The 144,179-nt window shown below is 42.0% G+C and overlaps 1 long non-coding RNA gene across 3 annotated transcripts; it reads left to right on the forward strand.

Annotated features, from left to right (window-relative positions):
• The first annotated feature begins 19,871 nt into the window (after positions 1–19,871).
• On the forward strand, positions 19,872–95,086 carry LOC120402350. Of its 3 annotated transcripts, none has more exons than XR_005597157.1 (6): positions 19,872–19,965; positions 28,852–28,925; positions 41,777–41,925; positions 71,836–71,968; positions 92,892–92,972; positions 94,959–95,086. It is a non-coding gene; the product is annotated as an uncharacterized LOC120402350 (long non-coding RNA). The 3 variants fall into 3 exon arrangements; XR_005597156.1 differs by having other exon boundaries at positions 92,892–93,001; positions 94,959–94,996; XR_005597158.1 differs by lacking the exon at positions 71,836–71,968 and having other exon boundaries at positions 92,892–93,001; positions 94,959–94,996.
• Positions 95,087–144,179: the final 49,093 nt, after the last annotated feature.

A 144,179-nucleotide genomic window follows, 5' to 3' on the forward strand; every position in this document is an offset into this window, starting at 1 on the left:
GAAAACAAGTTACATTTAGGAAGAATTCTGCTATCAAAGCAAATATTGTCCTTATTTTTTACTAAGAATCTTTGTTTCCTGTGAGTTCCCCTAATGTATATGGATTTTTCCACCCCTAAAGTTCTAATCCTCTGCACTTCTGATATTGCAATAGGTTGTGATGTAGAAATGTCTCTAAGGGCTCAGTGCTCTACTCATTGAAATCAATGGCAATGCCTGGGCTCTAAAAGACAATTATGAATTCAGGGAGAGAGAATATTCAACAAAAGCAAGTGGATAAAATTTAAAAGACAAATATCCAGGCTTCCTGCACAGCTTAATAATTTTTAAAAAGTCAGAAAGTGAATGATAGATAGCATGAGTTGTTTATTCCTTATCTTAGCATAATATTTTGAAATAATTCTGCACAGAACCTGATGGGGTATCACATCTTCTTTATTGCTATTCTCTGTGTTAGACAAAGAGAAAAATCCTAGCTGTTATTTCAAAAAGAGATAGCACAGATAAATAATGCCATTCTGATTTATAAAGAAAAAATGGGTATTTAAAAGTTGGGAATATATACAGTATGGGTCTGATAACTTTGCCACTGCTTTATTAAGGAGGTGCTGGTCATGATTCCATAAGATTAGTTTCATGTTTTACTTAAAGTAGGAGATGCAGAGACTGTAACTGCCAGTGGAAATATGATGGGTGGATGCTAATGAAGGGTACGTTAAGAGATAGGGTATGTTAAATGGTGCCCCATAACTTGGAATTGGCATTGCTGGCTCGTTCACCTGCATATCTACCAATGTGATATATGCCATCATGTGCCAGCAATGCCCTTCTGCCGTGTACATTGACCAAACCAGACAGTCTCTACGCAAAAGAATAAATGGACACAGATCTGACATCAGGAATCATAACATTCAAAAACCAGTAGGAGAACACTTCAGTCTCCCTGGTCACTCAATAACAGACCTAAATGTGGAAATTCTTCAACAAAAAAACCCTTCAAAAACAGACTCCAACATGAAACTGCAGAACTGGAATTAATTTGCAAACTGGACATCAGCAAATTAGGCCTGAATAAACTCTGGGAGTGGTTGGGACATTACAAAACCTAAACCTAACTTCCCCCATACTAATTTCCCTCTACTGTTACTCACACCTTCTTGTCAACTGTTTGAAATGGGCCACTCTCATTACCACTACAAAAGTTATTTTTCCTCCCTTGGTATCTTACTATTAATTGAACTGCCTTGTTAGACTGACCTCACACTTGGTAAGGCAACTACCATCTTTTCATGTATTTATACCCGCTCCTGTATTTTCCACTCTTTGCATCTGATGAAGTGGATTCTATTCCACAAAAGTTAAATGTGTTTGTCCTCGTTGTTTTTGTTGGGATACATGACCGCCCCCAATACAGCTGAAGGCTGGCCGTGTCCTTCCCTGCTTGGGGTCTATACATATGTTAATTACTGGTAAGTGGTATTAGGTTGTAGGAAAGTGTGAGAGAGAATCAATTCAGTGGGCAGATAGGTAATACTCAGGGCCGGCTCCAGGCACCAGCTTATCAAGCAGGTTCTTGGGGTGGCCACTCCGGAGAGGGGCGGCAGATCCAGGTATTCGGCGGCAATTCGGCGGAGGGTCCCTCTCTCCCAGTCGCAGCGAAGGACCTCCCGCTGAATTGCTGCAGATTGCGATTGTGGCTTTTTTTTTTTTGCGCGCGCGTGCGCACGCTGCTAGAGGCAGCAAAACCCCTGGAGCCAACCCTAGTAATACTGTTGTGTGTGGGACAGTGGAACTACATAAAACAGCTGTTCCTACTTTCAGAGGCCTGCTTGAGTTTAATATAATGAGGACAAGTGGATATGAAATCATCATTAAGGAGCCAAATTAATAAATAAAGAGAATGATAGCATAACATAAAACTAAGTCCAGTGGTTATTAATCCAATCCATGATTATGGATTACTTATAAGAATGTGTATGTTTTTTGCATATGGGGTGAGGGACTACACAGCAGCTGAAGATCATTAAGTGAGACAAGGATTTGGCCACAACAGACAAAAATGGGAAAGCCCACATACTCAGTTACTTGGTGTCAGCGTGACAGATAAATGAAAGGTTTGATTTTGTATTCAAGACCAAGGAGAAGAAAAACATGATGTTGTGCAGTGGTGAAAAGAACTTACTAGACTATGTACTACCCACTAGTGATGCAACCAAATGTGAGTCATGAAGGACATGCTAATGAGTGCTGGTTACAATTTTATATTTCATCTTCATGCCTTTTGTATATAAAATAAATGTTGTTTAAAAGCCATTTAACCAATGTTTCCAAGTTTTCAAAACCTGCATATTCTCAAATATGTTCATTAATATCATCAGCCAAACAATTATGAATAGGAAACAAATTTTGGGGAAAATATTGGTTTAGGAATATTATTTGAACAGAAGTGAGGCCAGAATCTGACAAGTAAATTGTTTATAACAAATAGCTCAGCAGATCTATTGTCTCTGTAAATATAATGTCATTTTCATCCCTTTTCTCCTATGGAGAAAGTGTTTATTGGATTATATTCCAGTTGTTTAGGGTATTTGCAATCCCTTCCAGCTTCATACCAACCCACAGAAGTTATCTAAGTCATTGGTGGAAAATGGGAATATAAAATCCAGAACAAATCCTTGAAGAATTACACTTGCCATCAGCTGCCATGTTAACACTGAACTGTTAATTTCTATTAACACTAAGGAATTTGATCTAATTTTCCATGTGTCTCATCCAAATTTCATTAGTTTCCATGAGTATGTCATGTGGGAACAAATCAAATGCTTTTATAAATCTCAGGATATACCCTTATTCATTTCATGTATTTTTTTCACAGAGGGGTGAGTCCTATATGCCTTGTTCACTTAAATTCCCATTGCCTTGAGTGGGAATTTTAGTGCACAAGGCAGGTAAGACTGGGCCCCAGAGCATGCTATTCATTAAAGCTCAGTTGGTTTGGTCTAGGTCATATTAGTTTCAAATCTATATTGTATATTACTGTCTGTTACAGCTCCATTTTGTTCTTACAGCTGTCCCCTTACTCCATTTTGTTCTTGTTTTCCTCCTGTGGCCGCCCCTCCCTGGCTGTTAAGTTGTTTACCAGGGCCTCTGCCCTTCTCAAAGGGAGGGCCCCTTAAGTTGTTTAACAAGAGCCATTGCCCTTCTCAAAGGGATGGCCACTTGTGCTAAGTGGGACCACTGCCCTGTTCAAAGGGTTAGTCCTGTTATCACCTTGTTAAAACCTGGGCTTGGTGTAGGGTGGGCACTGTCCAGAGCTGCAAGACCTATTGTGTTTTTAAGATCCTGGGCATGAGTCATACCTCTGGGCTCAGGGCTAGTCCAAACATGCCTCTGTGGCTGCCTGCAGTTTTTTCTCTGCCTTCTCTCCTCCCTGTGAGAGGGGGAGCCAATCAGAGTTACTGGCGGGAAGCTGCCAGGGTTTGCCTTTATAAACAGACATTTTTTGAACAGACTTCAGAAAGGTTCTTGCATTGCTGCCTGGTCTGATCAACCAGGGGTTCTGGGGGTCCTTTCTCTGCTCTCGTTTTATTTTTGAGCGTACCCCCGTTTTGAAACCCCGCCCCCACGAAGAACGAATTGCTGCCTGAGAGATCTCCTGATTATCAAGACTGTACCGAGCCTTCTGATGTTCTTGCTGCTTCTGCCTCTGCTGCTGCTTTGGGGGATGGTAAGAATCCCTCTGTGAAACTTTCTATACTTTTATTTTATTATTTTAGCTGCTGGCTCTGTCTCCCCAGCACACAGACTCAAGCTAAGCCTTGGTCTGTGTCTTAAAAACCTCCCTTACACCCCCACCCCTGTCCTGGCTGCTGGTTTGGTTTCCCCAACAGACAGACCCAAGCTATCTCCTTGGTCTGTATCTGTAATCTGTTTCTAGTTCTGCAGTGCCTTTGCTGCTAGAAATAAGCCTGCTTGCAGCCACCCTACTGCTGCAGTCACCCCCCATCTTTGGAGCTGTGTCCTGGACACACACCACTCAGCCCTCTGAAACTATCCTTAGCATAAGGTGCACCCATTAAGTTAGGTTTAGCATTATACTTTGTAAGTTAGGCTTAGAGAATTGTTGCATTGTGTTTTAATTTGTGTAGTCTTGGTTAAGTTAGATCATAGATAAGATTTTGCTGTGTTCTGTATAATTGTAATTGTCTGTCTTCCCACTGCACCCCCCCCCAGCTTCTCTGTGTCTTTCTACCATGTTACACTCTCTCTGCTGCTTAAGCTTGCAGCCTGTTTATTCTGTCTCACTAACTTTAAGTCTCTAGCATAAAACCCCATTGGTTACTTTCTTCTTCTCTGATACCCCTCACATTCTACATTTACACCACTGTGACACATTTTTACCTAAAATTGTTTGTTATTTAACACATTTTATCCATAACTGTTAGTTGGTGATATGCTGCTGTGACACACCTTTTTATATAGAAATCGCTAGCTACCTGTTACATTTATACCTCAGTGTTAACTGATTATCCACTGTATTGTATCCTACTGTGTTGTACCCCACTATTGAAACCCCCTTACTGTTCACCAAAAAGAAACCCCTCCCCAATTGTCTACCTTAACAACCCCCATACCCCTCACTATTGAATTTTCCCTGTTTTTGCATTTGCTTAATAAAGTTTATTTTGCACCCCACCCGTGTGGTAATTGCTCCCCAAGATCCCATATACCTGCTGGCAGGGACAATTACCAGCTTCTGTACCTCATTTTACTCAATATGCTAAAATGTGTCGGCTCTGTGAACAGGTATTGAAATTAAATTTATTGGTACATAATTTCTTTGGGCCTAATTAAACAGACTGCCTATCTGTAATTCCTACTGAAGCCAGTGGGACTAATGGAGCCCCTGTGTTTCTCTATTTCCCTTTCTTAAAGATAGGTACTCTGTTGGCCTCTTATTAATACTCTGGCTCTATCCATGAGTTTTCCACAATATTTAACTATCCCTAAACTACTTCACTCCCTACCTTAATCAATTTAAGGTGAATTTTCATAGATTTTTAGGACCAGAAAACACCATTCTCTGTAACTGCATAATGAATTTCATTTCACACTGTTAATCTGAATACATTTAAATGTGTTCTTTAGCCAATACATTCACATTCTCTCCATTTTCTTTGTTAACTATTATTGCACTAAGTATTCTTTCACTATTATATGTTTTTTATTGCAATCTGTAGAAAAATATCTTAAACATTCTTCTTGTAATCTGTTATTCACAATCCTATCTTGGAAGGATAATATCTTCATGTAGCAGAATGTGATTATCTGAGTACAAGGGATGTTTTGTGTGTGTTGGTGCTTGGAAATGCCATGGGTTGCATCTATTCTCCTGCCAACTTCTTCACTCATACAGCTTAATACAAAATGCCAATTTTTATGGGGTCATGCCATTTATTCAGCAATTTTACTACCATTAGCCTGGGAAATTATTTTTATTTCATGCAAATAAGAATAACCCCATAAACCTTAAGAATGTGTGTCTGTATTTTCTGGGTGTGTATGAATAGCCTATACAACTATTAATGAGGGTTTTAAAAATATATTCTTATGAATTGAATGTTCATAAAAGATATGAGACTGAGAATAAGTTCTTTTCTTTGTCACCAAAATCAATATAGCACAGAAGGGAGCAGCAAAACCTTCCCAACACTGCCCTGGAAATGTGTCTCAGCCGTTGCTTGAAGAAACTACCTCTAAGGCTGGTTTGAGATTGTTTCAGTCTCTGTACACATTCAGTCTTTGTTTGCTGTGATAAGATGCCTATCAAGGGTATGAGTAATATTGCTCTTCTGTACCTTCTCATCAGTGGCTCTCAAAACACTTTACAACTATTTATGAATTAAGAATGTATTACTATCCGCATAAAAACTCACCATTCACCCTATTTAGTTCTAGCTCCCATCATCCTTTCATTTCTAAATAATTGAGTGCACCATCTACAAATGCTTCCTTGAATTTCCCTTCTCCAATTCAGAGATTTCAAAGCCAGAAGAGACCATTGTGAGTGTTTACTCTGACCTCCTCTATAGCACAGGCCACAGAACTTTCCCCAAAATAATTTCTAGAACATGTATTTTAGAAATACACCCAATCTTGATTTAAAAATTGTCAGTGGTGGAGAATTCACCGTGACTAAATTAAGACTAAACCCTCTCTGTTAAAAATGTGAAATAAGTGAAATAACGCTATACAGACGTGCATTCAAGCGAGAGTCCGCTGTACTTGTAATTTTATGTATAATAAAACTTGTAAATGTTCAATTATTTTCAATTATTTTAATGATATTTAGATTCATTTTAGTTCAAACGAATCTGTAAAAAAAACTAAAACAAGTTCATATGGGTCGGGGTGGCAATTATTTCAGGGCCTATGGGTGGCAAAATCATTAATCTGCCACTGTGAGCAGGCCAGAAGGGGAGAGAGGGTGACCATGAGAATTGAACATGATCTTATGCCATCCTGTCTTGCTTTTTTCAAACTGCTGAAGTATGCAGCTTTGAAAGATGGGAAGTCTATCTACATCTGATTTCTGGTGTTTATTTGTCTGCATCTACAACATTGAAAACTTTCCAAAAACATATTTGTACAATTAATGGCTTGGAAACTTCTTGCTTAACCTTTAAAATTGCTTGCTTAGCAGGTTTTATTTTTTTGATTGACATGTTATTGTTATACTAACAAAGGTAAAAGTGGTGGTGGGGACATTGAGCTAGTTGGATGCTTCATGGACACATCTTAGCATCCCCAACAGCAGACGGAAGGCTGGCCATCGGAAGGCCGTCATTGTAGCTCTTGAAGACCACTCCATACTTTGGTAATTATTGATTTTTGAGGTGTTATACTAACCTGTTGCAGACGTGTGTAAGTACTTGAGACTATATAAAGTAAAGTAAAAGCACTCTTTTGGGGGTGCTAAAGACTTATAAACTAAAGGCTTAAAATAAAAACATTTGTTTGTGTTATTTAGACCAACCACATATTAGACCGGCATTGATTCATTTCCTGACACCACCTCGCAAAGAGTAAAGTTACCAAGAGCTATGGGTTCAGAAAACCTAGGTAACACCTTAACCTTCTCTTTGTTAAGCTAAATAGCTTGAGCAACTTCAATCTATCACTATAAGACACATATTCCAATCCTTTAATAATTCCATGGCTCTTCTCTGAACCCTCTCCAATTTATCAATGTCCTTCTTGAAATATGGACACCAGAACTGGACACAGTATTCCTGCAGTAGTTGAACCAGTGTCAAATACTGAACTAAAACAACTTTTCCCTCTCCTACTCAAGATCCCACTGTCCATATATCCAAGAATCACATTAGCCCTTTTGGCCACAGAGTTACACTGGGAGCTCAAGTTTAGAAAATTAACCACCAGGACCCCCAAGTCTTTTTCAGAGTCACTGCTTCCCAGGATAGAGTTGCCCATCCTGTAAACACGGGCTGCATTCTTTGTTCTTAGATATACACATTTACATTTAGCTGTATTAAAATGCATATTGTTTGTTTGTGCCCAATTTATCAAATGATCCAGACTGCTCTATCAGTAGTCTGTCCTCTTCCTTATTTACCACTCCCCGAATCTTTGTGTCATCTGCAAACTTTCAGTGATTATTTTGTTTTCTTCCAGGTCATGGATTAGAAAAAATTAACACAGCATGTGGCCAAGAACTGATCCCTGCTGAACTCTGCTAGAAACACACCCAGGCTCTGACGAGTTTCCTTTAGCAATTACATTTTGAGACCTAACAATTACCCAGTTTTTAATCCATTTAATGTGTGCCATGTTAATTTTATGTCATTCTAGTTTTATAATCCAAATGTGTGTGGTATTAAGTCAAATGTCTTACAGAAGTCTAGGTCTATTATTTCAACACTATTACCTTTATCAATCAAACTTGTAATGTCACCCAAAAAAGATATCAGGTTAGAGAGGATCTATTTTCCGTAAACCCATATGGATTGATATTACCCTCCTTTAATCCTTTTTTAAATTGAGTCCTGTGCTTCTCCTTTATTTTAATGGGGATCAATGTCAAACTGACAGGCCCAGAATTAGTCAACTTATCCAGTATATGGCACAAAATTAGTGATCTTTGAACTCTATCCTAGACTATTTATTATTTTTAATACAGTATTGCCTAGGAACCCCAATCAAGGATCAGTATCCGATTGTACAAATAATTAACACAGGTGCCAGTCATTGCCCCAGAGAGCATATCCCAGCAGATCATCTAAGTGTCCCTCACTTTATATTCACTAAACCCAATTTAAAAGCTCTTTTGATTGGCAGAGTGGTGCAAAGAGGCATTAGTGTAATGTAAATAAATATCAGGCCTACCTTTCTTAGTGATATTTGTGATTATATGTTTTAGGATGTGCACACACAAATGCATGGGGAAATGAACAAAATAGCATTTTACTTTACTTAGCATAGGCCAGCAAATATATAGGATGATAAACATTTGTCTGTTGCATTTATGACAATAGTACTTCAGCAGTGTTTATGATAACAATACAGAATAGATTTATTTTCAACTCCACTTGGTTAAACTCAGTTTTCACAGTCAAGTTCAAAGCACAGTTCTCCAACTGGTCCAAAAGTTTGTCTGTCAAGCTGTCTGAAAGCCAACTGTACTAATATGCACTCCCATTTATACCATGAAACCTTGACCCTTTTATCCCTTTATGTATTCTTATAAGTTTTTACACAAATGTCCCACTGAAGTTTTCAATGCATCAAAAATAGGTCAGGGTGAAAACTGCAAATAAATAAATATAATATTAAATTTGTTTGAATTTAGTAAAGATTTGGCTTCAGCTCTTCCCATGTTTGTGTTCCTATGCTACCAGCATTTAAGTAATCAAGTTTTCCACATCCAAATACTCACAGAAAGCAAATGTTATGCTCTTACATAAGCGTTCACAACACAAATGGTGTATTTTAGAGAGGATTGGAGGCAGTTTATCAGCAAACAGTAATGAGACAGTGTTCCCAAAAAGCCATCAATGGAGAGCTGAATGATGCAAACAAACATCCTTCACATTTAGGACCACAAATGCAATTATTGTGTGTCAATGCAAGAAGAGAAAATTAAATACTATGTACATTTTTTCTCCCAGGCAAAACAATTTTAAAATTGCCTAAATATTACCAGGCTTAGAAAGGAAAAGAAGAAAGTTTTCAAAAGCTCCCTAATCCTGCCTATCTGCTATTTCTCCTGGACAGACCCAAATCCTCCCTGCCTCCCTTAAACTTCATTCATCATGATAAGATGGATCCAACTCCTTCTGAAGTCAAAGGCAGTCTTTTAATTAATTCCATTGGAGCTGGAATAGGATATTCTGAGTTTACACTTATCCAATCAAGGAGTAGAAACTATACAATATGACCAATTGTAACCAAGCAACAGATCAGATTTCTACTGCCACATACTTGTACTGGATGGTTTGTTATCGAACCATAAAGAAAAATCTCACTGAACATTTGGCAAGTAATTCCAAAGAGATCATTTCAATATCCAATAAGTAGTAAGAAAATTACAAGCTATTCATGGATATTTCATGGACAAAAAAAGGAAGCTCAATTAGTGAGGTAAATTATTCACTGCAAATTGCTCACTGAACACTGATGAGGATTACAGGACTAAGACCTCAGGAGACAAATTTCAAACCTTTAGAAACTTAAAAATTGATCTTGTCTGACAAGGGAGTACAAAGACTGAGCCACTTCTTACAGAATCATAATCCACAAATGAAAGAGTGCAGAAATACACCCTCCATTTTTCAGTCTGTCTCTTATGAGACAGTCTTGCAGGCAGCATGCACAGAGAGAGAGACACAGCTGCTGCAGTCAGACATTTTATTGTAATTAATTCAAAAATCCCTCCAGTGTAAACAATTTATGTAATATTGCAAAACAGTGTTGCCTAGTGTTCAAAGCAAATGGCATCTGTGTTTTGTTCCCAGTTCTGCTGCTGACTTGCTATACGCAAAAATGTCTGTATCTCAGTTCCTCACATACATGCAGAGACAGAATAAAAGGCACTTGGCTACCCAGATTATTACAGCTTTATTACCCTTTATTATTTCTTTTATGGTAGCACATACAAGCTTTGATAATAGTGCAGGTTCCCATAGTGCTAGACATTGTATAAACACAAAATCAGTGCTTGCCCTGAAGGATTTACATCTTAGTATAATAGATGACAGGTGGATACAACAAACAGGAGAAACAAAAGGAAACAATGAGATAATTAATAACAAATCTGGTTGATAAAGGTAATAGTGTTGATGTAATATACTTAGATTTCTGTCATTTGGTACTACCCAAATTCTGATTGAAAAACTGGAATGATACAAAATCAATATGGCACCCATTAAATGGCTTAAAAGCTGGCTAACTGGCAGGTGTCAAATGTAATTACCAACAGGGAATCATCAACTGGGAGTGTTTCTAGTTGAGTCCTAGAGGGATCCATTCTTGCCCCTACTCTGTTTAACATTCTAATAAATGACCTGAAAGAAAACATAAAATTATCACTGTTAAAGTTTGTAAGTGACATAAAGACATAGGGAGTGGTAAATAATGAAGACAAAGGGTCACTGATAGAGCGGTCAGGATTGCTTGTAAACTAGGCAGAAGCAAACAGTATGTAAGGTCATACATCTGGGAACAAAGAATGAAGTCCATACTTAACAGGATGGTGTACTCTAGCCTTCAAAGAAGCGACCCTGAAAAACACATGGGTGTCATCATCGATAGTCAGCTGAATATGATCTCTAGGTGCAACTGTATTTATAGAGTCATATAGTTTAAGGCCAGAAGGGACAGCCAGATGATCTAGTTGGATCTCCTGAATATCACAGGCCACCAACACCAGTCACTACCTGAACACTAAACTCAACTACCAAAATTGGACCAAAGTTTTACAGCCCACAGGGGACTACACTATTATACAGAAGAGTTACATTTTCTGTCCAAGCTACTTCCAACAGTTTATATACTAGATCTGGTTGAAAAGTTACAATTGTTTTTCTTAGAAATTGTCAAAATATTTTTCTAAATTCTCCATGAATTCAGATTTTGGTTTCCAGTTTTTCAACTGAAAACAAAAAAATCAACCAAAATGAAAATTTTCTGTGAAAATATTTGCCTTTTTTTTTTGTCAAAAATGCTTTGATGAAACAATTTTGACCAGTGCTTTTATATACGTACTTTCCCTCCCTCTTACCAACCACCTGCACACTGGGTTATATCCTGCACTGATCATATCATGCTGTTCCTGGAGCTCCAGTGTTTCTGCGCTGGTGTGGATTGCTGATTCAGCAGACTTCAGTGTTAATCATAAAGAAAGACCACAGGCTTGGCTCAGTGGCATTGGCTCAGCCAGGTTTATTGTTACCGGAAGGGCCTCGTATAGTGGTTTACAAGTACACTAACAGATGTATGCCAAGACAAGTGACAAGATATCAAGTCCATCAACAGAGAGTTGTTCCCTAGGCTAATACAATTCTGTCACTTCTATTACTTTTTATACACTGATACAAACAAGTTACATACAACATTCCAGATATTATTATGTACCATCCTTGTACCTGATAGTTCAAACAAAACCTCTTCATCCATTATCCTGTCATTCCATCCTTATCTTACAAGGGGTCTGTGTGTTCCTGTACCATTCTCTTAAGAATGTATTTACATGGTTAGCTGGTACCCAGCGCTACAATTCTAACAAGCCCTACTTTTGTTCATAGCCTACTTTGGTTGACATTTTTAGTCATGGCTTGGGCTCCAGCAAGGCCTACAGCCTCTTTGCGGTCCCATTGTAAACGTGATTGCAAGTAGTGTAAGAAAACACAGACTTTGACCCATTGTTTTCAGTGACTACCGCCTTCCTTTGTAACTAGTTTTGAAGATCCCTATGGTTTTCCTTCTGATCCCAAAGTCAGAGGAACTGCCTCACAATTAGTCATTTGAGTTTACCAATAGAACAGGCAACTTATTGAGTGTGACACCTGGGAACACAGATTCTAGCAGGCTTAAGCATGGTAATGCCTTTTGAGGAAATAGTATTGAAAAATGTCACAAATCAACTGCACAACATTCAGTCTCCAAACATGGCAGGGTTTCAGACAAACCCTTGAGCCTGACAAACACAGACAGTGATGAAGAGATCTTTGTCTCTGGACAACTGAAAATGACTGATAACAAGGATGGCAATGTTGATGAATAACAATGTTTTGAAGTACTGAAAAAAAAATGGAATCTGCTGCATCTTTATGTTTTCTTCTGCTTTTTGCAATCTGGATCTTTATTGCTTAGGCAGGAATTGCTGTAGGATGGAACTTGACTGAATGTTCTGTAGTCACATTCCTTGTCAGGATTGTTGGTATGGATGCACTGGCATAAAGTGAGCCATGTTATTTTGGTGAGAATTCATGGTCTTTTCTTCAAAAGGAAAAATGTGCCATTGCCATTGTTTCCATTACAATTTCTAGCACAATTTCCACAGGTGAAGTAGAGCTATTTTGATCATGTCCTAGACAAAAAAAGGCCAAGTCATAATAGGCATTTGGATGTGAAAACACTAGATTAACATCTCTGAAGACCCTGAGTAGGAAGATGAGTCCTTGTGTGACTCCTCCAGGTCTCACCTGGTCCCTTCAGAATTCCTTTCAAACTTTCATTTTCAAGAGTAATGGCAGTGCAGGAAGTAATCTTATAGATTATTAGGGTTGGAAGGGACCTCAGGAGATCATCTAGTCCAACCCCCTGCTCAAAGCAGGACCAATCCCCAAATGCCCCCCTCAAGGATTGAACTCTCAACCCTGGGTTTAGCAGGCCAATACTCAAACCACTGAGCGATCCCTCTTTGGCGATACTTACCATTGTGTGGCTCTAATTGTATATTTTACTTCTCATTGATTAAAACTGTATTTAATCAAATCTGAAAGGCTGAAAAAACTAATAAAGGAAATACTTTTTTATTGAATAGAAAATTAGTCTGTGGAACTCACTGTCACAAGATAACATTGAAGACAGAAGCTTCTAAAAAGAACTGACAATGAAAACTCTTAAAGCTATAGTACTAAGGATTAAAAAATAAAATTGCAAACATTGGTAACTGCCATGATTTTGGAAGGACTATAAACAATCAGGCTTTGGGCCACAAGCCAACCCCTAATTAATGGGGTTTTAAAAGATTATTCCATAACTGCATGCTTCAGGGCTCTTGCACTTTATTTTGAAATTCCTGGTACATGCCAGTATCTAAGACCAGGACATTGGACTAGATGGACCACTGGTCTCATCCACAATACAATGCTTATTTTCTTAACTGGAAACAGAAAATGTTTACACTTGTGCATGTTGTATTTTGGTATATGTGGAATGCTCTAGCTTTTCTGTGAACTTTTTCCATTCTAGCAGGTAACATGTTCTTTCACTCTTTTTAGATGTGATGGCCTTTAGCACTCAATAGTTCTACAAAGAACAGGCAGATATATGGTTTTTCTGGACATGTAGCACTGAGAATTAACTATATTTGTTGAAAATGAATTTAAGAAGCAAAAGGATCTCATTGCAATGGACCATATAATCAGCATGCTGGTGTTCAACTGTAATGTTTTGGGTACATCACCTTCCTGCATCCTGCAGACCTCACTCCCTTTAGACTTCCTGCTTCCCTCTTCCCCAAATGGTGCCAGACAGCATATGGTTCTCCTTCCTTTTGTCTTTCTTAAACTGACTTCTGACACAGAGTAGCCTATCTTCCAGGCATCCATGGTCCTTCCTTAATCCCTATAAATTTCCTGACTTGTTCCTTATAATGCCCCAGGAAATTCTAGATTCCTGGTTAATACCAGCTGGCTCCTTGCTCTCTGTCACCTTTGACTGATCACATTCCATAGGAGAAGGGGGGCCTTGGGGAAGGAACTTCAATGCAGAACTAGGGGCCAGCAAATGAATTCAATAAACAGTAGGTTTAAAACAAACAAAAGGAAGTATTTCTTCACACAATGCACAGTCAATCTGTGGAACTCCTTGCCATAGGATGTTGTGAAGGTCAAAACTATAAAGGGTTAAAAAAACTATATAAATTCATGGAGGATAGGTCCATCAATGGCTATTGGCCAGGATGGGCAGGGATGGTGTCCCTAGCCTCTGTTTGCCAGAACCTGGGAATGGGGTGACTGGGGATGGATCACTTGATGATTACCTGTTCTGTTCATTCCCTTTGGGGCACCTGGCATTGGCCACTGTCTGAAGACAGGATACTAGGCTAGAAGGACTTTTGGTCTGACCCAGTATGGCCGTTCTTATGTTCAGAGTCAGGTTAAGCATAGGACTGGGTTAAGCATGGGACCCAGAGCCCAGAGGGGGAGATACAAGAAAACCCTAAATGAAAAACAGTAAGCCGCGAAAGTGGGGCCCAAGTAGGAAAGGCCAGGCCAAAGAAGAAGCTGTAAAGCAAACTCTGTAGACAAATACCAACAATCCAAGAAAGTGAGGCCCAGGTGGAGAATACCAGGGCAGAAGCAAAGCAGGAAAAGGGGATGTAGGAGTAGGGGTCACCCACACAAGAACAACCTGAAGAAAGGGTGGAAGGTGAACCCACCATACCCCAGTTAGGGGGTCCAGAGGTGGGAGCAACCCACAAAGGCCTCACTTCAAAGCACCATGGAGAATAAGGGGTAAGTTGGGGAACAAACCCAAGTGTTGTCTGCAAAGATTGGGGTAGACTACAGAGACTGCAGGTTGTAAAGGGTCTGGTCCTTGGTTAACAAGGTCTCCTTCTCAAGAAAACAAAACCATTCAACTTAAGTATAAAAACTTCACAAGATGGTGACCCACTACGATGAGCAAAGCTGACCTGGAGTTAACTCCGTGTTCACTGATTACCAGTTAATGTCCCTGAATAACATCACGCTGAAGTAATCCAAATCTGGAGAATAAAGGTTCATTTTGGCTGAAGGATTGAGCCAAAATCAGGATGAAACCTTGTTTAGGCTGAAGCAATTTTACCCAGTCTTCATAAGTAATACATCTCTTCCTTTACAAAGATAAAGATATCAGAATACTGCCCGTGTTTTGCTGACAGAAAACAATATCATAAGATAAGTAGGTAGTGAAAATCATGGAGGCTGGAATAGAACCTTGGAGGAGACTCATTGACCATAATTAACCAGAATAGATTCAGGGAGAAAGAATAAACTGGCCCTTTAAAATCACACAGAATGATAATAGCATTAACATAGTGCCAGAGAGGCCCATCAGATGCTCAAGTCAATTATATCATGGCCCCGTGATCGTCACAAGCCACCAGCAGCCCTAATAAAACTAAAAAGTGAACTCATGCCAGGATCAACCTGACAAAAAAGGTTGTTAAAGTCCCTCCCAATTACAGTCTCATTAATATGCCTGGGCCTGAAGCCAGAGAAAAAACATTTCACAGATGATTTTTGCAGAGATAAAATTGCAGCTGTTCTCACACAGAACTTTTGAGTTTCTCAAACAAATAGGGTAGAACATATATAAAGTAATGACATCCTTGATTGATTGTAGACTTTTGTTTCACCAAGTAATATTTTTTCATGAGTGGGCAGGGAGCTTTTTTCCAACATCACAATGGACAAGTATTCAAATGCACTAATATAAAGTACAGTAAGTTTGCTGAAGATAAATGCAAAAAGGGAATGAAAGGCAGGGCTCAGGGCAATACAGACAATGTATATGGTACATAGGGCAAAACTACTAACTTAAATCATCTTCTGTACCAGTATCAGAGGGGTAGTCTGGATCTGTAAAAAGCAACAAAGAGTCCTGTGGCACCTTATAGACTAATAGATGTATTGGAGCATAAGCTTTTGTTTCACATGCGTCTGATGAAGTGGGTATTCACCCACCAAAGCTTATGCTACAATACTTCTGTTAGTCTATAAGGTGCCACAGGACTCTTTGTCGCTTCTGTACCAGCTGACTGGAGGATAGCTAACATGATGCCAATTTTTTTAAAAAGGATCCAGAAGCGATCCTAGCAATTACAGGCAGCTCAATCTACCTTCAGTACCAGCCAAATTTGTTGAAACTACAGTGAAGAACAGAATTATCAGACACGTAGATCAACAAAATTTGTTGGGGAAGAGTCAACACGGCTTTTATAAAGGGAAATCATGCCTAAGGCTGAGATTTAGTCACGGGTATTTTTAGTAAAATAGTGGTCAGGTCACGGGCAGTAAACAAAAATTCATGGCCTATGACCTGTCTATGACTTGTAGTATAGACCCCTAACTAAATCTTGGGTGCTGTGGAGGGGGCTTCGAGGGCAGCACGGGTGCTTTGGGGCTGATGGCAGCCTGGGACAGCTGCTGCTGCTTGAGGGGTGGGGGACAGTGAGCAGCCCGGGACCACCATTGGGCTCGGGGAGGCGAGTGCTGGGACTGCCCAAGAGTGCTACTGCTGGGGTGGGGGTGGAGGTTGGGGGCAGTGGCCTGAGACTGCCCCAGCAGTGGCAGGTGCAGCTGGCCTAGAGGCTGCCCAAACTGCTCAGGTGGCCTTCGGGTCAGTCACACCAGCCACTGCAGAAGTCACAGAGGTCCCAGAAAGTCATGGAATCCGTGATTTCCATGACCTCCATGAGAAACTCGCAGCCTTAATCGTACCCCACCATTCTATTACAATTCTTTGAGGGGGTTAACAAACATGTAGACAAGGATGATGTGGAACTCATTGCCAGGGGATATTGTTAAGACCAAAAGTATAACTGAGTTCACAAAGAATCAGAGAAGTTCATGGAGGATAGATTCATCAATGGCTATTAGCCAGGATAGGCAGGGATGCAAACTCATGCTCTGGGTGTCTCTAAACCTCTGACAACAAAATGGTGGGACTGGACAACAGGGAATCAGTTACTCAATAATTGCTCTGTTCTGCATTCCCTCTAAAGAATCTGGCATTGGCCACCGTTGGAAGACAGGATACTGGGCTAGATGGGCCATTGGTTCTTCTACCCAATATGGCCATTCTTATATTCACATGTAAACTTGCTGCTAAATCAGGATGGAGAGTTGTCTAAAGGCTAGAACAGAAAACTGGTAGTCAGGAGCACTGCGGTCTACTTCTATCTGTCTCATGACTGACTGTATGAGGTTGGGCAAGTCATTTTGGGGGAGATTTTTCAAAAGAACCTAAGGGAGATAGGTGCACAATTATGATTCATTGGAAATCAATGGGCATATGCCTCTAATTACCTTGGACTCATGAGAATATCCCCATTAACATATCTCCTGGACAGATTTAAAAGTATTTAGGCTACTAAATGGTGCCCAGTGGGATTTTCAAAAGTGGGTGCCTAATTCCCTTTTAAGTCAATGGGAGTTACACACCTGAGCACTTTTGAAAATTCCACTCTGAGCCTAACAATATCGTAAGGCCTCTACATACCCTTTGAAATTGGCTGTTTTATGCCTCAGTTGCCTATGTCTAAAGTGAACATAAACTGGGAAAGAATTTGGCCCATTAACTCCACTGAGTTTAACAGAGAGTTCAACAAGCGATGAATTTGATGCATTATGCTTACCTAACTCACAAAGTGTATTGAGAGTTAGGTAACAGTTGTATATGAAGGGTGCTCTATATTCTATATTGCCATTTAGGTGCAGACCAGGGAGATCACTAGGTGTGCTCCCCAAGTGAGGAGAATGCCTCCGATGCCACCCCACAGAGGGAACACGCCTACTACTAAACCCCCTGGAAGGGTGAAACCTGTTCCCTTTCTGTATTGGTTCTGCTCCACAGACCAGCAAAAGAAGAGGAAGGAGAAATAGGAAGGGACACTACCCCGGTACAAATAATTAGTAATAATCTACAGTGACTTAATCTGTCTGCCTCAGAGATTCCTTTCGCAAATAAGGATAATACTCTTAATTAAGGGTAAATGAGGGTGATAGCTATGTTCTCCATGTAAATATTAATTCCTTTAAAATCATTATCTATATTGTGTTAATTCCCAAAAGGACTCAATTGAGATCAGGGCCTCCCAGTGCTATGTCCTGGGCAAACACTCTGGGAAAAAACATACTATCGATAAGCTGGGTCAGAGGTTTACAGCAGATGAGTGGGCTATGACAGGCACTGTTTTATCCCCCCCCCCCGAGACAATTAATTAATAATTAATTTATTAATTCATTTTTATTTTGTTCATTAGGAGGTGGAGTGAGGGGGAACCGCAACAGAAGAGAAGCTAAAGGCACCAAGGAAAAGGGGAATGTTGAAGGGAAAGGAGAGACAAGACAGGGGATGAAGGGAAGGATAGAGGAGCATGGCAGGCAGTGAGAGTGAGGCCACCAGCTGAAGGACTGTGAAGGATGAGGGTGGCACACTCAGATCCAGAGACTATGAAAGGATAGAGCAGGGGTTCTCAAACCGCGGGTCAGGACCCCTCAGGGGGTTATGAGGTTATTACATGGGGGATTGTGAGCTGTCAGCCTCCACCCCCAAACCCCATTTTACCTCCAGCATTTATAATCATGTTAAATATATAAAAAAGTAACCCCTGGGCTAGGGGGCTGTGTTGGAGTAGGTAGACAGTGCTATGGCTAGACCTCTCACTTCTCTCGCTACTGGCTGTCAGTGGGAACGTCTCTACAGCTTTTTGGAGCTGTCTCTACCCCCAGGCTGGGAGGATTTCCTCTGTTTTCCCAATCTAGGACATTTCTGCTGCTGCTTCCAAGTCCTGCTAAGTTCCTTGTCTTAATTGCAATGGTCTGGTTGCAATGAGTTCCATAGGTTAATTAATGGTAAAAGTAATATTTCCTTTTCAATGTTTATCCCTTTATTTTCATGGAGTGCATTTGCACATTATTCCTCACATTTGTAGGTTTTTGATGACTTTACACCCATAATACAATCTGTACTGGAATTTCAGAGCTTGTGTAACGCTGAGACCCCCCCATTGTTGGCAGACAGGATAGAACCAGGGACCTCTGGAGCTTAGTGTATGAGCCTTTACAGTATTAAGCTAAAAGCCAGGTGGTGTTTAGCCTAAGGCGGTAGAGCAGATTCATTTTATCTTCATCTCTCTCTCTTTCTCCCTCTCCCCCTCCAAGATGGGGCAGAACACCACACCCAGGAGGTGTGTGGGTAACACTTGCAGACGTGTGGTTTTTTTGTTTGCTTGTTTTTCCTCACTAAGGACAAAGGGCCAGAGCGTGACACCCTTTTTTACACTGACTACTACCTTACTCCAGGAGCAGAGTAAAGCAATGGGAATATCTGCCGAGTGATGAACTACCCAATGTGAGTAATGATCTCAAAGTTTGGCCCTAAACAATCCATCAGTTTTAAGAAGATGTACTTTTTCCCTTGGGTATTAGAAAATGAAGGACATTTTGCAAGTTGTGCTGCATCAGAGATTAAAGGATCACTCCACTTCATCTTCTACTGTTTTGATATCACAATCAAGTTCACCCTTCTATTGAACATGCTGTTTGTTCATAAAAAAAACCAAATCTGTAAACAAAAGTATCCCTCCCCCAGTAAAAAAACAAAATAGTCAAAGTTATGTGCCATCCACAATCTTGGCCAATACCACTGAGGAATGACCTGAGGACTTTGAGAGCTAAAAGCATGTGCTGCTGTAGCTCCAGCTAAAAGTTCTTAAGTGGAGCTGTAACAGACTCACAAATTTTCTACAGATCAGGCACAGAGGGGGAACCTGTTAGTAACACATATTCACCAGTGTGTTACCTCAACAAAATACAGATTGTTTTACATCACAGAATTCCAAAGCTTTCAGTGAGTTTGTCTTTCAGGTATTCATACAGTTCTTTGCTCTCCCTGGGCTTAGTACACTGCAGAGAGACAAGAACTTGGGTAACAAACCTGTCACCATTAGAGGTAATCTGAAATGAAACACATTGTAGTGTGTAGCGTTAAGGCTTACTCTGTCATAGCCTATGTTTCACCGCTTCTGTCAATAATTGATGTCTATCTCCAGTGCTGTCAATCTGGCTTATTTAAAAGAACAACATTTGTTTTAGGGGGGAGAAAAGGTATAAAATGACTGCAAAGACAAGGACAGCTCATATCCCCTCCAGCTGATCTTTGGGGGTGTTTGTTTTGTTTGTATTTTTCTGAAAAACACACCTATAATACAGTATTTCCTTTGACCTTTAAGAAATTAAATCAAAATGATGGTTTCCTTCCTTCCAACTTTTGGGATGTCAGAAATGAGCCTCTAATGATATCTAAGAAGTAAAATTAAAAGAACGACCAGTTAAAGAAGTTATTAAAGTCTCCCAAATACCATTTATCTCTCCTGACAACCTTTATGTAACCAAGGGACCTGTGAAATTAATTAATATTTTACAAATGTAAACTCCATTATGTAGCTGGTGGAGTAAAAAAGCTTGTTCACAACAAATACAAGCAACATCTCTGAATATCAGTGATTGCTGAAATAATTTCACACACTTGAGTCTTTTGAATTAGTACAAAGCAGAAATTTCAGATATATGTTTTTAAAATACCTGTACCTAGATTCTTTTGAGCTGTGCTCTGTTAGAGCCATGGAGTATCTAGTAGCATACAGGCTTCCCCCACACTCTATACCAGGGGTAGGCAACCTATGGCATGGGTGCCAAAGGTGGCACACAAGCTGATTTTCAGTGGCACTCACATTGCCCGGGTCCTGGCCAACGGTCCAGGGGGCTCTGCATTTTAATTTAATTTTAAATGAAGCTTTTTAAACATTTTAAAAACCTTATTTACTTTACATACAACAATAGTTTAGATATATATTATAGACTTATAGAAAGAGACCTTCTAAAACATTAAAATGTATTACTGACACGTGAAACCTTAAATTAGAATGAATAAATGAAGACTTGGCACACCACTTCTGAAAGGTTGCCAACCCCTGCTCTATACAATGTGCTTCTTCTAGCATTGAGAGTGTAGTTCACGCTCCATGTCTTGAATTGCTTGCTAAGTTTGCCAGACAAGGTCCTCAGTAGTGTCATCTGCAGGAATGATTCTTATATGGATGCTTGTTAACTAGGAACTGCATTGCATCCAGACATTTTGCATAAGACCTCAAAGCAGCCTTCAGATTATAATGGCTTCTGGCCAACATGACGCAAGCTGGTCACATATGTGAAATGCTACGTCCCATTCACAAAGTGGGACTTATTTTCCTATTGGGAGCAATATTACTGGTCTCGTGGAAGCAGCTAAGGTCATGTTCCCCCATGCTGGTGATATCCTCAAGCTCCACTATGAAATCAAGGGCCATCCCCATGGAGAATCAACCCTTCGTGTATGCTGCTCTGCGGGCTCCCTTTCTCTCTGTCACTGAATGCCCGCTCTTTTTCACCCTAGTGAATGCATTATAAAAGCCACAGCAGGGACATATATCAGCATTAAACATGTAGAGTTACACTTGAAAATCCATGAGATCTGGGGGCAGCACATGTCATGCTCCTTCTCCTTGGCTTTACACCCTCTTGTTGCCGCATCCAGGGAGGATCTAGACATTTAGCCGCCCCAAGCACAGGGGGCGCTCTGCCGGTTGCCGGGACGGCGGCAGGCGGATCTGGTGAACCTGCCACGGAGGTCCACTGGAGCCGCGGGACCAGCGGACCCTCCGCAGGCACACCTGTGGGAGGTCCACCGGAGCTGCCTGCCGCCCTCCTGGCGACTGGCAGAGCGCCCCCCGCGGCATGCCGCCCCAAGCATATGCTTGGCGTGCTGGGGCCTGGAGCCGCCCCGGTCGCATAGCCAGTGTAGGCAGAGAGAGGGTCACCTAGAAATGAGGATATTCGCCAGTATTGCTGAATCCAGCTTGAGGTTTTCCTAAAAGGATCAACAGAAAAATATACTTTTGCCTAGCAATTAACTACAGTGTTCTTGGAGTTGAAATGCCTCTCCTCAAATAGTTACACAGAAAAAATTGCAGGAAGCAGTGAGAGCACAGACTACAGTAACAACATTTCCATAATAAAACATATTAGCCCAGGAGCATGCTGCTATTCACAGGGGGGTGGATACAATTCATTCAAACCCTTGCTAAAAATACCCCTGCAGTATATTGCTGGGGAGGTGGGGGCAGAGGAGCAAATGGCACCAGCAGCCACACTGCTTTAAAGAAGTGCTTTGTTATGAGGCTAGCGATTTGAAGAGTGGTGATGACAGTGGCATTGTTTGTCCCCTTTCTGCTCTTGAGCGGATAGGCCTGCTGGCAGATCACTGGCCTTTACACTGCCACCTTCACCTCATACCATGATAACAATTATTAAGTGAGACATTTGAGCTCTTGTATGAAACCCCACAGGACAGTGCTTTAGGATCCTACTGGTGATTTCTGGTGTGTGTATGTGTGTGTTCAGAAAAAGGAACCATGCTAACCGTAGCCTGATCTTACAGGTATTCCACATGCACCTCTAGTGAGGTTCTGCACACTAGATTGTAGAGTCAGCCCTTAATACAATAATCCCAGGAGAGAAGTATTACTGCGAAATGGCGCTAGTTGTGTTTTCTGTGTACATTTCACATTCAGCAAAGGACATACTCAAGGAAAGGAAGTTTAGAGGATTTTGTTCTTTTTTTCCAGAACCAAGGATATCATACACTTACGCATGTGTGTACGTACATGTATCCGCCCACCTTCCCACCCTAGGGCTCTGATGGATAACTGCCTGTGCTACACAACAGCCCTCAAATGGAGGGTCCATCACATTCAGTGTATATGTGAAGACACTCCGGGAAATGGTGGGATATTTTGGACTGTGCCATACATATGCTCCCAAGTATTACTTCTAAATCTCCTTGTCATCAAGCCCAGATTCCACAGTGTGAATACTTTCCCCAAGGTCTGACAAAGATGGGAATCTAGATAAAAACAATCTGTTTGAAACTCTCCCCACATCAGATGGAACTGATGGAAAGCCCTGGCACATGAGCTGATCAGAACAACTGATGAAAATTCATTTAATCAAAGCTGAAGAAGACAGACAGACACTCAGGCCGTGTCCATGCAAGGAGTGTTTTATGGATATAGATATGCCAGTATACTAAGCACTCCTACTGTGGACTTAGCTTATGCCGGCAAATCTGCATTTTACTGGTATAGCCTATTTTAGCCCTCTTCACCCGAAACACTCTATGCTGCTAAAAGCACAACTTTGCCAGTGTAACAGCATCTACAATAGGGACGTTTGCTGATGCAGTTACATCAGTCAGACATCACACCTCCTGACACCGCTGACAGACAGACCTGCCAGTAAAAGTCTGGGCACTAGACTGGGATGTGGGAGAACCACATTCATGTCTCTGTTCTGCCTCAGAATTATCTGGGATGAAAAAAAACTTTGCTCTGAATCAGGCAGCAATTTGAACCTAAGTCTTCCACATCCCAGGTCAGTGCCCTAACCACACACCCTTCCTCTTCCTGCTAGAAAAAAAAGCTCAGATTTAGATTGGAAAACAGACATTTTGATACAATTCTTGAAACTGTTCCAAAGATTCCGGTTTCACTCCAGTGAAGAACAAAACCAAATATTAAAACCTTTAAAGTTGCTGCAAAATGGAACTGATGTCCTTTGGCCAGCTCCAGTCAGTGCCCACTGACTACACTTAACACATTATATAATGCACTATGTAGAGCTACACCTGAGACCACCCAAAAGCTCCAACTGGAGAACAATATCATAGAATCATAGAAGATTAGGTTTGGAAGAGACCTCAGAGCCCAATGTAGTCCAACCTCCTGCTCAAAGCAGGACCAATCCCCAAATAAATCATCCCAGCCAGGGCTTTGTCAAGCCAGGCCTTAAAAACCACTATGGATGGAGATTCCACCACCTCCCTAGGTAACCCATTCCAGTGCTTCATCACCCTCCCAGTGAAATAGTTTTTCCAAATATCCGACCTAGACCTCCCCCACTGCAACTTGAGACCATTGCATCTTGTTCTGTCATCTGCCACCACTGAAAACAGCCGAGCTCCATCCTCTTTGGAATCCCCCTTCAGCTTGTTGAAGGCTCCTATCAAATCTCCCCTCACTCTTCTCTTCTGCAGACTAAATAAGCCCAGTTCCTGCAGCCTCTCCTCATAAGACATGTATCCTAATCATTTTTGTTGCCCTCCACTGGACTCTCTCCAATTTGTCCACATCCTTTCTGTAGTAGGGGGCCCAAAACTGGACACAATATTCCAGGTGTGGCTTCACCAGTGCCAAATAGAGGGGAATAATCACTTCCCTTGATCTCCTGGCAATGCTCCTACTAATGCAGCCCAATATGCTGTTAGCCTTCTTGGCAACAAGGGCATACTGCTGACTCATATCCAGCTTCTTGTCCACTGTAATCCCCAGGTCCTTTTCTACAGAACTGCCACTTAGCTAGTCGGTCCCCGGCCAGTAGCAATGCATGGGATTCTTCCATCTTAAGTGCATTTGTCCTTGTTGAACTTCATTAGATTTCTTTTGGCCCAATCCTCCAATTTGTCTAGGTCACTCTGGACCTTATCCCTACTCTCCAGTGTATCTACCTCTCCTCCCACCTTAGTGTCAACCACAAACCTGCTGAGGGTGCTATCCATCCTATTATCCAGATGATTAATGAAGAAGTTGAACAAAACCAGCTCCAGGAACGACCCCGGGGGCAATTCCCTTGATACTGGCAGCCAACTAGACATGGAGCCCTTGATCACTACCCATTGAGCCCGATGATCTAGTCAGCTTTCTATCCACCTTATAGTCCATTCATCCAATCCATACTTCTTTAACTTGCTGGCAAGCATACTGTGGGAGATGGTAACAAAAGCTTTGCTAAAGTCAAGGTATATCTTGTCCACCACTTTCCCCATATCCACAGAGCCAGTTATCTCATCACAGAAGGCAATCAGGTTGGTCAGGCATGACTTGCCCTTGGTGAATCCATGTTGACTGTTCCTGATCACCTTCCTCTCCTCCAAGTGCTTCAAAATGGATTCCTTGAGAACCTGCTCCATGATTTTTCACTGGACTGAGGTGAGGCTGACCAGTCTGTAGTTCCCCAAATTCTCCTTCCCTTTTTTATTTACTTTTATAGTTACCTTCCCACTGAGTGAGCAGCTGTGAACAAGCAACACCTGTGCTTTCCTTTTGCAGTGGCTTCTGGCACAGTTTTGGGGTAACTGCATCTTTGAGCCATTCTGCGGTCTACCCAAGGGATGCCCCCTTAGGTCACATGCCTCTAGCTGCCACCTCCCTATAGGCAGAGTCCCACAACTCTCTCCCTCCAGACTGGGATTTTAGGCTTGCAACATTCCTGCAAGTCATTGATTAGCCCAGCAGGTCTGACCTACCTCAGCACCTGCAGTTATGCTCTCTCTATCTAAAGGGTTACATTAGTGGCTTATTAGAAATCAGCCAGCCTTACACAAAGCACAGTTCTTTTCTTTTGGGACAAAACACCATAAAACATTGAAAGATCTAAATGCTTATTAAGCTTACCAGGGATTGCCCATCTTCTGCAGGAGGTCTGGTAGTTCAGTCTCCAGAGCTTTCAGGTAGCGTTTGTCCCCTTGGTTATAGGTTCATGTCAGCTTGTTAAATCAAAATGAGGGCTTCTTGGTTAGTTCAGGCTGACATTTTACACAGTGTGGAGACCTTTGTCTCCCAATCTACCTGCAACAGCTAAAACTAGTCAATGCCCTTTTCCCCAGGGGGATGAAGCTTCAAAGGCTGTGTACCTGCATAACTTACATTGGGGGTTTGCATTAGTCACCCCCCTCATGATTCCGGAGTTCACAGTAAATCCATTCAGTGAGCCGGGAACACACACATCCACATAACACTTATCGATACAAATGTCTATGATTATTCTACAGGACCTTATCATCTGGTACATCTCAATATAATAGTCTGTGAACTCTTCATGCTTCCAAGGTCTGGCTTACAAAAAGGCAGATAACATTTGTAAAGTTGATACAATAGTCTCAAAGATATGGCAGCGTTCACCATATCTGTCACAGCTTCCTCTTTTCTTATGGTGAAATTCAAGGTGTCAGGAGAATCTTTAAAGTCTTGAATAGTCTGGGATAACAATTATCCCAAGAGCTCAAGCTCTAATCACATAGGCCATCTCCACAGAGAGTCTCTTTGTATTAAACATGCCATGACTGACAGCGGAGCTTTCTCAGTAGAACATCTTCCTCCTGCTTTTGGAATTTGCTCTCCTTTACCCATATCTAGCAAGCTTCAGAATACCATTGAAGGCTATTTCATTTAATATTTACTTTACCTTTATCACTATTAGTGCTACCTACTGTGGGTATTTAAAAAAAAAAAAAAACCTTTGTAGCTAATATTCTAGCTGCCACAGTGGCTGGTGCTTTAAAAGCAATGCAATAAATAAAGAACAGATTTGAATTCAGTGATTCTGTTGCCTCAGCAACTTTGATAAGAGAAAAGTTGTGATAGTTGATTTTCTGCTACTTTCTTTCATTTACTGAATTTACATTATGTAACAGTCTCACAGAGTCGAGCACACAGCTTAACAGGCTGTACGACTCTGCAGTTTATTCTTGAAATTACTCTAACTCCCTTTTGAAATTATTTGGCAGCTCACCATCTGTAGAAAAGAACAGATCTGTAAACTGGCTTTTCTGCAATTTTGCAGTGTCTATGGTTAAACTATCTAAGTTTGAGAATCTCACTCAAGAAAACTGAAACTCTCTACCTACTAATGGCTACTGTGTCCGCTCACATCTCTAGTGAATTCTTCACAAAGGTGCAAGGTTTGGATGCAAAAAGGTTTCAGCGTGTAGGGGTAATTAAACCACTGTCAGCATTTAGTGAGAGCTGACTGTTTAAGGGTAGAGTCCATGATAAGTATCTTAAAGTACATATTTTTATGGAAACTACTTTCACCCTTTCCTTCATGTGCAAAATTGGGGTGAACTCTTCCAAGAACAGGCCTTTTGGCAAAATTTCCAGCATTTCTGTTTCTGGTGATGGCCACATATGCTGGAATAGCATTTTTCCTCTTTCTTTTATAAAGTACTGCATAGAATGCATGTGTCTGTATGTGCACGCTACAATCCTTTGTTGGAAGGAAATGGAACCACTCAGAGGTTCTATAATGCCAGCAGTTAATGGAGATTCTCTTAGTTCCAGTGATAGCAAGCTGAGGTTTTAGACTAGGTGTATCAGAATTCCTTCCTGCCATCTCAGAGAAGTTCCAAGTAGCAATCACAAATTTGTTAAAAAAGCCTTTGGTACTTCCAGTAATCAACAGTAGCAATTAAATAATTGTTTCTCAAACATTTTAATTTCTTAAAAGAAGTTTTGAATTGCATTCAGATCCCGTAATGGGAAAACTCTTGGGGATGGGGCAGGGTTCTTATTTTAATCTGGACTCATTAACCAATTCCCAAGAAACATCACATTATACTAAGAGTTTTCATTATGTACCACAGGGCAGCAATTTTTCACTCCTCTCTACTAATACATATTGTTGTGGGTTGTGATAAATGTTACTGAAACTGGGGGGCATAACCACAGCCCTTAAGACAGCTATAAGAAGCTGTTCAGCTCCTTATGACGCAGAAACCTGAAACAATAGCAGCCGACACCTAAAACACAGGCAGGTCACTTCCTAAAACAAAGGCACAGGTGGGCAGAGGAGTTTTGTTGGGTACTGTTTTTAGTACAGTGTGTATGTAATAGAATTCAAAGGGGTAGCTGTGTTAGCCTGTATCAGCAAAAACAACAAGGAGCCCTTGTGGCACCTTAGAGACTAACAAATTTATTTGGGCATAAGCTTTCATGGGCTAAAACCCACTTCATCAGATGCATGGAGTGAAAAATACAATAGGCAGGTATATATATTACAGCACATGAAAAGATGGGAGTTAGCACTGACCCCCCACTCGGTAAGGTAACTCCCATCTTTTCATGTGCTGTAATATATATACCTGCCTACTGTATTTTCCATATAGCACAATCCTGAAGATGTTCTGAGTACCTCTTGCAATGTGTTGCTGTTTACCATTAACTCCCATAGACGTTAAAAAGGGAACTGAGGATACTCATACCTTGCTAGATGAGACCCCTGGAAGACTTTGGCTGACAACTAGCCCAGACGTTTGTTTTCAGAAGCAATATACCACTAACTGCTTTTTAAAATTAGATAGACAATGCCATATGTATTTCAAGGACATTGCACACAAAAGATTTGTGAAACCTCTAGGCAAAAACAACCCTTTAGATTCATGCTCAAAGCCCATCTAAGATAAAGTGAACTGCATATACATATATTCTAACCATTAACAACTGCACTTACACTACCCTATTTAAAAAGTTCACTCTGGTTTGAGAGAGATTGGTTCCAGCAATGTTTTATATACTCAGAATGAAGGATTCTGCAAGAGTAGAACCAGAGTGAACATTACCGCTCACCTGCAATGAAACCATGACATGAATGTGTTACAGAACTACAGCAGCAGTCTGCCAACACTGAAATCCTCTCACCCGAATATCAATCTCCAGCCATTGTTCCACTCATGGAGCTGACACAGAAGTCAGCAGGAGCAATGGGAGAATATAGCACCCATTGTTTTGCACCAGCTTTTGCGCTATAGTGCTGTGCCACTCTGGAAACGTCCTTTCTTGGATGAAATTTTCTGATTCTCAATCAAACAGAAAAATCCTCTGATTTCCTCACACATTTTGTACTATGTTTACAAAACATGTAAATCTCCACTGGTAGCTGCTTCATTTATTATATCCTTTCTTCCCAGCCATCCAGACCTCTTGAATTGATCCTCCTTGTTGCCCTCCCAACTGACAGCACAGCAATGCCTTTCATCTAAAGGTGAGGTACATAAGATTACATCTCCCCTACATTTGCAAATATAGATGTATCTATTCTTCTATTTTCTCTATGTGTTTAGGTCTAGGTTTTTTAAAAAGGTTCCGCTAGTTTGCGTGCCCAATTTGGGACTCTGATGTTCAGGAGGTGTTGAGCACCTAAAGCTGCCACAGATTTACTCTCAGATGGAGTTTGGGTGTTCGCCACTGGCGAAATCCAAGATGTCTCAAGCAAGGCATCCAAAATCAGTGGACACTTTAGAAAGTGTAAGTCTGAATCTATCGGTTTGTTCGCATTTACACTGCAGATGAAAGTACCTACCTGTCAAACCCATGTGTTCTTACTCTCACCTCTGTACAACATTAAATTGAGCAAAAATGTTAATGGAATATATGATGAGGCATTTAATAAAGACTCAAATCCAAGCTTTCCAAATGAAATCCTCTACTCTTTGCTTACTTACACATTCTTTTACTGTCATGCATTCATTTTTAAGAGTCTGTCTCTAACCTGTAATTTATAAAATATATGATTATTGTTCCAAGACAAATAGGTCAATATGAAACAACTACTTAAACCTGAGCATGTTGTTACTCTTTTTAGGCTTAATTATCAATATGTCCTCAATTACATTTACATACAATAGGGATCCTTTAAATAACTTACAAATTATTCTGTATTCAGGATAAACGCACCAATCAAAGCGGTTCTGCAGCTTATTTACATGACGCTTTGGAGCATTTGGATTCTTCATGGAGAGTGCATGATCTCCCTGTTCAGAAGGACAGTCTAGGCACCATTTAAACCCAATTTTGATATTCATCCTGAATAAAATGGTGTTTATTAAATCCAAGCAGAGTAGTTAAACAGCAATTTGATTGCCTTTATTCCAATGATGGTTTCTTGTAAGTTACATATTTACATTGAGGCCTAAATTCTGCCCTTCAGTCCTAATGACTGCAAAGGGGTTGAGTAAAGTGAAACTGAGGGTGGAGTTTAGCCAAAGGGAAAAATCCTAACATCCTCCTCTGGTTGGCCCAGAGTTAACCAGTCCCAGTGTGCTTGCTGTGTGGATATAGTTAGGGCAAGATACAAAAAACCTCACGGGGTCCACACAGCCCCTATGAAGCTGTGATCCACAAGGTCTCACAGGGCCCCCAAGTGCAGTGGATTTTGAAGGTGTTGCTACATGTGGATGGAACAGAAACAGTGGGATCCACCAGCCAAAAAAAAAAAAAAAAAGGCCCACCAGCGATGGGAAACAGAATACCCATGGAGGTGAACTAGTATCTGTGCTGCAATTCTACAGCTTGGTAGGGGGGATTCCTTCTTGCTGCCGCAGGACCTTTGCACAATATGGTCTGGCATTTAGTGGTCTGAGGGCTCAGTCCTGCACTCTGGTCCTGATACAGCAAAGCCATTTGACACAATTCTATGATTGTGCCCTGTAACCAAGCAAGCGCTTTTACAATGGATCTTGCCATCGCTACATCTTTTCTTGTTCTTTTAAATTATAACTTATTCCCCCCCCCCCCCGAAAAAAAAACCACCTTTGTTCCTAAAATTAATCGTTAATTGTCTTTGGAAGTGCTTCTGTTTTGTTTTTTTCATTTAAATTATTTCCCCTCTGTTTTACTTAGAAAACTCACACCCCCACTCCCTTCCCCACCATTTATGCTGTAGGCTCCTGCTGTCTGGTAATCTGTCCTTCTTCCTATTTAAAAAATTTGCCCTGCTATGAATTAAACAAAATATATATTCCTCCTAGACTACTCATTTTGAATAGCTTAGGTATTTTTACTATAACATCACATTGCCTAGCAACACATTTCAGCCCTCCCACTCATACTGAATTGTCAGAAGATATATATTTCCTGTGGAGGAAATCAAGTCCCTACTGGCGCTGCTCCGGTTTTTCTTCAAAGAATAATATTTGGTTTCTTTTCTCAGTTTGTTACATTAAGTTAATAAGGAATAGTAGCTCTTCAATTACATCTATCATAAGCTGCACTGTCCATAAAGAAATGGCTGATATGCAAATAGCTATCATGTCAAACTGAGGTTCGTTAAGTATTTGTTATTTCAAAGCCAAAGGGGTTAGGAAATGAAACTGTAATATAAACAAGTTTGATCTTCACTGTCTAACCCTGAATATGCCTTCTGGACATTTTCTGAACATGTCCACAGAATACTTGAGTGCCCTTAGCTTATGACAAAGCATTTCAAAGCAGTTCAGACAGTATCATCGTTACAAATGTGTTTTGTAATCACATGAGAGGGAGTCGCAGAAACAAACAAACAAAAATCTAAGAAAACAAAAATAAGCAACTATAATCAGTACTAATCTTCTCTCAGTATGTTGGAATTATTTGAAAAAGTGGTTACAGGGGAATTAAGACACCATAATAAACAAATATAAAGTGAACAGCCTGAATCAGTTGACATTTCATTTTAACATTTACTGACAGGAGGCTGTATTGCTGCGTGAAAATGAAGACAAAGGCAAAGTGTTAAATATTTATTTAAAAATACCTTTGGGCATATTATTTTAAAGCTAGTTTCTCATACATTCTACTGCTCTTTCTTTAGTTCAAGTGGTGAAAGCTTTGGTTTTACCTTTGATTTCCCTCTTACTTTGGTTCTTATGCTCATTTTTGTGTGTCATCTCTGTAAACTGTAAGCTCATCAGGACACAGATGGTCTCTTACTAGGGGCTCGTCTATGCAAGCCTTACCATGTCGGTAAGCATTTACTCACACACAAGTAGCCTTACTGACTTCAACCTAGCCCTAACCCTACAGGCAAGAGCCCGATACTCCATACTTTCACTGAGTGGACCCACTAACTTTTATGGGGTTACTTGTGGACTAAAATGCTACTAAATCTGACTTCAAATGTTCACACAACACCTACCTCAGATATTCTGATCCTGACTGTGCCCTCTATGTACTAAGCAATGATAAATATTCTGAAGCAAACAAATAAATCTTGCCTCAGTTATTTTAGATATGTTTACTGCAACATTTTATATGCATTAATGCTTTGTTTTAATAAAGGTTTCCTCCTTACATTAGCATATATTGGTATAGAAGGGGGGAAAGCATCACAGTGCATGAAAGAGGATTAATTTCATTAATTCCCCAAAATGCCAGTTGTATTTTAAAGCTGAAATCCAACAATTTTTCCTATTTGATGTGTGTTATAGACAAAATAGAATGGAATCTAATAGGATAACTCCTTTTAACTGAGCCCAAGGAACATTACTTGCTAATTTTAACAATAGATGCATGTCAGATCAGTTTTGAACTTGACCATTATTTCTCAAATCAGGACACTTAGTTATTCTTAGCCAATCGCAATTTATTAACTCACTTAGAACTACCACAGTATACAATCACCAATTCATCAATTAAGCGACAACACAGCCAATATTCTAGGTACATACTGGAGACACCAATAAGCCTTGCAAACAACTGTCAAAGACTAGGGTTAAGACCCAGGATTTACACTACAAAACAATGCAGATCACCAACATTTCTAATTACATTTACTTATGATCATCAGTTCTTTGGTACCTAACATTTATGACCCTTCCAGAATTACTTCAAGGGGTAAAAATTTTGAGAGTCTGGTCCATGCTACTTGAATGGATAGCTCCAAAAGGAACAAGTTCAGACTCTCAAAAGCCATTGCTCAAAGATACGGTTTAAATCTCTTAGGCCAATCTGTTTGGACTTGTAAAAGAGAGTAAGTATATAGCATTGGTTAAAATCTAAAATATATTTACTTGAGGTCTCAACAGAGAGTGTAGACTTAGCAAGATAACCTACAGTTATTTATATTAAAGAAATACATTTACATTATATTTATATTAAATAAATACATTCTTTTCTTTGAAAAGAAATGTCACCACTTCTTATCCCTGTTAACCCTGGGATATGGATAGACTCCTTTCCACACAGCTGGTCCAGGCTTCGGTTGCACTGGGGATTCTGCGGCTTCTTCGTCGGTTCAGACAACTCTAAGATCCCAAATGGAAACCTCAGTTTTATATACCCTGATTCCAGGGGTCTTTGGAGGGGGCTGCCCTCTGGTTTTTATTGGCTATTTGCCAACAGAGCGCTCTTTCAGTTCCTCTATTGCATCCATCAGTAGCCAGTAGATGGCAATTTTTTTTCAGTCCTTTTCTTATCAAAGGCATTTTATGTTTGATTCATTTCAAGGATTGTATTTCAATATTAGCTCATGTTATTAACTGGAATTTTCCCCTTTTTTAGCAATTTCTTTTAGTAAGTAAATTTATACCCTGGCTAGGAATTCTATCTTTCAGCCTTCCTTTTTGTACTATACAATGCCTAATGCATCTAAAGTGCAACAGTCATTTACCAAGAAAACAAAAAAAATGTGTGGATATACTCCATAGATTATTTCATTGTGTGTAATCATTTCACATTATTTAAGGCTTACAATACTTTGAGAGACATTATTCACATATATAGAGAGAGCATTTTTCTGACTCTCCGGGCAACAAATGTGCACCTTCTAATTCGGGGTGAAAGGCATATTGATGGGACAAAAGAAATTATCATGGTATATTTGATTTATAAGATAAACAAATGTATAATTTATAATTTATGGTGAAAATGTGTGGTTTGATTTCTTGGGTTAATAGGCAATTTGCCCTCGTTGACTTTCAGTCTTACAGACTGTTATTTCTGGTCTGGTTAACTTGCAGCTTCCCCACCCATCTCTTGATCCTCTCAGTGCGTGATGGGCCACTTTGCATAAGACAACACTACTCTGGTGACTCTCTGGAGTTCTTTTTAGATAGGTTGGGAGAGAAAAGGATGTTTTATCCATATGCAAATTGTGAGAGGTTCTCATAGAATCATAGAATCTCAGGGTTGGAAGGGACCTCAGGAGGTCATCTAGTCCAACCCCCTGCTCAAAGCAGGACCAAACCCAACTAAATCATCCCAGCCAGGGCTTTGTCAAGCCTGACCTTAAAAACCTCTAAGGAAGGAGATTCCACTACCTCCCTAGGTAACCCATTCCAGTTCTTCACCACCCTACTAGTGAAAAAGTTTTTCCTAATATCCAACCTAAACCTCCCCCTCTGCAACTTGAGACCATTACTCCTTGTTCTGTCATCTTCTACCACTGAGAACAGTCTAGATCCATCCTCTTTGGAACCCCCTTTCAGATAGTTGAAAGCAGCTATCAAATCCCCCCTCATTCTTCTCTTCTTGCCTAGGTCATTACCAGTAATCTCATTTAGTCATCTTAGGCTATGATTATATGTACAGCTGCACCATTGCAGCAAGTCTGGTGAAGATGCTCTATGCCAATGGGAGAGAGCTCTCCTGTCAGCATAAAAATACAAACAATGCCTTAATCAGCAGAAGTTATGTTGGCAGGAGAAGCTCTCCCACCAGCTTAGCACTGTGCAAACTAGCGCTTATGTTGGTGTAACTTATGTTGCTCAGTGGGGTGAATATTCCACCCCGAGCAACATAAGTTTTGCCAACATAAGCTGTTCTGTAGATATAGCCTTAGCTTCTATTCTTGGGGAATGAAATTTCCAACATTGGTTGATCTATGGTCCTTAGACAAAGTGTCTCATAGGATATGAACCATTTTCTTATTGTCTTTACATTCCAGGTGGATCCTATTTTGGAATAAATAGAGGTGGATAGCATTTCTAAATTTTTTTAAGATGAGTAGGAATTAATAGTTATTAATTATCATAGGAATCTCTGTTCTCTTTACCCCTTATAGTACCCAGATTCCACTGAATTCCAATGCGAGTTGTGGGTCTAACTCTTCTAGGTGCCTTAGAAAAATCACACTCTCTGTATGCTGACTGGCATGTTGTTTACTTCATTCACCAATAGCGTTTCTGTGCCTGATACCTCAACAACAGATTATGCTGATTAACGACTGCAGTAAAATTATGCAAATATATTTAACCTTAAGGGACATTATCGCATAGGGGAATAATTAGTGGCCCTTCACAGAAGATTTATTTAATTCTGGGTCTCAGCAAGCTTCTCCTCTATTCAACTTCCTTTCTCTAGGATTCAAAGTCTGGTCATTTTGAATTTTAAGAACTAACGCAAAAAAAACCCAAAACAAAGCAAAAAAACAAAAACAAGAAAATATACCATAGGAAGCCAGGCTGCATTTTCAGCAAGGTGTGAAAGGTCTAGCAATCTATTAGATCAGACTCCCAACATCCCAGTAGGACTCAGAACTCATTTGGGAGGGTCTTGTAGCAAATTTGTCACTCCAGCACATCCCCTTGTCGCCAGAGGTAGTGCTACAGCAACTCTGTCCCACTTCCCCCCCACTGTTCTTTGGCCTGGCCTCTGCCTGCTGTAGGAGACAGCTGGACCTCCAGCCAGACCACTTTACAGAGTCCAGTCTTTTCCAGAGCCTGAGTCCTTTATCAACTGTGGCAAATGGCCAATGCTATTGTGGTCAGTCCCACATTTTTCCTTGGTGTGGTGGGTCAGGGCGCTGCCCCTGCCCCTTTTCTTGGGCTCTGCTAGTGCCCTGGAGGGGGACAGAAGGGGAGCAGGGAAGGGACCCAGGTTCTCCCCCTGCTCTGGTCCCAAGCCCCTTCGGTTTCACAGGCTTCTTACCCTCTTTCCCCCAAGGCATGGTCTCTCTTGGTCCTCTGTGCTGGGAGAGTCCCTCTGCCCTGACTGGGGCAGGGTTTCTCTTCCCTTGGTACTCAGATCCTCTGGTCAACACCAGTACACCTCCAAACCAGGGGCGGCTCTAGCAATTTCGCCGCCCCAAGCACGGCAGCATGCCGCGGGGGGGCGCTCTAGCGGTCACCGGTCCCGCGGCTCCCGTGGACCTCCCGCAGGCACGCCTGTGGATGCTCCACCGGAGCCGCGGGACCAGCGGACCCTCCACAGGCACGCCTGCGGGAGGTCCACCGGAGCTGCCTGCCGCCCTCCCAGCGACCGGCAGAGCGCCCCCCCTGGCATGCCGCCCCAAGCGCACGCTTGGCGTGCTGGGGCCTGGAGCCGGCCCTGCTCCAAACTATAGTCAGCTCTCCTTCTCTCCTCCTGTCTGACTGAAGCAGGGGTCTTTATTAGGTCTTGGGCGGGCCTTACTTGGCTCCAGGTGCTCTAATTAACCTGTAGTACCTCTCCTTAGTATACAGGGAATAAGTCTCTGATCATCCTGGGGCTTATATACCTCCTATCTATCACTCTCCTGCTGCCCTCCGGCCCTGCTGTATCACACAACGTCTAACAAAAAATATATATAAAAAACCCCAAACCTTCCACCTGGCTGGGCTCAGCTGATAACTACCTTGTTGCAGCCATGCCTCTGCTGTACTAGACAGTCCTCCAATCTAACCACAGACTTCTGTGGTTCGATCATCTCCATGGCTCTATACTCAGGGGTTCAGGCAGGCTGCAGCTCATCAGAACCCATCTCCAGACAGGCTTCCAGCTTGCCCATGAAGACGCCTTATATGCTCTGCTCCTCTTCCTCTACCAACTGCTGTGCCTCCTCTTCCCATGAACCTTGGCCTATCAACCAGGACAGGGGTAGCCCAGGAGGGACTAACAGGACCTCTGGCTGCAAATTAACTCCTTCCAGACCAGAATGGCGTTTATACACTTCATCACTGGCCTGCTCTGTTAGACATCTCAAACTAATGCCACTAGGTTCTTTATCCTGCACAACCCCAATGGGTATTCTGCATGTTTACAGATTTTTTTTAGAAACAGAGCATTTTTAAAAAAGGAATGAGGACAGGTCCCAGAATGGTCTGGAAAGTGACAGAGTTAGAAAGTCTCGGGGCTACAGGCCAAGATATTTCTGCAGGAAGGCAAGGATTTACCTGCAGGGCCAAACAGCTGGAGTCTTTTAGTCTCCCAGGAAACTAGACTGGAGCATGTAAGAGGAACTGCAAGCTATCAGCAAGGGACTGGGATTGGCTGAACTGTCCAGTGGATTTATTAATAGAGGGACGTTGGGGTTCCCAGGTGTCTGGTTTTGAACCAGAAAGTCCAGTCAGAAAACGGATCTGGCAATGACCAGTCAAATGTACTGACTGGACACCAAAAGTCTGGTTACCACAGGAGGGGTGAGGGGTGTGCTGGGTCATCAACCTGTGCCAGTCCCTGGTCAGACGGGGCTGCTTCCTACCGGCATCTTGCTCTGCATCAGTCTACAACTCCCAGCCCAGCCCCAGAATAGAGGGAGCCCAGCTGGAGGGGAGGGACATGGAGAGGATCGAGCGATGAGAAAGGGGAAGGAAGGAGAGCAGCGAGAGATGTGGGGGGAGGAAGACAAACAAGCAGTGTGTGGGCCTCAAGGAAAGAGGAGGAGCAGGGGCAGTGCCTTAAGGGAATAGGCAAAACACGGGCAAGGGCCTCAGGAGGAAGAGATCCGGAACGGGTGTCCAGTTTTCAGAAATTAGAAAATTGGCAACCCTAGCGAGGTCTGCTCCTCAGAGAGAAAATAGGGCTACTGTCAGTGTAAGCCTGTTACAATTTTAAATAATATGTTTGTGTTGAGACTGTTCTGATGGCCTATTAGTTTAAAGGCTTTTCTTTCTCGTTGTTCTGAAGAGGGAAAGGATTGCATTTGCTTTCAGCCCAAAGTGTAAGGCAGGTTGGAGTTCCCATCTCCCCTCAGCACTGAAGGACTTTTGGGAAGTGTGGCTAGGATGGGATGTTTGTAAGCCAGGCTCCCTTAATTCTAGCAATCCAACTGTATGCACCACATGGAGAAAGGAAAAATATAGTTCATGTAAAACATCTTTGGAAATGATCTCAGATAGCTTTTTAACATATACAAATATTATAACTTTATATTCTGATATTTCACTCCCTTCTAGTCGAGAAGTAGGTGCTATTTGTCAGCCCTAATGGATCATGAAATATCAAGCCTTAAACTTCCCATTTCTCCTGCAGGTGATTTAAATAGAAGCTTTTTGGGTTGCTCAAAATGCTAGAATACATACTGCAAAAGGTGGATTAGTGCACAGAGAGCAGTAGCAATTTGTCATAATGTTTTACTATACACCCACACACGCACTGAAAGAGGAAGATAAAGAATCTTTCATCCCACAGGATCATGTAGTACTCTACAAGCACTGGCCCCATTTCTGCAGTGCTACACTTGCAATACTCCCATTAAACTCCATGGCAAGTCTACATCACCGGAGGGTCTAGAATCTACAAGAACCACCATACTCAGCATTCAAGCACAGACATGATGGTATCTGGGATGGAACACTGGAGCTATTGAACAGCTCACTGCAATTTGTATGACTGTTGGGGTGATGAAGTCAGGAAGAATTCCACACCCAACTGAATCTGCTAATTGGATTTAGGAGGGAGACTGTATAGTAATTTCAGTGTGGAATTTGAACCTAGTATCAAGACTCCTCTTGCAACAACATCAACAACAAAAAGCCCTAGTTTTTCTAAAGACAAGCTTTAAAAACTTAGTTTTATGACTTATATGGCACCTCAAGCAGCACAGCACTTCAACAGCAGATTGGATCCTAGGTTAAATGATTTATTCAGGTAGAAGATTGTCACCCATGAATCATCAAGCCTATATCTTGCAGCACCCAAGTTGATCTTGGAGTTCGTTCATTCTATTAGTACTATCCAGTCCCAATTCTGTTTCTCAAATGAGACTAAGATCACTGATCTATGGCTGAAAGTGCCACAAATTGTCCCTCAAAACAGTGGCATGAGCTGTTTATAGAGCTTTAGTATATATATATATATATATATATATATATATATATATATATATAAACGAAAATATGGTAATTTACCATATGGTAAATTACCACAAAAGAAATATGGTAATTTACTGAATCCAATATATATATATTGGATTCAGTAAATTACCATATTTCTTTTGTCCATTTTTGACAGAAAACTTTACTGGGAGATGTGGGGGGATGAGGATGAGGATGGAAAAGTCCCAACAACAAGGTTCTGCTTTGGACATAAAGTTTGGTTAATGTATAGAACCCTGAGCCAGCCTTGTCTTGTCCATGCTGTGGTGATGGTCTCACAGAATGCAGGGTCCTTCTGTTGAGCTGGTCAGGTTCTTTCCATGGAAAATGTCAATTAAAAAAAATCACTTTCATCAAATTTTCCAGTGGAAAATTTTTACTTTGTCAACATTATAACAATTGAAAGTTTTCAGCTGAAGATTCACTGTCCAAGGTTTTTGGCTTTACAACAAAAACAATCAACAATTTAAGAGGAAAGCAGACATTTTCTGTGAAAAATTTTTTTTAGCTGAAAACTCATTTGTCCCTCCAAAAAATGTTTCAACAGCATATATTCAGCCAGCCCTACTCTGTGTGGCCAGCAACAAGGAAGCATCTGGTGCTCCTATCCCAAGTAGTGTGATGTTTACACTGCAGTGTCTTGTGCAGTGTCATGACCTTGTGGTATCCTCTAGCTGCTGGGCCGGATCCAGGTTTGGTTTGGTGGACCAAAGTACAGATGGTTTCCTGAACCTGCATTTTTGCCCTAACTTTTCATAGAATCATACAACCATAAAAATGAAGGGCCAGAAGGAATCTCAAGAGTTCGTCAATTCCAACATTTGTGCTTAGGCAGTACCAAGTAAACCTAGACCATCCCTGAGAGGTGTTTGTCAGACATGCTCTTAAAAACTTCCAATGATGGGTCATTCTATTTCCTCAAATGGAAGACTATATCAGAGCATAACTACCCTTATAGTTAGAAAGTTTTTCCTAATATCTAATCTAAATCTCCTTTGCTGAAGATTAAATCCATTACTTCTTGTTTTACCTTCAGTGAACATGAAGAACAATTGTTCATCATCCTCTTTGTAACAGGCCTTTAACATACTTGAGGAGTTATCAGGTCCCCCCTCAGTAGTCTTTTCTCAAGACTAAACATGTCCATTTTTTTAACCTTTCCTTATAGGTCAGCTTTTCTAAAGCTCGTATAATTTTTGTTGCTCACCTCTGGACTCTATCCAATTTGTCCACATCTTTCCTAAATTATGAATCCCAGAACTGGACACAGTACTTCAGCTGAAGCCTCACCAATGCCAGGTTGAGCAGGACAGTTATTTTCTGTGTCTTACATACAGTATTCCTTCTAATACACCCAGAATTATATTAGACATTTTCACAAATTTGTTGACTTATTCAATTTCTGATCCACTATAATCCCCAGATCCTCTACAGGAGTACTACCACCTAACCAGTATTCCCCATTTTGTAGTAGTGCATTTGATTTTTCCTTCTTAAGTGAAGTACTTTCCACTTGTTCATCCTGGTGATTTCAGACCAATTCTCTAATTTGTCAAGATGATTCTGAATTCTAAACCCGGCCTCCAAAGTGCTTGCAACCCCTCCCATTGTGATGTCATACACACATTTTATAAGCACACTCTGCATTATCCAAGTCATTAATGAAAATATTGAATAGTACAAGACATAGACACTGACCCCTATTGGAGTCCACTACTATGTCCTCCCACTTTGACAACAAACCATTGATAACTACTCTTTAAGTATGATCTTTCTACTACTTGCGTACCCACTTTATAGTATTTTCATCTAGACCACATTTCCATAGTTTGCTTACAAGAATGTCATGTGGGAAGGTGACAAAAGTCTTAATCAAATCAAGACATATCATATTTACTACCTCTCCCCCTCATTCACGAGGTCAATAACCCTGTCAACGGAGGAGATTAGGTTGGTTTGACATGATTTGTTCTTGATAAATCCATGCTGACTATTCCTTATAATCTTATTATCCTCTAGGTGCTTACAAATACATTGTTTAGTAATTTGTTCCAGTATCTTTCTGGGTATCAAAGTTAGGCTGACTCACAGCCCCTAGCACAGAGTACACAGCTATAGTCCTGACTGTTAAGTTCCTTATTCTAATATTTTCAGATATGAGGACAAATTCAGAAATTCATGGGGCTAAGTCCAAACTGGAATTTGTTAGTGCAAGAATGTTCAGACAAGGTGCATGCAAATCCCCAAGTGGGCCAGAACAATGGAAATGCCAAATTAGCCCTGCAGTCTGCAAAGGCCGGTAGGAAAGCTGCTCACTGTCACACAGCACCAAAACCCAGTGGAATTTAAGGACAGTGAGAAATCAGGTCATTCTTGCAGTTGCTCAGACCATCCCACTAAGGAACCCCACAAAGATTCATATAGATAGTCCAGCCCCAGCCCATGTGCCCATAGAGGAGTGACATTTTTGATGTTTCAGAAAATATTAAAACTACAAGAAGGTTGGGATTTTCAAAGGGTAGTTAGACACCTAGATCTCATTGACTTGCATATTTAGGCACCTGCCTATGTGGCCTCAGCATCCAGCAGCACCTATTAAAGTCAATTGGATTTGCTAGGCCCTCATCATTTCTGAAGAGAAGGACACTTTTATTGGTACCTACATTTGGACTGTGGATAGGATTTTCAAAGGACATTTAGTGAGTTAAGCACCAAAATACCACTGAAATTCAATGCTTTCGGGGTGCCTATTTCCTTTAGGTTCCTTTGAAAATCCCGGGCTGTGAGTATAGCTTTAGGCTCCCATTTTTAAAAGTCTTGGACCATATGCTTCATTTCTGTACTATTAAAGGGTGCCAGGATCATAGTATTTCACTTATAGTCCAGTGGTTAAACATTGCTTGACCCAAAAGGTTTAATTCCAATAATGGGGGGTCTGTGTCAGGGCTATGTAAGTACAGGTAGCGCTTAAATTGTCCAGATGTATGCTAAAGTGGGTGTGCAGCAGGAATTTGCTTTGTCTTATTATTAATTATTATTTCTATATGTATTTGTATTACTGTAGTGCCGAGGAGCCCTAGTGACAGACCAGGACCACATTGTGCTAGATGTCATACAAACACAGAACAAAAAGAAAACCTTCCTGTCCGAAGAAGCTTGCAATCTGTATATAAGACAAGATGCAGAGGGATATACACAGATAGAAGAGAACAAGTAAACAATGAGATAATATTGGTCAATGTGATAGGCACAGGTTCTTCTTATGTCTCTGTGTTTATTAGTCTCAGCAGCTTTCAAATCAAAGGACTGTTTTAGTGGGACTTTCCCCTTTAAATTTCCTACTTTTTGACCAGCCACTCCTCTTTTTTTCCATCCACATCTCCCTTTCAATCCCAGGAATTCAATTCCTTTTGAGGAAACTGCCACAAATTTGGCACTTGTACCTGTTTTCTGACTAGAGCTGCGTGAATAATTAAATAGAAGATTCACTGAATAATGCATTCAGAAATGTTCAAATCACATATATTATTCATTGAATGTTATTTAACCAGCTCTACCACTGACTAACTTGCACCCAAAATGTGACTTACCCTAACATTTATTTCAGTGCGGAAATTAGCCCATTAACTAGACTGCTTAAAGGTTAATGATTGCATTAGCCCAGGGAACTATATAATCAATATCGCTAAGAATAATCCCAACAATGTTTTGCATTTCTATTGCCCCTCCACCAGAAGATCTTAAAATGCTTTTACAAACATTAACAAAGTAAGCCATGCAACAATCCTTTGAAGCAGGGAAAGGATATTATTGTATATTAGAAGCTTACTGAGACAATCATTTGGGAGAATGAAACAACTAGGACAGTGCACTTTACTACATAACATTGGAAGGAAGGAAATTTAGAATATTGTAACCAATTAAAACAACATGAGAAGGATATAAAGTGGTCATCTTGAAATGTCAAACTTTACCCATATTTATCATTCAGCAATATCTGAAAAAACACAATCCCTAGAATAGGGAAATACCTGCTCTGTCCTGGATACCACTGTGTGATAACTGTGGACAAATTATGACTTTTCAAAGGCAATTACTATAGGCAACCTTAGCTGGAATTTGAACAGGACACTAGACTTAATACCTCTGCATTTACAAAAGATCTTTAATGACCACAAGTCATAAAGTACCAGACCTTAATTATATCTCAACAGCATATCATCTCAGAGTACTCATTCAATTTTCCTCCAGAGGGGAAAGAGCCCATCTCTGCATAATCAATGCCAGGTCTTGAAGTATCTAGGATTTCTTTGGAGGGGACCCATAGAACTACTGAACATACCAGATCCTGATTAGTAGCCCTGTGTAATTCTTCTGATCCACTAAATCAGGGTGATTTATTTAGATAATTGATGGGCAAACAGAATTTCACTAACATAATCATCATGGTAAAGGTTGAGCAAATAGATATTGTAACAGATGTATTGGCTACAATTTTCATGAGCTACAAAGTGGTATTTTTGGAGAGAGTTAGACCTAAAAATCTTAATAAAATTCAGTAGGAGTTGGATGCATAGGCGCCGACTTTCCCCCTGCCTGGTGGGTGCCCGAACCCCACCCCCCGGCCCCTGCCCCACCTCTTCCCGCCCCTGCACTGTCCTTGCCCCACCCCCATTCCACCACTTACCCAAAGTCCCCGCCCCACCTTATCTTTTCCCACCCAGCCCTGCCCCCTTCCCATGCCATTCCACCCCCTTCTCCAAAGTCCCCGCCATGCCATATCTCTTCTCCGCCTCCTCCCATGAGCATGCTGCATTCCCGCTCCTGCCCCTCCCTCCTGGAAAGTCCTAAGCACTGCCAAGCAGCTGTTAAGCAGTCGGGGGGCAGGAAGCACTGGGAGGGAGGGGGAGGATCAGGGATGCAGTGTGCTTGGGAGGGGGTGAGGAGGCGAGGCAGGGGCAGGGGGAGCTTGGCTGCCGATGGGTGCAGAGCACTCGCTAATTTTTCCCCATGCGTGCTCCAGCCCTGGAGCACCCATGGAGTCAGAGCCTGTGGTTGGATGCCTAACTCCCTTTGGCTTCTTTGAAAATATCAACCTTAATTACATTGTAAGCATAACAAACCATAGCCACATGTGCATAGCTTGGTTGTTACCTGCTACCTTAAACACCAAAAACACATGGCTGAACTACCTGAGATAAAGGACAACTCTTTCAGCTCAGACATAGTGCCTAGTTACATTTACAGCCCCCACCACGGTATACTGTGAGCATCTCATAGTGGATTAATCGTCGCAACACTCCAGTAAGGTAAGAAAGTATTATCCCCATTTTACAGATTACAAACAGAGGCACAGAGTAATAAAGTGACTTACCCAAGGTAACATGGGAAGTCTATAGCAAGGGAACCCATGTTATCCTCATCCCCAGTCCAGCTGCCTAACCTCAAAATAATCATTACTCTTTACTAGGCTATATAGTTGATGGGGCCAGCCCTAGAGGGAGTCCTGATCACACATAATAGACAGATCACAGCTTTTCTGAGCCAGGACCCTTGTCTGTAGGTGACCTAATTTGCTATGATAGCTATATCAATCATTATACAAACCATACAAATCTGGATCAGAACAATATATATGTATTCCATAAAGAGCAAGCTTCTCCTTTTCTAAATTTTCATCTTATCACTTTTAGGCAGCCCCGAAGTCATGAAGAGTAAAATATTGAAATGCACTCGTATTCTTGTTGGTCAAAACTTCAGATCTATGAAATGAAAGGTGTTTTATCAAATGTTCATGTAAATGTTACATCTAATGGTCATCGATTTTAAGCAGCCAGTGGCCATCACTCTCAGTGTGTTTTGAACTTACATGTGGGCCTGAGCTGCACAATTCAAATCCATATCTGAGTTTCTAAGCCACCAACACTGCAAGGTTTGTGTGATGTTTGAATCCAGACTTTTGGGTCGACCAGTTACACAGAAGCTCAGTGCAAATTTCAGCCCCAGAATTCAGTTCAGAACTTGAGCCTCTGCAAAGTTTTGTGATATTCAGATCTATGGTTTTGAGTTGGGCCCATCTCTCCTTGAAATTGAAAAAGAAAATGCATGGGGAGAAGAAGAGGGGAGTAACAAAACACCAACAATGGACTTAGAAACACAAATCCAGCATCAAAGACATAGATGTTTGATGCTACTGGCTCATCTTTCACACTGTTTTATTAATTTTGAATGCTGTGCATGTTATGCAATGATCTGTTCTGTAGGGAGACTATCAAAGCCATAAACAAAGAGATCAAAGAAAGCCTGTAATTTAAATGAGCATGAAGGGTGTCATATTTTCCTTAATTTTAATACTTAGATTTCCAGTTTACAGTGACCTTCCCATGAAATGACCCCATCATTTAACTATAGGAAATATTGTTTTTCTTTATATGGTGTTCTTTCTTATCGTGAGTATCTGTGGTGCTCTGGCAATGATCTCTAACTATTCATCCTTAAAGGAGACAAGAGAAGGATTATTCCTATGGAAAATGGACCACATGCTTCTTTGTTTGACTACTAACCTGTTTTTAACGCATCAAACTAGCTGACCCTTTGACAGATGATTTAATGGACTATAACTGCAATCAGTTTTTTTTTTTTCATTTTCACTGAAGTCAATGTGAGTTTTGCTAGTGACTTTACTGGAAACAGGACGGAGTTTATTGTGGCCACATATATACATTTGCCTTTTAATGGATCTTCCAAGGGTGAAAGACATTCATGTATGCATCTTCCTTTGTACAATCAATGGGAATAGTTTTTAAAACCCCGAGGACCTTATCCAAAGTCCATTGGAGCCTTTTCATTAATAACAGAGGACTTTTGATTCAGGCACTTCATACTTGGGGGCAATTTGCAAAAAAATTCACCTAAACTACATCCATGGACAAAACTGTTAGCTGTGCACTCATCTCCCCATTTTGTGCCTGCAATCAAATGCATGATATGCACAATTACAGTTTTGTGCCTGCCCATGCTTATTTTGGGAGGCAATTTAACCACTTATTTTTGAAATTGTTGCCTTTTATGTCTTTGTTATGCATTATCTGAGTTGTATAAAATACAATTTAAGAATATTACTTGATACTACAAGATGCTGAGTTGATATTGAGACTCCACAGGTGTTACAGTCACATGGAATCTGATGGAATCAATCTCCTAAGTGTCTGTCTTGCTATGTGAACCCTTTCTAGTGCAATCTGTCCAAAGGAAATACACCATCATTGTTTTTAGCACAGATAATGTATATTAAATCCATTCTGAATCTCTCTCTCTTGCTGCTTAGTTTCAGCTCCAGTGCTAGCGTTAGACATTGAAATTATGCATTTTCTTTTCTCTGGTGCAACTACTCATTAAAAAAAAATCACAAAAATTCCGCAACTACAATTTCTGATCTTTCACCTCTTCTATAAATTCAACTTGCTGGTAGTTTTCTTACGCAGAAAATGGCATGCACAATCTCTGGTGAGTTATCTAATGCAGGCTGCTCATGGATGGCTGGCATTCTGAATACAGTGAGACTCTGCCTATAAACATCTTATGATGAAATGAATCATCATCACCTTTTCCACTCTCCTATGATTCCTGCCAAGGCGGAATGAAGTAGCATCTGTTTCTCCATAATGGACCAATGAAAAGCCACTGCCACACTTTTCTGTGGTTATACTTTCTCTCCTTAGCTTCCAGGACTGCTTGCCAGGATTATATTGTCTGGCGTGTCTTCATCCACATCAGCATTTTGCAGTATAACTGGGGCTTGGATTCAGGGTACTCAGTGTCTACAGAGGCCCACTTATTCATTGGTATTATTTATCTAGCAGCATCGGTGTGCAGAACCCTCCACTACAATACACAAAAGCCAGCATGCTTGTCAGAGAGCCACCTAAGCTAGCCAGCCAATGAGAGATGCTGACAAGAAGGGTGTGTGCTAAGCCCCATCCCTCTCACACAGATAGGTGCGTAGTGCAGGCTGCAGAGAGGGACTTAGATCTCTGGTAGTGATTCTCAGCTGTGAAAGCCTTCCCTGGAGTTGGGTGCCTTTGCCATTTTACCAAGAAGGCAAGGGAGGAGGAGTTCCTTCCTAACTTTTAGCCCAGTGATTAGGGTATGCACCTGGGATGTGGTAGACTCCTAGATCAAGTCCTCCCTCCACTTCAGAGGGAGAAGGGATGTGAACAGGGATCTACGACCCCTCAGCTGGGTGCCTTAATCATTGAGCTATAGGCTAGTCAAATGATAGGCTCCCTCAGTCTCTCTTGAGGAAACTGTTGCACGTTTGATAAATACTTGAGGAGTCATTGGGGTGGGGCAGGGAGAAGAAACAGCACACACAGGTATGAGAATGACTGTAGCCCGGTAGCTAGAGCATTCACCCAGGACATGGGAGACCCAGGATCCAGTTCTCCTGCTACTGTGACTATGTATTCACAGTGAAATACAAGCCTCCTCCTCCTTTCCTGAGCTGCTTTGTGTGAAGTCACCTGAGGGGCCTGATCTGGTAGGGTCCTTTGAGCATGCCTACTGGATCAGGTCCCATATACAACATAGGCAGCTAAACACCTATCTTTCCTGGTTTGTGCAATGATCTGGGGCTTAGGTGAAAGATAGGAGTACGGATACCTAGAATCAGGCATCAGTGCACATGCTCAGAGGCAGAAACATAGGCACCAAGGGAATTTTTACTGCAAAAACTTAGGCACCAAGTGAGCTTAGGTGCCCACAGGGATTAGTAGGAGTTTTGGGCATAGAAGTTGTCTCACAAGTGGACCTAGACACCTACAGTGAAGACTTATGTGCTTAATTCCTTTTGTGCATCCAGGCCTTCCTCTGTGCCTCTGTTTCCCAATCTATAAAATAACAGTACAGACCTCCGTGTAAAGTGCTTTAGTATCTATAAAAGAAAAAGCCCTAATATAAGAGCTAGCTATTATCATCTACACTCCTGTCCTTTTTAAAATTCCACCTGTCCTGCATGATGAATGCCACTAATTAACTCTGAATTCCTGTTAAAAAGGCAGGATTATACCGGTGCAATAAATATGTTTGCTGGCTCACCATGATTTGAACTCATTCCCAGAAATTTCGTTTCATGAAAGCAATACATCTAGGAAAGATATCACAGTGTCAACTATTCTAGTGCTGTAAAACTCCTCCTAGAAACTCTTTCTCACAACAGCAGCATTTTCGGGAAGTAAGGAAAAGTCTCGGAGTAATGGGAAAGGCACTTATCCTTCAGTAACAATTCCTGACAGGCAACTAACACATTATCCCTGGATCAATATTATCCAACATGTTTATGGGTGGGTGTATTAGCTGCTTGCAGGGGCAGCAGTATAGCCATAGGAGTGAATGTGTACTGTTCAAAGAAGAGACTATATGAAATACTCCAGTGATTCTAAGGTGTTAGATATTGTCTTTCCATTATGTGTATTAGTTTAAATTTCCTCTGCAGAGCAGGGAGCCACATGAGGATTTAGTCACAAATATTGATGTTGTAGCAAAAACAATCTGTCACAACTCTCAGACATAACAGGGCAAGGAAATCATTACCATGAGGTGCATACAAATTGTATCTATCTACCTATTCCTTTAGTTAAAGCAATGGGTCTTTACTGTTCACAGGCAACAACTGTATTTGAGGGGGGAAAAGAGTCCCTCTGGATCTCATCTCATTTCTGTACCTGCAAAATATCCCACCAATTTTCCTCTCCCTGCTCAGAGCACTGATAATAGTTATAAATGTCTAGCCAACCTGTACTGTAACTAACGCTTCTGTTTCTTTGAAAAAAATGTGCCTATTTTCAAATATTAGTCTTGGGAGATCTGTTTTTAACCATTAGCATGGACTGCCTGTAGGATAAGAGAACAGAAATGGCCATACTGGGTCAGACCAACGACTCATCTGGCCCAGTATCCTGTCTCTGAAAGGGCTGGTACCAGATGCTTCAGAGGAAACAGAACAGGGCAATTTTGAGCTACCCATCCCCTGTGGTCCAGTTCCAGTTTCTGGCAGTCGGAGGTACAGGGACACCCAGAGCATGGTGTTGTATCTCTGCTCATCTTGGCTAATAGCCATCAATGGACCTATCCTCCATGAATTTATCTAATTCTCTTCTGAACCCACTTATACTTTTGGCCTTCACAACATACCATGGCAAAGAATGGCACAGTTTGTGCATCGTGTGAAGAAGTATTTCCTTATGTTTGTTTTAAACCTGCTGCCTGTTCATTTCATCAGGTGACCCCTAGTTTTGTGTTATGTAAAGGTATTTTTTCCATATCATTCATGACATTATGGACCTCCATCAAATCTCCCTTTTAGTCATCTCTTTTCTAAGTTGAACAGTCCCAGTTTTTTAATTTCTCCTCATATGGAAGCTCTTCTATACCCCTAATCCAACCCCTGTTTCATTGCCCTTCTCTATATCTTTTCCAATTCTAATATATCTTTTTTGAGATGGGGTGACCAGAACTGCACACAGTATTCAAGGAATGGATTTATATAGTGGCATTAAATTTTCTGTTTTAATATCTCTTTCCTAATGGTTCCTAACAGTAGTAGCTTTTTTGACTGCCACTGAACATTGAGCAGATATTTTCAGGGAACTATCCACGAAGACACCCAGATCTCTTTCTTGAGTGGTAACAGCTAATTTAGGCCCCATGATTTTTTATGTATGTTTGGGATTATTTTTCCAGCAAGCATTACTTAACATTTGATGTTGATAAATGCAATCTGGCATTTTATTGCCCAGTCAACCATTTTTGTGAAATCCCTCTGTAATTCTTCACATCAGTTTTGGACTTAGCTATCCTGAGTAATTTTGTATAGTCTGCAGGTAGAAAGATATCCTGGTTATTATGAAATTGCCAAACCACCTTTGGAAGGAAAGCCAAGTGGTTCTGAATTGAGGGCCGGATCTCCAAGATTCTTCTGGCAGAAGTAATGGCCACCAGGAAAGCCACCTTCCAGGACAGGTAGAGCAAAGAACACATTGCCAACAATTCAAATGGGGGTCCTATCAGCCTTGCCAATACCAAGTTGAGATTCCAGGGATGGATTGGTTGCTGTACCTGGGGGTACAATCTCTCAAGGCCCTTAAGAAACTGACTATGGGTGGAGTTTTAGAAAAAAGAACAGCCATTCACCCACATGTGAAAAGCCAAGACTGAGGACAGAAGGACCCTAATAGATGACATGGTTAGCTCTTGCTGTTTCAGGTGGATTAAGTAGTCTAGAATAAATGGTTGTGTTGACTATGCAGGTGAGACACCTTTCTGCATAGACCAGATGGAGAACATTTTCCACTTTGCCAGGTAGGTGGCTCTAGTTGATGGTTTTCTGCTCCCTAAAAGCACTACTTGAACCAGTCCCAAACATGGTGGCTTTGTGAGGTTCAGCCATGGAGCTTCCAGGCCATGAGATGAAGGGTTGAGGTTTGGGTGACATAGGCAGACATGATCCTGGGATATCAGGTCTGGAAATGGAGGTAGATGGATTGTTGTTTCCATCAAGAGGTCTAGGAGCATGGTGAATCAGTGCTGATGGGTCAGGCCGGGACAATCAGGATGACTAGCACTTTGTCCCTTCTGACCTCAGCAAGATCTTTGTTTGAGAGGAATGGGAGGGAACGTGTAGAGAAGATGACCTGTGCAAGGGAGGAGGAAGGCATCTGCAAGTGACCTTGGACTGTGACCCAGTAAGGAGAAGAATTGGAAACACTTCCTGTTGTGCTTCATCTGGAAAAATGACTTTCATGACATCTGAATGAAGGGACCACTTGCGGTGGTTGGAGAAGGATCTGCTGAGGTTACCTTGTTCTGCAACCCCAGGAGATAGGAAGCATCAATGTGGATCAAGTGGGCTATGCAGAATTCCCACAAGCGAAGTGCTTCCTGGCACAGGTGAAAGGAGTGTGATACACCCTGCCTGTTGATATAAAACATTGCTGTTGTGCTGAGAACTGACATGCACTTGCATGGCACTGGAATGCCCGGCAGGCCTGCCCTGAGCTCCCTGACATTAATGTGTAGCGAAAGATCTTCCGGAAACCAGAGGCCTTGAGTTCTGAGGGATCCGAAGGGAGCTCCCAAGCCTATCACAGAAGAATATGTGATGAGAGACACGGGTGGTTGGGGTCTTCAGAATGGGACTCCTGAACACACTGCCAGTGGGTCCAACTACCAGTGGAAGGTTGGGGAAGTGTGATGACCGCGTCAAAGTGGTTTGGGCATGGTGATTATACAGACACCAGCCAGGCCTGGAGAGGTCTGAGCTGAAGTCTCATATGCCTCACCACGTAGTTGCGTGATGCCATGTGGCCCTGGAGCTTTAAGCAGTTTCTCGCTGTGATGATGGGGTGATTTCTGATGCTCTCCATAAGCATCCCTATTGCTTAGACCCAAGCATCCAGGAGGAAGGCTCTGGCTTGGACCAAGTCGAGATTCTCCCTCATAAACTCTATCCTTTGAACCAGGGAGAGAGTAGACTTCTGCACATTTATTAGCAGACCTAAGTCCTGGAAAGTTGACTGTGTAACTTTACATCAGACTCTATTTGGGCCTTGAGCCAAGCTCTGATCTGCCAGTCGTCAAGGTAAGGGTAGACCTGAACCCTCTGTCTCTTCAGAAAGGCTGCGACAACTACCATGCACTTTGTGAACTGAGTGACTCAGCTCTGAGGGAGGTTGAAGTGCTGCCTCCATGAGGATAAATCTGCGCGTAGTGTCTCTAGCCTTTTGGTGAGGGTCCTGAAGTCTTTGCAGATAGTACAGTGCTCCCGCAGGTGAGCTTCCCCTGGGCACTTAAGGCAGCTGAAATGGGGGTCACTAGTACTAGTCATTGGTAAGTGACTAGTAAGTCATTGGTAAGATTAACCCTGGTGAACAGGGTTCGCTAACCTAACTGTTTATCTAACAACTGATACTTAACTAAGAATAAAGATAACTGTATACAATGAGTATACAATGAGTATAGCAAAGTCCACTGAAGGAGTACTTGCGAATGCAAAGATGAGGTAGTTCCAGCAACTGTCTTGGACTGTGGGTCAGCAGGACTCTTTATACCAGTGCTATGAGTGCACAACTCCAGGGGGAACCAGAACAGACTCAACGGATACCACTGAGGGAAAAACTTCACAGTGACGGTGCTTGAGGTGAGCACATACCTACACTGGAATGGATGTGAGCAAGCACTCAAAGAAAAACTATGACTTTGGGGAGTTGTCAGCCTCCGCCTTTGCTCTGCCAACGATGGCAGCATTGGTCCTCTGCATATATCTTTGTGTTTTCTTCTATATTGCCCTTCACATATGGGAAAAAGAATCCCCAGAAAGTCACTGTATTACCTTCCTTCAAATCCCTCTCTAAAACTCACCACCGCTGTTACGACTACCAAATATTGCCATCTGCCAGCAAGCAGGCTAGCAGGAAGTGGAGACCTGTGTGTTGTGCTAATTTTGCTCAGTTTGTTACCACTGGTAATGCCAGGGGATGCTCAGATAAATATTTTGTATAAAATGGCTAATTGTTATTTTGATTGGCAACCACTGATAATATCAAGTATAATGAAAGGCTCAATTGGTATTATTGTTTTTCTGTAATATGCAATTCCCTAGCAACTGTGATTTAACCTTCAGTTGCCTCATTGGACTATATTCACTGAAACTGGTGCCAGCAGGTGTAAATTCTAGCCTGTTCTTTGTGGACAATGATGGTGAAGAAAAGGTTAAGGAGCAGCTCTTTTCCCAGAAAGCCTTGCCCAGGCACCCTCTAGCCATGCTCACAGGAGAGGCAAAGGTCAAAAGGGAGCAGCTTATCTCAGTCAGGGCAGACGAAGTAGTTGCATGTTGCAGGCTCCTGCCGAGAAGCCACCAAGGCCCACTACCAAGCCACCCCAAGCAATCGCAGATGATAAGACGTGATTGCAAGAGGAAGACTCTTTGAAGCAGGGACAGAGAGACTCCGGGAGGGACTCAGAGGCAAAGCAGTGATGCTAACAGAGGAAAAGAAGTTGGGTAGGAAGTGGCACAGGGAGCAGGCGTAGGGGTGTCCACCCCCGTAGGCCATACATTTTGAATTATTGTTTCATTGGCCATTGGGTTGGAACCCAGTGGAGCAGGGGGGACTCAGGTTCCCCTATCTCTGACCATTGACTCTCACCGCTAGGTAAGGTGGCCAATGACCTTCTCCACTGGGTGATATGGCTCTTGACTCTCCCTATTTGGTACTATAGCCATTGACTCTAGATGCTAAGTAACATAACCAAGAGTACCACTGCCAGGAGGTGCTGCCAGGACCAGACCTGAACCACCACTCTTCTCTTACTTTCTGAAGAATCCCCTGGTAATCCTACTGTCCTGACTAATAGATTAATTCTAATGGCATATGTAAAAAATCTGTTAAGCAACTCACTCAAAGTGTGAGATAAATCTTTCTCCATCTGAAATGATGTAATATATGAAATAATATAACACAACTTCGGATAACTACAGAGCATCAATTTTGTCCAGAACAACAATTTACTAAAACACATAGCTCACAGAGGTAGAAATTTAACTGATTCTAGTTTAAAATGCATATCTATTTCCTTTTTTTAAAAAAACAAAACAAAACAAAATGAAGGCTTTCTTTAAAATCCTTTTCTTGTCTAGCATGTCTTTTAGAGATTTTTTTTCTCCAGTGAGTCTCAGGATTAAGCATGGAGCAACCAAGGACATGTTTTCCTCAGGCACCAGATTCTCTCTACTGGATCTTCCTTCATTTGATTCACTTCGGTGATTGTATTATCTGTCTAGTGGTTTTTCTTGTATGGTCTCCTTTGAATATTTACACATAGTGAAAAATTCAGAGACCTTAAAATAGATTGAGATGCATTATTGTCTGAATATAGACCACACAGAGAAGCAGACAAAGGACAATTTCTGAAATCTAATTTAACAGTACACTGGTTAATGCCTAGATGCTGCCTGCTTCTGTGCTGCTCATTGCAGTCTGTTGTTTTTCATGAAATACTTGCTTAGGATCTGCAATGCAGTAGGAGTCCTTTTTACTTCACTGCAATTTTCCTCACATTTTTTTTTTACATCCCAGTACAGTTCTGTGCATATAAATGCAAAAAAAAAAGTACATATTTTTGCATCACAATTTAGAGGTGTTAATTGTTAATGAATATTGTTACCAGACATATTTAAATAATTAGCACATTAAATGAATTGGATAAACAGTATTTTCTGCAGAAACAATTCACTGAAGACACGGAGCCGTTTTGAAATTCATGCTATTCTTATGCTGCCCTCAAATGAACCATCTCAATATAGAGATCTCTGATGGTACAGGATGCCCCAAAATGCTGCAGTACTGTAGCTCTCATAGTCTACATGCCTCACCAATACTTAATACTTTATAAATATTAATGATTTACCAAGAAATAATGAATACAGCTCTGTTTTTTCTGCTTCAAAATATATAGAAACTGATTTCAGTTGCACCATCTGATTACTAGAAAATGGATTCCTGGCAAAAAAAATAATTCCCGTTACTTTACAAAACGGATCCATTTGGGCTCAATTAGACAGCATTATTTTGAAAATTGTATATTAAAATTTTAAAAAATGAAGTAATTATTTTGGCGTACATACGCTGGCTGAGGGCTCCATGGTGCTGTAAGCTTGAAATCTAGCTGGGGATTCAATGACACTCAGAGAAGTGTGGTAAGAAAGGAGATGAAACTTTGTGCAAGGGGGGAAAACATTAGAAGAGTCATGAGCCCCGATTACCCCTGAATATATGCATTGTCCTACCTAATGATACCCATTCATCTATCCTGCTAAATATCGTCACATTATTTTAGCCTGTAAAATATTTTAATAAAATCAGGTGTCAAATTCCAGCTTAATTATGAAGTAATTGGTGCAATCAAAGTGACTATGTCCTTTGGGTTTTGCATGATTGGAGTGAGGATATTTCTATGTGACAGGAAGGATAGTCTTGTGCTTAAATTAAGAGACAGACACTCTGGTGATTTGGGTTTAATGATTAGGTTTGTCAGACATTTCATGTGACCTTGAGCAATTTTCACTCTGTTCCCCATCTGAAAATAGGAATAAAATACTTCCTGTCTCTCACTCTTTACTGTCTTGTCCATTTAGACTGCACATTTATCAAAGACAGAGAATGTTTATGCACACTACCTTTTCAAAACTAGATCCCAGTCTCGGGCTTGTCTATAGAGTGGGTAATGCACACTATGGGGTGTGATTTCTTGAACACAATAACATGTTGCACATTAACTGGTTTGTGTGGACCCCGCTGGTGAGCACCAAAGGTTCCCCAGTGTGCTTTAACATACAGCATCTATAGTGCACACCAGCAATGTTTACATGGACCAATTAGTGTGCAATAGATTAGCATGCTTTAGAAATCACATCTCCATTGAGTACACTACACCACCGTGTAGACAAGTCCTCACTTGGGGCTTTTGGGTGCTATCATAATACATCAACATTTATTAAAATAAGACATAAAAATAAAATATATAATATTAATTTGCAAAGGCAGAGCTAGATTTGGAACAATAAACAGCATTTGTTTTCTCTCGTTGACAGTCATGTCTGACAATTTGAATTCAGTTCAGCATCCTTGCTAAACCATTAACCATAAAGATAAGTGCTTTAAGCAACAGAATACTTGTTTAACAGTGAATAATTCTCAGAGTAAAGAAAATTGTATTTTAAAATTTACACGTCTATACCCAAGACACCCTTCCTGAGAGTGGATCATATGGTGAGCCACAGAATAGAACAAGCATCTAAAACATAACCCCCCTTTGACTGATTTTGATTAAGAGTCCTCTCAGTCTAAAAGTGGGAATATTTAGTACCCTGCATAAGAGCCTATGGTGGAGGCATTAGGGCCTGATACAACTCTCAGCTATGACTGAAGTCCTTAAAGTCTTTGTCATCAGTGGGAATTGGATAGGGCCCTTAGCTCTAATTTCAGTTGGCTGACTCCAGAAGGTCTGTAACTGCTCTCAGTAATTGCCTTTAACTTCAGTAACTCCTGGTCCTTGCTGAAAGCTGGATTTATGGAGCTTAGACAAGACTCTTTTCAGAAAGGAGAATGGGAGAAAGTGTGGGTCCTCTGGATTTTATGTAAATAAATCATTTTAAAAAGCCTCCTGAGCATTTAAAGTGCTGTTTTTAGTATAGCTATTGAATCAGAACAATTTGTACAGTTCAATGGAGACAACCCTAAATTCTTGGCCATCTTTTGTTGCTTTCACTAAAGGCTGCCTGTTTTTACAAGAATTGTATATTAAAAATGCACATATATGTATACATACCTATGTATATAATTGGTCAGTTTAAAGATCACCATCTACTGGCATATAAAAATAAGATCATCTTTGGTATTGATCATAAATATGTAGGTTCAATAAAGTTGTTATCCAATAAAAATGGTTTCTTGTATCCAGTTCAAGATACATATGAGAAAGTTGGGTAATGCCACCCCTATCACAAGTACTGTACAATTCCTCTGTACAGTAATGCAATATATATAACTGAAACAATAATGATTATAAATTTTGGGGGGCAGAGACCATGTCTACTTATGTGTTTCTAATGCACCCTGCACACTGGGGTTCTGAGATTAATTGGGGGCTTTGAATGCTACTGCAATACAAATATATTAAATATCCTTTTATTACTTTTGCATCTAAAGTTACAAAAACCATTAAAACAAAATATACAAAGTTATTCAAAAAGGTTAAGTCTATGAACTACTGACACTGCTGCAGTCATGATTTTTCCTTCCTAAATGTAATAGTTTTCACTTGTCTTTAAGGAATTTCATCTTGTTAAATTCAGACCAATTTGTCAAGGTCCCTTTGAATTTTAAACCTCTCCTCCTTAATACTTACAACCCCTCCCAGCTTGGTGTCATCTGCAAATTTTATAAGTATACTCTGTATTCCATTATTCAAGTCATTACTGAAAATATTGACTAGTCCCAGACCCAGGACTGAACCCCTGTGGAACCCCACTAGAGTACGGTCTTTTAATCAGTTGCGCACTCACCTTTATAGTAAATTCATCTAGACCAGTGGTTTTCAACCTTCCACATGCAGACTCCTAACAAATTTTGGATGGAGGTGCAGACACCTTTGGAAATCTTATACATAGTCTGCGGGCCCACAGGGATCTAGACCACCTTTCCCTAGTTTGCTTAGGAGAATGTCACCTGGAGCTGTGTCAAAAGCCTTACTAAAATCAATGTACATCACTTCTACTGCTTCCCCCCATCCACAAGGTCTGTAATCCTATCAGAGAAGGAAATTAATTTGCATTGGCATGATTTGTTCTTGATAAATCCATGCTGATTATTCCTTATAAACCTGTTGCCCTCTTGCTGCTCACAAATTAATTGTTCAATACATGGAAAGATACTGGAGCAAATTGTTAAAGTTAAGCTGATGGCTCTGTGATTCCCCATTGTGACATTACCCAGGGTACAATCTGGGATATTGGACAGTTGTGGCCCTTCAGGTCTCCAACCTGGGGTGCCGTGTGTGTTGCTTCGCTGTGAGAGCAGCCGTCCCTGGCTGGCTCACACCCAGCCTTCAGCATGTAAACTGCCCCCAGCAATACTGCAAGAGTGCTTCAGACAGCCTGCCTGCCACTCTTGAATTACGCTGCAGAGAGACACCAGCAAATTCCCAGTCCCACACTTGTGTGTCTTGTACTGCCCAGTACCCTTCTGGACAATATAACCTCATATAAAGTCTGTCATTTCATTAAATGAAAATGATATACACACACTTTGTTATCTCTAATAGAGTTTCCCAAACAAACACAAACTGATTTAGATAAAATAAAACAAGTTTATTAACTATAGAAAGACAAATTGTAAGTGATTACAAGTAATGGGGCATAAAAGTCAGAACTGCTTACAAAGAAATAAAAGGTAAAATGAAAACTAATACCTAATTTAACAAGCTAAAATGAATTCAAAGCAAAGGATCTCTCTCACCACATGTTCTAGCAGTCTTACTGTCTGAACTCCTTTCCGACAGGATTCCCCTCACCCTGTTCAAAACTGTTTCTTTATTCCCCAGGTGTTATGGTTGTCATGGATAGAGAGAGAGGAGAAATACTTTTGGGCCTCTGTTCTCCTTTCTTATAGTTCCTTTTTTCTTTGAAAATCATCTCTGGCTAAAGTTTAGGAGACCAAGAGTCTGTTTGCATGGGAATTTCCAGCTGTTCCGTTGCCAAGATCTAAATTTCTTGCTCAGACCCTTCTTCCTGCCAAAGAATGGCTGCTTAATTAGGTGGCAGTCCATTTAATTATGCTGACATCTGGTTGAGGTGCTGGCTACTCTTTTGTCTCTGGGGAACTGAACTGAAGCTGTTTCCCTAGACTTGGAACATCTCTTATACAGTAGAATGTCATAACTTTGCATATAATGTTACCACACATTTTACCAGAACAATAATGTTCAGAAGATTATGTGTTTTCTAATGATACCTCATGAGGTATACTTCCTACAAAATTTATCATAGTTTTGAAAAAGTGGTTAACATAAGGGTACAGACTGTCACACCCATGTCCTCTTTGTTGCCCCTTTTAAAGATAGGTGCTATGTTTGCTCTTCTCCAATCTTCTGAGACCTTTCCCAGCCTCCAGGAGTTCTCAAAAATGATTGCTTCAGCCGGTTCCTTAAGTACCCCTAGGATGAATTTTATCAGGCTCTGCTGACTTGAATACATATACCGGTAACTTATCTGAAGGCTTGTCTACACTTAAATTTTATTGCGCTCTAATTTGCTGGCTCAGGGGTATGAAAAATCACCCCCAAGCTCAACAAGTTTGAGCGCTTTAATGTGCTAGTGTGGACAGACTCTGAGCGCTGTGATCCACGCTCCCAGCACTCAGAGCTATTCCCCTCGTAGAGGTGGATTACCAGGAGTGCTGGAGAGCTCTCTCCCAGAGCTCGTGCATGACCAAACTCACACTGCAAAGTGCTGCCACGGGAGCGCTCCCACAGCAGTGCTTTGAAGTTTCTAGTGTAGACGTCGCCTTATTCTTTAACCAGTCCTTTCCCTATTTTGGCTTGCATTCCTTCCCCCTCGTTGTAAATATTGTGTTAAGTGTCTGGTCATCATTAACCTTTTTAGTGAAGACTGAAACAAAATAGGCATAAGCCGTTGTGACTTTGTCCCTACATACTTGTGCTCTTCTTTTATACTCTTCCTTACCAATTTGACCATGTTTCTGCTTTTTGTAGGAGGTGGAAGTGTTAAGGCAGTTGAATAGTGGCCTGGTTTTTTGGATTCAAAACTCAGACCTGCAGTAGCCAAAATAACTCCTGTAACTATTACTACTAATAGTAACTATTATTTGTGTGCGTCATCCATTAGGGGCAACATCATTCCCCAATAATTCAAACAAAGGTCCTCTGCAGTTCCAGTTACATGCAGGGCCAAAGTCATTACTGTTGCTTCCTGTAAAAATGGCTATTTAGTACTCAATGAAGTTAGAGAAAGGATGGGAGAGAGGCAAATGAACAAATACAGAAGATTCATCTAGAAACCTCAGAGAGCCTGAGGTTTTACTTATAGAGTGAATTTATTTTCTGCAATAAAGGGAATGGTAATTAAGCAGAATTGGCAGAAAATGAGTCCAAGTGTCTTAGCTCACTTGTCTTCAAGTGGAAATGTAAATGTGAAACTGAACTTGAAGTGACATTGTGGGACAATAACTGGGATACTGTTCAGATCCATGTTACAAACTCACCTTGCTCAGTCATACTAACATGTTTTCTTCTGCTTCCAAAACAAAAGTCGATCTATTGAATGGGAGTTTGGGCAAGCGACTACCAATGGATTTAATAGAGGTGAGCTCAATTGCTGGTCACCCTAGTCCATTAATTGTATGGCTGTGGTAAACTCAAGAAATTGCCCAAACACATACAAAGAAGAAGTGTGCTACTAAAACTAGTGGATTTACACTGGTGTATTCAAGAGCACAATTATCCCCTCAGTGAAGAGAAGAAGCTTGCCCCTTTGTAGGTTTTCCAAATCCATTACTGTACAAAGCTTTAGTATATGTATTCAGATGCATACAGCTCTGAAGACAATGGAAGGTCAAATGAAGGTAAAAAAGTGAGATTTGACAGTCTAAGTAAAGACCATCTAGCCCAGCATAAAAACAAAATTGTAGAAAGGCCCAAATAGAACACTATTGATCCACTGATAGAAGCAGATGAACAGTGTACTTTATACAAACTGATAAAAGCAAAAATAAGCCTGTGCCAACAAGTCAGCCTACATGAAATAATGAAAACTGTGTAATCATCTTATTCCACAGTGACTTGAATTACATCTTCCATGTGGCTTGATAGCCCTGTTTTAATTAGAAAAAAATAACTGTAAATACATTTGTCAGCTCTCTAGGGTCACGTAATTGCAGAATTCGCCTGTAGTCAAGCTTCCTTCACAGCCTCACCGAGAGCACTAGAAAGTCAAAGACACACTAACTTTATTGCAGCCCAGATAAACTAAGTTCACTACCGCTGTTTCTGTTACGCACCTTAAGTAAGTATTTTAAAAGCCATAGATAATGGTGCAGTTTCAACTGATTAGTTTCAATGAAACAGAAAAGAGAACACCTTTCAGGAGAACAGTGTTTTTCAAACCAAAAACCATGTTAGGGATACAACATACATTTTGTTTATTTCAATTAATTACGTTTCTGCAAGGCAACCAAATGACTTTTTGTTAATTTGACATGTCAACTGTTAAACAAACATTTTCCTGTCCCATTTCCATTATTACAACCCTAGTTATTTTACCATATCAGAGCCCTATTCGTTCTGCTAGTATTTTACCTTCAAATTCATGATTTTAGTCAGGCATTTAGGTTTATATATTTTATTTAAGCAGGACTCCATGTAGTGGTAATCTGAATGAAAATTGAGAATTTATTTGGTATTCCACAGAAGTCTATTGGGTTTTGATGGGAAAGGTTGAATCTTTAATAGCTGGAGAAACACAGCCACAATGGACCTCGAATATCAAACGCCTCACCAGGCTGAACAATGCAATCATTAACAAGAGTGAGTATTCAGCTTTACGCCTGTAAGCAAATATTTCCCCCCACCCATTTTTTTAAAGCAGCAGTAGAGATAGATATGAACCAGAAAAGAGTCAGTGATTTGGACCTGATCCAAAGCCCACTGTAGTTAATGGGAGTCTTTCCATAGACTTCATTTGGGGTTTCAACCTGACTGTTAATGACTGTCTACATTTTTTTTAAATTTGTTTTGGGAGTGAAGGACAGATCATTGAAGAGTTACAATCCTTCATGGAGGGATCTATCAAATCCCACAGAGAACTGGGAAATCAGCATTACAATACAATACATTGTTTTCATCAGTCTCCTTCCGAGACCGATCTTTAGCTTTCATTTTTGGCTTCAATCCATTCATGTATTGTGGGGACAGTTGGGAATATTTCTGTGCTTGGGTTGTTTCAGAGAAAAAAACAAACCAGCAATCGATCTTTGAAGTCATTCAAATCATGACGAGGTGAAAAATATCGTGAGTCCAGGTGTGGAGAGCTGGGAAATCTCTACAATGTTGATGAATATTGTGCATGCTTCTGTGGGTATGTCTACCCTGGCAATTAAACACCCATAGCTGGTCTGTGGAGGGTCCAAGAGCTGGGGCTTCAGCCCAAGCCCCAGTGTCTACACTGCAGTGAAACAGCCCTGTAACCCAAGCCCCACAAGCTTGAGCCAGCCACAGGTGTTTAAATGCAGTATAGACATAACCCACCACAAACACACAGGATACTTGCTATGGAGTTAGATCAAAAGGGAGCCGTTAGGAGAACCAAGAAGAAAAACCATCACAATAGCCTAGCTCTGGAACAGCCCAACAAACAAACATTCACACACAATAGCTAGGTTCAGAGCTGTGAAGAGGCAGCTCCTCAGCGCCTACCCTGTTTTGCCAAGGTTGAGAACCTAGAGATCAGAAGACACAATTCAGTTCAAAAGATCTTCCCTGCAGAAAGATGGGGGAGGAAGAAGAAAGCAGTTGTCAGTTGCTGCAGGCTGACACAGTGATGAGGGCCAGGGTCTGCAGCAAGCAGGCTTTAAATTGGTCCCCATGTGAATGGGGTTTGCACCAAGGTTAAGTTGTGTCTATTTAAGGGCTTCAGGGGACCGCTAAGAATAGATAAAACAGTATGTTGAGAGAGAAAGATTTAAAACAGCAGAGAGGCCGGAGTGCTGTTTACCTCCTGGTAAATTAATCACCCCTTGTATTGAAGAGGCTGCTTCCGTGCGCATTGTTACTGTTCAGGCTCCAAAAGAGAAACTCTCACAGGTGTCAAAGCTGTTGGGCCTGCTACGTATCAGGTTGGCAGCCAGAGGGCTGTAACCTGGAGTGAGATGGAGTCGAAGGAGTGGTTGGCGTGCAGGATCCCACCCCAAAGAAAAGTGGAAGCATGGGCCTGTCACTTGAAATGGATGCACTCAGGGGACTAGAAAAGGGTCTCCGATGGGGAAGCCTACCCAGGCACTCTAACACCAATCAGGGAGGAAACATTCTGAGTGCTTCAGGAATTAATGACGTTCAGACAGACAAATGCAATTTGGTTTTCAGAGAACCAAGTGACGACTATGAATCAATGTGGGAAGGAATTTTAATTTGGAAATCAGTGGGAAAGTGGAAACATTAGCACCGGAAACTATAAGAACGGGTGCACTTAGCTTGCCTATGTTTGGAAAAGAGAACGGAACAAATGAAGCACTCATTTTCTTTCAATTTTAAAACACCATTTCCAGTGGGATGATCATTTTAAAAGTCATTATAAACTGACCAGAAGAGCAGCTCTGTGTAGCTTGAAAGCTGCTTCTTTCACCAACTGAAGTTGGTCAAATAAAAGCTATTACCTCACCCACCTTGTCCCATTGGTGATAATAAAACTTGCCCCCACCGCATGGGATCCCCTGGGTAAGCACCAGCGTTGTATATTGTTAATGCTTATACATGCACGGGAAAGGATTTGGGGAAGGGTTGAAGGTGTGAGTGTGGAATAAAAGATTGGTTTGCAGGTTGTGAGAGGCCAAAGAGGGAGGAAGGGGGAAAGAAATGGGTTAACTCAACAATTCAGCTAGGCTCAAAAATAAGAAACAAAACTGCCACTCAAGGCCAATGCACACAAACAAGCTCCCAGTTGCCAAACAGCCAAAACCCTGTGGGAAAGGAGAGCTGAACCAGACAGACCTGAAGGGGGTTGCAAAACAAAAAAAATTGCAAAGGCCAGTGAGTGAAAGAACAACAGTCTCCCAACCCTAAAGCCGGTGTGTTTTGGGGAACCTAAGGGAGCTGCAAAAGGCCGGTTCGGACTGGTACAGAAAGCATGGAAAACAAGGATCCCTGGACAAAAATGTCCCCAAAAAAACCCAGGGCTTAAAACCCTCCCAAAATCTGAAGCAAGTCAGAGATCAACAGTGGACCCTAGACGGCCTGTGCACAGAACAGAACTTCCGTCTACCCTTCCCCCCTCTTCTTACGTTACACCCTGGCTTGGCCAGCCTTGTGTTATGCATGTGTGAGTATGAAAGTGGGTTAGGGCTTGGGTGCTAAAGCTTTCTTCCTTCCCTTAAGTAATGTGAAAAGCACCCAGCACTCACCAATGTTATTTGGTTAATAAAGCTTTAAACTTAGTCACTTGATGTGCTCCTGCATCTCCACTCCTAAAAATCCTGCGGCCTCAGCCTAATCACCTGAAGCCCCAGGCAGACTGGTAACATACATCTGTCACATCATTGTAATCACAGGCAGTTTAGATTCTGTTCTTGCCAGTATTCAGCAAGAATTACTTAAAGGATACCAGGTTTTAACAAGATTAGTTTTAGTCAGAAAAATCCTAATGTTGATATACATGGTATTCTAGCCAGTTCATAGATAAAGATATTATTGGTAGAAAAGTTAGGGTATAAATACAGTCCTGGCTTTGGGTAAGAATTACCTTAAGCAAAATAAGTCAAATATGAGCTGTGAACCAGCACTGTATTTCAAGAAATTTCCACTATGGTTGATTAAAGCTGGAATTAAACTGCCAGAACTGTAGGCTGATGAAGATAAATTGCTTGGAACTGAGAAAGAATAGAGAAGAAATAAGATGAAAGGAAGAAACCATTGAGATAATCAGGGGAGGGAAAGAAGAAGCAAGTCCTCTGCTTTTTTTGAGGTGTTATTGGCATGGTTTATGTGTCCTTGATTTTCAATAACTACTTATCCTCTATTAAAGCTCAAGAATTAATCTCACTTCGCACTATTAGAAATGTTGTGGGGAGGAGTTAATTGCCATATTTTTATCAGCAAAGTTTTCTAAAAGGTATAATTGATTAACCATTGTCCTTACAGGAGGAAAACTCTATAATCTAATAGCAGCTACAGGTTGCACTAACACTTTAGAAGGGCATTCCCTTCCATTAATACATCACTTCCGGGCTCAGGACAAATCACCACCAGGTGTAAAGAAACTAAAGGTCTTTATCTGTCACCCCTATCAGGCAAGCCTCTACATACAGTAGACTTCCTCAGCACCAGCAGTGTATGTCACAAACCAATAGTCCCATAACAGGCCTACCTTCTTACAGGGAGGCTCTAGCAGAACACAGTCTCTCAAGCCCTTAGAGAACTGCTCTGCTCCCTATTCATCCCCCAACTGATCTGTGCTCTCTCTTTTTAATCCTCCACCCCAAGCCTGGCACCTGCTTAAAGTGTGGCAAGGTAGGGTTGGTTGAGCCCACAACACCTTGTTAACCCTTTACTAGCCAATGTGTGATACTGTTGCAAATAAATAATAATAATAATAAAAGAAAAAAGCAGAGGCATACCATGCAAGTGACAGGAGGTGATAGTTCCACTCTACTCAGCACTGGTTAGGCCTCAGCTGGAGTGCTGTGTCCAATTTTGGTCACCAATGTATAGTAGTGTTGGCAATTTTGGTTGGATGTATTCCTGGAGGTTTCATCACATGACACAATCTTTAATTAAAGATTAATCTTTAATTCCTGGAGAGTCCAGGACAATCTTGGAGGGCTGGCAACCCTAATGTATAGAAAGGATGTGGAGAAACTGGAAAAGATCCAGAGGTGAATGACAAAGACGATCAAAGAGATGGAATGCAGCCATATGAGCAAAGACTGAAGGAACTGGGTATGTTTAGTTTGAAAAAGAAGAGATTAAGGGAGGATGCAATAATGGTCTTCAGATACTTGAAAGGCTGCCATAAAAGATGGAGAAAAGTTGTTCTCCCTTGTCACAGAGGCAGGACAAGAGGTAATGGGTTCAAACTACAGCATAGCAGATTTCATCAGTGATCTACAACCCATCCTGGACAATGACCCCTCGCTTTCACAGGCCTTGGGAGGTAGGCCAGTCCTCGCCCACAGACAACACGCCAACCTGAAGCATATTCTCACCAACAACCACACGCTGCACCATAGTAACTCTAACTCAGGAACCAATCCATGCAACAAACCTCGATGCCAACTCTGCTCACATATTTACACCAGCAACACCATCACATGACCTAACCAGATGAGCCACAACATCACCGGTTCATTCACCTGCACGTCCACCAATGTAATATACGCCATCATATGCCAGCAATGCCCCTCTGCTATATACATCGGCCAAACTGGACAATTCCTACGTAAAAGGATTAATGGACACAAGTCAGATATTAGGAATGGCAAGATACTAAAACCTGTACGAGAACAGTTCAACCTCCCTGGACACACCATAGCAGATCTTAAGGTGGCCATCCTGCAGCAAAAAAAACTTCAGGACCAGACTCCAAAGAGAAACTGCTGAACTTCAGTTCATTTGCAAATTTGACACCATCAGCTCAGGATTAAACAAAGACTGTGAATAGGTAGCCAACTACAAAAGCAATTTCTCCTCCCTTGGTTTTCACACCTCAGCTTCTAGAAGAGGGCCTCATCCTCCCCGATTAAACTGACCTCATTATCTCCAGACTGATTCTGGCCTGCATATTTATACCTGCCTCTGGAAATTTCCACCACATGCGTCTGACGAAATGGGTATTCACCCATGAAAGCTTATGCTCCAATACGTCTGTTAGACTATAAGGTGCCACAGGACTCTTTGCTGCTTTTTACAGATTTAGATTAAATCTCAGGAAAACTAACTCTAAGAAAAGCAATGGAACAGACTGCCTAAGGATGTTGTGGAAGCTCCTTCGCTGGAGGTTTTCCAAAAGGAGACTGGATAGCCATCTGACTTGGATGGATTAGATACAACAAATCTAACATCTTGCTAGGGGATTAGACTAGATGACCTTTGTGGTCCCTTCTAACCCTATGATTCTATGTAGGGTTTGTATACCCCATCACAATTTAAATCTCTGGAAGGGGAGGGGAAAGCTATCTAAGAGGAGAAATAGGAATAGCTTACCTTTCATGAGGGAGTTAGATTAAGAGGTCAAAAGATCATTCTTTATTTTCAAGTGCAGATACACCACTATTCCCTCTTGGTCAGGGAAAATAGAATCTTCAGCTCCACATTAAGGCCAAACAGTTTCAAAAATAGCTCTGAATCTGGGCACTTTATTTTTAGGGAGCTCAAACCATGATTTTTAAAAGAGATTAGTCATCTTGGTTGCCCAGCATAAGACACTTCAAAGGGGCTTCATTTTCGGAGGCTCGGTGCTCAGCACTTTCTGAAAATCAGGGTCCTTTAGATATATCAATTTGACACACAGAAATGGAGGCAGCCAAAAATCACTAATCATTTTTGCAAATCTCAGGCCAAAAGCAAGATATCTTTCACCTGTTTTTTCTACGTGCACATACCTAATTTTAATGAGGGCTGCAAGTGCTCAGCACCTCTGAAAATCAGGTTTCTCAATATGGGATCCCAAAAATGAACCCACACCCAGAGACCTTTTGTGACAATGTCAGCCTTGGTACTGCTTTACAGATGCACATTAAATAAAAGACGTTGGCTTTTGAACACAAAGACTCAAAATGAGGAAGAACAGTGGAGTGGAAGGGAAGGGAAAGTAAAAAAGGACAAGAAGATGGGGATGGAAGAAAAAACACTTGCTAGGAAAAGAAGGGCATTAACAATGAACAGTTCAACATTTATCTGGCTATCTCCACGTGAAAGTAATCAACTTCTAGGATCCTTGAAAAAGTTGAAAAACTTGCAATGTCAACATCTCCTGCTCCTTTACACAAAGAATGAAGAATGTCCAAAATGGACTTTTTCTAACTTCATTACACTGTAAAGGATGCTTCTTCACACTGAGAAACAATCTTATCTTTGGATAATCCAGGACGTTATCCACAAATAGCAGGATAACATTGATAAAAGATAGATAACAGGATGGGAGTAAATTTGAAGCAATAACCCTGGCATTCATTAGGCACAGTGCAGCCACAAGCCATATACTCTCTGTTGAGATATGGCTATCCCAGTTACAGATCCACTCCACTCCTTTCCATTTTGCTGTACTCTAAGCATCAACTCTACACCATTAAAACCCCTGGTTATTAAAATGTATATGTGGGTAGAACCACTCGTTACCTAAATACAATATTTATGGTATGTTGTACTGTGCATGTTTTCTTACGTTTTCCCCTTTGACTTGGTGAAGCAAAATTTCTACAGTATTGAGTTAAATTGTTCTTCATTTCAAAAATCAATTTGTATTTTATTAGCAATAATCCCAATAATTAATTTTAATATAGGATATTGACATTTTACAGGGTTTGTGGTTTTTGCTTTGCTATCTTGTGCCTGTAATACCTTCTAGGAACTTGAAGATTTCTTTCAGGCATAGGATTGAATTTTTTCCTACTAATGAAGTGGAGATTAACCTGCTATTTTTGTTTACTTCTTTCATATGCACTTTGACCACTCAATCATAACAGAGCTTCTGAAAATAAAGACAGTTAATTGCTACTGGGCCAGCAGGGGAAACTCCAATTTTGGCTCAACAAAATAGTAGCTATAAGGTTTACTTTTAACAACAGGCTAGATTGCCCCATCTCATAAAAAAAAAATAATCCATGAATGTGTCTGTGGGGGACAGAAAACCCAGTGGAACTTTCCAGTATGTATCTCATCAGATGGTAGGGGTTGGGGGCAGGGGTATAGGATTGGCAAAGAATGACCCTAAGAACCCTCAAAGCCTGACAAACACACTATGCCCAACACTTAGTTTCATAGTATTTATCTAAAGAGAGTCAAGTGAGGGATCTAATAAACCTGTCTGCCCCTGGTTCACATGTAAAATACACATTGTAAGCCAATGCAAAGGAAGCTAGTTAGCGTACAGCATCCATACGAGGATGTGAAGGAAACATGGACCCAGCTCAACAGAGAGTCTAGCAGAGAAAGATATAATAGTTCTGTGGCCCGCTGCTTCCCGCAGCTCCCATTGGCCAGGAACAGCGAACCATGGCCACTGGGAGCTGCAGGGAGCCGTGTCTGCAGATGGTCAACATCATCAAAATGTCTTGCAGCCTGTAATCAGATTACCCTGATGGGCTGCATGTGGCCTGCAGGTTGCAGGTTGCCCAGCACTGCCTTAGACTGTATGAATCTAAGGAAGGAAAGAAAGGAAAAGGAGGAAGACAATGTACCATTCTCCTTATGCCATTCCTTTAAAGGCACCCTGCAAAGGGGAAATGGTTTTTTTTTCTTTTTAGAAGAACATAACATAAGGACAGCTACTGGGTCAGACCTAGCCCAGTATCCTGTCTTCCAACAGTGGCTAAGGTGCTTCAGAAGGAATGAACAGAACAGATAATCAAGGGATCCATTCCCAGCTTCTGGCAAGGAGGTATAGTATAAACAAGGTCTAGGAAGTCATTACTTCCCCTCTCCCCGCCAATTGCATGAAGGTTTTTTGCCCTAAGAAGATCAGAAATGTCCATCGGCAGGGACTCAGGCACCCCAGGGCTATGGATTGGGAGCTCTTCCTGTCCTTAATTGAAGAAATGGGTAGATGAATCATTAGCAGAACTCTAGGTCCTCATGTTCTAGGTAAATAGGTACTATTTAGGTGCTGAGTTTTAAGAGGCCTGATTTTTAGAAGTACTGAGTGCCCACAGCTCCCCTTGTTCATACCCCAGCATATGGATCTAGCCATAAAATTTGGATCTGGATCCATGTTTGGATCTCAAATCTACCTCCAAAGTTTGTGGCTGTTTAGAGCTGGGGATTTTATTGAAACCAACCTCCAGTTGTTAAATTCCAACCATGGTAAAAAGGAAAGAAGAAAACAAACTGATTAAGCTGAGAGCACTTTAGAGCATTCTGCGTAATTGTTAAACATATTTCATTTGGAAAGTTAAGTTTTCTTATTAGCAATGCATTAGCACTTAATAAATAAAGATGCAGTACTTTGATTTTCATTTTGAAACAGAAATGTAATACTACAGCCAGCGACAGTCAGTGCACATTTGATTTCTTGCTTATGATAGTTGACATCTGAAACACAGTTAAAGTCGACATGCAAGGCACTTACGAATTCATCAACTTGATTTTCTAGTGTGGCCATATTTGAGATAGAGTATGCACATCTTCCTGTTGCCATGGATACAAACATATTGAACAAGGGAGCAAATTTTAGGGGTTGAAAACTGAAATCAAACTGAAGTTAAAAAAGTGATTTACATTAGGTACTAAAACTCTACAGTGGTGAGCACCATCCAGACCCTAGAAAGATGAATAGCTAGATGAACAAAGGTACAAGTGATTTAAAGTAATGATTACAAAAGTCTGAGCAAGCTTGCAAAGGCAGTTTGTTTACTTTCATATACCTCTCTATGCTAATAAGAATGCCAGGATCATGTATGGATGATGAAAAGCATTCAAGCTTGCATTCAGCTTTAATGGAAGCAACCTACAAGGATTTCATGCCTAATTAAGGACATTCTTATCAGTTCCATGTATGATCCTTGTATCCTAGATAACATTTTGCCAGTACCAGTTATTTCTTTGCCTTCCAAAGAATGAGAATAAGCCCAGCTATGCTATAACTTAAATATGTACTAGATCCTCTTTAAAATGTTCTGTGTAAATAAACTCTTTTATTTCTCATTCATAATAGATATGCCTGGAATCCAAGTATATTTATATAAATATATTGTGTCCTTCAAAAAGGTGACATGTGGAAGCTCCACTGAGCCTCACCAGATATTCTCCTCTATCTATCCCCTTTTTTTCCCTGTCCCCGCCCCCTAAGAAGCAGAATATGCTCAGCTTGGTGGGGGAAAGGAAACACCTTTGTCATACCACCACTCAGGAAGCAATCCCTCTGCCTTTCCAGCTGCTATATTAAAGTAGACAGGTCATAGGTTCTCAAATCCTTCAACACCAGCAAGTTTTCTGTTAGTGATTATTTTCTTGCACTGTGTCTTTCTGTGAGAGAAGGGATGGGCTTGTAGTTAATGCACTGGATTGGGACTCGGGGGAACTGGATTTGATTCCCACTCTGTTGCTTACGCTCTGAGTCTCAGTTCCTTGTCTCTAACTGAGGATAATAATACTTCCTTGCTCCCACCCTTTGTCTGTCTTGTCCATTCAGCTTGTAGGCAAATTGAGGCAAGGACTGTCTCTAGGTATATACACGTATAGAGCTTGGCAACATGGGACCCAGATCTCAGGGGAGGCCTCCATGTGTTGCTGTAACAAATAATCCTCACAGGCCTTGCCTGGAGCCAGCCATACACCCCACTGCATCTGTACCACTAGTCAACCAAATCCTAAATCTGTGGTAGATCCTGTGGGATTAGTAACTGAGTGGACAGAGAGACAGTTCCAATAAATCGAGAGCATCTGTGAGTCCTTTCCTCCTCTCAGCAGCTTCATAATGTCCCACTACAAACCTGGAGCTGTATTTTTAACATGGGAGTTCAGTGGCAAGTCAACCTCTCCGCTGAGTAGACCAGCCCGGTGCACTACATCATAGAGAGAGAGGTGTGAAATAGGGCACTGGAGTAGGAGGCAGTGAGTAATATTAATCTAATGATGTATTCAACAGGCTTTTCAATATTTAAAATATAATCTGACACCCCCCAAAACAGGCCATTTTTCATCCACGTGTACCAGAGTTCCAGTCTTGATTTTGACAGTGACTCCCTGTGTAGCCTTGGGAAATCATGAATCAACTGCCTGAGTTTCATCTTCTTCTAAAGAACAGGGTTAATAAGAACACCTCACACTGGGAGTTGTGAGGATTCATTAGATAATGGATGAAAAAACACTTCATAAGTGCAATTATTACGGTTTACCTGAAATTCTTTGACATGGAAGCCTGAAAATATTTTATTCGACCAGGTCTGGAGATCCCTCTTGGTGCCTGCTCATGAGATACAATAGTTTAACCTCTGTGGGCTGTAAGACTTTGGTCTAATTTCAGTTGTTGGGTTCAGCGCGCAGGTGCTGGGTGGTGTTGGTGGCCTGTAATATACAGGCGGTCAGACTAGATGAGCCAGAGGTCCCTTTGGACCTTAAACCCTGACTTTGAGTAATAGATTCATTGTAATTTCATTTCTTCCAGAGTCACTATCCTTTTGTTGATTGCAAATTCAATAAACACTCCAATGAGATTCCCTCAGTGAAGAACTGCCGGAAAAGAGCATTTTGTGGTCAATTGAAATTCGGCTTGTTCTGCACTATTTAGAATAAATCAATGAGTTTGATAATGCAATAGCTGCATGATGCAAATATTTTAATGCACTTCTACTAGTAGTATTTATTTGTATTACTGTAGTACTTAGGAGCCTCAATCATGGATCAAGGTGCCCTTGTGCTAGGTGCTGTACAAACACTGAGCTTACAAGGGGGGGGAAATGAGTGGGGGAAGGAGGGAGGGAGGTGGAACAAAGACATAGTGATGAGACAATACCGGTCAGCAATATGTACCTTCATTTTGCCAAATACTTACCCCTTAGCGCCATTGTACACGCAGGTAATGGCCACCCAAGCTAAATTGTTAAGGAATTTCTTGGTACCACCCTCTAGGAGTTCCAGTGCTGAAGGAATTCAACTGGAGGAAACTTAGATCATAGCTACCAAAGCCTGAATAGTGTTTGAAAGAGGAGAATTAAAAATGGATGGACTTTGATATCCAAGTGCCCTGAGACCCAAGTTACAGGTATTTTTTATTTGGATTTGACAGTATTTTAAAAACAAAATAAGAAACAAACAAACAAAACGACTGAAGTGGCACGCACAGGGGTCAGTTTCCAAGAAACACTTCACAACTAATGTCAGCTGCCTAATAAAAGAATATGATCTTCTATTATGTATTTATTCTCTTCCCGATATGGGCCTAGTCTTCATGTCACTCTCCTACCCCAGGACATGAGCAGACTTGTAGGTGGTTTGGAGATAGGATTCTCTCCATGCTAAAGGCCCATATTCTGGTTGCAAAGACTGTCTGCAGAGACTACTTGTTTTGTTTATTAAATTCCTTGGCTGTGAAAGTGCTATTGGAAAAAACTAAGGGGTGGGAACTTTGCTACTATTGAGGCAGATTTCTTTTTTAGAATCTGCATAAGAAAAAAAAAGTAGGCTCATAGAAAAAGGGTTAGTATACTAAGGAATGATCATAGAGAAAGCAGGAATCTGGGTTTGGAATGAGGAGTCAAAATTGCATTCTTGGTATTGATCATAAGCATGGCACAACTGAGGTGGCTAAATCCCTGACTCAGAAAGTCAAAGTTTGAGGGATACGCTAAAAGGGTGCTAGTTGAAATGAGAAATCTTACTTAGATTACATAGTGTCAGTGAGTGACTATTGGTCAGAGGATACAACTGCAGAGACACATATGCATAAACCAAAATCCACGGACTCTGCTCTGGTGCTAAAACTTGAAACTACATGAAAAACTGAAACCAGATTGAATTACAAATAAAACGACCCACCCAGACTGATATAGAAGTTTGGCTACATTCATGTGCATTTGAGTTAACCTCGCTTTTTCAGGTGCTGATATGTAATCAAAGTGAAACGATTAAGTTTCACTTGAGTTTTTGGGTCCACTCCAATATCTAACCACCACCAGCAGAATGCAGCTGTTATAAACTCATACAGTTTAAATGAAGAAAAGGTTTGTGTGAGTCTTTGCATGCGCAAACTGTTGAGTTTTGCATAGAATTGGTATCCAGAAACTATCGTATAGCCCAGGGATCGGCAACCTTTGGCATCTGGCCCGCCAGGGTAAGCACCCTGGTGGTCCTGTCCGGTTTGTTTATCTGCCGCATCCACAGGTTTGGCTGATCGCAGCTCCCACTGGCTGTGGTTCACCGCTCCAGGCCAATGCGGGCTGCGGGAAGCAGCACAGGCTGAGGGATGTGCTGGCTGCCACTTCCCGCAAGCCCCATTCGCCTGGAGCGGCAAACCGTGGCCAGTGGGAGCCGCGATCGGCCAAACCTGTGGACACAGCAGGTAAACAAACCAGACTGGCCCACCAGAGTGCTTACCCTGGCAGGCCACATGCCAAAGGTTGCCGATTCCTGCTCTGGAGTTTTCTAACCATAATTGACCTATGTGACAACTTCCCACTTCTGTAGACAAACTCTGCACCAGCACCTAAACTCTGACTTCCCTTCTTGCGTCCTAGCCTGGCTGCCTCTAAACAGGATTATCTGGAGGCTTCCTTCTCTGACTACTTTACAGAGATCTTTCTTACTGTCCCCTCTCCTTCAAGATGAGAGCCTACTTACCCAGGCTTTTCTCACCTCTTGTCTTCCTCAGGCTCTCCTTATCTTTTTGTTCCATAGAGCTGCCTCTTTCTTCCACTCACACAAGACGGCACTCCTAGTTCCATCTCAACACATGTCTGACTGAGAGATAGCTAAGTCCCTCTCTACCAGCCAAACATCCTCTGTCCAATGGTGATAGCACCTCAGCCCCCTACTGAAAATGCAGCAATGCCAGTTTCAGGGTCTATTATAGTACTTTAAACCCATTTTTAACTTAAATTCACCTTATTCAGGAAGAAAACAGGCAGAGTAACACATCTCCACGTAGGCAGTTACAGCTAAAGCTTGGAAAAAAAGATCCCCAATATTGCTGTGGAAATAGGTGAGAAGACACTAGAAAGCTATTTACTGACCTCAAGTTGTTAGATTTTATAGACGTGCCAAGAGAGGAAATTATCCATTTGCAATTATCTTAACTAAATTGATATTTGCCCAGGTCACTTGTTTGTGTGTGTTCTCTCCCCACTTCAAAAAAAAAAAAAAAAAAAAGGCACAGGGGAAGTGCATTGGCAAATTACCCACAGGGCAATTAGATGGTATGCTATGCACTGAAATAGCTCAATTAAATATTTACAGTGTAAAAATTATGCACTCTTTCTGTAATACCATACAATAATTTTCATTATCCATGCCCAGGACTTCAGCAATAATCTACAATAACTCCATTTCACTTAACTCTGTTTTGATGACAACTGGATTATATGAAAATACATTTATTAGCCTAACATGGAATGCTGGTTCACTATTTAAAATTAGCTACTTGAGGTATGGATTTTTTATAGCCATCATTATTGTATCACATTTCAGTGTATAATTCTTACATCTTCAGTTTAGAAAATATGGAGTAACAAGGCACATTTCTGCCGTATTAGCAAGGCTGCAAAAAGCTGTTTTGTAAGCAGGGGCGGCTCTAGGAATTGTGCCGGCCCAAGCAGGGCGGCACGCCGCGGGGGGGGCGCTCTGGCGGTTGCCGGTCCCGCAGCTCCGGTGGACCTCCTGCAGACGTGCCTGCGGAGGGTCCGCTGGTCCCGCGGCTCTGGTGGACCTCCTGCAGGCACGCCTGCGGATGCTCCACCGGAGCCGCGGGACCAGCGGACCCTCCGCAGGCATGTCTGCGGGAGGTCCACCGGAGCCGCCTGCTGCCCTCCCGCGGCACGCTGCCCCAAGCGCACGCTTGGCGCGCTGGGGTCTGGAGCCGGCCCTGTTTGTAAGTCATGTTTTATCAAGGTTCTTTTCAAAGTAAATACATTCAAAAATGGACAGTTGAATGTCCTTTACATTTACAGATGAAATACACTTTTCCAAGAAATGAATGTACTGAAAATAAGTTTATATAAGAACTGAGTCAGTGTCAATTATGACTATTAATACTAAAACAAACTCAGTCTAGTTATTCTCTCCTGTGGGCTTCCATTTGCATCCCATCTACTGTGTCTGATTTGATAGGATTGTAAATTCTTTGGGGGGGGGACGTTTGTAGTTTCTTATACAATGCTTAAAACAAATACAGACAGAACTTGCAGAAAACACATAAGTAAACTGCTTTTAGAAGAGAGATACTTTCAGAGCTGATTCTCATTTACACTAAGACCACTACGCGCTCTGGTAATGTAAAGGGGTGTTAAAGTGGAGGCAAATTTTTTGTCTCGTTTAAAGCCTTTATAACACTTACAGAGAAGCATACAGGGGCCTTCATATAAAGGAGCACTGAGATCTTTTTATCCCCAGCAGAATGACTATTGAGCAAATGAGGATTTTTATATGGTTGGGGCTACCCAGTAAGTAGCTCTCAGGAGTTCCGTAGTGCCCGGGGAAGCCATCCTTCTCCCCCATATCCAAAGGGGACAGAGCAAGAAGTCTAGTCTATGATTAAATAGCTCACCTGTTGATGACCAATGTCAGCAGTGGGTGAAGCCGAACCAATGCTGAATGAACTTGCAGCTAAAGGGCATTCAAGTTCCAGACAGAGCTCAGTATAATTTTCAAAGCCATACTTACAACCTGCTCACCTCAGAGCAGAGCACAAAGATCCTTCGGCCCCAGCCCAGCAGCTTGATGGGACAGACTCCACACCTTTCCCGTGGCTCCCCAAAGCCATTGGCTTCAATGGGAGCTGTGACCGCAAGCAAAATCCAAGATTCAGCTGCATAGGAAGATGGAAACTTTGTCCTTAGCAATATGGTAGTGTAGGAATCATTATATGGTAGCAGCAGTTTAAAGTGAATTCCAGAAAAACAGAATATGAAAGGCCTTTTACTTTTACTCGGCCTTCCTTAAAGCTCAGCAGTCTCTCTCCACTTAATACATTTTTCACACCACTTTTTTATCTTTTTTATCCACTCGATCTGCAGCGTGCGTTTTATTTTGTTTGCCTTTTCCAATTAAAGTACAGCTCTTCCATATGGACAGTGATTGAAGATATAGATTCTTCTGGTCCATGGAACTAGCTAATGAACTGTGAGGCTAGCTCTTCTACAGGCTCTCCTGTCAACAGCTCACTGAGCCAGATTTGAGGCTTGTTTCTATTCTATTATTTATTCTATTTGTAATTATTGCAAAGTGGTACCTCCCTGTAATTAAGGGAGCACCTGAGTTTCCATTATAAGCTGATATTGGGTTTTCCCATTCTATGAAATATGGAATACCGCTCTCAAAGATGGCACATGATGGGGTGGGTGCATATGCGCTGACTCCGTGGGTGCTCCGGGGCTGGAGCACTGATGGGGAAAAATTAGTGGGTGCTCTGCAAGCACTGGGACGAAAGGGGGAGGAGGAGGAATGCGGGAGGCTCGGGGAAGAGGCAGGGCTGGGGAGAGGATTTGGGGAGGGGTCCAATAGGGGCAGGGAGGGGGCAGAGTCAGGGCGTGGCCAGGAGGTGCGAGCACCCACTGGCGCCAACGAAAGTTGGCGCCTGTGGGTGGGTGTGCAAGGCTAGTGGCAGGGCAAATATGCAGCACACGGAGACAGCTGCTCCCCCTGCTGGTCCATCAGTGCAGCCCCCATTGCATGCCGACTTATGGCCAGCAGGGCCCCGCCCCCTGTCCTGTTTCCAGCTGGTGCTGGCTGTGCACTGCAAGCTGTGATGGTTGGTGAGTGCGGGCAGGCCCCAGGCAGTGGCCGGTTACTTGTTGCCTCTGCTGCCCACCCATCATCCCTTTACGTGCTCCCCCTCTCACTGTCCTCTCCCTGATTTTCCCCTTCACCCCACTGCTCCTCCATATCGCCCTCCTCTTCTCCCCCCTTTCCCCCCCCCACCGGTGGGCCACGTCTCACTTCCGGTGCTGTGCGGAGAACCAGCCCCCAGCTGGAGCACTCAGCTCACCAATATCCTGCCTGGCAGGTTCCTTCCTTCCCCCACTTCCTCCGGCTGGCCCGGCACCCCAGGAAACCCCAAGACCCTCTTGCCCGGGGCACTGGCCAGGAGAAGCCAAGCCCTGCATGTGCCAAAGCCCCACACCGCACTGGCACAGGGAAGCCTCGCTGCCCCTCAGCTAAGCTCTGGAGTGGCGGGGATGGGGGGAAGCAATTTCCAGCCTGTTCACACCCCCAACCTACAGGCTCCACAGCAGCCCGCACGGCAGGGGCTTAGCACCCTCTTCACCCCCACACCGCTGCCCTGGGTCCTGCCCCCAGGGAGCGCAGGCTGCTCCGTCCCCTAGGCACCCTCCCCTGCTGAGCCACCTCTCTGGCTGGGTTCTCTGAAGCCCCTGCAGTCAGGTTCCCTGGGCCCTGGTTCACAATGCATACTTAGGGCTTAACCTCTTCCTGCCCGTACTGTAGCCGGAGACAGATGGGTTATGTTGGTGGCCAGCAGCAGCTGCCTTTACACACTGTGTGGGCAGGAAGGGATATGCTGCTACCAGCCACACGGGGTAGGGGAGGGCAGGGATGGGAGAAGAGATGAGCTCTGCAAAGACTTGGGCCAGGTAATCTTTCCCCCCGCCTCCTCGCCTCTGCAGCTGGAAGCAGCTCTCGTCCCTTCCCTCCCGCACAGTGCTGAAAGGCTGCTGCTGGCCACATTCGGGTGTGAACCCTGGCAGAAAACTGGAGGAATGGCATGTGATTCTGCATGTCCCCCTCCCCCCCACACACACGTTGCCTCAGGATGATGTGACACCAGGTACCAGGAGAGGCAGGTTCATCCTGCGGTCTCAGCCAGGCATGGAGGGCAGAGAGCACTGGTCAGGGAGGGTCAGGTCAGTTGGTCACCCCCTTGTGTGAGAGCGTGTGTGTGTGTGTCACCTCTCTCCATGTGTGTGTGGGGGTGAGGGGGTGGGTAGGGGTATGTGTCACCCCTCCCCATGTGAACCGTGAAGCCTTAAAGATAAGAAGGTAAATAAAAAGAATCCAACTGTGCAGAATTTCTTTTTAGCAGGGGCTCAGTCAACCTGATGTTAATTTGAACGTTTGTACTGCATAGTTCTGATTGCCATCGTATTTGCTTGAATACGAGTTATTTTTACCAGGTGTCCTGTATTCAGTATAGGGAAATATGGTCACCCTACATTTGACTAAAGCATATCTTCCAGAAAGGGATCCAGTCTTGATCTGAAGAAATCAAGAGACGGAGAGTGAGGGTTAAAATATAGTTTACTGGATTTACCTGGTCTAGCTAGAGTGCACAGGATCAAAGCTTAGTGGATCAAACAAAAAATTTAAAAGTAATTGATGTTTTATGTGCTATTAGAATGACTCATAGGCGCTGGCAGCCTGAAATGAGGGTGTTGTATGACTGATTACTGATGCTATGGGAGCTGAGGATGCACAGAATATCACAGGAGATGCTCAGTTCCTGAGAAACTGGGTCCATAAAAACAAAGTCATGTGTGAAACCAAAATGGGTTTTCTTAAGAGCCTTAATCAAAATATTAATACAAGCTCTAGATCTTCCAGGCAGTCTGTTGAACTAAATCAGGCTTCAAGATTTTGTTCACATACAAACCTTGAATACTGTTAAACATAATCAGCAACATATAAAAAGGAAAGTCTTCCACACAATGATATTTTTATTGGAAAATACATTATTATACATGATAGTCTTAAAATTATATTTTCTGTGACAACCTACTTAGAAAGACAAAATGGTTCAGGATCACTGGGAAGTGAAGTCATCTATTTCTTTAGAGGCAAAATGGTGAAAGAACCCACTATGCACTGTTTTCTGCCAAGAGACTATAACCACTTGTTTCACTCAGTATTTTGGTGTCATTATGGCCCCCTCCTTCCTATCTTTAAGCGTTTCATGCTCCACAACAATTCCTAGCCCTACATAATCCAAACCAGAGCAGAATGAAGTGAAAACAAAGGTCCTGATTGTACCTAGTCCTTGGGTTGGGTTGGTGTAGGGACTGTATTGTCCATGCATGGGCCAGAAATAATTTCACGCTCTGCACTCAGAGTTCAAGGGTCAACTCCCTCCATGCAACTCCAGGGCCAGAAATTGCCCAAATAAGAGCAGGGTTGGGGTGTCCCAGACTCTATCACACTCTGCACTGGCCCATAGAGCAGGCTGAGTTCACCTCCAGAAGTAGGCCTGGGAGATTAATTGGGGATTACACAATTCCACCTAGGGCTCACTCAGAAAGAGAGAGCAATGTTGTGCTAGATCCATGTTCTGGGGTGCGAGTAGAGAAGACTGAATAATGGATTTTTTCAGTTTGGGGGACAAACCATTTTTGAATATTTTGTTAAATCAAAAAAATTGAAAAACATTCATGTAAAATCCACTGAAATGTTTTGAGTTGACTTTTTCTTTTTTAAAGGACCAAATTTGACAGTGAAATGCCATTTCAGAAACAAAGTAGAAATGAAACACTTTCCCTTTTTCAAACATGAAAAAATCTCCAATGGAAACATTTCAAAATGGTTGAAATGAAATTTTTTGACTAAAGAAAAAAATATTTTTTCCAGCTGAAACTATTCCTTGAATTCAACCCAAGTTTGTAAATAGTTTTGGCGTTTCCCCCAAAAATGTCTCTTTACCAAAAGAGTATTTTTCACCTAGCTGTAGATGTGAGTACAACAAACTAGTCTAAAGTGATCTTTATTAAGGAATGGCCAGAAAAAATACCCAATTACCTGGTAATGTCAGTATCTGTGAGATTCCCCTATATGTGAAATCTCCCTAGCAGCCGAAGAAGATATTTGGGTGTAATTTCAGGATATGCTAATCTGAAGCATACTAGTTCCAGGAATAGTGACAAAGGATGGCAGTACTCTTGTACCATCTAGCTAGCCTAGTAAAAGGTCTTTTCGCAGTGCTTTAAAGGATCTATGCTTGGTTGCCTATCTAGATCAGTGTTGTAAATCAGTTTTCATGATAAACCAGATTTTTACCCCCATTCCTATAACCTATACAAAGGACTATAATGCAAACCATTTGGCAGCTGATGCAGTCAAAGTAATTTTTTCTATGAAATTTGATGTAAATTTAGAGAAAGGTTCCTGATCCATGCTGCCTTAAAAAGAGATGTGTTCTTCAGAACCCAAAAAGGCTTCCAACTTTTTTGCCACTTTGTAGTAAATAAGTATAGGGAAAGGGAAAGTTATAACTGGTTTTAATGAATTTCTCTTGTCCAGTACCAATGCACAGACTTAAGACCAAATCCCCAGCTGGTTTAAATTAGCATAGCTCCACTGACTCCATTCAAATCTAATTTTAAAAGTTATTAACATTTTAAATAGAATTAGAGATGACTTGGAGGCTCTAGCAAGCTTGAACTGCTCTCCAGCAGTCATACAGTATGCTAGAGATATTTAACAAAAGTTAAGTATCAGAGGGGTAGCCGTGTTAGTCTGGATCTGTAAAAGCAAAAAAATCCCTGTGGCATAGACTAACACAGACGTTGCGTTTGCAGCATGAGCTGGGTGGTGAATACCCACTTCTTCAGATCGTTAGTCTTTTGTCCTTTTCCTGACACATCACTGTCAAAATGTAAGCCAATTGCTACTATGTGACAGTATGGGCATGTATCAAATTACTTGTGGCTAATCCACCGGAGTCCAGTTTAGTGTCTTCAGACATATTCCCACTCTTTAGTTACCACCATTTTACTATCCTTTAACTTATTTCACTGTTCTGTACTGAGTTTGTGGGTCATAGTCCAGTATGTGTCCATATAATCAAAAAACACCACCACAATATGGAATGGAAACATCTGTCTATCTCAGTACCCTAGTAGTGGCATGTTTCCTCAGCCTGGCCAAGGACTGGGAGATGCTCAAAGACTAATTTTTCCTCTCAGACATTGAAATGGTCTCTCTAAGGATATATCTTCTGCGAGTCTCAGAGCCTGGGTGAACAGACTTCGGTTGACGGTATAGAACTGAAAACTAGCTGTATAGATATTGAGGCTCAAGCTATGGAGACCACTTCCATCCCCGGGGTTCAGGGCCTAAGCCTCTTCACAGCTGCTTTTAGCACCATAGCATGAGCCCCACAATCATGGATCTATCAGTCCAGGCTCTGAGACTCACTGCTTGGGTTTCAAAATGCAGTATAGACATACCTCCCCAATGCCTTTCATTAGAACTACAATACAGTAAAACAAAAACAAAACTCAGCTGTCATAGGCCAGCCCCACCTAGAGTACTCTCTTGTGGCAGGCAGTGGCACAACATGCCCTGTGTCAGTTTCCCGTCTCGGGTAACCCAATGACTCCATTTAGGTTCTCTTAGAGCCAGCAGGTACCTCCTTCTGCTGCTCCTCCTGACTTCACACACACCCCGCCCCACCCCTCTCTCTGGCTTGAGGAAATCAGTCAGTAAACACCTCTTGATATCCTTTTTGCCTTCATCCTTCCCCTAAGAAACACCTTCATGCTCTGGTAGCTCTTAACTGCTTTGTTTCCTGACTCTCTCTCTCAGGCAGCTCTGATTCATTCGGGCTCCATGGTCCTTTATAGACCTGCAGGTGCTGCCCCGCCCTCTTAATTGGCCAAATGGAAGCATCTGTTCTAGCACAGGGGCACTGGACCACCTTCATTTACTGGGGCCAACCACCCTGTGATGTATGTATTTCTCTCAACTGCGGTTCTATCATGCTCCAGCCAAGAGAGAGGCTATCCAGTGACAAGTGCTTCACTTAGAAATATATATTAGTTATATTGCTTCTCTAAATCCAATTTGTGCTCAAAGTCAAGGAAAGTAGTGCGAGTAGAATATTACACCTTTAAAAAAAAAAGAAAAAAAAGAGGCAGATAATTCAATTAAATTGTTTTTCCAGAAAACAAAGGAACAAGACACCAGGGAAGCACCAAGACAGTCCCACAGCTGCAAACGCATTTGATTATTCTCAGGCTAAGTCAAACTTCCATCTAAATGCAGAAGCGCAGCAAACATTAAACTGAAGAGTGCTTAGAAATTCAAGTTTTTTGTCAGAATGAGATTAACATTTTTAAGGTTGTTAGTCATTCTAGACTCATTTTTTAGCATGACAACTTGATATATTTAATGTCAAGTTACAATGATTGCACAAGTTCTAGATTTAATTTTATAGCTACTGACTTTCTAAATTAAGAAAAAAAAATCTCCCAAAACCCGACTCTTTTCCTTTTGAAAATATTTGCACAGGAGGAGATTGGAATGCACATTATTAAAACATGCATGTTTGCTACTAAATTAATTAGAATTTCACAAAATTATGATTTCTTTAAAATAACTGACTATTTACAAACACCACATACTGTTTTGGAACACATTTTAAACTTCGTACTCAGCTCTTTCCAGGTAGCTGAGTTTTTAAATCCTCATATAGAAATGTCAAAAGCCAAGTTCAAAAGAAGGGCTGGTATTGTATGAGTTGGTGCAGTCTAACAGAAAGGGCACTCCAAGACTCAGGTGGCCTGGGACCCATTCCTGTGTCTGCCACTGATCTGCTGTGTCACCTACGGCAAGTCACTTCACCCCTGTTTTCCTCACGTGGTTTTATATATTTAGAGGGTAAGCTCTTTGGAGCCCACACTATTTCTTAGTGTGTGTTTGTACAGTGCCTAGCACAATGGGGCCCTGATCTCAGTTGGAGCTTCCAGGTGCTAATGTGGCACAAATGTAGTAACAATAACAAAACTGCTAAGCCGTGTTTCCCAGCGTTGGGAGAAGGACAATCTAAACTAGCCCCGGAGGAAATGAGGCAAAGCATAGTGATGGGAGTGGGGAAGTTGTATGATCTGGATCCACTCCAGCTCCTTCCTGCAAACAGGCTGCTATAGGTAAAATAATCTGGTGGGTCTTTGAAATTCACCTTCAGCACTTGCATCTTCCGTAGTTCATAACTCATTTGGACATAGGAGCAGCATATGTGTACTGATCTGCAGGCTCAGGAGGCAGCCTGGTGTCTCTGCTCTCACAGTGCTCAGCTCAGCTCAGCTGTAAGCACATGTATCCAGGGGAGGCTCCAGGCACCAGCACGCCAAGCTTGTGCTTGGAGCGGCAAGCCACGGGGGGGCGCTCTGCCGGTCGCTGCGAGGGCAGCAGGCAGGTTGCCTTCGACAGCAAGCCTGCGGCGGGTCCGCTGGTCCTCCGGCTTCGGCGGACCTCCCGCAGGCGTGCCGCCGAATCCACGGGAGGAAGGAAGAGTGTGCTGTATTAGAGTACAATTCTGGTGATCTTCATCTACATCAGATAGAGGAATAATGTCACCCTCATAGATGTATTCACTTCATTCGATAATGTGTTAATCAAGCAAAAAGAAATCAGAGATTGGCCAGATTAAGCAACCTGTTCAGTATGATACAGTATTACTCCTTGCTGGATTAACAGAACTATATTGCCTCTATTATTGTGGGGAAAGTGTGCTATAGACTTTAACATATGCTTACCCCAAAGCAGCCTGAGTAAAAGCATTTAGCATGTATACCATATGGATTTGTAATTATGTGAAGAAAGAGAAACAATTGGAGGGCAGAGTCTAGTATCAGCCAGACAGGGACTTTGTGGTCATAGAGTATGCAAAGGGGTTTTTTTTTCTTCATTTGTTTCAATCTTCAGTGGTCATCAAAAGGTCTGGACATTACATGTTTATTACTACACAGGAAGGGGAGAAGTGGTTCAGATTTGGGATCAGGAAGTACAGTGAATTCAACTATTTTGATGTTGAATCTTAACCTATCCTTTTCCAGATTCTCCCAAACTGCTAATCTCTTCAAACCTCAGAGCCTCTAAAACCCTCTAGCTTTGTCATGTTTCCTTGAGTTCTGCTTTCCTTCTGTAATGGAGTTCCACTTCCAGATTTCTGCCAATTGAGTTCACTGTGCAATCCCCAGATGGGGCCAATATGTTCTGCCTCTTCATCCAACAAAAGATAGAATTGCCTAAGAGCCTTACTCAGCTAATAGAACTGCTAGGTGCATTCCTAGTGTAGCTAATGGATTTCACAGTTCTGGAGACTGTCTCCCATATTTCCATATTTGAAGTTTCCCTAAAAAATATTAACTGAGGGAAACTGAAAAGAACAGCTCTATGAAAGAAAGAACAGATCTAGCCAGTATATTGGATTATTTACGGCAGAAGTACAATTTAAACTAGGAGGAATAGCTTATTTAGGGCCAGAACATACCTTTAAGGCACAGGCCTTCATTGGATGCAATGCAGGGTATCAGCCAACTGGGAAGAGGGCAGTCTAGCTTACTGGTCAGAGCAGGTATCAGGCACCAAGGACTAGAGTCAGAGCCTGAGTCAGATGCCAGAATCACGGGTTAAGCCAGAGGTCAAAGATTGGAGCAAGCATGGTAGCAGGCATGGACAGGACAGAGGCAAGGCTGGGTTCAAGGCAGGAGCAGCAGGAATAAGGTAACAGAGAAGCAGTCACAGTGGTGGACATGACCAGGGCACAACTAGCCAGCAAATGCTGTCTTAGGAGACAGCCTGCTGGCCCCTCCAGCAAATTAGGTGATGTGGCCAATTAGACAGCCTGCTTCAGGCCACCTGTACTGATGAGGTTGCCTGGAGACTAGCTCTGCTGCAGGCTCTGATTCCTGACCCAGGAGAAGTACTGTGGGAGCACACACCCTCACTACTGCAGATTATAGGGATGGGAAATAGCAGATATGGACCACTGCTCCCCTCCATTGTAGGGTTTAAGCCATCAAATTGACGCTATGCTTGGAACCTCTTACAACAGACCTTTTTGTAGGTGACACTCCCCACTCTGACCCCATCCCTAGCCTCTTCTGTGGATACCTGCCATGGATATGACAGCTGTGGTGCCTACATGGGTTCTCCACTGGCTGACCTGCTATCACAGTGGACAAAGATCATTCCTGATTCATCTGAACTGCCATCCAACTCTCTATAAAGTCAACAGAAAGATACCTCTTGACCTCAGTGGAAAATGGCTGTCAGTCAGTCAACAGGGGCAGTAAGGATTTCCCCCTATGGTTTCTCTTTATTCCTATAGATTATAAGAATGCAATACATTTTGACCAATGCTTATTGGTCGCAATCCATAGTTTAAAGAAATTAGGTTTATGTGCTGGAATTTCCCTAAGCATTCTATTTATGTTTTTTCAAGCTGTTCTTGTTTAGGAATGGTAAAACTTGCACTTATTAAGCCAGTTAACCTACTGTATACAGCAGCTTCGATAATCATACAGATAACTGTCAGGTTAGTATGACAGAGTATATACCTCTTAACTCCACTCCCAAATATTCCAGTATGCTGTACATGCTCTGAAAGTTGTCTGTTATACTTCAATCTTAGTTAGCCAATAGCACAAAGGGCACATTTGAAAATACAATAATCGCTATTCGCTGAGTCTTGAGTACATCTTTTCTGCCTCCATTTGTAATACTCCAGAGTGCAGTCAGTTATGCACAAGAGCAAGCATACCCAGTCTGCATCTCACTGCTGTGGAGGTTAAGAGCCATTTCTGGCATTTCTAATCAGGTAATTAGAACACTCACATTAGCAGTCTGAAGGGATTAGTCTTATATTCAGAGAAAATTAACTATTGTTCTTAATAATTTATTTGTATATATAACTGACCTGGAAAAGTGAAATGCCTCATGTACAAAGCATTTTCAGGATTTAAAAAAAAAATTTAAAATATATTGAGCTGCAAGAATACTACTCTGGTCTTTCTTAGCTTTTTTCAATGGCTAGCCTCAGCTGAATACCCGCTTATATAATTGTTTCTGTTATAATTCCACCACATACACCTTTCTTACCTAAAAACTCAATGGTGCATCAAAACTGAACACACAGTATTTATGTTTTCTGGCTTCCCCCACCTCAGCTATTCACTTTATAGGTCTCTATGCCACCACATATGTCCAAATGCAACATCAGAAACAGCCTTTGTAAAAAGAACAGGAGTACTTGTGGCACCTTAGAGACTAACAAATTTATTTCACCATAAGCTTTCATGGGCTACAACTCACTTCTTCGGATGCATAGAATGGAACACACAGACAGGAGATATTTATACATACAGAGAACATGAAAAGGTGGAAGTATGCATACCAACTGTAAGAGTCCAATCAATTGAGATGAGCTATTATCAGCAGGAGTGAAAAAAAACACAAAACTTTGAAGTCATAATCGAGATGACCCTTAGAAGGTGTGAGGAGAACTTAACATAGGGAGATAGATTCAATTAGTGTAATAACCCAACCATTCCCAGTCTCTATTTAAACCTAAGTTAATTGTATCTAATTTGCATATTAATTCGAGTGCAGCAGTCTCTCTTTGGAGTCTGTTTTTGAAGTTTTTTTGTTGCAAAATTGCCACCTTCAAGTCTGTCACTGAGTGGTTAGAGAGGTTGAAGTGTTCTCCCTCTGGTTTTTGAATGTTATGATTCCTGATGTCAGATTTATGTCCATTTATTCTTTTGCATAGAGACTGTCTGGTTTGTCCAATGTACGTGGCAGAGGGGCATTGCTGGCACATGATGGCATATATCACGTTGGTAGATGTGCTGGTGAATGAGCCCCTGATGGCATGGCTGATGTGAATAGGTTCTATGATGGTGTCACTTGAATAGATATGTGGATAGAGCTGGCATCGGGCTTTGTTGCAAGGATAGGTTCCTGGGTTAGTGTTTATATTGTATGGTGTGCGGTTGCTGGTGAGTATTTGCTTCAGGTTGGGAGGCTGTCTGTAAGTGAGGACTGGCCCATCTCCCAAGATCTGTGAGAGTGAGGGATCATCTTTCAGGATAGGTTGTAGATCTTTGATGATGTGCTGGAGAGGTTTTAGTTGGGGGCTGTAGGTGATGGCTAGTGGTGTTCTGTTATGTGTTCTGTTATGCCCCATCATCTCAAGCATTGGCACCTTAACAGCAGGATTGTCTGGCTATGTGGACTCTCTCCTCAGGCCCTATGCTACCAGCACTCCCAGCTTTCTTCGGGACACCACTGACTTCCTGAGGAAACTACAATCCATTGGTGATCTTCCAGAAAACACCATCCTAGCCACTATGGATGTAGAAGCCCTCTGTCTTCTTTTTCAAGACTGTTCATGGTCTATTCCTATTTTAACTATCATCTCTCATGTACTATTGAACTGTTGACCACCACCGGAGATTGGCCAACCTCCATCTCCCATTTATTAAAATTTCAAACAAGCATCTTCCTGCCTTCTCCCATGCCTCCTCTTGGGAAGAGCTCAACATAATCAACCATAAAGTTACCTCATTATCCTCCTTCAGATCTTTCCTTAAAACTCTCCTTTGGCATGCGGTGAGGGTAATTAACAATGGGAACAATTTACCAATGGTTGTGTTGTATTCTCCATCACTGGCAATTTTTCAATCAAGATTAGATTATTTTCAAATATATGTTCTAGTTCAAATGGGAGAATTTTGTGGTTGTTCTGTGGCCTCTGTAGTACAGGTTAGACTACACAATCACAATGATCCCTTCTGGCCTTGGAATCTATGAATCCATGATGCCTACTAAAGACAACAATTAGGCTGCTGGTGTGCTGAGACCACTGACTATCAAGCTGATCAAAACTGCCTTGTTGTTTCCTTCTGTATTTCCCCATCTGTTGTCTCTTGTTTCATCCTTAGATTGTCAGCTCCTTAGGGCCAGGACTGTGGTTTTGTTCTGTGTTTGTATAGTGCCTTGCACAATGGAGCCCTGACCCATAACTGGGGCTCTTAGGGGCTACCACAATACAAAGAATGAAAGTTATTTGTGTGTTAGTATTTTTAACTGTTTGTGCAATACCCTGAGGGCTTTATCCCAGGCTGTGGATGCTTATATTTAAAATTACTTGGGAAACATTAGTGAGCCCAAATTTAGAAAGACAAACTCCATATCAGCACCATCTCATTGAAAGAGTTACCATGGACCTTTATTCTAAGTATAGAAGCCTTGTGTTCCAATGACCCTGGCACTAAACCTACAAGGTCGCATTTTGCATCTTAATATTGAGTGCCTGCGGCTCTGGTGTTAGAGATCTCACAGACGCAGGTCCAGGCAGCAGAATTCAGCTTGCATGCGGCCATGGTAAGCCATTGTCTTTCGGCTTCTGCAGCCTTCATATACACAGTGCCCTCCTTTCCCACATACCAAGCTAAGCCTGTTCAGTGCTGCTTCTTTCCTGTTAACATGTAGCAGCAGAAACTACACATCCCATCCAATTCTCTGGGATGATCGCTTTACCCCTCCCGCCACCGCGTGGCTGGTATCATGGAAGATCACTGCTAAACACTCCCCTTTCCCCCCTCCACCGCGTGGCTGGTAGCAGGGAAGATCCCTGCTAGCCAAACGTGAAAAAAGCTCACCGCCAATCACCCCCCACTTCCCCCTGCTTGGCTACCTTCAAGGAAGGATTTCTTTTAAGCAACAGGCAAACAGCCCAGTAGGAATGGCCATCTCTGTCCCCTTAATTAAATTCCTGAATTTCAACCAGGTTACCATGAACAATATCACTCTCTCTGGGGATAACACAGCGAGATAAAGAACGGATGTTGCTTGAATGCCAGCAAACACCGGGACCATACGCAGCTAGGCTTTGTCATGCAATGATACCAGATTACTTGCTACATGCAAGTGTCCTACCATGGAGGACAGAATAAGGCTGCCCTGCCCAGAAACCTTCTGCAAAGGCCTTTGAGTACCTCCAGGAGAGCTTCATGGAGATGTCCCTGGAGGAGTTCCGCTCCATCCCCAGACATGTTAGCAGACTTTTCCAATAACTGTACTGGCCGCGAATGCATCCCAAGTCCTCAGGGCAAATTAATCATTAAAAAACGCTTGCTTTTAAACCATGTTTTATATTTACAAAAGGTACACTCACCAGAGGTCCCTTCCATGGCTTCATTGTCTGGGATAGTGGCTTGGGAGGGCTGGGAGGGTAATTCCATCAGGCTGAGAAAAAGCTCCTGGCTGTTGGGGAGAACGGAGTGCTGTGTGCTCTCTGCAAGCTCGTCGTCCTTTTCCTCCTCCTCATCTTCCCCATCCACAGAATCCTCAGACATAGTTGAGATTACCACCCCCACCTCGGAATCCACGGACAGGGGTGGGGTACTGGTGGCGGACCCCCCCGAGAATTGCATGCAGCTCAGCGTAGAAGCGGCATGTTTTTGGCCCTGCCCCGGACCTTCCATTTGCTTCTTTGGTTTTCTGGTAGGCTTGTCTGAGCTCCTTAACTTTCACACGGCACTGTACTGAGTCCCTGGTGTGGCCTTTCTGCATCATGGCCTTGGAAATTTTTTCAAATGTTTTTTTTCATTTCGTCTTTAGGAACGGAGTTCTGTTAGCACGGAATCCTCTCCCCATACAGCGATCAGATTCAGTATCTCCTGTGCAGTCCATGCTGGAGCTCTTTTTCGATTCTCAGGAGACTGCATTGTTACCTATGCTGATGAGCTCTGCGTGGTCACCTGTGCTGGTGAGCTCTCCATGCTGGCCAAACAGGAAATGAAATTCAAAAGTTCGCGGGGCTTTTCCTGTCTACCTGGCCAGTGCATCCAAGTTGAGATTGCTTTCCAGAGTGGTCACAATGGTGCACTGTGGGATAGCGCCCGGAGGCTAATACCATAGATTTGCGGCTACACTAACCCTAATCCGACATGGCAATACCGATTTCAGCGCTACTCCTCTCGTCGGGGAGGAATACAGAAATCGGTTTAAAGAGCCCTTTATATTGATATAAAGGGCCTCGTTGTGAGGACGGGTACAGGGTTAAATCTGTTTAACGCTGCTAAATTCAGTTTAAACGCGTAGTGTAGACCAGGCTCTAGTTTAAAGCTTTATTAACCAAATAACAGCAGTGAGTGTTGGGCATGCCCCACGTCACTCAGACGGAGGAAGAGAGCATTAATGCCTGAGCCCTAATCAATTTTCATACTTACACACGCACAACCCAAGGCTGGCCAAGCCTGTGTGTAATGAGAGTTCTGCCCTGTGCACAGGTCATCTAGGGTCTGCTGTAAATCTCTGACTTGCTTCAGCTCTCTGAAGGGTTTTAAGCCCTGGGTTCTTCCGGGGGAATTTTCATCCAGAGACCCTTGTCCCCTGTGTTCTCGTACCAGGCCGAATCAGCCTTCCGCTGCTCCCTTAGTTTCCCCAAAACACACCAGTCTCAGGGTCAGAAGACGGTTGTTTTTCAACTCACTGACCTTTGCAATCTTACGAGTTTTGCACCCCTTCAGTTCTGTCTGGCACAGTTCTCCTTTCTCATGGCTGGCCAGAGATGAGACACAGGCTTCTGGCTGTTTGGCAGCAGAGACCTTGTTTGTGTGCGCTGGCCTTGGGCTACAGTTTTGTTCCTTATCTACGGGCCTAGCTGGATCATTGAGTGAACCCGTTCCTTTCTCCCTTCCTCCTGCTTTGGCCTCTTGTAACCTGCAAAAGAATCTTCCATTCCACACTCACACCTTTAACCCTTCCCAAGATACTTCCTACTGCATATAAAGGTGTTAGCAAAATACAACACTGGTGCTTACCTGGTGACCCCATGCGGGAGTGTGGGGGGGAGAGATTTTATTGTGACAGTATCACCACACACAATGAAACAAAACAGAAATAATATAAACAAACAAAAAATCCACTGGCAGTTTTTCCCTTGCTTAGAGGAAAGGAGTCAGAAAGAATCATATGTGACAGATACTTGTCACACAAATTAATGCACTAAAAGGTTCTCAGGTACACCACTGTGCTGGGCACAGCATAAGAATTTGAATAAGACGGAGAGGATGCTCACAGAGAAAGTGTCCTAATTTATTTTAAAAAGCCAATGAGTGTTATTCACATCCTATAGCCATTGGACTTTTGGTTTTGAAAAGCCTCAAAGGGAAAATATGTTTGAAGCATCTATAAGACCCAATGAAGTTGAAAATGAACATGTCATATAGAGTGATGATTCCTTTCACACTTCCGTAAGTCCCATTTAGGATCTGGATGTGAATTAGAATTTAATATATATCCATGTGAATACCCTTAAAATAGCAGCTGGCTTCCTGGGTAAACCTCTTTGCATTATTTACATAGCTATAGATGGAGGTGTCACCCTAGAATCAAATTAAATGGCGGTCTTTGGTATTGGGAGAGTTCCTCCACTACCACAGAGAACTTTGCTTTCAAAATAATTTGGCTCATATTTGTCATTCATGGGAAATGTTTTCGAGGTCTTTTAGTTTGTCTTCAACCAGCTTTTAACAATAGCTACTTTCTCAGAGGCAAGGAAAGTAATAGTACTTTAAGGCTACTGTCAGCTTTGGGATTTGTTAACAAAGCCAATTAGGGATGTGCTGAAAGATGTAGGGTAGTGGTGACTGATACCTTATCCAGATTTATACAATGCAGAGATCTGATTGAGAATTGCATGCAGTGGAATTGCAAATAATTTCACTCAGTTACTCATCGCTATGATTTTGAAAGCAGGACATTGGAAACTAGCACAGCTGTCTTCGTCACCAAGCATTTGAATTGACATGGGAAGATTAATGACTTTCAGAAAAAGTCATATATATTTCTTTAAAAAAGAAGCTGCTGTCTTCTCTTCTTCCTGAGTTATAACATTATTTTCAAATATTTTGCTCTGAGATGTTTGATTATCACAATCAGATGCTGCTGCAATTAAATCAGCTACCAAATTTAAGATCCAGGAGATTGAAAAGCAAAAATTAAATTAAAACAATAACAAAATAATGTACACACAACCCTGGCTTTATTGAAGTCAGTGGCAAAACCCCTCTCCAGGGAGCTAAGTGCTAAAGATTTCATTTGTTTTAAAATAGGTATACAGGCTTTTTTATTATTTTTTATTATTATAGAATCTTAAGGTTAGAAGTCTAACCCCCTGCCAAGATAATGGTTTCAATTACTCACACAAATGTTATCTTCTTTCCTGTATTTGTTGCATGGCTGAATGGTAGCTTTCCCGTGAAACTGAATTAAAAAGTTCATGAATTTTTTTCCATTTTCCCCAACCCACAGGCCATAATTTGCCAGTGGAGTCTTTACCTCTTTGGCCCATCCCTATCCTGTGTCCAAGGGAACAATACTTTCAGAAATGTTATTGGGTAAAAAAGAAGAAAACCTTACTCAACAGCCCTGGCTATATGTACATGTTTTTACAATTTTTCTTTATTCCAGCTCACACTTTGATTCTCTTTTTTTCCTTTTCCTTCTGTGTATTAGTTTCTCTATCCCCATCTGTGCCCCTCCATTCTTTCTACATTCTCTGTGTCCAGCCTCACTTCATTCGCTCACTCTCCTATGGCTAGTATCACTCTGTGCCAGAGGATAAACATAAGGCCCATGCTCCAGTTGCAGACCATCATCAGTCTTCTTCTATTTCTCTTCCTACTATTCCTCAAGGTTCCTCTTCAGGCCAACAGCAGTCGGGTTCCAGGGTTTTTAATTCACTCCATACCCCTGTAGCTGAACTCTTGGGTAGATTACCAGAAGGTGAGACATACAGTTGCTTGTCCTTTCCTTCTAGGCATCAAGGCAGAGTATGACCTTGTCTGAGGTCATCCAAGCTCTGGCATTAGCTTGCCTAATTTGAAACAAGGTTGTACCTAAAATTTGCAGCAAATCTATTAGGGATAAATCCTATCTCCTGCACCTAGCCTAGTGCTGGGGGCTGGATGTTACATGCTCTGTCTAATGGCAGCAGAAATTGTCCACAGCCACTACTGCAGCCTCAGGGTTGTGGCACTCATGCATAGCACTTGTTCCATGGCCTTCTGCAAAGGGAAATGTCTGGTGGATTTGTATAAGCATAAATAAATGTTTTGCATTAAAAGGTAACACTGGGTGGCGGTAGACAAAGGGAAAGTAATTATGTTTATAAATATACACTCTTACTTGTGAATTTGTCTTTTTTATGTTTTATTTTCCCCTCTCACTTCTAGGAACAAAGATAATATGAACAGTTAGAACAACACGCCAGAACTTAGATCCTCAACTAACAGCAACTAAACGTCAAAACTGAGGTTCACATCATTTGTTCCTGGAATATAATGTGACTATCGAAGAGCTCCATTTCCATTTGCAGTATCTAGTTTAGATGATTAAAAATCCTGTTTTAATTATTTTTATGCCCAGCAATTCAGGGGAAAAGTTACTTTCTAAGATGGATACCATAAAGGAGAATCAGAGTATTGCATAGAAACAAAATAGAAGGTTGGAAATCATGTCTCACAAAAGTGTCATTTTGTCAGCGTTCTGGGCTACTGATCCAAAGGCTGGAAGTTGAACTAAGTATATAGATACATTTTTAGAAGGGATCTGTTTTCAACAATGATGTGGTAGATTGTCTAGCCGTTGGGTTTCTTTTTAAATCAAGCAATCAAGCATGGATAATTTCTAAAAGATATGCTCTAGTTCAACAACACAAAACTGGGCTAACTGCAGGAATTAGTGAGTGGGATCTATGGCCTAATCATTATTGCCCCTTCTGGCCTTAAAATGAATAAGTATAAACTATCTGGGCAGAATGAGAAACTACCTGGGTAGTGTGTCAAGCTGTCTGGAGTGGCTCACAACCATGAGTGCCCACCTCAGGGCAGACCGTTAAGAACATGACACAAATCCCAAATTGGTTGTGTGTTCTATATTTGGGCCATATTAAGCCACATACTTAGCACTTATGTTGGCCAAACTTTTGTCACTCAAGGGTGTGAAGAAAACACCCCCCTGAGCAACATAGTTTTGCTGACGTAAGTGCTCATATGCATAGTGCTATGTCAACAGACGATTTCCTGCCTACATAGTTATCACTGCTCATTGAGCTGGTTTTATTATGCCGATGGCAGATTTCACCAACCAAGTATCAAGTGTCAACTCCTCAAACATTTTACAGCCCTAACATGGAGTCACAGACAGTCCCCTTGGTCACTGTGGTCTATCTTGCCAGTCAGGCAAGTTTGCCTTTGATAGATGGTGATTTTTGGTGTGAGGGACAATAATATCCAGGTTACCCCCAGTCCCAAAGGACCAGTCATTTACCCCAGGTTAATTGTACCTCAGCGCTCACACCAAAAAAACGCTTGTAGCCAATCCTATAATAAATTATATAAAGGTTTATTAACTAGGAAAAAGAAATTAGTTATTCTTAGGGTTAAAGCAGGTAAATACACACACAAGAGTTACAGTCTTAGGGTTCAAAATGTAATGGAAGCTTCTGTATTGTGCAAGCTCTATATGTCCTTTAGAGCTACCCCAAGCTAAACAGCTGGGGATCTCTTGCTTATGCTTAGAAGTCTTGCCCTCTCCCTGAAGTACAAGGAGCATAAGGATGTACTTCCTTCTGGGCAGGGATTTTTATTCCCTTCCCCCACATTTCAAACTGATGGGACCAGCGTTTGCGCCAGTCTTCTCTTCATAATGGGAGAGGGGGTGATCAACAAAGTCTTTGTCCCTTGATGTTTCATGGTGGCTCATTTGGTTTCAATAGGCCTTCTTGTGTGCAGGATCAGCACTTTACACTCCTTAATGTTTCTTTCCTGTTTGGTGAGTTACGTGGGTACAGAGGTTTGCAATGCAAACACTCAGTATAACTATACCATGGGGTGCGGATTTCATAAGTGAGATCAGTATATGCAGCATCCTACAAGCATTTCTTCAAGTTTAAACACTAAACACATTTTTATAATCTACTTTAATGATACTAACACAAGGCGAGTCAGACTGCTTTCCAGCTATGCATTTGTCAGTGTTCATTAAGGCCTGTGGGCCTTGGTATGAGCTGGCACCTGGTCTGCCAGTGTCATAGTGTGTGAGACATCTTATGTAAAAATGTATGATGCATACTTATGTAAGCCAGCTCTGTTTGTATGGATTCAGTGTATGAAGAGTACTAAAAAGCGAACGCTTCCCACAAATCAATAGCTTTAAAAAGCTGAACAATGTTTATGATGGTCACAATACAGCATTTTTTCCACTTTGTGACTTTGATTTTCTGTACTGCTTTCTTTTAGATGAGAACCTACTTGACCAAAAAAACAACAACAAAAAAACAAAAAAAAACAAAAAACACAGCTCAAATGATATCAGTGGCAGCACAATGTAGTTACACAGATTGTTTGGCTCTGCATCCACATCCAGGAACTTTCCCTTTGGGCTGACATTTTACAGTAAAATGTCATTTGTTTCATGGTTTGTTACATGCTGTGGGAACTTATTTACAGCTGATTTACAGATTCAAAATGTTCATATTTGTGATCCACTGGGGTTAATAATAAAACATCATCTTTCCATAATGTTCTTCTCGTTTTCTTTCCCAGGCCTTACAGTCATACAGGAACAAAAGGAAGAGCATTTATTTTAGCATAGCAACACTGATTTTGACAAGTCATCCCCTTTCAAAGGAACCCTTTCGGATGGTTTTCTGAATGCTGAGCATTGTTTATGTTTTTTCTTGTGTACCTTGGGGAATGTTACATTCCGAGTGCTATTTTCCCCCCCTTCTTTTGCAAGATTGTGAATTGTTTGCCAGAAGCTCCTGTTTCACAAATGTAATCTCATTTTATACTATCAGAACAATGACAAATTTACAAACCAACATTCTAAATCACTCACATTTGAACAAGGAAAGATGCAACGGCATTTTTTCCAGTACTGTATTTACTCATCTAAATTCTGCTCTCATTTTCACGGGGGACAATTGTTTGAGACTCCACTGAATTCAACATAGTAATAAAGTATTTGGTCCATGATTCCTGTAAAGTATAATTGTAACAGTCCTAGAGATAATAGAACAACCCCTAGTTTGAGGCACACTACCTTATCCAGCATAGGTTAAAAAAAAATCCATCAAGCAAAAAGTTGAAATCAGACCAGAGAGTACAAAGAACCCAGGGCTATAGAATCAATTAGGAGGGAGGAACAGAGAGACTCTACCACTCTCAAAGACCAAGAGCACTCCAGGAGGGGGCCATCATTTTTCTCTTTTGAAGTTCTGGACATTTCTATTATCAGGTGTCTTTATCATACAGTATGACTGTGAAGGACTGCAGTTTGGTCCTGCTAGTGAAGGCAGGGGGCTGGACTCGATGACCTTTCGGGGTCCCTTCCAGTTCTATGAGATAGGTATATCTCCATAGATAGATAGAGAACTGATTCTTATCTCAGAAGATGCTTTTTGCTGGGAGTAGTTCAGGAAATAGGCTGAAAGAGCATTTTAATTGTGAGCGACACACAGACATACAAAGAGCCTGCATTCCTCATTCAACCCTATGCAAGTTATAGTCCATTTCCCAGCAACACCCACCTAAAAGATGCTTTGGGCTGATAGTGTGTCGACATTCCATCAGCATCCAGTCTCAGTACAATCTCTTTCTTTGTTAGAAAGATGAAAAATTAAGCAGTAGTCACAAAAGTAATAGTGTGCACTCTGCATTGATTTTTAGAATCCCCGGTGCTTCGTTTATCCAATTGGCAGACTCAGTTTGCATAGGCCACTCATCAATATCATCAGAGAACAAAGGTGTCATTTTAAATACAAGTCAGTATGTGTGATCTCAGAACCCCAAGGAGACAGGCTCACCCCTTGCGGAAGATGCATTAAGCTGGAACACAAAGGATGGCTATTTCCATTTGCCCTTGCTTTGATGAATTACAATGTTGTTTACTGACATATGGATTTATGAATTGTTTGACTTACAAATCTAATGCTATTAATTGTATTGATAAGTGAAATGTTCATGCACAGAACTCAGCCCTAGAAAACAGAAAACCTTGAAGTTATAATGATAGCCAGGGCTACATTTTCATCGTTATGTGGGATGCTGTGGTCAAAATTCTTTGTTGTTGCTAATGGGAGTTAAGTATATAGCTACAATGAAGTTTAAAGGTTTCCTCAAGAAACACCAGGCTCCTTTCTCGCAGCAAGAACAGGGCATATGTCAGAGGCAGCAGTACCAGTGGCTCTTCCTAGAACCATTCTAGCTGATTTAGCAGAGATCACTGAGGGACTGCAAGGAAAGCAAAAGCTGAAGCAAACTATGAAAGGGCACAGCATAAATTTGCCCTTCCACTGACCTTGTTCTGCTGGCCACTGCAGAGATAGGTTGGGGCCATGGTCCTGTCCATTTTAGGGTCACTGTTGGTGCTAGACTCCCTGATCCTTTCGCAAAAGCGGTGCAAGGGTCAAGATTTTAAACTGTCTGCCTGTTGGGAGTGGAGTTCTTGCATCCCTTCTATCACCCTGTACGGCTGCAAAATGCTAGCCACAATCTATCCCATAGGCTCTCTAGGATGGGACTGAGGAGAGCCTGTGATAATCTCAAAATTCTTGGAGACTTGTTTTCCTTAGCTGATTAGAGTGCTTGTATGCAAGACCCAAACGCCTTGTCCCTCACCCTTTCTCCCTTTTCCATTGCTCCTAGTTTAATTTCCTGCAGCCTTTCTAAGGTGCCAGCTCCATTCCTGTTTTTCATACATGAGCAGACAAGTACAAGCATCCAGCACTAGGAATCCTCTCTGCCAGCAGCGCTTCGCCCCCTGCTTTTCATCTCACACTTTGTCACTGCTGTGTCGTATCTCTCCACAGCAGCACTTAGTTTCCTAGCTACATCCATGCTCCCACAGCAGTTCCCCATCTTTAGAGAACTGTATAGTTCACTGATTTGTTAACCTGCCTGAGACTCGTCCTTTAGTTGATTGGCGAACTGGAGGAAGGTGAAGAGAGATACCATTTGCTGAAAATTCATGGCTTTATTGGAAAGCAGTGCCCCCGCTCCCCCAGCATGATACCTCTAGCCATGTTAAACACAGACTTCCTAATACAGGAAGTATGGGGATTACATGCATCAAATACCTACAGGACACAACATAGGATGCAGGTATCTAGTCATGTGAACTGCTGTCCTTTGACAGATACAGTCAGCCAAAAATCAGTATGGTTTGCTCCGAAGAGTATATCATGTCTGTTGGCCCCCCCTTCTTATAAGATAACTGCAGTAGAGCAAAGTGATGGTATCATCTCTGACAATCAATTTCCAATGAGATTGCAATAAATTCTTCAAACCCGTTAGAATTATGGATTCATGATCTATTTGTGTCTGGTTTCTTTTTAATCTATGTCTCTTTCCATCTTCAATATTACACCTTCTCTGATCATCTCCACCTTAACTAATTGCAGGTTCTTATCCGTTCTGTTAATATTGGCAAATACCAGCATAAGGATCTCTGAAGTCCAGGCATACAGCACAGAACTCTGCATCACTATCTATATTCTAAGCGTAATACATAATAGGTGCATGAGAAAAGTAATAGATAAATCAGAAAGAGGCTGGGCAAAAGTTTGTCATTTTGGTATCAGAGGGGTAGCCGTGTTAGTCTGGATCTGTAAAAGCAACAAAGAATCCTGTGGCACCTTATAGACTAACAGACGTTTTGCAGCATGAGCTTTCGTGGGTGAATACCCACTTCTTCAGATGCAAGAGATTGCAAGATTGCAGCTCCCATTGGCAGCAGTTCACCGTTCCAGCCCAATGGGGGCTGCTGGAAGCGGCGGCCAGCACATCCCTTCGCCTACGCCGCTTCCTGCATCCCCTATGGGACTGGCACGGTGAACTGCAGCCAGTGGGAGCTGCGAGTGGCTAAACCTGCAGACACTTCAGGTAAACAAACCGTCCTGGCCCGCCAGCGGATTTCCCTTATGGGCCGCGTGCCAAAGGTTGCCGATCCCTGTGCTAGCAAGTACATTTACAGCCAGGAATTCTCAGAAACAGTGATTTTTAATCAACTATTAGAGCACTTTGAAATTGTAACATGAGTGCTTGCACCATAAATTTGACTAAGAATTCTTCTTATTGAGTGATGTGTTTAAATCAAGACTGATGCTGTTCTAAAAAAATACTCTATAAAACTCAAACAGTAGTTATGCTTCAGAGTTTACTAGACGAGGTTCTTTAGCCTGTGTTATGGAGGAGGTCAGGCTAGATGATCATTATGGTCCATTCTAAGCTTAAAAATCTATACATCTCTGAAAACCATTTTAGGGGTATATAGCTGGGCTGTAAACATCCCTTACTTTGAATCTATTTACATGGATATAGGATATATTTTGTTGTAAGGAAAATAATTCAGTCCAATGCTTGCAGGATAGCTGCCTTTTCTTTGCTGTCCTAGCACATCTGAAATCAATTGAAAGTAATTGACGGACAGACGATAGACATTGAATTTTCTCTCACTGAAAAATCACTACCAAAATTCCTGAAGGTATCTGCATGTGGAGGGTGTTTGGAAGCTCTTTGAGGCATTGGCCATTTTCTATACAGGGCTGAACACACTGTTGGTGCTTTGCGCATAATGATTAGTAAATCAGTGATCACACACACACACACACACACACACACACACACACACACCCCATTCCCCTTTCCTCAGCCCAAGGAAATGCTCAAACCCCTGATAGTCTGGCCACATCTCACATTAGTGTGTTTCTTAAAACACTTTCCTCTCTATGGGAATAATCCAATGCCCATTGAAACCAATGGAAAGACTTCAACTTTGGGCTTTGTCTCAGTCCCTATACTGTGTGGGATGAAGTAATGGGCCTTCTCCCCTTTGCACCACCTGCATAAGAACTGGCTAGGTAGGCAGGAACTGCTCTCTCCTTACACCCTGGGGGCACATGGGGCCAGATTTACAAAGCTATTTAGGCACCTAAAGATGCAGAAAAGTGCCTTTGTAAATCCCACTAGGCACCTAAGTGAGTAAGGCACCTAACTCCTTTTGACTTTCAATGGGAGTTCGGCTCCTAACCTACTTAGACACTTTTGTAAATCCCACTAGGTGCCTATCTGCATCTTTAGGTCCTAATGGAGACATAGTTTGGTCTTTTCGTGCTGGCCAGCAACACAGTCAGGATGGGACAATATGCCACCCCCTGTAACAGATACATATAATCCCATGTATACGCCCCATGGGCACCACATTGCTCTGGGAGGCATTCTGCAGCATGTTCTGCAGGTGCTGCCTATGCTCCAAACAGCTGCTTAGTATGGGCTACGTGCCACTGACAGAATGTAGCACTGTGTGATTATCATATACTTATAATCATTCTTACCAAACACAGAAACCAATGAGAATAAACATAGCAGGAAGAAATTACAGATAATTACAGAATAGTACATGCTTCTCTAGCAGACTGGTTTGAAGCAAGACTTAAACTTCCCCAGTGAAGGGCTGTGATGCTGCAGTAAGACTCCTTGCTACCATAAGCAGCTCATGCACACGGTGCCTTTGCAGACTAGGGACCTATGTCACACAGATTCCACAGGATTCCTAGCCGAGCTGGTTGAAGATTTACTGACAGAATATTTTTCCACCAGAAAATGCCATTTCATCAAAATCAAGCCTTTCTCTGGGGATGTGTCAATTCCAATGAAACTTCGTTTTGGAAAAAATAACGCAAAACAAAGTGTTTTGATAATGTCAGACCATTTCATTTTGACATTTTTGGAATGAATGGCTAATTTTTCATTTCAAAATGTATTTGTTAAGTTTATATTATACAACATTTAAAAAATATGAGTCAACATTCAAGTGGTGTTTTATTTTATCAAAATGAAATGTTTTGATTGGCCCTACATTCATTTTTCTCCTAAAAATTTCATTTCAGGACAAATTTCAAAATTCTTTATTTTGAATAAAGAGTCTTGAAATTGTTGAATTTCCTGTAGAATAGAATTTCTGGTCCCACACTGCACTCCTTGCCAGTAAGAGGTTGCAAGCTATACATGCTGGTGATGCAAACCCAAAACATGAGCATCATTCACATTCAGATGTAGATCCAAACTTTACAAAAGATGATTTTCATATTAGTATAAAAATGAAACCTTCGGTTTAATGAATCAAATGTGTAGAACCTGTCTAATAGCATTACTACTTTTTGTAGCGTGGAAATTAAAGGGCCAAACCTTGCTCTCTTTCCTCACACAAGCAATCCCCTGCTCATATGTGATACAAGAAGGATTTGATCTATGTAGGCCCTTCTTAATCACAACAAGGTTGGTTATGTCTGAAGTGTCAACTTGAGATGGAATCACCTGATTTGGATGACTTGTAGCAGAGTTGTAACTTTACTTGAAAACAATGGTTTCTGGTATTGATCATTAGTATTCCATGCTTCATGTCAAATTCTGTCAGTTGGTAAGTGCATCCTAATACATTACATTCAGTGCAGGTTTATGTTTCAATATCCTGAAATTATACAAATGATAAAAGTTGCAGGAAGCTACCTTTGGCTGCCACAGTAAACACACAATTTAATAGCACATAGATTAAGTCCAAGTGAGAACCTGCATGATGTCTATTGAACATGTTCCTTCTTGCCAGTGTTAGTGATTACCTTTTTCTTAATTAGTGCTCATAGAGCAATGGTTTCCCTGTGAGTTTCCCAGGGCAATCTGGAAAATGAAAGTATTAACTTGAGCAGCACAACTAGTCTAAAAGGGGCAGTGCATAATTTCTGGTGAATATGCCCAGGGATTCCTGACTACTGTACACATTGGCCAGTTGAAATGGTCCCGGCAGAGGGGATGCTGAGTATGAATTAACAACCTTATCTGAAAGGATCTCAAAGCACTTCAGAAGAGATACAATACAGCACCACAGAAATGCAAGCACTTCTGGGAAGAAGGATGTCTGTCTGTCAGTCAAGTGGAACACAGGCTATTAGTGGACCATGTACACCCTTGTAATTAATAATATTAGAAGCAGGGGAGGGAAATCTTATCTGAGACTATCAAGACCTTTACAAGAGCATTGTGAGATTTTAAGAGTAAAATATCCAGAACTGCACACAGATAATGTTGTGTGCAAACATACATGTGCATTTGAGTGTTTAAAGTCCACAGACAAGTACACAACATCAATTGTGTGTACAACCATGATGACTGCATGTTCAAAATGTACAGCTATCTCTCAGACTAGTCAATTGCATGTACAATTACTGCAGTTGCATGCACAAGTATTGCACACTAAAGTTAGATAAAGCAGCAAAGAGTCCTGTGGCACCTTATAGACTAACAAACATCTGTTAGTCTATAAGGTGCCACAGGACTCTTTGCTACTTTTACAGATCCAGACTAACATGGCTACCCCTCTGATACTAAAGTTAGATATCTATCTTTCATAGGCTATGCAGAGAGTTTGATCCTTAATGTCAACAAAGAGCAGGCAGACTCTCCATTTGTAAATTCCTACTCAAAGAACCAGTTTCAAGATAAACCTCCAAAGGCACTGCAGACATACAGAGTAAGTGCTGAGTCAACACTCTGAGAGTGACTCTTGAAAGGGTTTTAATTTAATTTAAGGCTCGTCCATAAGCCATTAAGTTGGGGAAAGGACTCTACCCATGATGCAGCCATTTTGTTTGATCAAACTCCTTGCAATGAATCTGTGGCAGAAAGCTTTCTATGAAATTACTCAGAAAACTAAGGGCATGTCTACACTGCCCTGCAGCTTGGGTTATGAGGGTTTGAACATCACTGTGCACCAAAGTGCTGCACTGTGTCACAAATCAGCAAGTAGGTGGTCATAGTGGTCAGAGCAGTGGTAGTCAGAGGCCTGGAACAGAGCCACGGGTCAGAAACCAAGAACAGAGCCAAGGAGTCGAGCCAATGATCAGAACTGGAATTAGGAACAAGGCAAGGGAGCAGAGTTGAACCAGGACAGAAGCTAGGCTGGGAACAAGTCAGGATGCAGCTGGAGCAAGGGTAGGAACAGGGCAGGATCAGAAGAGATGGCAGTTGTGGCATGTGCATGGAGCATCCAGAGATCAGTTGTTGCTGTTGGACTTAAAAGCAGGCTTTGCTGACTTCCATGGCCAATTAAGCAGAGAGAGGGATAGCTCAGTGGTTTGTGGTTTGAGCATTGGCCTGCTAAACCCAGGATTGTGAGTTCAATCCTTGAGGGGGCCATTTAGGGAATTGGGGTAAAAATGCCTGGGGATTGGTCCTGCTTTGAGCAGGGGGTTGGCCTAGATGACCTCCTGAGGTCCCTTCTAATCCTAAGATTCTATGATCAATCAGCTGGGCAGGCACTGCTGCAAGTCTTCAATTCTAACACACTGTAATTCCCCCAGGTGGACAGTGCAAGTGTGACCTAAGGGTGTGCCCTCAGTCAGAAGCCCAAGTTGGCTGGCATGAGCCAGCTGCTCTTTTTTCTTTGCTGTATAGACATATCCTAAAAACTTCCAACTTCGCATTATCATTGTCCTGTTCGAAGAGGTCACATTAATGCAAACTAGGAACCTTTTAGTGTGTCCTTGCAGTGTCCACATGGGGGAGTTACAGACTAGCACTTTGGTGCAGATTACTGTTCACAACCCCATAGTCCTAATTGTGGGGCAGTGCAAGAGATTAATCAAAATTGGGTTAAATTGTATTATGTCTGGTAAGTGAATATTATGTTATGTGTTGCTTAAGCTATGAAGGTAAGTTGAAACTAATGAAAGGGAAACAAAAATAGCCCAATGCCTATGAACATTGTACGTGTTGGCTATTTTCATTTTATACAGTGATTTCCATGAGCATCAAAGCTATAAGAATATGCTTAAAAGAGATTATATAGAGGAATTATTTTCTACAAGTTGGACTGTTTTGTTATATAAAAAATATGAGAACTGACCATTTTAAAATAAATATTGCAATCATATTAAAGGTAAATGGAGTTGAACTCCCATCCCCCTCATGTTAAGCAAGTTGATTTGGAAGTCAGTAACAAAGGGAAAAGGGAATGTAGCAGGACTGAGATAATTTATACAAATACAATGTATTCAGTTATACACATTGGGAATTAGACATTCACATTGTGAATATTTTTAGCTGCCCTGTGCTGCATGGTGCAGGCAGTTTTCTTATGTACAAGAAAAGGACAAAAGAGAAGAACTATCAGTAAAGGGTAAATTCTCCTACAGTAAACACCAGAGGCCTGGGACTACACAATGATCAGGGGCGGCAGGAAGGTATGTCTGCACTGCAACAAAAACCTGCAGCTAGCCTGCACCAGCTGACTTGGGCTAAGGAGCCACTTAACTGTGGTGTAGGCATTTGGGCTCAGGCTGGAGCTGGAGCTGGAGCCCTGCCTGTAGGACCCTATGAAGTGGGGGCAGGGATCCCAGAACTCAGGCTGCAGCCCATGCCCAAATGCCTCCATCAAAATTAAATAACCCCTTAGCCCGAGCCTAAGTCAGCTGGCACAGGCCAGCCACAAGTTTCTAATTGCAGACATACTCAGAGTGATCTACTCTGCAAAGGCAGAAGCATCTGGTGGATAATACATTGCCCCATTCATGACCCCTGTTATGCATTATAGTATCACTTGGAGGCCTGAACCAAGATCCCATTGTGGTAAGTGCTATATATACACAAAATAAAAGGCAGAGCCTTGAAGAGTTTATGTGAAACAGACATTACAGTAAATAGGCAAGACAAAGGAAGCATTGTCATCTTCACTTTCCAGATGGGGAGTAGAAGCAAAGAGAGAGAAAGTGACTTGCTCATGGTCACACAGGAATGTTGAAGCAGAGCCAAGCACTGAACCCAATTCTTATGAGGCTTAGCTCTGTGTCTTAACCTCAAGCCCATCCTTCCTCTCGAGAATAAGGAGTTTCTTCCAAGGGCAGAGTGTCTTGGTTAGAAGCAGTCTGAAAAATGGCTGAAAATTCCTCAAAGTGGAAAATTCCATAGGAAATGCCCATTTTTAATGTCGTTTGTTCAGGTTTTTAATAATAAAAAAACATCTGAACATTTTCAGTTTTCAACAACTAAACAACGAAAAAAAATGTGAAGACGTTTTGGTTTTTTGGCCACTGAAAATGGCAGCCAGTCAAAAAGGTGTTGCCCAAGTGTCCAAAAATTGACTGCCAAAATCCTGCCCCAGAATTTTCTTTTTTTCAAAAATTTTGAGAAAGTGGGGGATCCAAGCTTCTCCGAAAGCACTAGTCTTATTTTTTTTTCCTCACACGGATCTTTTCTAAATAGAATATATGCTGTAGACAAACAGGGAAGTTTGTGGAATGGATTAGCTTTTAGATTGTTTACAGTTTGATCAACTAATCACACTCTGCTTATTTGTTTATTTCTGTTTTTAACTTACTCTTGCGGCAGTGGAGTTAGCTATAAGGAGGGAAACCTTGTCCGTTGAGCTGCAATGTAAATGAGGAATTATAATTCTAGGTTGGGAAGACCAAAGCGGAGTATCTAGGATTTGAACTTCAAGTGCCAAATAATCTAGCTATTTAAATTCTGATGCTTAGGGAACTAAATCATCTCCTGAATTCGACCAGTAATGATCATGTGGCCTTCTAAGCGGGCAAAGCCAAGCTGTACACAAGTATAACAGAGAAGATTTTGGCCCATGGAATCTAACCTGAGTGACAGGCAGAAGGAAGCGTAGTTGAATTGTCTTCTGCAGAAGCTTTATTTTGTGAACTAGACTTATGCATGAGTGATGTTTTTCTTTCAAGTGTGAAGAATTTTTGTTTTCTGAATCAACAAGTGAGCTAAAGAGAATGTAGATTTGTTCAAATGTAGGTTGGCTAGAAACTTATATGTGGATTTGTATCTCCTCAGGCCAGTGGATCCAAACTGTTTTCATAGTGTGAAAGACATCTTCATGAAGAGTTTACCTCATGGCTCATATCTTGAGAACCGCTGCTTTGGGGAATTTGAAACCTTCACAGTAAAAATCTGTATTCAGATGTCTACAACAGGAGCTACAGGCACACATCAGAGGCAGAATTTGTGCCTCATTGATTGCTTGTTTATGTTTTATGCTTTGCCATGAGCCAAGGACAGTGTTTGTTGTGCTGACCCTGGAGCATGTCAGGAGGCAGATTGAAACTCTGAGGGGGCCTAATTTGCCCCCTGGGTATTTCTTCACACAAAGCACAGTCAACTTGTGGACCTCTTTGCCAGAGGATGTTGTGAAGGCCAAGACTACAACAGAGTTCAAAAAAGAACTAGATAAGTTCATGGAGGATAGGTTCCTCAATGGCTATTAGCCAGGATGGGCAGGGATGTAAAACCATGCTCTGAAGTGTCCTAGCCTTTGTTTGCCGGAAGCTGGGAATGGGCAATGGTTCACTTGATGATTATCTTTTCTGTTCATGCCCTCTGAAGAACCTGGCATTGGCCATTGCTGGAAGACAGGATACTGGGCTAGATGGACCATTGGTCTGACCCAATGTGGCTGTTCTTATGAGTTCTTCCTTGCTCCAAGGGGGAAATGTTCTGCACTACAGCAGAAGCTACACTGCTACCCATATGTGCATGGAAGGGGGAAGTTACAGCTCTCCAGAGAGTACATCTTCCCCATAATATTATGCACAGGGTAAGAAACCCATTGGGAGTTCAAGGAGGTGATTTATGCCCTTGGTTCCCTAAGTAGCAATGTAACCCAGGTGACAATTTGGCCCTTTATACGTCACTGGCATCTGTGGGACAATATTTTAATTGTGTTTTTTCACATACAATAGTGGCATTATATTTCTGCTTTGCACTTCATTGCAGGCCACAATCCTTAAGAATGCAAGGACCTGCAGTAACAAATTTGCATTTTTCTCCTTTGTGCTTTGCAAAAATCCGTAAATTGATTCCATTTTCCCCCTATATACACTTCTTTTGTGCACTAACCATGATTGGCTTACCTTGGACATTGACAAGTAGTTTAATTACAGCCTAAACAGAGGAAAAGAGTTAAGGATACAGCCTAGTCTATAATTTTCTCCTAGTGTATTTAAATTAAATTTCCATTCTAGTTGCATTCTCCTTTTTTCCTTTCAGTTTTGACTTCTTATAATTACTTTTATTTGTGGTTTAAAAAAAGCTCCTAACATGCACGGCAATTACGGTAATCATGATTAACTGACATAGAAGGGTTAAAAGGTTTTTTTCTCCTATCATCAATGCAAAAGGCATATTACTACCCAGTTTAACACAATTAGAAGCTCTCATCAGGTTCAGATCTCACTGAAATACTATGAGAGCTGCTGGGTAGGGCTAAGGTGTTTTGTCACAATATATCTAATTCCTGCATAACACTCACCACCCCCTCCACCTGAGTCTAGTCTAATTCTTCAGCCTTTTAACAGTCGTGAGCACTAAAATTAACTATAGCCTGTAGACAATGGTCCAACAGAACAAAGTCTAGCTTAGCCTGTTCCATTTTGTTCTTCTTTATTGAACTGAGGCTTGAAATTGGCAGCTGCATAAGAAGACATGATTGCAATGTTGCATCAAAGCTCATTTCCTATACAGCTCACACTTTCACTGGGCTCTCTATCACTTTGTGCTGACAGCAAGAATGGGTGCAAAGATTTACTGACTGACACTGCAAAGTTGCCGTTGTCAGGAGTGGGAGATACCCTAATGATGTGCAACCTTGCTGAACCGGCAAAGAGAGAGACACTGTTTCCATGGATACACAGTAATATCTCTTATGTACAACGTCTTTGTATCGTCTTCCCATCTGTGTCCAGGCTGCAGATAGCGGCTGACTATGTCTCATTAAATTATTTAGTGCCTCCCAAGCTATTAATCAGTGAAAATGCAAATAGGAATGTGCCTTTGTAAATACTATTCCAAGAGTGTGCTTGGAATGTTTGCTGTACACAAATAACGTGTCACTCTGTGCCCATTCCTACCAATTGGGGATGATAGAAGCAGAGAGACCCTGAATCTGCATTGTCTGGGCATCAGTGTGTTCAGAAGCAGTAACTATTCTTACAGCTGGCTCATTTTGGTGTTTGGCAAATAAACCCAGTATAGTCACTAGATTGTGAGCTCTTTGGTGCAATTTTCTTTGTTACACATGTCTGAACAGTGCCTAGCACAATAGGAGCATGATCTTTGTTTGGGGGTTCTTAGATGCTACCATAATACAAATATGTGAGAGTACTAATTGAAAAATCTGTCAAAGTAAGAGGGTGAGAGAACCAGCAAATATCTCTTTATATTTCTCATTGTTATTGGAATTTGTATATCTGAATAAATGTCTCCAAAGCTGAGAGGTAAAATACCTGGCGCCCCTGTTCTCTTCCTCCAAGATACAAGTGACTGCAGTGGGGCTTACTGTGTGTGAGACTAGGTAGTGGTTAACAACATACGTTATTTTGAGATAAGTGTGCATAAAGGTTATGTCTTGTAACCACCTCCTACAAATGTTTTTGCGTGTAACAGGTGTACAGTTGTGACTTGGTTATGAGATCTTCTAGATTCAGAGTTTTGCCTTTTAAAAAAAAATGTGTAATACACTAAAATCAAATAAATAAATGACAAAAGATTACACAGGTCCAGAAAACAAAGACACACATAACTGTGGCAGCACGTTGACAACAATGTGGCAACTGTTGATAAACGCTGACTTTAATAGTGGCCACTGTATTTGACATTTTATGTGTCCAAGGAACTCTACATTTACTAATCAATGAATTCTCCCACAAGCCCCAGGAGTTGAGCAAATAAGTATTATTATCACCATTTATCATATAGGGAAAATCAGGCAGAGAAGTGAAATGCCTTGTCCAAAACCTGACTGCCAACTGTTTGTTTATTCCCCTAGACTCAGGGTTGTCAAATTATTTCATAATATGGACAACATCTTAATAGAGATTGTCTTGTGGTCGTCTCCTTTCTAATGTTGGTCAACCCTGCTTTTCCTCCCCCCCACTGCCCCTGCCAGTCCTGTTATATAAACAGCTATGCAGCAATTGCTTAATTGGAAAATGAATATTAGGAAAGTATGCAAATGCATTTTTGTATGTGGAAAGAACGGAAGGGGGAATTTTAGAACCATGAGACCAGCCAACTTTGCACTACCTGTGGTTCACACCTTGAGGTCAGGGATAATAATGCTGACACAACCTTTGTAGTATGCTTTGAGATCTCTGCATGAAAAGTACTGTACAGTCCCATCTATATTAAGTGAGTGACCACTAGCTGACTTAAATCATTTTTAACACGGACTTAAGTGCCAGTGCAGATGCAACACCACCATTTAGTGCCATTACAGAGCAAGCTGCTGGGACTTGGTTCCTGGAAAAATCATGGAGCAGGTCCTCAAAGAATCAATTCTGAAGCACTTAAGGAGAGGAAAGTGATCAGGAACAGTCAGCATGGATTCACCAAGGGCAAGTCATGCCTGACTAACCCAATGGACTTCTATGACAAGATAACTGGCTCTGTGGATGAGGGGAAAGCAGTGGACATGCTATTTCTTGACTTTAGCAAAGCTTTTGATACGGTCTCCCACAGTATTCTTGCCGGCAAGTTAAAGAAGTATGGGCTGGATGAATGGACTATAAGGTGGATAGAAATCTGGCTAGATTGTCGAGGTCAACAGGTAGTGATCAATGGCTCCATGTCTAGTTGGCAGCCAGTATCAAGCAGCGTGCCCCAGGGATCAGTCCTGGGGCCAGTTTTGTTCAATATCTTCATTAATGATCTGGAGGATGGCATGGACTGCACCCTCAGCAAGTTTTCAGATGACACTGAACTGGGAGGAGTGGTAGATACGCTGGAGGGTAGGGATAGGATACAGAGGGACCTAGACAAATTAGAGGATTGGGCCAAAAGAAAACTGATGAGGTTCAACAAAGACAAGAGCAGAGTCCTGCACTTAGGATGGAAGAATCCCATGCACTGCTACAGACTAGGGACCAAATGGCTAGGAAGCAGTTCTGCAGAAAAGGACCTAGGGGTTACAGCGGACGAGAAGCTGGATATAAGTCAACAGTGTGCCCTTGTTGCCAACAAGGCTAATGGCATTTTGGGCTGTATAAGTAGGGGCATTGCCAGCAGATCGAGGGATGTGATCATTCCCCTGTATTTGACATTGGTGAGGCCTCAGCTCGGGTACTGTGTCCAGTTTTGGGACCCACACTACAAGAAGGATGTGGAAAAATTGGAAAGAGTCCAGCAGAGGGCAACAAAAATGATTATGGGGCTGAAGCATATGACTTATGAGGAGAGGCTGAGGTAACTGGGATTGTTTAGTCTGCAGAAGAGAAGAATGATGGGGGATTTGATAGCTGCTTTCAACTACCTGAAAGGGGATTCCAAAGAGGATTGAGCTAGACTGTTCTCAGTGGTACCAGATGACAGAACAAGGAGTAATGGTCTCACTAGGTGGGTGGTGAAGCACTGGAATGGGTTACCTAGGGAGGTGGTAGAATCTCCTTCCTTAGAGGTTTTTAAGATCAGGCTTGACAAAGCCCTGGCTGGGATGATTTAGTTGGGAATTGGTCCTGCTTTGAGCAGGGGGTTGGACTAGATGACCTCCTGAGGTCCCTTCCAACCCTGATATTCTATGATTCTATGACTTAGTTTGTCAGAAGCCATGATTGAGATCTGTTGGGGTGTAAAATGATAAGAAATACACAGATTATGCTCAGTACAAACAAATCATTATAAATATGTTAAGCAAATTAAAAAAAGAACATCCGTGAATCTCTGTGCATCTAACAAAATGTGGTTCATTGGATTCTCAACATTGTGAATAGGCTGGATCTCAGCATTGGCATTACCCTTCTGTCTGAACCTGAGCTAAAACTCACTGAAGTCAGGACAAAGACTTTGACTGACTATATAGTTCAAGAAGCCCCTGTGGGATATTCCTTTAAAAACAAAGTTAAGCTGGAAAGAAAATACTTTTACCCCTTTGCCCACTAAGCATCTTCAAATCACTCTTCTTCCTTGTGACTCATACCTTACATTGTCTCTCCCTGCAGCTTTCATAATTAACCATTTCCCCAGATCCCAATCTGAAATGTCATAGTCACTGAGTACCATACCACATGTACAGTTACAGCAGTAGAAATAGCACAGGCTACATGAAAGAAAGGAATGGTCTTTTGCGTTCAGGTGTGTTTTCTGAGTGGTTAATTATGATACTAGCATTAATTCCTTTAGGTGGGGAAGGTCAGTTATTTCAATATTCTTGCAACTGCAGGAAATACAGCAATAGCCAGAGAGAGAAAGAGAGAGGGTATTTGCAATACCAGCTTCTTTCTAGCCCCTCATTTTGGTAACTCGGGTAAATAATTTTGTCAAATGGTTGAACAAGTGCGAAGTCCAGAGAACACAAAGGTGATTTGATCTATGCTAAATGACACAGTTACTTTACATTATGCATTTTTTTAAAAATGCCCCTTCTATAGTATTTGTATGAGCCCAGTCCAAAGCCCATTGAAGTCAATGGGAATCTTTACATTGACTTCAATGGGCTTTGGACCAGGTACTACAAATAGTTAAGTCGATGGCAATATGTGCACATCAAACGCTGTTTTACCCCTTTGCTTTATTTAGAATGAAATCCACTTGTTTTAAAATATGTTTAGGTGTCTGTGTATATATGTTCCATAAAAGACATACAAATAAAAACAGCAGTTTGAGGGGAGATAACTGAAAAGGTGCGAAAAGTATCTCCTAGAAAGTATGATGCATACATTTACAACACAATGTTAGTTAAAACCCTCTGGGAAATCCTTCTGTGATAAGAGCCAGAAGACCTGGAGTTTTGCTACAAGATATGATGAATCTTTGCAAAAGATATTCATGGCAAAGAAATACAAGTGGCCCAGGAGCTGCAGATATGACTTGTTATTCATCAGTCCAGCAAAGAAAACAAAGTTGTTTGTCAGGCCTGATTCTGTAACCCTTATTCATATTGTGTAAGTATTTACTCACATGAGTAATCTCATAGTCAGATGGGCAACTTGAATTAGTCACTTCCTGTGAATGGCGGTAAAGGCTGAAGAATTGTGCTCTCAGGTATCAATTCTCTACATTATTCCAGACAGATGAAAAACGCTGTGATGGGGCCTACCTCCAAGATGTTCCCTTGTGGCCCAGCAGGGCACTTAACCTGTCATGGGGTCTCCAATGGTTATTTGCCATCTCTCACAGGGCCAGTGCAGTGGTGCTTTAGCCCTTCAGCTAAGGCATACTTGAGTCCCAGCCTTTCCAGGATATTAAAGTCCAGAAACAAAGAAATGCTAAAATCTCTACAACAGGGTCATCCAAGGAATTTCAAGCAGCACCCCCACCCTCTTTTTCTGGGATTGTCATCATGTAGCCAATCCTTAAAATCAGTCTCCCTTGGCCACATGACCAGGAGGCTCATCTAGGTAGCAAGTTGTCTTCAGCTCTTTGCTGAAACAAGGATACCCAAACCAAACGATAAGCAGAGCTCCACTCTCCTTCCTAGTCAGCCCTGGGCTTTCTTCTTTATCGCTCCTTTCTACCCCTGACACCTGCTGCAGGAGTAGCAGGGTAGAGTCAAGCAGGGTCAACCGGAAAAAGAGTAGGTCCATGGAAGTTAAGGCCCAGATCCATACCAATATTTAGGTTCCTAACTTTCTAATAGAAGATGGGCCTGCTCTTTTCCAGTAATGAAGATGAAATAAGAACATAAGAATGACCCTACTGGGTCAGACCAAAGTTCCATATAGCCCAGTATCCTGTCATCCGAGAGTGACCAGTGCCAGGTGCCCCAGAGAGAATGAACAGAACAGGTAATCATCAATTGATCCCTCCCCTGTTGCTCATTCCCAGCTTCTGGCAAACAGGTTAGGAACACTATCCCTGCCCATCCTGGCTAATAGCCATTGATGGACCTGTCCTCCATGAACTTGTCTAATTCTTTTTTGAACCCTGTTATGGTCTCGGCCTTCACAACATCCTCTGGCAAGGAGTTCCACAGGTTGACTGTGCGTTGTGTGAAGAAAGACTTCCTTTTATTTGTTTTAGACCTGCTGCCTATTAATTTCATTTGGTGACCACTAGTTCTTGTGTTATGAGAAGTAGTAAACAACACTTTCTTATCTACTTTCGCTACACCAGTCATGATTTTATAGACCTGAATCATACCTTCCCTTAGTTGGGAGGGATAGCTCAGTGGTTTAAGCATTGGCCTGCTAAGCCAAGGTTTATGAGCTCAATCCTTGAGGGGGCCATTTAGGGAACTGAGGTAAAAATCTGTCTGGGATGGGTCTTGCTTTGAGCAGGGGAATCTCCTAAAGTTCCTTCTAACCTTGATATTCTATGATCTCTTTTCCAAGCTGAAAAGTCCCAGTTTTATTAATCTCTCCTTATATGGAAGCCATTCCATACCCCTAATAATTTGTTGCCCTTTTCTGAACCTTTTCCAAGTCCAATACATCTTTTTTGAGATGGGGTGACCACATCTGCACACAGTATTCAAGATGTGGGCGTACCATGGATTTATATAGAGGCAACATGGTATTTTCTGTCCTATTATCTATCCCTTTCTTAATTATTCTCAAAATTCTGTTCACTTTTTTGACTGCTTCAGAGTGGACGGTTTCACATTGAGTGGACGGTTTCAGAGAACTATCCACAATGACTCCAAGATCTCTTTCTTGACTGGTAACAGCTTATTTAGACCCCATCATTTTATATGTATAGTTGGGATTATGTTTTCCACTGTGCCTTACTTTGCATTTATCAACATTAAATTTCATCTACCATTTTGTTGCCCAGTTACCCAGTTTTGAGAGATCCTTTTGTAGCTCTTTGCAGTCTGCCTAGGACTTAACTATCTTTAGTAATTTTGTATCATCTGCAAAGTTTGCCACCTCCCTGTTTACCCCTTTTTCCAGATCATTTATGAATATGTTGACTAGGACTGGTCTCAATACAAATCCCTGGAGGACACCACTATTTACCTCTCTCCATTTTGAAAACTGACCATTTATACCTATCCTTTGTTTCCTCTCTTTTAACCAGTTACCAATCCAAGAAAGCACCTTCCCTCTTATCCTATGGCAGCTTATTTTGCTTAAGAATCTGGTGAGGGACATTTTCAAAGGCTTTCTGAAAATCTAAGTACACTATATCCACTAGATCCCTTTGGTACACATGCTTGTTGACCCCCTCAAAGAATTCTAGTAGATTGGTGAGGCACGATTTCCCTTTACTAAAACCATGTTGACTCTTCCTCAACAAATTATGTTCAACTATATGTCTGAAAATAGTGTTTTTTATTATAGTTTCAACCCGTTTGACTGGTAATGAAGTCAGGCTTACAGGCCTGTAATTGCCAGGATCACCTCTGGAGCCCTTTTAAAAAATTGGTGCCACATTAGCTATCCTCCAGTCATCTGGTACAGAAGCTGATTTAAATGATAGGTTACAGACTACAGTTAGTAGTTCTGCAATTTCACATTTGAGTTCCTTCAGAACTCTTGGGTGAATACCATCTGGTCCTGGTGACTTATTGTTGTTTAATTTACCAATTTGTTCCGAAACCTCCTCTAATGATACCTCAATCTGAGACAGTTCCTCAGATCTGTCACCTGAAAAGAATGGCTCAGGTCTGGGAATCTCCCTCACATCCTCAGCCGTGAAGACTGATGCAAATAATTAATTTAGTTTCTCCGCAATGGCCTTATCATCTTTGAGTGCTCCTTTAGCACCTCGATCCTCCAGTGGCCCCACTGGTTGTTTAGCAGTCTTCCTGCTTCTGATGTACTTTAAAAAAAATTGCTATTATTTTTTGAGTCTTTGGCTAACTGTTCCTTACATTTTTTTTTTTTTGGTCTTCCTAATTATATTTTTACACTTCATTTGCCAGAGGTCTTTCTATTTTCCTCACTAGGATTTAACCTCCACTTTTTAAAGGATGCCTTTTTGCCTCTTACTGCTTCTTTTACTTTGTTATTTAGCCACGGTGACTCTTTTTTGGTTCTCCTGCTATGTTTTTTAATTTGGGTATACATTTATGTTGAGCATCTGTTATGATGTCTTTCAAAAGTTTCCACACAGCTTGCAAAGATTTCACTTTTGGCACCGTACCCTTTAATTTCTGTTTAGCTAACCTCCTCATTCTTGTGTAGTTCCCCTTTCTGAAATTAAATGCTACAGTGTTGGGCCACTGTGGTGTTTTTCCTGCCACAGGGATATTACATTTAATTATATTATGGTCACTATTACCAAGTGGTCCAGCTATATTCACCTCTTGGACTCAATTCTGTGCTCTACTTAAGACTAAATCAAGAATTGCCTCTCCTTTGGTGGGTTCCAGGACCAGCTGCTCCAAGAAACAGTCATTTAAGGTGTCAAGAAACGTTATCTCTGCATCCTGTCCTGAGGTGACATGTACCCAGTCAATATGGGGACAATTGAAATCCCCCATTATTATTGAGTTCTTTATTTTAATAGCCTCTCTAATCTCCCTGAGAATTTCATAGTCTATCACCATCCTGGTCAGGAGGTCGGTAATATATCCCTTCCACTATATTCTTATTATTAGAGCATGGAATTTCTATCCATAGAGATTCTATGGCACAGTTTGATTCATTTACAATTTTTACTGCATTTGATTCTATGCTTTCTTTCACTTATAATGCCACTCTCTCACCAGCACGACCCGTTCTCTCCTTCCGATATATTTTGTACCCAGTATTACTGTATCCCATTGATTATCCTAATTCCACCAAGTTTCTGTGATGCCTATTATATCAATATCCTCATTTAATACAAGACACTCTAGTTCACTCATTTTATAATTTAGACTTCTAGCATTGGTATATTCTGTTGGAGAGTGATGTGCTAGAAGAGGAGGTGCTGAAATAAACTGATAAATTTAAGAGCAACAAGTCATCAAAACTGGATGGCAGCCATCTAACAGGACTGACAAATTTTTAGAATGAAGCAGCTGACAGAATATCCAATCTTTTATCAAAAATATGCAATCCTGCATCAAAAGACTAATCCGCCTTTCTAATTAATACTCACTATTAAATAGTAGAAACTACTCCAGGAGAACTTGGAGACATGACTGACCTCTCTTAGATTCAAAGAGAGCTCTAACAAAGAACACAGACAAAGGCTTCCCTCCACAGAGATTTGAAAATATCTTGTCTCTGATTGGTCCTCAGGTCAGGTGGTCATCAGGTACTGCATGTTAACTCTTTACAGGTAAAAGAGACCTTAACCCTGATCTGTTTATTTATGACAGACGCGATAGTTCGAACTCCGAGAAGTCGAACTCTCCGCGTCGACCCGGCGGGTAAGTATGGACCTACCCTTGGACTCGATCCTGTGCTCTACTTAAGACTAAATCAAGAATTGCCTCTCCTTTGGTGGATTCCTGGACCAGCTGCTCCAAGAAGCAGTCATTTAAGGTGTCAAGAAACATTATCTCTGCATCCTGTCCTGAGATGACATGTACCCAGTCAATATGGGGACAATTGAAATCCCCCATTATTATTGAGTTCTTTATTTTAATAGCCTCTCTAATCTCCCTGAGAATTTCATAGTCTATCACCATCCTGGTCAGGTGGTCGGTAATATATCCCTTCCACTATATTCTTATTATTAGAGCATGGAATTTCTATCCATAGAGATTCTATGGCACAGTTTGATTCATTTACAATTTTTACTGCATTTGATTCTATGCTTTCTTTCACTTATAATGCCACTCTCTCACCAGCACGACCCGTTCTCTCCTTCCGATATATTTTGTACCCTGTATTACTGTATCCCATTGATTATCCTAATTCCACCAAGTTTCTGTGATGCCTATTATATCAATATCCTCATTTAATACAAGACACTCTAGTTCACTCATTTTATTATATAGACTTCTAGCATTGGTATATTCTGTTGGAGAGTGATGTGCTAGAAGAGGAGGTGCTGAAATAAACTGATAAATTTAAGAGCAACAAGTCACCAAAACTGGATGGCAGCCATCTAACAGGACTGACAAATTTTTAGAATGAAGCAGCTGACAGAATATCCAATCTTTTATCAAAAATATGCAATCCTGCATCAAAATTATCTACTATACCAGAGGAATAGAGGGTAGCATAAGTTGTACGTATCTTTTAAAAAGGTTCTAGGATTGAGTGGGGTTGATTTTAATGAATGTTTGGAGCCTAAATACCTTGTGTGGATCTGGGCCTATATCCCCAACATCAGAAAGTTAAGATTTTCCATGTTTCACCAACGCAACTCCCATTAGAACTACCAGTTGTACATTTCTAATATGGTTCTCAGAGATTAGTAGTACCTAAGACAACAGCAATTTGGTGCATAGGCTGCTGCCTGAACCCAATTAATATCCAACACATAATTTAATCCACATTTGGGAGACACAGATGTGTATATCTTAAATCAGCTCCAAGCTTCTAACATATTTGTTATTTTTTCACTACCCTCTTGTATGCCACTTTAAAGACAATAGGACAAATTCTGCACTGGCTAGAATTCAGTGGTATCCCACTGAATTATCACAAGGGATATAAATCAGCCTAGAATTTAACCTATAACTAACTATTATTTTGTATATATCAGAGAATCAGGATGAAAAAAGTAACTTCCTTTGTAGGACAGAATTTTATATATCATGCTGCTAAGGCTCTCTGTATTAATTATTCAGGGATTATCATTCATTACCCACCTTTGGCTGGATTTCTGCACTGCAGTACTGAAATGCTAGCTGCACTGCCGATGCCTTAATATAGAATGCTAAGCCTCATTAACATTGCTTCCTAGTGATTATGTAAGAATATTTCATTCAAAAATGCTGTTTTAAGACAAAATTATTAAGCAAGCTGTGTGCACTGAAAACACTGGAATGTCTGACAAACAGATACATTGGAAAACATTGCCTGATAGAAGGGACACTACCTAATTTATGCCCATTAGGAGCGTTAAAGATAAGAGTTGCTTGATATTGCAATTGTAAATTTAGTTTTATAGGAGGGATTCTTAAAGAGAAATGCCCGATTTACTGGTTTTTAGCAGACTGGTAAGGGTCCATCACTGTTCTAAATTTTAATAAAAATGATGTGTTTCTCTTTAAAATTTTTATCACCAACTTTGGGCTTGCATCACTGCTTCCTCCCCTTACACATCTGGGATAATGACCACTAGCCAAATCACAACAACACTGGTATTCAGCTCCCATTGTTCCCAAATGGTTTATGGTTAGTCTGTTGGTGATGGAGTGAGAGACACTAAAGTCAAAGCACTGTAATATAGAGTTCTGTGTCTGTGTGTATAGTGAGAAGGGAGAATTAGTAAATGGCTGGTTCAGATTTTACTAACGAGCGTGCTAGGCAGGGCCATCCCTAGCTATTCTGGGGACCCATGCAGCCCCCCTACGGGGGGGCTGTGTGGGGCCCCAGGCCTCCACGGGGGATGGGGAGGCTGGCCCAAGCCTCTGCGGGGGCTGGCTTGAGAAACAGGGAGGAACCACCCCCCCCAGCACTCACTGAGGGCACAGCCGGGGCCGGGCCGCTGCACTTCCCACCGTTGCTGAGTGCAGGCCCAGCCCTGCTGCACTCATCAGAGGAGTGCAGTGGAGCAGGAGCAGGGCAGGCAGAGCAGGGGCAGAAAGAGGCAGGGCAGGAGCTGGAGCAGCATGAATCTGCGCAGGGGACCAGGAAATTTGGGGCATCAAATTTCCTGGTGCCCTATGCAGCTGTGTACTTTGCATATGGGTAAGGATGGCCCTGGCGCTAGAGTTTCTTTATCAGTATAACTGACCAGTAATTAAAACAACTCCTGTTGCTAGTGCAAGGTTAATGTTCATCATGTTCTCTGTTTTAAAATCTTGAATTTCTTTTTCATTTCCCTATTCCGTATTGCACACATCCACTCCTCTCACATTAGATTTCTCCTTCCAATATTCTCATGCATTCTGATATCACGTTTGCTGTATGAATACATTGTGCTTCCATTGAAATGTGTACTATAAATAGGATATGTTTGAAAATTGTTTTCCCTCCACTTCCTCAGCCAAATATAAAACATTTTATCCTGCATGAAGACCAAAAGAGGAGGTCTCCTCAAAAAATTTAAATGGTTTTGTATCTGAAGCCTAGAAGTAAGGATTGAATCAGCATTCACAATTCAAAGCTATAATTTACTGCCAAAACTTGCTAAATGCTGGGGAAGTTCATACTCAGATCTGGATTTCAATTCCTCAGGGTTGGTGGTATTGTGTGCCGAGGTTTTGGTTCTGCTCATTAGAGATATGGGGCCAAATTTACAGCGTACGAGAGTCTAGAGGGAGTCTCAGCTGGCACAAGCTGCATCTCCTACTGGTCCCCTCAACCTGTACATTACATCAACTGAGACTCCCTCTAGACTGTGCCTAGTGTCACTTAACTTAGATTTCCTGACCTTGTCTACACAAGAAATACTTGGGCTCACATAATACAGCAACAATACAGCTCCACCATTAACAAAGGTGGATACTCTAGTGTAGACAGTATTCAGGGTTTTCTCCCACCATTTCATCTAATCCTACTCTTGCTGGAGATATCATTGTTGATCTTCTAGTGGGAAAGTATTGTGTTCTGACATTTTGAAAACATGTTTAAAAATCAGGCCATTCCTCTCCAAGAACTAATAAAAGCATTTTACCACTTTATTTGCACTGCCTGTCCAGAGTGGCTCAGTCCTGAACTTTGGCAGGACTGCCTCTAAAGGAAAGAGATTAATTCCCACTTTTAAGCAGTAGCTGCAAGTGCTCAGCACCTCTAAAAATTATTGACTGACTCTTACTCACTCCTGACGTGTGTTGGATTTGAACTATTGACCTGGGCCATAGTTAATCCAATTACTGCTAGATGAAGAGCTCAGGGTCCCACTGCCAATCAGCTGAGCCATCCATTACCCCCTTCCTAAAGATTATAGCTCTATATTCTTTTCTGTTAGAACACATGATATGACTCATTAAAATATACCTGTGGGATTTGCTTTGTAATAAAAGTGTCTGAATAAAAACATGCAAGACTCATTAGCAATGATTTTAAAAGAAATAAAAAAAAAGAAAATCTCAGAATTTAGAACTTTACTATAGTATCTGGCCATGATACAATTATTTTATCACTATTTGCAGTAATAAAGGTTAATTTTCCATAGACTGGATTCCATGGACCAGAGTCCCAAATTTCTTATAATTTTGAATACCTGAAAAATCATCACTTAGAGCGTTTCCTTCTGTTTGTGGCATAGTAGACCAGGGGTCGGCAACCTTTCAGAAGCGTTGTGCCGAGTCTTCATCTATTCACTCTAATTTAAGGTTTTGCGTGCCAGTAATACATTTTAATGTTTTTAGAAGGTCTCTTTCTATAAATCTAAAATAGACAACTAAACTATTGTTGTATGTAAAGTAAATAAGTAAAAGTAAAGTAAAATGTTTAAGAAGCTTTATTTAAAATTAAATTAAAATGCAGAGCCCCCCGGATCAGTGGCCAGGACCCGGGCAATGTGAGTGCCACTGAAAAAATCAGCTTGTGTGCTGCCTTTGGCACGCGTGCCATAGGTTGCCTACCCCTGTAGTAGACTATCCACTAGAGGTAGTTCTTCAGCACTTTACATTCCAAATTGGCATTTTGTATGGGGTCACAATAAGAAACAAGTTAAAGTTATGGGACATCTACTTGTGATCAGTCTATTTGCCTAATTAGAACTTAAGGAAAAAACCATAACCATTTCCCCAAGTAGTTTTCCTCTGTTACAATTATTTTTTTCCTATACGTGTATGTTGTTTTCTTCTATTCTTATAGAAGGACTGGATGTGCCATTGTGTAAAGCAAATCAGTCATAAAAAAATTGTCTGCTTCATCTAGTCTTCTGAAACATGTGAGTGATACCACAGAGAAAAAGTACAATTTAATCTATATTGTACATATTTAGTGTGTAGGTACAGATCACAATTCTTCACATGCTGTGTTTATGCTATTGACCTTAAGATAACTTGCAGAGATTACTCATTTCAGTTATGCAATATCAGCAGTCTTTAGGTATGTGATGCTGATATTCCCTTAAGCAAATAGCAGATAGATTTTACCAAATTAGGGTGAAATATGTCAACTTGATGATTAGATGAGAGTAAACTAGTAAATTAGATGACAGAATTGCTTCTATATGACTAGAAATTAAACTAAATCCTAGACTGACTTTAAAGACATGCAGAAGAAACCTAATTTTAGCAAAAATGATTCTTTAATGGCCAGTTCACATTCTTGGACAGCTTAATGTTTGGCTTTATTTCTGGTATACATCTTACTTTATCACAGATAGCTGCTGTAAATAACATATTTGCCATCAGGATGTGTATTGCAGTCAAATCTGTCAAACTTAATAAACCATATTTATTATAATTTATAAAACTAACAATGCCATAGCTTGGTAACACTGTTGTATTATTTAGAATGCAAAGAAGGGTTACAGGGAACTCACTGAGAGAGATTTCTGGTTAGACTTTACTTTGACATTTCTCCTTTTTTTTTCTCCTGAGTATGTGTCTTATGAGCCATAATGTAGCCCACTGCATAAGGACAGTAAAATGGCAGCACAAATAGGACGCAAAAGCATCATTGTTGTGCATTTGTACTGTAATCATTTGAAGACTCCCTATTCTAATCCCCTTGGGCAGAGTTTGGCTGTCAGGAGCATGTATAATCTGCAGTGTATGAGTGTGTGTGCACAGGGAACGTTTCCAGGTCTATATAATCTACCTGTCTGCCTCATTTACATCATGCCATGGCATTTCAGTGCATGGAACACATTAGCACAATACCATATCAATAAAGCACATGCTAAATAGATTGAGATCTGACTAACTGGCAGACCTCAAAAAGTAGTTGTCATTGAGAAATCTTTATTGAATGGGGATATTTCTAATGTGGCTCCATGGGAATCAGTACAACATTGTTCAACATTGTTATCAATGATCTGAAGTAAATATAAAATCACTACTGATAAAATTTGTGCATGACAAAGATTGGCAGAGGCTTAAATATTGATGAGGATTTAAACTATGAAAAATGTGTAGCCAAGGTTCCTAATGCTGAGACGACCCTTGATGATTTCTGAACTGCATTTTTTTATGGAGGGAAGAAGGTAGGAGGTGTTGCATTATACATCAAGAATATACACACTTGTTCTAAGGTCCAGAAGGAAGTGAGAAGCAAACCAGTTGCAAGTATTTGAGGTAAAGAAAAAAGGGAAAAAATAGGAGTGATGTCATAGTAAACCTCTGCTATAGACCACCAAATCAAGAAGAGGAGGTGGATGAGTCATTTCTAGAACAAATAACAGAAATATCCAAAACACAAGACCTGGTAGCAATGTGGGACTCTAAGTACCCAGATTTCTGTTGGAAAAGTCAGATGGCAAAACACAAAATTTCCAATTAGTTCCTGTAATACCAGGGATATTTTTTTGTTTCAGAAAATGGAGGAATTAACAAGGGATACAGCCAGTTTAGACTTGGTTTGGACTATCACTGAGGAACTGTGAAGGCAATTTGGGTGAAAGTGATCAGGAAAAGATAGATTTCATTATACTAAGGAAAGGAAGGAAAACAGCAGAATAAGGACCAGGGACTTCAAAAAGTAGACTTTAACAAACTCAGAGAACAGGTAGGTAAAGTCCAGCAGGAAGAAAATCTAAGAGATAAAGGAGTTCAGGAAAGCTGTTTTTTTCTCAGGGAGACAATGTTAAAGGCACAACTTTAAACTATCAAGAAGAAGAAGAAGAAGAGGTGGCCAATATGGCTTCATCAGGACACTTTCATTACCTGAATGTAACCCCTTTGGGGTTTTGAGAACATGGCCACTTTAAATCTTTTTCCTAATGGGGGAGGGGGAGCAGTGAGAAAAAGAAGGGAAACTCCAGGGTATGGCTCTGGAGCTCCAGAGAGAGAAGGGCTGCAGCCTGTAGGCCCTTACAAAGATGTGGGGACAGGCTGGGACCAGAGCCAAGATCAACACCCACAGACAAGCTAAAGGCAGTACTGTAGCCAGAGTCCAGGTGAAGGCCAGAGGTCAAAGCTGGGTTGTCAGAGACTGTGAACAAGCCAAATCAGTATTGTAGCTGAAATCCAGATACAGGCCAGAGCTCAAATCCAGGTGGTCAGAGTCCCAGGGGGTCAGGAGGTGGAGGCAAGGCTGGAGCAGGTTAGTAGCAGTGCTGGAGCAAGGTGAGAGTAGGACAATGACAAGACTGGAACAGGGATCAAGAGGTGTGGGGAAAAGTGCAGTCAGAACTTCAGGAGGAGGTTTTGGAGGAGCCAGAAGTGGGGCTGCTGTCTGGTGCACCCTATATAAATGTGCACCAGGGTCCCCCTTTCACCACACAAGGGGCAGGTGTCAGGAGAGCTGATGAACCATGCCAGGTACACACCCATGCTCACTACTCTGTGAAGGAGCCACCAGCAAATGTCCCATGAAGGCTGTCGGAGCAGAGTGGAATACACACTTGCCCACAGGGGTCTCTTGCCTTCCTGGTCTGGCTGCAGGTTTGCCTCACAGTCAGTCTTCTTTTCTCAAGACTAAACAGGTCAGTTTTTTAGCCTCTCCTCATTGGTTAGGTTCTCTAAATCTTTCATGATTTTGGCTGCTCTCCTCCGTACTCTCTCCAATTTGTCCACATTTTTCCTAAAGTATGGCACCCAGAATTGGACACAGTACTTCCAGATGAGGTCTCACCACTGTTGAGTAGAGCAGGATAATTACCTCCTGTGTCTTACAGATGACAGATACACTCCAGAATGATACTAGCCTTTTTCACAACTGCATCACATTGATGACTCATCTTCAGTTTGTGATCCACTATAACATTTTAGCTATACTACCATGTAATGAGTTATTCCATACTTTGTAGGTGTGCATTTGATTTTTTAATTCCTCAGTGATGTACTTTGCACTTATCTTTACTGAATTACATCTTGTTGATTTCAGACCAATTCTCCAATTTCTCAAGGTCATTTTGAATCCTGTCCTCCAAACCCTGTCCTCCAATTGGGTGTCATCTGCACATTTTATAAGCATAGTCTCCACTCCATTATCTGAGTCATTATTGAAAATATTGACTAGAATCAAAACTGAGGACGCCTGTGTGGCCCCACTCAATACACTTTCCCAGTTTGACAGTGAACCATTGATAAGTACTTTTGGAGTACAATCGTGTACCCAGCTTATAGTTCTTTCATCTAGATTGGTTTTCCCTGGTTTGCTTATGAGAATGTCAAGTGGGACTGTGTCAAAAGCCTGACTAAAATCCAGATTCAGCAGATACACTGCTTCCCCGCTATCCACTAGACCAGTAGCCCTGTCAAAGAAGGAAATTAGGTTCATTTGGCATGATCTGTTCTTGACAAATCCATGATGCCTAATAATTATAACTCTATAAGCTTCTAGGTGCTTACAAATTGGTGGTTTAATATTTCATTCAAGTATCTTTCCTGGTATCAAAGTTAGACCGACTGGTCTATAATTCCCCATGTCTTCTTTGTTCCCTATTTAAAGATAGGTCCTATGTTTGCTCTTCTCCAGTCCTCTGGAACCTCACTGGTCCTGCATGAGTTCTCAAATATAATTGCTAACAGTTCAGAGACTGCTGCAGTTACTTCCTGAAGTATCCTAGGATGAATTTCATCAGGCCCTGCCAACTGGAATACGTCCAACTTATCAAAATATTCTTTAACCTGTTCTTACCATGTTTTGGTTTGTGTTTCTTCCCCCTTGTTGTTAATATTGTGTGAGCACCTGGTCACAATTAACCTTTTTGGCTGGGCATTAAACGGCTTGGCCATCTTGATGTCTCCCAAGTGGAGGGCTTACACTTTCCTTCATCTTTACTTCATCCTAATTTATTTCAAAAGCTTCTTCTTATTACTTATTATTTCCCTGGCTAGGTGTAACTCATTGTGTGCTTTACCCTTTCTGATTTTGTTCCTACACACCTCTGTTATTCTTTTGTACTCTTCCTTAACAATTCATCCATGTTTCCACTTTTTGTTGGATTCCTTTTTGACTTTCAGATCATTAAAGAGCCCCTCATGGAGCTATTTGACCCCTTACTATTTTTCCTATCTGTCCTTCTCATTGAGATAGTTTGCAGTTGTGTCTTTACTATTGTGTCCTTGAGAAACTGACAGCTCTCCTGGACTCCATTTTTCCTTAGATATTTCTTTCCATGGGACCTTACCTACCAGTTGGCTGAGTTTTTTGAAGTTGCTCTCATTCCTTCTTTACGTTGCAATCTTTCAGCAAGAATATTTATGTATTTATCTAACTTTTGTGTGTATGCTGTGAATATAACATACTACATTAATAACAAGTACAGTGAAAGTACAGTGTCTCAAGGACCCTAGAGATAATTGGGAGTTTGAGAAATTTGGGAGCCTAGACTTCAGGCGTTGCTGGTCAACTACTCTGATTAGAGTCTGCAAGGAGAGGAGTTCTGGGGCCTAGGAAGAAGGGAGAGCTGTGAGTATTCACCTGGTGGACTGGATAAAGTAGCTTGTAGAATAAGAAAACTGTCCCAGAAGTACAAAGGGGTGCCCTTGATGCTTCCCTCCTATTAAAGTCCCACTATTGTGTTTATGTACTGTATTTAACTGCAGGGAGGGAAAGGATTGCTCTTGTTGTATAGCTATGAGGCAAATGAGACTCTCTCTCCTAAATGCCAAAAGAGAAAGAATTAAAAGAGGTGGTGAGCAGGAGGGAGAGGGGGTGAATTTGATTGTGATGAGTCAACACAGGTGTGACCAAACTTTCACATCATGAATCAGAATAGGAAGTACTGTGCATTATTTTTACTATCTGAATGGATTCAGCATTTATTTAAGTAAGGCTATTCTCTACAGGTCACAAAACGGTAGTTCTTTGCTAATGTTAGTTACTTACAACTGGATTTTTCAGTGGAGTCGTCAAAGGGAAGTCAATGGGAGTTAGGTTCTTAATAACTTTAGACTCCTGGAATTTCTTATTTGGACATCAGCTGGAAAGTTCTAGTAACCTTAGGTAGCAGGTATTTAAATGCATGAAGGGAAAAATGAATCCAGTTACATTCCTGTCTTTTTGCCATATAAAGTAAAATACTTGAACTGAATATATTTGATTAAAATGAATGTATTATTCATGGCTCTGCAAATGCTATGAATTTATTTCTGAACATTACTATTTTCAATAGGAGACTGTTCAAATAAAGGCTTCCTAAAGTAGATAAATGCATAAAGACCAGCTTTCTCTCATTCCAGAAACTTAATGTTACCATTCACTCAATCCTAGATCACTAGAGAATATTTTATGTTCATTCATTTCCTAAATTTTTCTTACATTTAACATAACCAGTAGGAAGCAACTTTGATTTGATATGTCTGAAAGATAGGTGGGTATTTGGAAAAAATATCTTTTAATTTGCAGTGTTGAAGCTCCTTTTGGGGAACATGAAGTTGCAACGCTGTTATATTAAATTGCAGAGATGTTATATAACACTTGCTCTGTCTGTGGAAACACTCTTAAAAAGGATGAACACAGTGTATATATTATGTATATGAGTACGTTACCAAACAGAAATATGAAACAAAATTTGATCTTTGCAAACAATGCACATTGCTAGTAAAATGTTCCCTAATATGAACTACTATTAAAGAAGGCAAAGAATTGTTACTGTTATCTTAATGCATCACAAAAATTACAATTCTTATTGCTACTGCTAATAATAAAAAAATAAAATAAAATAATAATAATAAATTAACATTAAAAGATGGTCCAAACCAAGAAACTTGATTCTGAATCCCTTCAAATTCTGGAAAGAGTTTGGATTCATATCACTGAACTGAGCCTGCACTCATGAACAAATGTCAGTAGGAGCTTATTTCCAATGTGTCAGATATAAATGAAAATTACGGTCCTAAATTGTGGCAAGCTTACAGGAACTGCTGATTTCACAAGGATGGGCATTAATATCCCCCCATTTTACAGATGCGGGGCATTCCTGTATCGATATATTGGATATATAATAATGCCTCTGCAACCCCAACTGCAGTATGGGGTTGTGTGATGGGGTGTATAAGCCTCACACCAGAGAACCAAGGATTAATGAGCAGCTCTGGCCCAGAAGGCCCTGTCCAGCCGCACCTGCTGGGCATGCTCACAGTGGACGCAGAGCTCAAAAAGGAGCTACCCAGTTCAGACATGGTGGACAGAGCGAGGGAGTAGTTCTATGCTGCTAGCACCTGCAGAGAGGCTGCAGGAGCTCCTCATTGCCTGGACAGATCCTGCTGCCAAGCCATCAAAGCCCCCATGGAGACCAGGAACAGTGGGCCACAATTGAAAGAGAGGAGCCTCCGGACCACTGTCAGTGAGATCCTCCCATAAACTGACTCCTGTTGTGACTTTGGAGGGGCAGAGGCAGTGGTAGAAAGTTACCCAAGGAGCAGGGTTGGTGGTGTCTGCCCCTCAGGCTGCACAACTGACCTGCTAATCACAGGGCCCTGGGTGAGAACCGGTTGGAGATGGGAAGGCCCGGGTTCCCCTACCCATAGTCTCTCGCCACTGGGCAATGCAGCTGTAGACTCTCTCCACTGGGTGATATAGCCACAAACTCTTGCCACTGGGTGATACTGCTGGACTTGGGTCAATCCCCCCTCTCTAACAGGTTATAATACCTAGTTTTTGTAATGGATTTTGAGATTCCTTAATCCTGCTCGTATTCCCTTCCATCTCTTCCAGTCCATCAGATCAAAGCAAACTCAAAGCTAGCTAACCGGTTACCCATGAATTCCTCTAGCATTGAGAGATTCTCAGGTATCATAGGGATGACATGGTATTCTGGAAAAGAGGGTCTGGGCAGGGAGCTGGTACATCCCCAGCTGTCCTTACAGGTCCTTACCAGCTGAAGCACCTTGGACCCTGAGGCTGCTCTGAGGAATCCAGCCTAGCAGCTGGCATTTGAAGGATCAGTTGGGCATAAAAATGGCTTCCAGACACCTTTGCACCCCTGCCTTGTGTTGAGTCCAGGGGGCTGATCCCAGTTATATGGCCCTATATATAGTGAGTACAAAATCCTATATAATACTACACACACACACAAACAACACTGAGAACATTATTAAGGTTGAACATCCTGCAGCAGCCCAGTGCTGCAATTGCAAGGAAAGTGCTGCTCAGTTGGAGCATGCTCAGTGTGCATGGAATCTTCAGGAAATTTAGCTGATTAAAATCAAAGCAGTCTCTGCTGAACATGTGCAATTTTCAAAGGCCAGATTTGGGCAGATGTCAACAGGGATGGTGAAAGGTACATCCCTGTGGCACAAAGGCTACACCCCTGCAAAATTTCAAGTCCCTGCTCCAGAGCATATGTGCACTAGAGGTTTTCAAAGAAAAGATCACTAGAATTCTATACTATGGGCAAAACAATGTATTTTTCTCTAATCTCAGTCTCAGAATTGTTGAACTGTTTTAGCTGCAATTGGGGGATGGGGAAGAGGCTTCAACAGACACCCAGCAGGTAAAAGTTTAATCCAAACAGTTAAAGTTTGGGAAAGTTATAAGTAATGGAAAACAGGGTCTTATAATGGAAAGCATCAGGCAACCTTAATAATACAAAGTTCTTCCAGAAACATGTATACTATAAAACTACAGTCACTACATCGTGACTAATCTCATCTATGTATAATAATGTGATTAATTACCTATATTTTTCAGTTGCCTTTAAGAGCTGGTTTATGATATTTATGTTGACTCCTCTTTTCATTAAAATGTGTTTACTGATGACAGGGGTTGGGAAAATAATGCTGTGGACTGGTAACAGCATTAACTGGTTCATTCAAGTTCACCCTCTGCATTCTTTCCCCCGGTCTGCTCTTCTTGTTTTACTCTGTGGGGACATTTGTTATGTTAGACATATTCTGTTACACAGCAAACAGCTATGCATGCAATGTAACAATTATTGAGTCCATCTGTGTTTTTTTTTTCTAAACTGTGCATGGTCCAAATGTTAGTTAAAACCTGTTTATCACTTTTTGTGAAGAGACATGAATGTCTTTTCATTGTTAAATTTCAAATTGGAACTCATAAAACAATGTATAAGTTCAATATGCAAAAGGAATAGAAATGCTAAAAATAATCATGTCTTACACTTATAGTCCTTTTATTCATGAAGGGTCCCTGTAGCAGGGTGGTCACCCCACTCCTGCCCTTTGGGGCTGAAAACAGCCCTGGGAGAGGACTGTGGCAGAGAAAAGCGAGGCTGATTGGGGGAAGCAGCCACAGTTGGGGCCATGCCCCAATGAGGCCGCAGCTGGCCCTATAAAAGGGCTGTGAGCCAGGAGCTCAGGCAAAGACAGTCTCGCTCTAGCTGTAAAGAGAGAAGGACCGGGCTGCCAGAGAGCTGAGGAGGGTACCTGAAGTGGAGCAGTGCTGGGAAAGGGAGAGGGAGCTGGGGAGCTCCAGCCTAGTAAAACCCCAGGCTGCAGGCATTGCTAAAAGGCCTATAAAAGGTACTGGGGCTGCAGAAGGGCAGCCCAGAGATAGGCAGAGGCAGCTGGTCCCACCCCCCTTCCTGATGATGAGTGGTTTATAGACTGTAGTCTGCCCCAGTGAGCTTGGGTCTAGATGGTGACTGGCAGTAGCCACTGAGGCAAGGTGGGGATAAAGGGTTGGGAGTTCTCCTGGGTGGGGAGACCCAGCTTGTAGATTTCTGCTAGGGGGCAGAACCCTGACGTAGAGGGGCACCTGGGTCCGGGAGGGACATGCGGGCCAGCGGCAGGTGAGACACCGTCCGGCAGAGCACGCTCTGGGCTGGAAGAGCTAATTCCCAGGATGACCAGCAGGAGATGCTACACCAGTGAGTTGTCACCCCCGCCACAGTCCCCAAAACACTTTAGAGCACTGAAACATCACCACCTATGGGTTGGAGGTCTGCAGTCATATGACACACTTTGCAATAGTGAGAGAGGAAAGATATGTTGCCTACTGAAATCAGGGCAAAAAATCTTCTCTTATGAAAAGCGACAAAGAATCCTGTGGCACCTTATAGACTAACAGAAGTATTGGAGCATAAGTTTTCGTTGGTGAATACCCACTTCGTCAGACGCATGTGGTGGAAATTTCCAGAGGCAGATATAAATATGCAGGAATCGCATATTTATACCTGCCTCTGGAAATTTCCACCACATGCGTCTGACGAAGTGGGTATTCACCCACAAAAGCTCATGTTCCAATACTTCTGTTAGTCTATAAGGTGCCACAGGACTCTGTCGCTTTTTACTGATCCAGACTAACACGGCTACCCCCTGATACTTCTCTTATGAAAAGGACCTTAAGATCTTTAGGGCCAAAGCTCTTGATTTGTGGGCACATAAATATATTTGCAATTATATTTTTGGAGCTGCCACCTACAAGCATAGGTGATAGATTTTATTACCTGTTTGCATGACAGATAGTATTTACATCTGCAAAACTCATTTGGCCAAGGTGTGCAGATGGTAGTGCTTTAAGAGTGTTTGTGGGCACTAAATAGTGCATGAATAAATAAAAGCAGGGTTTGAAAACTGTGTCCTATCATGTCTATGGAGCCAAGTGGATTCTGTACGCTGTTTAGCTTTACCTGCAGGTAATTTCAAAATATGAATCTGCAGGGAAATGGGGATGTCAAAGCACCATAGGGAAAAGCTTCCACTACAAAGATTCGTCAGGACCATATTTAAAGTTGTCCTTGCTGTCCATATATTAGATGTGGATTCTGCTACCAGGTACCCTGAAGCTACAGTTCTATCTAATATAGAAGCTGAAACTGTGGCTACAACTTTAATTACCATTTTTAGCAAAATAAGTTTTCCCAAGGTAATCTTGTCAGACTCTGGTGCAAATTTCATATCTGTAGCTTTCAAAAACGTATGGGAGTTGTGTGGAGGGAGGCATATAAAGGCTGTTCCCTATCATCCTGAAAATAATAGTCCGAGAGAAAGATTCAATGGGACATTGACGTCTATGCTATGTATGTATGTTACCCAGCAAGAGAATGATGGGGATATCTTGCTCACTTATTTGTTATTTGCAAACAAGTGTTCCACCAGAGTCTACGGTGTTTGCCCCCTCTGGTCTCCCAAGTTTTAATTTCAGGGAGGGTGGTACAGAAGAGACAGGACAGCCTATAGGGAGTATGTCACTCATTTTAAAGAGAATTTAAAGGCTACGGTGGACTCAGTGCATCAGAACCTTGAAATGAGTCAGGCATGCTGGAGAAAGAGCTTTGATATGGGTGATTCGATGCTATTGTTGATTCTCACGAGGAAGAACAAGATGCAAGATTGTTAGGAGGGACATTTCGAGGTGATAGTGAATGAAGTCATTTATGATGTAATGAAACCCTGTGGCAGGGGAGCTGTGTGAATAGTATGTGTCAATAGACTGAAAGCTTACCAGGAAGGAGAAATGGCAATGAATATGATACTGCCCCATTAATTGATTTGGTCAAGGACAGTAAGGAACAGATTCTTCTGGAGAGCATGGAAATATTGGAGGCTTTGGACCCAACCCAAAAGCAGGAGATATTGGACCTTTTGAATGATCACCAGCAGGTATGTTCTAACCTGCCAGGTTTAATTAACAAAAGAGTGTATTCCACTGAAACTATACTGCCATTTCCTGCCCCTAGCAGAGCAAACTGTGCTAAAGGAGAAATGCAAAGACAAATTCAAGAGGAGGTGGACAGCATGCTAGACAGAGGAATGATTACTAACTCTAAAAGCCCCTGCATGTCTCCTGTTGTAATGGTACCCGAAAGGAGCAAAATCATGAGCTTTTGTGTGGATTTTGCCATCACCCAACCCGATCCTTATCCCCACACTCCAGATAGGATCTATTTGGGGGGTATAAAGCTCATAAGTGCTGTAGATTTAAGTCAAGGGAAAGGAAAATCTAGTGGCAGATGCCATATCAAGAGTAGGGGGACTTTAGGGTGTATTCCAGCACATCAGTGACAATCTGCAAGGGACTAGGGTCTAGGCAGTCTGGACTAGTGGTCACAGCTGGGCTTGGGTCCACATGTCAAGGATAGCCATGAGATGGTAATCAGTGAGCAGGAATTGGAGCAATTGCTAGAGATGGGATCAATAAGCAAGAATCAAGGTCAGAATCATGCCAGGTCAGAGACCCAAGATCAGAGGTAGTACCAGGATCAGAGACTGGAAATCAGAAGGTAAGGTGTGGTCTAGAGTCCAGAAGCCTGTGTGGTTGCCCAGAAAACTTCCTGGGCTACCCTCCAGGTGTGCTTGGCCAATCAGAGGGCCAAAAGTTACTGTCACTCTGGATCTTTTGGGCAGTACTTGCTATGGTGCCTAATCTCCCTGGATGTAGCTTGGCTACATCCGAGGTGGGAGGGATAGCTCAGTGGTTTGAGCATTGACCTACTAAACCCAGTGTTATGAGCTCAATCCCTGAGGGGGCCATTTAGGGAACTGGGTTAAAAAAAACAGTCTGGGGATTTGTCCTGCTTTGAGCAGGGGGTTGGACTAGATGATCTCCTGAGGTCCCTTCCAAGCCTGATATTCTATGCCTTGCCAGTGACAACCTGGGAATGTCAGCTATCCTAAGATCTGGGTTCTAGTCCCAAGGATCTTTACATTGCACCCTTTCTCTGGGTTGGTGCCATGCCTGGTTTGTCCAGGTTGTCTTGATGAAAGCTTTTTACCAGGTCAGGGACATAGACATGGGCAGTAAGGTCCCAGTAGTGTTCTCCAGGACAATATCCCTCCCAATCAGTCTCACCCTCTGCAATTTAAAGTTGAGGATAGCTTGGACTATATATTCCACATACTCTTGAACCTAGACAGGTGGGCACAGCTGTTGGGGACCAGTCGGTAAAGGTGTTTATTTTGTATGGCTTCAGGAGGAATGCATGGAAAACAGGATGAATCTTAAGGGACAGAAGGATCTGCAATTTGAAGGTGAGGGGTTGATTTGCTGACAAACCCAGAATGGTAGAAGGAACTAGTGGTTTAGCTTGCAAGCTGGTGCATTCATACAGAGTTGTTTGGTTGCAATCCAGACCTTTTGGTCCACCATGAGAGCTAGGCCCTCCTGGCATTGACAGGCTAGGTACTGCTTGTCATTGTTCATATTTTCAAGGTGGTCCTTAAGCTCCTCCTGGATATGATGAATTGGTTGGATCCTGTTGGTGGCTTCTGGGTTCAGGGAGGCTGCTGGATGGAAGTGAGGGTGGAAAGATTGCAAAAAAAAGACAGTAAATAAAAAAAAGGACAGTAAAGAAACTCCATGATTTAATTTGAGGGAGGGTAGTATAGAAGAGACAGGAAATCCTGTAGGAAAGTATGTCATTTGTTTTAAAGATAATTTAAAGTCTATGGTGGACTCAGTGCATCAGAACCTTGAAATGAGTCAGACATGCTGGAGAAAGAGCTTTGACTCAGCATAAGGAAAGAGGGACAACCAGTTATCTTGATGGTAGTTGACAAAACTTATTAGGTATTGCTCTAATACTTGGTTCACCCTCTCTGTCTGCTGAGCTGTCTGGGGTGGTAGGCGATGGAGATAAAAGCATGAACTGGAGTGTTTCATGCCAAAAGCATGAGATAAATTGCAGGCCTCAGTCCAAGGTTATAAGGTCTGGAAGCCTATGAAGATAGATAACATGCACCACTAGAAGTTGAGCCACTGTTTCAGCAGTGTGTGGCCATCAGAGACAAGTCAGGGAGTTCCAGTAGGAAATCCAAGGTAACTGAGGCCCGTGGTCTCGGTGGGATGTCTGGGTGCCAGGGTGCTTAGCATGGAGTGTCTTGGTGCATGCACACAGGTCACAAGTGTTGACATAGTCCTAGACTTCAGCTTGCCTACTGTGCCACCAGAAGAAATGGGGAGCTGTGTCAACAGGGCCAGTGCAAGGATGTTTCACGCCCTAGGCGAAACTTCCACCTTCCACCCTCCCCCTCACGCCCCCACCCTGAGCCCCCCCCACAACAGCTCCCCCCTCCGCCCTGAGGCACCCCCTTGTGGCAGCTCCCACCCTCCGCCCTGAGGCACCCCCGCCCCAGCTCACCCCTGCTCCACGCACGAGCACAAGCACCCCAAGCACGCCGTCGCTGCTTCACTTCTCCCGTCTTCCAGGCTTGCGGCACCTAAGCTGATTGGCGCCGCAAGCCTGGGAGGCAGGACAAGTGAAGCAGCTCACCCCTGCCTGCCAATCAGCTTAGGTGCCGCAAGCCTGGGAGGCAGGAGAAGTGAAGCAGCCATGGCGTGCTCGGGGAGGAAGCGGGGCAGGGGTGAGCTGGGGTGGGGAGTTCCCCTGCGTGCCGCCCCCCCCTTACTTGCTGCAGGCGGCCCTCCCTGCACTTCCCTGCCCCAGCGCCCTCCACCAAAATGCCAGCGGCGACCGGGCCGGCTGAAGATCCAGCCGACACGGTCGCTGCCGAAGAAAATGGAGACCCCCAAATGCCAGCGCCCTGGGCGGTCGCCTAAATGGTTGCACCGGCTCTGTGTGTGGAACATCTTAAGGCAGTCAAAATGGCCTGCCAATGCAGTGTCTTGGTAGAGATGGAGCACTTCTGGCCAGGAACCTCTGGTGGAATGTATATGTGCCAATCCAGGTATGTGATCCCATCCTGTGTGGAGAGTTGCATTTTGGCTCTGGCTTCCATTTGCTCAGGTTGTTCTGTCATCTCCTGAGGCACTCCCCCGCCCCAGCAGATTGGATTAGCTCAATCAGGTTTTGGTGTAGGGTGGCTCTCAGGAAGCTGCGAGGTTTCAGGAGACAATGTGATTCCTAGTTAGTTTCCTTGCCCTCTTGATAGTATTCTCCCTTTTGTGATATGGCATCAGCTTTCCCTTTCATACCTCCTGGGTGAGAGGTGATGATGGAATCGAGCCGTGAAAAGAATAATGCCCATCTGTGCTGTCTTTGGTTCAAGGTTCAAGCCTTATGCAGATATTCAGGATAAAAGGAAAGGTCCTCAGGTCCTTTCATGATTGAGAACTTCCTAGGACCAATCCTATTCAATTTATTCATAAATGATCTAGATAGTTAAGACCAAAGCAGATTGTATTTAGCTTTCTTATATTCAAGGTTCTTATGGTCAGAAAAGACTTGCACTGGGTGTCTGGCTCCCCCGAGGTGATGACACCCTCTTCAAAGTCTGGTTTAATCATGAGCAGTTCTTTAGCTAATATTTCGTAATTCCATTTGGCAGGGATGAGTTTTCAGGAGTAGTAGGTACAGGGGTGCAACACTTGCTGTGGACCGTGCCTCTGAGAGAGCATGGCCCCATGGCTACATGGGAGGCATTGTCTTCCACTATGAATGCCTGGGCCAGGGCTGGATGTGTTAGAATGGGAGTGATGGTGGAAGCAGCCTTGAGTTGTTCGAGTGTGAGGTGATGTGTTGGTGCAACAGCATCCTCTCTTGTCAGACAGGGCATGGTGCCTATGCTCACTCAGTCTGTCAGGGCTGGCAGTTGATTCCTGGTGATTTAGGGTCTTAAGACAACCCTCCGCTAAGTCCCTCAGGAGGTTGGTAGGGGAACCCAGGCCTGCCCCCGCCACTCGGCTCCAGCTCAAGGCTATCAAGCTAGACAAGCTGAATCTGGATTCGACGACTCCAGCCATGCCCTGAGGTCTTTTTTACGTTCCCTGGGTTTCTAGAGGCTCTTCAGGCTGCTGGTACGGTTGTCTCCTTCTAGGGTGTTATCCATGAGCAGGTTTATATGTCCTTAAGGGCTAACCCAGGCTAACCAGCTGGGGATCTCTTGCTTATGCCTAAAAACACTTTGCCCCCAGAGTCCAAGAACCATAGATATCGTAAGTTTGTTTTGTTTGGGGTTTTTATCCCTCTCCCACCATATGCTCTGTGCTGTAAACTCAACTAATAGGAGAAGTCCACTTGCATGACTCATCTTCACTGAAAGGTGAGCAGCACAGCAAAGGTGTTTTGTCCTTTTTTGATGGTAGGTAGGGAAATTCCAGTTACAATGTTCCACAATGGTCGGTCTGGCATCAATGGAACGTTCCTTTCAGGACGGGTGTTACACCCTGTGCTGAAGATCAGGCCCTCCCACTAATTATTGTGTCTCTCCTATTTGGTGATTTACACAGTCACAGAGGTTCACAATACAACTGCTCAAATATTACCTTGCAGTGGGGAATACAGATGTTATAAGTGAGATTAATTCATGCAGCAACTCACAAGCATTCAATAAAGTCAAAACATATTCTTATAATTTAATACCTATTTTGACAATACTGATACATAGATGAGCCAGACTGACTTCACCTATGTATTTGTCAATGTTCAGCTGAGACACAGGGAGCTTGGCATGAGCTGGCACCTAGTCTGCAAGCATCACAGATGTAGTGGCAAGGACATCACGAAGTTGAAAGAGAAGGATTCACTGTGAAAATTCATCAGAACCATATTCAAAGTTGTCCTTGACGTCCATATATTAGATGTATCTATTGCTGCTACTGTATATTTATTATTTTGCAGCACAAGAGTGGGCAAGGCAACTTATATAATAAAGATAAAAAGACGTGGTCTCTTTCCTATAGAATTTACTATCTAATTTCAGACATTACACAATGAAGAGAGAGGTAACAAGACAATGGAAAGGGGCATGGGAGAAAGGACAAAGGGTTATAGACTTGTAGTTACACGGCAACTCTGAGCAGTGAACACATCATAATGGTTATAAGCATCTATGTTACTGATGATTCACTTCTTGTAGATGTCAAAGTGGAGATAGGTCTTAAGTGACCAATTCTGCAAAAATGTTTCATGCATAGGGAGTGACATGGAAAGAGGCATAGAGATGGCTGTGGAAGAAGCAGCCCAATGGAAGCCTCAAGGTCTCTGCATTCAGCAGAGCAGGTATGGTCACAACACCATAAAAGGTGAGGTTTGAATGTAATTTAAATTCAGTGCTATGACACAATTCTCTGTGAGAATGAAAAGTCTGCCATGCTACTTTAGCACACAGTGAATAGCATGTTTTGAGTTCTAATCGATAAAAGTATTTGTCAATCGACAAAGTGCAGATAATCTAGTCCTTAAAAATAATGTAATCATATCCTTACTCACATTAAGTGGCACTGTTCTCCAAAAGTGGGTCCCATTCAATACAATGGGACTACTTGTAGGTTTAAGAGTAAAGATAGCAGAATCTGAGGGTAGGAGTCCTCCCCACAAAAAACAGTAATGGAGAGTAATTTGCACTATGCGTTAAACCCCAACCTCTCTCCACATTGATGAAATATCCCAACCATTTTTTATATTGGAAGATAAACTTTCTCCATCCAACATCACAGGACTTTTCAATTGAGTTATTTCTCTAGCAAGCTAGATGGAATAGATATTATACCCCATGGCCTATATATCTGTTGCTGTTTCCAATACAATTTAAATGAGTAAAAAAAAACCCTGCAAATACACAAAGTCATTCAGGTAAAGGGAACATATTTTCTCATCCAATGGATAAACATTTTTATGGTGAAAGGTGCTTAAGTCATGCATATTATGAATTGCAGATTGAAAATACCTTCGGAAAATATCAATTCCAGAGAATTGAAATGCTCCCTGGAAATGTCTCTATTCTACTTAAACTCTTGATGGAAACTAGGCATACCGACCAGCCTGCTGGCTAATTGCTGACTTGCCTGTCAGCTGTCTTCCCTATTGCCTGGCTTTGCAGTTACCTGGCTAGCTTGCTGGATAGCCACGCAGTTGGCTAGCAGGGAAGCTGGTGAGCTCCTTCACTGGTAATTGTAAGGAACCAGGGACTAGGACCCAGGTCTGCAGAGCTTGGGACAGCTGATATTCCCGGAAGGCCCTGCGGAGGCACAGCCAGAGAGCACTGTGGAGAATAGGTGCCACAGGAAGTACCACCCTCTGATTGGCCAGGTGCCCCTACTTAACCCCAAGGGTTGGCTTAGGAAGTTGTCTGGGCAACTACACAGACCTTGGCCTGATACTATGCTGGACTTTGCCTCATCTCCTGATCTCTGGTCTCTGACTCCAGCCTGACATTAACCCTGACTCCTGCCTCACGATCCTAACCTGGTACTGCCTCTGATCTCCAGTCTCCGATTCCAGCCTGATTCTGACCCTGAATCTTGTTTATGGAACCTGGCCTTGTGATTCCTCTAACTCAGTGGTCCCCAACCTTTTCGTCTGGCGGGTGCCAGACGAAGGACCGTGGTGGCGGTGGAGCATCCGCCAAAATGCCGCCGAATTTCTGCAGCGTTTTGGCGACGACACCTCTTGATGATGCCACTTGCCACTGACAAGCGACGTCATCGAGAGGTGTTGTTGCCGAAATGCCGCAGAAATTCAGCGGCATTTCGGTGGATGCTCGACCGCCGGCCAGGACGCGTTGGGGACCCCTGCTCTAACTCCTGCCCAGAGATTCCTGTCCCTGGTGGGCAGATGTCAGCCTAGCTGCAACTGCTAGGCAAGACCACCTGTGCTCCAGTCCCTTACGGCAATGATATCCTGTTCTACCAGTTCTTCTTTAGGATTCGTGCTTTCTTCCTCTTTCTCAAAGATTTGTCAAATACCTGTCTATTTATGTCCTAATTTCATAAGGTGCCTGTCTCTGTAGGATCTAAATGCCAAAGCAAAAGCCAATACACTTCTAATAAAAATACAACCAGATGGGCTGAAAATAGATGGAAAACACCAGTTGTTTACACCACCAGGTCTCCATCATAAATTCTTACACTCAGATTAGTATTTTTGCTATGGTTTTTTAACAAGTGGTTACTCCAATGGAAAAGCAGCGGTGGAAATTTTCTTGTTGCATTTCAGTTTCTCTCTGGTCATGCATTTCTTTCTACTTTCTGTAGTTAAAAAGGTTATTTAGAGAGCATATATGATTTATTCTCTGGGCAGAGATTTTTCATTTCAGCACACCGCCAAACATGATCACCATCTTCCCATTCCAATTTTTCATATATGTGTGTTCTATCACTTAAATCTCATCTCAGCCTTACTGTCAGATGTTACAAACCTGGAACAAATGGCTAAGGAAAAAAGTACAGTTACAGAAGAAAAAGGATTGGACCACAGCTGCTATTATGGCTGACTTCAGTGCTTAGCAAGTCTTGATGCATTTAGCAAAAAGCGGCATGCTCTTGCTGCAGTATCCATTCTTATTGTGTGAAACATCCAGCAAACCACCACCTGCTAGGTTCTGACATTTAAAAGAATATCTACAGTCTACCTTTCCAAAAGTGACTAGTGATTCTATCTGTGTGTTCCATTCTATGCATCCGAAGAAGTGAGCTGTAGCTCACGAAAGCTCATGCTGAAATAAATTTGTTAGTCTCTAAGGTGCCACAAGTACTCCTGTTCTTTTTGCGGATACAGACTAACATGGCTGCTACTCTGAAACTAGTGATTCTGTGTTCCTCAATTTTGAGGCCTTGCTCAAATTTGGAAATTAGGTCCCTTTAAGGTGTTGGGCACCCAAAATGACTTTTGAAAATTTAGACCTACATTTGAAAACCAAGAATAGGTTGGGAAAATAAATCTACTTCAACTTCCAATGTAAATTGTTTAGAGCAAAGACTGTTTTCCCATATATTTATAGAGGGATCAACACAACGGAGCCCTGATTTTGACTGAGGATCCTAGGCAGTACTCTCATACAACACTATTATTAATAGGGTTTATTCAGTGCTTTAAATAAACTCAGCAGGTGTTAGCTCATGAAACCACTGTGGTTCTTAACTCTGTAATATTACATTGCATAATGTGCAAAAAGTACTAGAATCTTGCAGTATTAATTGTTTATTTTTAATTAATTATACATTGTTTGCTATATTTTAAAGCTTCATGGTGTTGAGTGGGTGTGTTTGAGGGTAAATTGTTTTGTCTGCCTGTAGTAAAAAATGTAAGTTTGGAACTAGTAATACTGATGTGGCAATAGATACAAAAGGAATCACTCAGAGGATACGGGGGAACTTTCAAAAGAACTGAGGTCAGATTCTAGGACCCTATCAAGAGTAGTCTTTATTCAGGTGAGTAGTTCCATTGAAATCAAGTTAGTAAGAACTACTTAACTAAATGTTGCTGGACTGTCCCCCTCTCCTGGATGTGTTGGTGAAGTGGAATTACAGTAATTTACTTCAGGGAACATAAACTACCAATGGATGGGGATAGTTCTATTTGCAAACTTAGGGGTGGATTTTCAAAAGATCTCAGCTCCCATTTAGACACCAAAATTAGTGGAAGTGTTAAACACTTGAAAATCAGGCTTTTAAGGGCAGATTCAGGAAGGTGCTGAGCTTCCCTTATGTAAGATTTTGAGCCCACTCAACTCCCATTGAATTCAGCACCTTACATAGACATTGGCCGTTGTAGCACAAGTCTGCATTCTTCTCCAAAACTGTATACTTGGGCTGAGCCCAAGGCAGGATGGACATTTCTACTGTGAGGATTTAAAACTCCAAAAGACTCAGGAGTAAACCAGCCCTGTAACAGAGTGCTGAGAGATGGTCACTATTAGCACTAAATAGGTACCTCCAGAGAAGGCCTAATTGATCAAAGGTCTGCCTGATTACGAGGCCAGAATGGGGTTAGTAAGTTAATGAGCTAATCAACCCATTAACAGGCAATACTCCAGGGGGGATTCTGTGTGGCACTGCATGCACATAATTCATATGATGTGCATAGTTTTACTTTTTTCCCCACAGAAAATAACTTCTGCTGGAAAGTTGCTGCAGCTCCTCCTTTTGCCCACGAGAGGGTGCTGTGGTGCTAGGACAAAGCAGCCACTCCTGGCCAGCCCCAGCTACCACAGGGAAGAGAGAGAGCCTGCAGTGCTTTCTTCACAGTGCCTGTTGGGCCAGGGCAGGAGAGAGACAGTGTGGGGCACATGAGGCTGCTGGGGCATCACAGACAGGGACTCATAAGTGCTATTGGGGAAGGACATACTGGGGCAGAGGCTGAATAGGAGCAGAGGCACAGGGCCACATAGAGGAGGGGGTGCAGGGACACATGGGGTTGGGGAGGGGCTGCAGAGCCACACGGCAGTAGGGGGGTGGCTGAGTGGGGGCACAGAGACACATGGGGACAGGGGGTGCAGGGAAAAATGGGGTTGGGGAGGGGTGCAGGACTGCATGGGGAAGGGGAACGGCTGAGTGGGGGCACAGACATGTAGGGATGGGGGAAAGGGTGCAGGGACACATGGGGATGAGGGGCTGGGGTTGGCTGAGGGGGTGCAGGGACACATGGGGTCAGGGAGAGCGGGTGTCTGAGTGGGGGTAGAGGGACACGTGGGGACAGGGGGTGCAGGGACACATGGGAACAGTCAGAGGCAGATGTGTCTGACTGAATGGGAGAGGCTAGGGATCAGCCAGGGTCTTCATGGGGGAAGCTTCCTAAAAATCCCTCCTCACCCTGAAAAAAAAACCTGTTCTATACTTTTCCCACCCACACTCAACAACCCTCTAAGTTCACACCCAGGAGTCTCCCCAGAAATTACTTTCCTCTCCCTCAGCTACTGCGGTACCCCTGACTCCTCCAAGACTTTTCACTCCTTCTGAGGGGTGTGGGAAATATGGTTCTGTATTGTCGTTTAAATAAATTATTACTCAGAGTTCTGTATTAATATGCCTAGTAAGGAATCTATTTGTCAAAAAACATTTCCTGAATCTTTTTTGTTTTCTGTATTGTTACAGATGTACTTGCTGACAGGTATTTTGAAATAAAATTACCAAAACTGGTAAAAAGTTGAAACTGGTGTGATTATATTGTGTTATTTTGACAAATAAAATATGCAGAATTTTAAAATATTATATGCAGAATTTTTTATTTTTTTGCACAGAATTCCCCCAGGAGTACAGACAAGTGCTTTTAAAAGGGCACAGAAAGGAAGTACTTGGGAGGAAGAGGGGAAAGAGTGAAAGTAGGGTATGAAAGCCTGACAAGAGGTGCTCTTTGAGTAGAGCCCCTTCCCTGGGAAAAGGGGCCAGCAAGCTGGAAAGCAAAGTGCAAAGTGCAAAGATGTAAAGGCATTGATATGTATTGGTGGAGGGGCCGACAACTGCAAATAAAGTACACACCAGTGTTGACAAACAAAAAGATCTCAGAGTGCTCTGTGGTTGGGGCATGCCTACCGTACTCCCATCTCTTCCACATCACAACTAGGGGCTTGTCTCGCATCTTGCCTGTATCTGTGGGATTGGATAATCTGATGGAGAAGCCAAGGTAGAGGTTTGGCAGTCCAGGTGATGGGGGAAATATGCAATGGCTGGTGGATCATACAGACTTCCAACAATCACACCACATAGAAAAACAATTCTTTCTTGCTTGGCAGGCAGAGCAGCAAAAGAGCCTGCAAGAGTTTAGAAGAGCACAAGCCCAGCTACAACAGCAACTCCTACAAAGATTGGTGAATCCTGTGATGGGGGGCAGAAACTGGACACTGGGAATAGGACTCTGTAAAATGGCACCTGCAGATGACCCTGATGAACTTCTAGTCACCTTCAAGAGTGCAGCAGTAGGAATCAGTTGGGACAGACCACTCTGGGTCCTTTAACTAGCACTCTATTTCAGTGGTTCTCAAAGCTGGTCCGCTGCTTGTTCAGGGAATGCCCCTGCTGGGCTGGTTTGTTTACCTGCTGCATCCGCAGGTTTGGCTGATTGCGGCTCCCACTGGCTGCGGTTCGCCGCTCCAGGCCAATGGTGGCTGCGGGAAGTGGCGCGGGCCGAGGGATGTGCTGGCCACCCTTCCTGCAGCCCCCATTGGCCTGGAGCGGCGAACCGCAGCCAGTGGGAGCCGTGAAAGGCCAAACCTGCGGACGCGGCAGGTAAACAGCCCAGCCAGGCAGGGGCTTTCCCTGAACAAGCAGTAGACCGGCTTTGAGAACCACTGCCCTATTTAACCGGGGGAGCACAGGCAACCTATGTAGCTCTCAGTGCCAAGCAGGTGAGAGACAGAGAGTTGGGCTTGTCCATGGAAAAGCACTGCAAGATGGATTGAATGATTATGACCTCATGGCTTTCCCCAGAAACTAGCAGACTGGGCTGCATGTTGATTACAGCCAGACACACAAATTGTGTGGGAGATTATAGACGCTGTGATTCTGGAACAGTTTCTTCAGTGTCACCCTGATAATACCGGAGTATAGTTAGGCAGCATCAGACAGTTAATCTGGACACTGCAGTTAAATTTATGGAGGCGTTTGCAGAGGCAGACGTTCCCAGAGTGAGTCTGCCGTTTAAGGGACTAGATCTGGGGACAAGTATCAGAGGGGTAGCCATGTTAGTCTGGATCTGTAAAAGCAGCAAAAGTGGGTATTCACCCACGAAAGCTCATGCTCCAAAACGTCTGTTAGTCTATAAGGTGCCACAAGACTCTTTGCTGCTTTTATAGATCTGGGGAGAAGGTCTAGGGAGCCTATGGCTAGAAAGAGCACTATGAAAAAGAGGGAGGAGCCTCAACAAACTATGGTAGGTGCTGGGGCCACTGTGTTTCTCATGTGGTTGTGAAGGACATATAAAAAGAGACTGTCAATACCTGGACTGTGGGTTTGCACAGTTTTGTGGTTGGGCTGAGACTTCCAGGATCTCAACAATGGTAGGGAGGAGGCACCAAAGAGGTCTGGTGGACATGACTTCATCCTGTTTGCTAATCAGGTTTGAGTTAGTGAAACCCCACTGGATACTTATGGGAGAAAGGATCAAAAATGACTGTACATTGGGACTAGAAATTCTGCCCCATGGCAGAGGTGCCCCTGGAAGTCAAGAGGAAACTTAGGCAGAAATGTAAAGGTAGTGGATGGATGTGGGCACAGATTTGGTTCCCTTTCCACGAGGGAAGCAAGAGGGTGTACAGGGCCCCCAGAGGTTGAAATAAAACCCCTGGAGCAAGGTAAAGAGGAAATAAATGTTGAGGGGCTGGAGGTCCCTGGATGGGATATTACAAGCCACAAAGAAGGAAACAACACAGAAGTCCACCTCAGTACTTTCAGGGAGGAAAATAAAGATACACAATCAAGGGGTGGAGATAACAAACTCATCCATTGGGTTGAACAATTATTGGAGCCTTTGCCTCAACAATAGCAGGAGGAGGCATCTCTGGAATACTTTGGAGGGCTGGGTGAAATGGATACCCGGAGTACCCAGGAGGCAACCAGGCAAGAGCAAACCCTGAGACCAAAGAAAGAGAACAGGAGCAGAAAATGTAATTCAACAGGCTACCCTTAGTATGAGGACTTATGGGTGGAGACAGAATTATGGAGGCAACCTCAACTCACAAAATGTGTTGGTTTTTGCAGGTGGAAAATGGATGGGCTTTATAGGAGGATTCAGTATGACCATTCTGAGGGGGCAGGAGAGATATTGCCCTGACAAAACCTCCAGTAAAGGATGGAAAGCAAAGGGGAAGAATCTCCCTTC

This window comes from Mauremys reevesii, linkage group 3 (genome assembly GCF_016161935.1).
Source record: "Mauremys reevesii isolate NIE-2019 linkage group 3, ASM1616193v1, whole genome shotgun sequence".
Classification (NCBI taxonomy): domain Eukaryota; kingdom Metazoa; phylum Chordata; order Testudines; family Geoemydidae; genus Mauremys; species Mauremys reevesii.